We start from the raw sequence: 142,741 nt of genomic DNA on the forward strand, positions 1-142,741 counted from the left end.
CTGTAAGGGAATCGAATACAACGACTCTACCAAATCTTTCACGTTTTCAGTCTTTAATCATATTTTAAAAAAAAAACATGATATGATATGATACATCATTACATTTAAAGTTCTCCTAATATTCTCTCCAGTGAATTACCACACACAACCAACAGGAATGGTCCCTACTTGGTTCCATCTTGGTCATCAGTGACTTTCACTGGTTGATGATTTTTCCGTCCTTTCATTCTTGGTAAGTACTAACGACTGAATATGGTGTGTATCTATTCCACTTCTTAGTAGTAAGAGACAGACACGCTAACTGTGCTGTCATTTATGTATAAGGATACACTGCAGAGATTGATTTATTTAGAATTCATTCATGCTTTAATAAATACTGAGCTGAAAAATACAAGATTCAACCGGTTTTAGCATTAGACAGCTGGCTAAGATGTGCCTGTCTCAAAAGAGCAGACTCATTTCAGTCTGTGAGGAAGACAACACGGACAAAATGGTTCAAATGGCAACAATTACATTTTTATCAAATTGCAGCTCTGCTCAGTTTTGAGTTCAACATTAAGCTTTCTACACTGCAGCTTTAACATTTTTGCATAATTCAAACCAGCAACAACTTTCTGAGGAAAAGCTTTAACAACTCACCGTACGCTAACTGCTCAGTAAAATGGCCGATGCCGTCAGCAACCATACATAAAACCATTCAGGCTCGCCCTCATCTCCATGATGTCACTCACTGATTTAAACTCTGCATTATGAAACCTCAACATTAGAGTTTTGACTCTCCTGCGAGGGCATCTGTCCACCTCACAGGCTGCTGCTTTTTAGCAACTGAACATACTGCAGCATTTATAACAATTATTTCCTTTGGGACATACAGATTTAATTATATAATGTATAAAAAACACGCTGCTCTAAAGTTGGACATGTAATTAATTTTCTTTTTATTATTATTATTATTGGTAGATACACTGTCACAGTCTGGCTGAAGCAGACTGTGTGGAGTGAGGAGGAGGACCCAACTGCAGACACACAAAAAACCCACTTTGATTCAACTAAGGAGGAGCCGTTTATTTGTGGCTGGGTAAAGGTACAAAACAAAAGGCAGGTGTATACTGAGGCAAAGCTAACTACAACTAAACTGGGAAAATTAAAAGCTAAACACAATAGACAAAGAGCAAAACCTTGAACATAGAAAAACCACGGACGCACGGAAACATGACGAGAACTCAACAGACGACCTGAGCCTTAACAAAGGAAGACTTAAATGCAAAGAAGGGGAATGAGGGAAGAGGAAACACACGGAGAACACAGTGAAAGCAAAACAAAACACACCAAACATGGAAACACTAGACTGTCAAAATAAAACAGGAAACAAAATGAGACGAAGACTGTGACAACACGAGCTTGACAATATGACATGGAAACGCAGACATAAACAAGGAGAGGAACATGAAACAGATGAAGGGAAACGAGGCACAGACATAACTAAAAATCATACATAGAGGACAAGAGACTTACACAGGAAACAAAACGACACATAAACATGGGAGCACGGATGAAACTTGAACTAAACAAAACCTAAGACATACTAATAATAACACTAGAACTTAATATTACATCATAAGCAATCAGACATACAAAATAAACTGACAATGCTGACACACGCACACACACACACACAAAGAAAAGAGTTACCACAATGGAAGAAATCAACATTAAGCTTTAAACAAATATATATTGCGTACATTTCTTTACAATAGCAATGTTAATGTGAACACACGATAAAGGCTGCATTGTTTCAGTTTAACCGAGGCGGTGACAGGAGTTACACACTTTTATGCGTGTATAACCAATCATGTTTCAGGCAGTGACACCTTCCATACAAAAGCTAAGCTGTCCACGACTCCTTCTGCCTGTCCTCACTGCACAAAATAAATATCTGTGATTGTGTCTTTATCCTTAAATCAGTGCTGGATTTGCTTTTCAGACAGACTTTTCACCCCCCACTGCTCTCACACTTTCTGGAGTTCCTGCTTTGACCCCGACTCTTGGCAGCTAGGTGCAGTTTTATTTCTCAGCAGCACTTTTTCACTGTGTGCTGTGTCAGGACTCAGGGAGCAGCTCTGCTTTTCTTCCTGGAATTTGATGGCTTTTTGCCAGAATATTTACAGAAGAGCTATTTTTCTTTTCCTTTTCTTGTTCATTTCATTTCTTTGAGATGCTGTTTGTGTCTCTAAAAAACCACCAACACATCTGGCAAACTGCAGATGTGTGGAGAAAAAAATCCAACATTTATGTCTAGTTTTAAAATGCCGTCTCAGTTTAAACAGCACATGTTTACTGTCAGCTAATGTCCACTAACATGCAGACAAAATGTTTCAAATAGCAATGTGAAAAGCACGTCAGACACTGTGAATTTGAGATTCAGCTCGCTGTTGTCACTTATTGCTAAAGAAAGCTTTCTTTTTGATGTATTTTACATTTCTAGGACTAGAAGTCAACGAGGTACACGTGATGCAGTGACCATCAGAGATGGGCAGTAACGCGTTACTTTTAACACATTACTGCAATCCGATTACTTTTTTCAAGTAACGGGTAAAGTAAGGGATTACTATCGCAAAAACGGTAATTAGATTACCTTTACTTTCCCGCAGAGAACTGTCCCTCCGCCTGAAGGCTGAGTTACGAGACTCGAAACCAAAAAAACGAAAACCTGGACTCATCATCCAAAGGTTTTCAATTAGGAAAACCCAGATGGTTTTGTTCACTGTCACGTTCTCTACACAACATTTTATGTAGAAAAGCACAGACTGAGTGAAGGTCTCCAGGTCCAGCTGTTCGACAATGGACCAGTCTGTCAGATCAAAACAGTCATGCAGCTGGAGGATGTTTTAATGACACGGGTGTACACACAACAAGGAAGCATGAGACAAAATACTGAAGGAATAAACAAATCAATAATAACAACAGAGCAGCGATTTCAAAAGTGCTCACTGTGGCCCCCTGGTGTACTTTGAAGGCATTACAGGTGGGCCAGTAATCACAGAAATTCAGTCTGAAATCACAACTATGTACAGTTACACATTTATATAAATGTATTTATTTGCATAAAAGTAAATTAAAACTGGTAATAAGAAGTGTTTAGATTGCGATATCACTCATTGCTCTGAAACAGAGAATTCACACAGAATCACGTAGGAGAGCAAAGCGATGATTTGTGCACCGTAGTGATGGTGGCTGGAAAAAAGGCATTTTTAAAACCATGTTGTTTGCAGAAATCTGGGACGGGAAATCATCATCATCTGGAAGGAAGAAGGTGAAATTCATCCAGCTGCGGTGACTGTGCAGGGACACTGGATTCAGCTGTGGCAGGTTCACATTTTTATCAATAAAACTGATGCAAACATAGTTAATAGTAAGACTGGAGCCTTTGGTGAGCCAGTTGTGGCCCCCTGACCATATACTCAAAAAAATGAAATTGGGTGGTTGTTAAATTTACAAAATTCAAACTTGTAATGTGAACAAAATAATTTCATGTTTCTGTGGTGAACGTAATGAAATCCTGTAGGATCTGCATGAAATCCAGCAACTTAATTTATTCTTGTTGAGATGACAGGATACAATCTAGTAAGAGTGGTTAGTTGCCTGGATTCACAAAATTCACAAGATCACACAAGAGTTCAAACCACAGGAAAATCACTGGGTTAGAAGAGACAGACAACCATACACACACTATGCCTCAGCTATTTATTGTGGTTTTTAAAATTCTATAGTAATCAAGGTTTCCCTATTTTTTTGAAGTCTAGATTGACAGCTCGGTGGCACAGTGGTTAGCACTGTTGCCAAGTGTGCAGTGGGTTCTCTCTGGGTACTCTGGTTTCCTGCCACAATTAAAGTCATGCAGTAATTAGGGTTAAGTTAATTGGTGTTTCTAAAATATCTGTGAACATGAGGGCAAATGGTTGTCTGTCTCTCTGTGATAGACTGGTGACCTGCCCAGTATTCTGACTCCCACCCTATCACATCTGGGTTAGGTCCCAGCCTCACTGCAACCCAATAAAGATAAGAGGACAGATGGAGTGCAAGTTATTATAAATCCATTAACATTTTATGTTAACCAGACTCTAGACTTTGTTGAACACTCCAAAAAATAACTCTTTAAATGAACTTAAAATAAATGGATTAATAAATTGATTTCTATTACGAATAAGCATTTTTTGTTGCACTAACGTAATTCACATGGGTTGGATCAAATCAATTAAAATAAGTTGGACACAACTGTGGTAAAACAGTTGATTCATCATTAATTAATCACGTTAGTCCAACTCAAGTACATGAAGTTGGAATAACAGAATTGCATAATGCTAAAATAAAGCAATTTAATTACGTGGAAATTCTTTCCATGATTTTTTTATGTTCATTCAAAGAGTTATTTTTTTGACACCCGTGTGTGAAATGCTACTGTGAAGCTGCTAATGGAGGAGCGAAGGATGAATGTAACCACAGCTATAAGTTCATGCTAATATAAATTATTTTGCATGGTATCAGAGGCCAACACTGAAAAGGTGGCCTGAAAACCACAAAAACAACCAGGTTTACAAAATGAATCTCACAGGCGACGCAACTTCCATCAGTCTTAAAAATACCATCTACAAATTTATGTCCTACACAAATCTAATGGCACACATTTTTAGACTTTGTTTGTGTGACATTGAATCACACTGGTTAATTATTTGCAGAGTAAAGCGATGTGCTGAAAGACTAAAAGATCCCTGAGAACACAGGCTAATGAGCCTTTGTGTCTTCATCATTTTCTGCTGAATATAAATTTCATGCCACAGATGGTGGAAGTTTAAAATTGAACAAATTCTTCAAAGTTTTTCTTTCCTTTTCAGAGAAAGCTTCTTTTGCAACATAGCCCTTGTTAGAAAATTGAGCTTGTGTGGAAACTGGACATAGTTGCAGTTACCTGTTGCTCAGCAGTTCAAGTAATACCTGGATTTGGTACACTGTCAGGGTTTGTGCACATGTGTCTTTGTGTGTCTCTGTGTGCCATTAGAATGCCGAGTGTGTGTGGCTGAGCCCGGGTCTGGAGCTTGCTGGAGCTCTGGGACAAGACCAGGGTCCGACCTCTAATGGGGTCGGCTGCCCGTCTCCACTGGTCCTCTGGGACTCCCACCCTTTGGCCGTGGGCGCCCCAACTAGGCCCTCCCTCCTTCTCCTGCTGGGACGGGCTCGGAGATATCGCTGAGATGTGCGGACTTCGGTCTTCAGTACTCATGCGGGGCTGTGAATGGCCCGGTTCTCCTGGATCCTTCTCGGTCTGCCTCTTGCTCCTGGGGGCCGTTATTGTGACTTCCCTCATGTTTAAATACATTTTGTAACAAAGACACACACACACTTTCATATCTTAGTGAGGACATTTAATTGACGCTTATCCTAACCCTAAACATGTATGCCTAACCCTGACCCTAACCTAACTGTAACCCTGACCCTGACACTAAAACCACTTTTTGAGTTTTAGAAATGCTTCAAACTCACGGGGACGGGCATTTTGTCCCCATAAGGGTCCCCACATGTATATTAGCCAAGCCAATTGTTGGTCCTCACAAAGATATCTAAACAGGTACACACACACACACACCACTAGAAGATTTTTGTACCTGTGCCTGTCCTGTCTTAGATGTTGTCATACTGTATACCACACACACCACCACATTTAATGTACTAACTGGAATAACATGAATAGAAACGAAGAAATACGCATATAAAATTTACACATGAAGAAGAGGAGCCTGTGGAGAACTCATAGAGCTGCTCTGGTAAAATGTGTTTGGCACAACAGTTCAGATTATTCAGACAAGATTTTAAAAAGTAAATAAATAAGATTTTTCCTCCATTACTACACAGCTATTGTCATGACACAAGGTCTTTGCTAATGGCTTCATACTTTAACCACAGTGAGTGGAGTGAGATGTTAAATAGCATTCAAGGACACTAGAGTTGTTACTAAAAGTCACTGAACATCTTTCTGCTCACTTTTATCACTAAGTGATTGTTGATTACTTGGATGAGAAAAGTCAGCCAAGATCATAAGCATGGTTTGATTCGCTCAATGACAAGAGGCAGACTGCTTAATGAGCTCAGTTCAAATGCAGTAAGTGAACCTCTGGATCTATACTGCAAACAGCTGGTGTTTCACTGATGAAGCTGGTTATTAAAGCTCTGTGATTGAGCCTTGACTGGACCATGGAGGTTTTTTCTGTTCATGTTCAAGCTCAGCTTTGTTTTCTATGTTTATAGTTTATAAGTCAGCCTAATTTGAAGATTTCCCTGGACTTTGTGAGCTGTGGGTATGTGCACTAGCCTCTGTTTTCCCAGGAACACGCTGAGCTCGCCTGCATGCTGTGGTGAAGCTTTCGGATTCAGCCACAGACCTGCACAAAACCTCTCCCAAACATGTTTGCAGGGGATGCGGTGGTAGATGAAACCTGCTGTCCTCACAGTCTGAGCAAATCAAATCGGAGCTTTATCTTCAAAGTTATGGCCACAGGCCCTCATTGTGTTTCTTCAGACTGGCTTTCTGTGCTGTGCTGCTACGGTATTTGATTCAGCCGCCTCGGTGTGCTTCTATCTTTGCAGGAAAAGCACAGGTGTAATTTAGTACTGCATTTCATTTAGCAGAGCTGGCTGTGCACGCTGATGGTAACTGCCACTGCCACAGACTGTGAATGGGACTAAATTATTGTAAGGAAATTTTGCCCCAGCCTCTGCTGTTTTTACAACACGCCAGAAAATCTGCCTTGAAAAAAGATTTGCTGACATTATGTACATATATGTAACGTGTTACGGAAACTTAACCTAAACAGCCAGTTTTAGCTGTTAGAAGACACAAAAGGAGGGAAAATGGGCTCACTCTCATGTGGCCCAACAAACAATGCAAAAGCTGAAATCAGACTTTAATAATAGAGCAATGGTCTGGACAGTGAATAATTCAGCTCACCGCCGATAGACCTCCTGCACAAGGCTGAATGCATAGTTGAGAAGCGTGTAGTCACTGCCACCTAGTGGCTGCTGTGGGAAAAATCAGATCAGGCATTGATACAAAGTAACCACAGAGCTTTTAGAGGCAGGGGCTTATTATCAGTTTGCTGCCATCAGGAAGGATACTGAAGAGCCTCCGGGCCAGAAGACGCAGACTGAGAGACAGCTTCGTCCATCGGGCTGTCAGGATGCTGACCATCTCTGAATCGAGAAGGGGGAAGAGCTGTTGCCAGTAGTAAGACGCCAGTTTCCACCTGAGAACATTTCATGTTTGAGGTGGTCACACCCAAGGTATCAGTGAGCCTAAAGTTGGCCAGTGGCTGGAGAGAATGAGAGTGCGAGCTGAGCTCAATCAGCACTCCTCCCTCACCACTGAACTTACCGATACCGGTGAGATACCCCTTAAGACATAAACAAGGAGAGGAACATGAAACAGATGAAGGGAAACGAGGCACAGACATAACTAAAAATCATACATAGAGGACAAGAGACTTACACAGGAAACAAAACGACACATAAACATGGGAGCACGGATGAAACTTGAACTAAACAAAACCTAAGACATACTAATAATAACACTAGAACTTAATATTACATCATAAGCAATCAGACATACAAAATAAACTGACAATGCTGACACACGCACACACACACACACAAAGAAAAGAGTTACCACAATGGAAGAAATCAACATTAAGCTTTAAACAAATATATATTGCGTACATTTCTTTACAATAGCAATGTTAATGTGAACACACGATAAAGGCTGCATTGTTTCAGTTTAACCGAGGCGGTGACAGGAGTTACACACTTTTATGCGTGTATAACCAATCATGTTTCAGGCAGTGACACCTTCCATACAAAAGCTAAGCTGTCCACGACTCCTTCTGCCTGTCCTCACTGCACAAAATAAATATCTGTGATTGTGTCTTTATCCTTAAATCAGTGCTGGATTTGCTTTTCAGACAGACTTTTCACCCCCCACTGCTCTCACACTTTCTGGAGTTCCTGCTTTGACCCCGACTCTTGGCAGCTAGGTGCAGTTTTATTTCTCAGCAGCACTTTTTCACTGTGTGCTGTGTCAGGACTCAGGGAGCAGCTCTGCTTTTCTTCCTGGAATTTGATGGCTTTTTGCCAGAATATTTACAGAAGAGCTATTTTTCTTTTCCTTTTCTTGTTCATTTCATTTCTTTGAGATGCTGTTTGTGTCTCTAAAAAACCACCAACACATCTGGCAAACTGCAGATGTGTGGAGAAAAAAATCCAACATTTATGTCTAGTTTTAAAATGCCGTCTCAGTTTAAACAGCACATGTTTACTGTCAGCTAATGTCCACTAACATGCAGACAAAATGTTTCAAATAGCAATGTGAAAAGCACGTCAGACACTGTGAATTTGAGATTCAGCTCGCTGTTGTCACTTATTGCTAAAGAAAGCTTTCTTTTTGATGTATTTTACATTTCTAGGACTAGAAGTCAAGGAGGTACACGTGATGCAGTGACCATCAGAGATGGGCAGTAACGCGTTACTTTTAACACATTACTGCAATCCGATTACTTTTTTCAAGTAACGGGTAAAGTAAGGGATTACTATCGCAAAAACGGTAATTAGATTACCTTTACTTTCCCGCAGAGAACTGTCCCTCCGCCTGAAGGCTGAGTTACGAGACTCGAAACCAAAAAAACGAAAACCTGGACTCATCATCCAAAGGTTTTCAATTAGGAAAACCCAGATGGTTTTGTTCACTGTCACGTTCTCTACACAACATTTTATGTAGAAAAGCACAGACTGAGTGAAGGTCTCCAGGTCCAGCTGTTCGACAATGGACCAGTCTGTCAGATCAAAACAGTCATGCAGCTGGAGGATGTTTTAATGACACGGGTGTACACACAACAAGGAAGCATGAGACAAAATACTGAAGGAATAAACAAATCAATAATAACAACAGAGCAGCGATTTCAAAAGTGCTCACTGTGGCCCCCTGGTGTACTTTGAAGGCATTACAGGTGGGCCAGTAATCACAGAAATTCAGTCTGAAATCACAACTATGTACAGTTACACATTTATATAAATGTATTTATTTGCATAAAAGTAAATTAAAACTGGTAATAAGAAGTGTTTAGATTGCGATATCACTCATTGCTCTGAAACAGAGAATTCACACAGAATCACGTAGGAGAGCAAAGCGATGATTTGTGCACCGTAGTGATGGTGGCTGGAAAAAAGGCATTTTTAAAACCATGTTGTTTGCAGAAATCTGGGACAGGAAATCATCATCATCTGGAAGGAAGAAGGTGAAATTCATCCAGCTGCGGTGACTGTGCAGGGACACTGGATTCAGCTGTGGCAGGTTCACATTTTTATCAATAAAACTGATGCAAACATAGTTAATAGTAAGACTGGAGCCTTTGGTGAGCCAGTTGTGGCCCCCTGACCATATACTCAAAAAAATGAAATTGGGTGGTTGTTAAATTTACAAAATTCAAACTTGTAATGTGAACAAAATAATTTCATGTTTCTGTGGTGAACGTAATGAAATCCTGTAGGATCTGCATGAAATCCAGCAACTTAATTTATTCTTGTTGAGATGACAGGATACAATCTAGTAAGAGTGGTTAGTTGCCTGGATTCACAAAATTCACAAGATCACACAAGAGTTCAAACCACAGGAAAATCACTGGGTTAGAAGAGACAGACAACCATACACACACTATGCCTCAGCTATTTATTGTGGTTTTTAAAATTCTATAGTAATCAAGGTTTCCCTATTTTTTTGAAGTCTAGATTGACAGCTCGGTGGCACAGTGGTTAGCACTGTTGCCAAGTGTGCAGTGGGTTCTCTCTGGGTACTCTGGTTTCCTGCCACAATTAAAGTCATGCAGTAATTAGGGTTAAGTTAATTGGTGTTTCTAAAATATCTGTGAACATGAGGGCAAATGGTTGTCTGTCTCTCTGTGATAGACTGGTGACCTGCCCAGTATTCTGACTCCCACCCTATCACATCTGGGTTAGGTCCCAGCCTCACTGCAACCCAATAAAGATAAGAGGACAGATGGAGTGCAAGTTATTATAAATCCATTAACATTTTATGTTAACCAGACTCTAGACTTTGTTGAACACTCCAAAAAATAACTCTTTAAATGAACTTAAAATAAATGGATTAATAAATTGATTTCTATTACGAATAAGCATTTTTTGTTGCACTAACGTAATTCACATGGGTTGGATCAAATCAATTAAAATAAGTTGGACACAACTGTGGTAAAACAGTTGATTCATCATTAATTAATCACGTTAGTCCAACTCAAGTACATGAAGTTGGAATAACAGAATTGCATAATGCTAAAATAAAGCAATTTAATTACGTGGAAATTCTTTCCATGATTTTTTTATGTTCATTCAAAGAGTTATTTTTTTGACACCCGTGTGTGAAATGCTACTGTGAAGCTGCTAATGGAGGAGCGAAGGATGAATGTAACCACAGCTATAAGTTCATGCTAATATAAATTATTTTGCATGGTATCAGAGGCCAACACTGAAAAGGTGGCCTGAAAACCACAAAAACAACCAGGTTTACAAAATGAATCTCACAGGCGACGCAACTTCCATCAGTCTTAAAAATACCATCTACAAATTTATGTCCTACACAAATCTAATGGCACACATTTTTAGACTTTGTTTGTGTGACATTGAATCACACTGGTTAATTATTTGCAGAGTAAAGCGATGTGCTGAAAGACTAAAAGATCCCTGAGAACACAGGCTAATGAGCCTTTGTGTCTTCATCATTTTCTGCTGAATATAAATTTCATGCCACAGATGGTGGAAGTTTAAAATTGAACAAATTCTTCAAAGTTTTTCTTTCCTTTTCAGAGAAAGCTTCTTTTGCAACATAGCCCTTGTTAGAAAATTGAGCTTGTGTGGAAACTGGACATAGTTGCAGTTACCTGTTGCTCAGCAGTTCAAGCAATACCTGGATTTGGTACACTGTCAGGGTTTGTGCACATGTGTCTTTGTGTGTCTCTGTGTGCCATTAGAATGCCGAGTGTGTGTGGCTGAGCCCGGGTCTGGAGCTTGCTGGAGCTCTGGGACAAGACCAGGGTCCGACCTCTAATGGGGTCGGCTGCCCGTCTCCACTGGTCCTCTGGGACTCCCACCCTTTGGCCGTGGGCGCCCCAACTAGGCCCTCCCTCCTTCTCCTGCTGGGACGGGCTCGGAGATATCGCTGAGATGTGCGGACTTCGGTCTTCAGTACTCATGCGGGGCTGTGAATGGCCCGGTTCTCCTGGATCCTTCTCGGTCTGCCTCTTGCTCCTGGGGGCCGTTATTGTGACTTCCCTCATGTTTAAATACATTTTGTAACAAAGACACACACACACTTTCATATCTTAGTGAGGACATTTAATTGACGCTTATCCTAACCCTAAACATGTATGCCTAACCCTGACCCTAACCTAACTGTAACCCTGACCCTGACACTAAAACCACTTATTGAGTTTTAGAAATGCTTCAAACTCACGGGGACGGGCATTTTGTCCCCATAAGGGTCCCCACATGTATATTAGCCAAGCCAATTGTTGGTCCTCACAAAGATATCTAAACAGGTACACACACACACACACACCACTAGAAGATTTTTGTACCTGTGCCTGTCCTGTCTTAGATGTTGTCATACTGTATACCACACACACCACCACATTTAATGTACTAACTGGAATAACATGAATAGAAACGAAGAAATACGCATATAAAATTTACACATGAAGAAGAGGAGCCTGTGGAGAACTCATAGAGCTGCTCTGGTAAAATGTGTTTGGCACAACAGTTCAGATTATTCAGACAAGATTTTAAAAAGTAAATAAATAAGATTTTTCCTCCATTACTACACAGCTATTGTCATGACACAAGGTCTTTGCTAATGGCTTCATACTTTAACCACAGTGAGTGGAGTGAGATGTTAAATAGCATTCAAGGACACTAGAGTTGTTACTAAAAGTCACTGAACATCTTTCTGCTCACTTTTATCACTAAGTGATTGTTGATTACTTGGATGAGAAAAGTCAGCCAAGATCATAAGCATGGTTTGATTCGCTCAATGACAAGAGGCAGACTGCTTAATGAGCTCAGTTCAAATGCAGTAAGTGAACCTCTGGATCTATACTGCAAACAGCTGGTGTTTCACTGATGAAGCTGGTTATTAAAGCTCTGTGATTGAGCCTTGACTGGACCATGGAGGTTTTTTCTGTTCATGTTCAAGCTCAGCTTTGTTTTCTATGTTTATAGTTTATAAGTCAGCCTAATTTGAAGATTTCCCTGGACTTTGTGAGCTGTGGGTATGTGCACTAGCCTCTGTTTTCCCAGGAACACGCTGAGCTCGCCTGCATGCTGTGGTGAAGCTTTCGGATTCAGCCACAGACCTGCACAAAACCTCTCCCAAACATGTTTGCAGGGGATGCGGTGGTAGATGAAACCTGCTGTCCTCACAGTCTGAGCAAATCAAATCGGAGCTTTATCTTCAAAGTTATGGCCACAGGCCCTCATTGTGTTTCTTCAGACTGGCTTTCTGTGCTGTGCTGCTACGGTATTTGATTCAGCCGCCTCGGTGTGCTTCTATCTTTGCAGGAAAAGCACAGGTGTAATTTAGTACTGCATTTCATTTAGCAGAGCTGGCTGTGCGCGCTGATGGTAACTGCCACTGCCACAGACTGTGAATGGGACTAAATTATTGTAAGGAAATTTTGCCCCAGCCTCTGCTGTTTTTACAACACGCCAGAAAATCTGCCTTGAAAAAAGATTTGCTGACATTATGTACATATATGTAACGTGTTACGGAAACTTAACCTAAACAGCCAGTTTTAGCTGTTAGAAGACACAAAAGGAGGGAAAATGGGCTCACTCTCATGTGGCCCAACAAACAATGCAAAAGCTGAAATCAGACTTTAATAATAGAGCAATGGTCTGGACAGTGAATAATTCAGCTCACCGCCGATAGACCTCCTGCACAAGGCTGAATGCATAGTTGAGCAGCGTGTAGTCACTGCCACCTAGTGGCTGCTGTGGGAAAAATCAGATCAGGCATTGATACAAAGTAACCACAGAGCTTTTAGAGGCAGGGGCTTATTATCAGTTTGCTGCCATCAGGAAGGATACTGAAGAGCCTCCGGGCCAGAAGACGCAGACTGAGAGACAGCTTCGTCCATCGGGCTGTCAGGATGCTGACCATCTCTGAATCGAGAAGGGGGAAGAGCTGTTGCCAGTAGTAAGACGCCAGTTTCCACCTGAGAACATTTCATGTTTGAGGTGGTCACACCCAAGGTATCAGTGAGCCTAAAGTTGGCCAGTGGCTGGAGAGAATGAGAGTGCGAGCTGAGCTCAATCAGCACTCCTCCCTCACCACTGAACTTACCGATACCGGTGAGATACCCCTTACACTTGTGAATCTCCAGTGGTCTGTCCTTTTTCTGGGTCCCTCTCTTGTGGCTCCCTTCGGTCTCCGGCCTCCAGGATCCTTGCCAGCCCTGTGGTCGCCGAGACCTCCAAAGGGAACAAAACACCTTTTCCTACGCCTCCCTAACTTATCACGTTTGGGACTCTTTAATCAAAAGCATGATCCTAATTATCTTCTCCCTTATCTGATCATCAACATCCTGTACACAAAACTGTCGCTGCTGCAAGTGCCTCCACTCTGACCTAAAAGTCACCTTTCACAATAGATCACAAGCAAATCATTAGAAGCGCCTATTATACTGAAAGATCAAAGAGAAAACAACCATTTTAATCAATTAGGTTTAAGCATATAAGCAATTACTCATGCGTAAATTTCATCATAGCTAAAAGCTGCCTAGAAACAACTCCTGTGTGTTAACACCAACTTCATTTTAAAACTCACATTTCCTGTGTTATAACCTGTTCTTGATATAGCATTTTTATTTCATTTTGCTCCTCTATAAACTCTAGTTAGCTTATACAGTGGCCCCTTTTGTTAATGGCACGAATTATATCAACAAGTTTCTCCTCTTTTAGCATTAACAACACATAAGACACCTGTGGAGCTGCATGTGTTATTTCGGTACTTTACACGTCACACAGTTTCATTACAAGCAAAACTCCTATTCAGTTCCTCTTTTCTATCACTTGTTGCTAGGCAAGCTCAACTTCAGTTATAAGCTAAATGAATTTCAGGCCTTTGGCCTGACAGGTTTATGGATTCTATGTGTTTGTAAGCGTGTGCGGCCTTCTATGCTCTAAGTCTCTTACACAATAGATTGTCTGGACATCGCGCCAAACAAAGCTTAAGACCCTCTGTAGACCAAGCAACAACTCCGAATGAGCACAATCGCAATGTATATACAGTGGGGCAAAAAAGTATTTAGTCAGCCACCGATTGTGCAAGTTCCCCCACTTAAATGATGACAGAGGTCAGTAATTTGCACCAGAGGTACACTTCAACTGTGAGAGACAGAATGTGAAAAAAAAATCCATGAATCTACATGGTAGGATTTGTAAAGAATTTATTGGTAAATCAGGGTGGAAAATAAGTATTTGGTCACCTCAAACAAGGAAAATCTCTGGCTCTCACAGACCTGTAACGTCTTCTGTAAGAAGCTTTTCTGTCCCCCACCCGTTACCTGTATGAATGGCACCTGTTTGAACTCATCATCTGTATAAAAGACACCTGTCCACAGCCTCAAACAGGCAGACTCCAAACTCCGCCATGGCCAAGACCAAAGAGCTTTCGAAGGACACCAGGAAAAGTATTGTAGACCTGCACCAGACTGGGAAGAGTGAATCTACAATAGGCAAGCAGCTTGGTGTGAAAAAATCAACTGTGGGAGCAATCATCAGAAAATGGAAGACATACAAGACCACTGATAATCTCCCTCGATCTGGGGCTCCACGCAAGATCTCATCCCGTGGGGTCAAAATGATCATGAGAACGGTGAGCAAAGATCCCAGAACCACACGGGGGGACCTGGTGAATGACCTGCAGAGAGCTGGGACCAAAGTAACAAAGGTCACCATCAGTAACACACTACAACGGCAGGGAATCAAATCCCGCAGTGCCAGATGTGTTCCGCTGCTGAAGCCAGTGCATGTCCAGGCCCGTCTGAAGTTTGCCAGAGAGCACATGGATGATACAGCAGAGGATTGGGAGAATGTCATGTGGTCAGATGAAACCAAAGTAGGACTTTTTGGTATAAACTCAACTCGTCGTGTTTGGAGGAAGAAGAATACTGAGTTGCATCCCAAGAACACCATACCTACTGTGAAGCATGGGGGTGGAAACATCATGCTATGGGGCTGTTTTTCTGCCAAGGGGACAGGACGACTGATCCGTGTTAAGGACAGAATGAATGGGGCCATGTATCGTGAGATTTTGAGCCAAAACCTCCTTCCATCAGTGAGAACTTTGAAGATGAAACGAGGCTGGGTCTTCCAACATGACAATGATCCAAAACACACCGCCCGGGCAACAAAGCAGTGGCTCTGTAAGAAGCATTTGAAAGTCCTGGAGTGGCCTAGCCAGTCTCCAGACCTCAACCCCATAGAAAATCTGTGGCGGGAGTTGAAAGTCCGTGTTGCTCGGCGACAACCCCAGAACATCACTGCTCTCGAGAAGATCTGCATGGAGGAATGGGCCAAAATACCAGCTACTGTGTGTGCAAACCTGGTAAAGACCTATAGTAAACGTTTGAGCTCTGTTATTGCCAACAAAGGTTATGTTACAAAGTATTGAGTTGTATTTTTGTTATTGACCAAATACTTATTTTCCACCCTGATTTACCAATAAATTCTTTACAAATCCTACCATGTGAATTCATGGATTTATTTTTCACATTCTGTCTCTCACAGTTGAAGTGTACCTCTGGTGCAAATTACTGACCTCTGTCATCATTTTAGGTGGGGGAACTTGCACAATCGGTGGCTGACTAAATACTTTTTTGCCCCACTGTATGTCATCAGTACCAAAAATATATACTGATTACCTCACTTTGCCCCACCTGGGGCACACAGCAAATGCTTTTCTTTAAATGACTGTGTTTGCCCATGTCTAACCCAGGTGAAAAACCCAAGTGGGTCCTACGTGTGTTTCCCATTTTGGACCAAGTGAAGTGTTTCCCATGTTTGACCCAGCCAGGACCTACTATATGTTTCCACTTGGTTTTGCCCATATGGCTTTCATGTGAGAAACCCAAGTGGGTCCCATACTAAACAATTTTGAGCCCACGTAAAATATGTGCCCATATTAACTTAACATAATATGGGGCCCACATAGACATGTTTTCAGGGTCTGACTTGCATTTGCCCATGTGCGACCCATATAGTTGGACTCAGAAGGCAGAAGCAGGAAACCCACTGCAGTTTCAACATTTTGATTGAAAGCAGCAATAATTAGACTGAGTGAAGATAAGAGAGGAACTACAGGACGGTGGGAGTGGCCAAGGTGAGAGTGAAAAGATCCCACAGCGGTTCTAAGGCGTTACTGCTTTGTTTCCTGGACAGGAGATCTGGAGAGCGGACAGGAGAGTGCTGGAAGGCTGTGTGTATTATTGTTATTTAGAATAACACAACAAAGCATAAATTAAAAATACAGAATAGCAGCGTAATTTATTCTACTTCCATTTGTAATATACTATAACATAGAAGCAAATTTGATCGAAATAGCTTTGATTTGTTTATTTTGTAGTTATCTTATAGAAAAAATTGCTCAGTCACCTCCAGCACTGAGATTAGTGATACACACACAAATAATACAACAATTTGATGTAACTAATTTTGCATATTGAGTATCAATACTACACGGATGCCATTATTTAAGTGGAAGTAGCAGTAGATGGACCTGTGGTATCAGTTTGAAAATCCTGGGTGACTCCTTCTTGCGTTATCGCATTCACAGCCTCAGGTGTCCACCGTGTGCCTGGCAGGGTGGCAGTAATGCCCCGTCAGCCTTTTATGACTGACGGGTAAATATTAACCAAATAGAACAAGAATTCACTCCACAAACCAAAACCTCTGGGTCTGAAATCCAGGACCATGACAGTAAAGGCTAATAGGATTGTTTCGTTTATTGAGACATTTCTAAGATTTTGCCAATAAGGACATAATAAATAATTAACCATAACTATCCCACACCAGGTCTTAAAACAGCACTTGACCCGGTTTGGTCTGAGCTTCAGCTGTGGGACACACGGCCTCACACTGACTCTACAGAGAAGCTCATGGTCCACTCAGATCATCGTCCCTCCTCCACCGTGTTGATGGCTGTATGAGGTGTTTGTTTCCTCCAGACGTGCTGCTGTGTGTGATGGACGAACATCTCCACTGTGGTCTCGTCTGTTCCAGGAGTGTGGAGCTTTGTTCAGATGCAGCTTTGCAAACCTACGCTGTGCTGCCATGTTTGTTTTTTAGAGAGTCTTTTCTCCTGATAACCCTTTTAAACAAACACACATTCAGTCTGTTCTAAGTGTGCTGTCATGCACTTTCACCTTTAACATGCAAACTGGGGCTTGTAGAGTCTGAGATGGAGCTTAAAGTTCATTGCTGATGCCTTTCCTCGCTGGCGTTGTGTTCACACACACCTGGAAGCTCCAGACATGCAGACCTGCTTCTACAGAGGCGCTCACACTTGCTGGTGACCAGTTAATCAAATGTATGTGATCGCAGCATCGGCTGCTATTCTTGCTCTTAATTCTTATTGAAGCAGAAAGACTGGACTTTTAGGCTGCTTCTCCATTTTCTTAAATTATTTGGATGAGAAAATTACTCTGAGATTGCATTTACTTCATTTTAAGACCTGCTGAGGACCAGAGATGGGCATGCGTTACTGTAATCTGATCACTTTTTTCAGGTAACGAGTAAAGTAAGGGATTACTATTGCAAAAACGGTAATTAGATAACCGTTACTTTCCCGTAGGAACGCTGCGTTACTGCGTTACTAAAACCGTGATTTTTTTTGCGAGAATGTCTCTTGACAACGTAACTCTTCCAAAATTACTAGACAGTCAAGCAATGGAACTGGATTCGCCACTGACGCCAAGTGAACTCCAGGAAGCCCTGATAAGTATGCCCAATAATAAGGCTCCAGGTCCAGACGGTTTCCCTGCAGAATTCTACAAAGAATTCTGGACAATTCTGGCACCAGTATTCCACAGAATGTTGAAGGAAATCGAGGAAAATGGCAGACTACCACCAAATATGAATTCTGCCAACATTAGTCTCCTGCTAAAACCAGGCAAAGACCCTTTATTTCCCTCAAGCTATCGTCCAATTTCTCTTTTAAATGTAGACCTTAAAATAATCTGCTAAACTCTCTCAAAGAGATTAGAGAAAATAACCCCCCTCTTAATTCATCCTGACCAAACTGGTTTCATAAAAGTTCGCCACTCCTCAACAAACACTCGTAGATTACTTAATTTAATAGACTACTCATACGATAAAAACATCGAAACCATAATATTATCTCTAGATGCAGAAAAAGCATTTGACAGAGTTAACTGGAAATTTTTATTCGCAACTTTACACAAATTTGGTTTTGGAAACTCTTTCATAAACTGGATAAGAATATTATACAATTCCCCAACAGCTCGTATCAGAACAAATGACCAGACATCCTCCAGCTTCTGTCTCCTGAGGGGCACCAGACAGGGATGCCCACTCTCCCCTTCACTGTTTGCAATTTTTATCGAACCTCTAGCAGCAGCATTTAGACAGGCTACAACAATTAAGGGCATAAAATGTAAGAACATAGAACATAAAATCAGTCTCTATGCGGATGATGTGTTGCTTTTTCTGCAAAACACACAAACCAACCTCTCTGAGGTAATTATTTTAATAAACTGGTTTTCAAGAGTTTCAGATTATTCAATTAACTGGCCAAAATCTACAGTTCTCCCCATTAACTGCTCCTTCCATAATTCTTCCTCTGCCCCACTGCAATCCGGAAATATTAAATATTTAGGTATTAATGTCTCTCCTAAGCTTTCAGACTTAACTAAACTAAACCATATCCCACTTCTAAAGAAAGTAGAAGGCAATCTGACTAGATGGAGATCTTTACCCATATCACTCATGGGAAGGGTCGCCACTATAAAAATGATGATCTTGCCAAAAATAAATTACTTATTTTTGATGATCCCTAACAAACCATCACAAGCTTGGTTCAGATCTCTGGATTCATATATTTCCAAATTCCTTTGGAAAGATAAACCCCCGCGTATCAGCTTAAAAACGCTACAAAGAACCAAGGATAGAGGAGGATTAGATCTGCCTAATTTTCACCAATACTTCTTAGCCAACAGGCTTCAGTTCATCTCAGAATGGTTAAAACATACCTTCTTAGTTGAGCCCTGGCTAGATGTTGAACAGGCACTATGCAAGGATCTAGAGATTTCAGACCTACCATTTATTAGCTCAAACATCAAAAGACATGAATGCTTTAAAAGTATCAACATCAGCTTTTCTCTGACAGCATGGTGGGAGTTAAGGTCAACTGCCCCTCCCTTCCTTCCCTCCCCATCTCCAGCTGCCTCCCTCTTCCCGCTCCACCACAACCACCCACACATGCAGGGCCTTGGAGTAGGGGTATGTCACCAGGGTGCAGAGGAGGCTACCCCCCCTCTGTCCCCTTCTGGCTGCCTCTGCCTCAATTTTATCCCACAACTTAGACATTCACATTATTCACACTCTCATTACACATACATATAGGATCTCGGGGGTGGGCACAATCACGGAGTCCAAATTACCATCAGGGTGTACACCTCACCCCTGGCGTCGTTGCCCACCTCTCAATTTTAAACACACTTAGACATTGAGGGCTATCAGGAGGGACTATGCGCTTACCTGCTGCTCCTTGGCAGGTAGCTCCATGCCCTCCTGGGTTTTAATTGCACCTTAGAACACATATGCATCAACACTACAATGAGCGGGTGGAGGGAGGTTTGGAGTCTTCTCTCACCCCCGTTCTCTGCGACCTGCTGGAGCGGGAGGGCTAGGAGGAGTTGGCCGTCCGACTGCGGTCTGGAGTGTGGGGCCTCCCTGCTGCTACGGAGTCGGGGTGGTCTGCCTCTCCCCACCGCAGGGAAAAGGGTAACACCACCTGGGTCTGGGTGCAGTTCCCCCCTCCAGGGGCAAGGGTACCTAGACCCGGTTTGTAGAGTATGCTTGGGGAGTGTGATCGTGTGTACAGCGTCACTTTATGTCTGTCTCCACGTTGGTTGAGTGTGGAGTAAGTGCATATGAGAGCATGAGGGTGGGAATGGATGTTTGTGTCTGTGTGTGCCTGTATGTCTGTGTCTATATGTCAGGTTGGGTATCAGACGCCACCTCTGTGGGGACACCTCAGGCCCTCCAAGGTTTGGAGGCCTATCTCCACCCACCACCACTTCCCCTGCCAGTGGCGGACTCCCTCAGGTGTCGGTGTGTTGGTGGTTCTTTGTGTCTGGGGATGGGCGTCCAGGTACACACCGGCTCACTCCTTGGCGGCCGCTTATCGGGGCCTGGAGCCTGGGGCTCGCTCGGGCCCCTTCGGAGGTGGGGTGCCCCCGGCCTCTCGGCCTGGGGCTCGGTCACTCAGGCACAGCTGGCGGCCGGCGGAGCTCACGGGCGCGTCATTGCAACTCCCCCTGGCTTCTGCTCCGCGGCTGCTGAGTGAGCCCTCATCTGGGACTCTCCTCAGCTCTTTCTGGGACAGTGGCGCGGCTGCCCCTCTGTTGGTCTTCCTTGGTCTCTTGTGTTCTGGGGGCCTCTGGATGTCTGGAGTTTTGATCTCCTCCATACCTGCTTCACACCCTGGAGGACGGGGCTGTGGCCCCCCCCACACTCCCTAGCAGATCGTTACATGGAGAAACCTTTGGAATACAAGCGCGCTGAGCCACACAGGTATGCACACGGGTGTTCACTGCTCGTAGACCCAAATTACACCTTTCTTGGCTGCTACCTCGAAGCACATCTGTCCTGCGTGCTGCACAACAACATTGAATATTTAGTATTTACTGCTGTTTACACTGTAAAAAAAATCCGTAAAAATACAGTACAATCTACTGTATAAACGTGAAGGAATTTTCCGTATTAGTCATTTACAGGTATTTTTCTGTATTTCTCAACTACTGCAATGCATTGTGGGAAAAAGAACCTGAAAAGGAGGGAAAAGTAAGCGCAAGAGCAGCCATTAGGCTTCTTTCAGGCTTCATCTGGATTTTGGATTCTGAAGTTGGAGAAACTGCCTTCAAATTTCTGTGGTAAGTATTAAAACTCATGTTTCGTTTTATTAAAATAATGTTTTTCAAAAGACTCCGTGTTTTTATTTAGAAAGAATTGTTAATTTATTTGTTAACTGGTTTCGGCTGTCTCCAGACAAGTCAGGAATATTTTGCTTACTCATTTTTTAAAATAATTGTTATTTAGGTTTAACATGACTTAAGCTTTATTTTAATTAATGTTAAAATAATTTTTACTGTGATACCACCAGTTTTGCCCTTCAGTGGCTGAACCAGTTTTCATAAATATTATAGTTAGCTGTCTGTGTCTCTCTGGGTATTACACAGCTGTGACTGCTAACTAGCTAATTAGCGAAAGTCAGCGATGTGGATAACTGGGAAAGTGAGAACTTCATGGTTCTAGAAATTATTCTAGGACTCTAATAAGTACTGTATCAATACCTGTGTTTTACAGTTGGCTCTACTGTACACTTTGAAGGGTTTCAGGCAAAGTTACACTAACCCTAGTTTAAGCCTCAGACCTTCCTGGCTGACGCTAGCAAATGCTAATGTTAGCCTCTGATTTGGGCTGCTAAAGTAAAGACTTTTAGCTAGCTGACCAGCATAGATTATTTCGGTGGTTAACAGACTGTAGTGGTAAAATTATTGAAAGTATCGTTTCACCTCAGCACATTTACAATTACAGTATGTCTATTTTGTAGCACATAGAAATGTTTAGTTAATATTTACAGACAGACACATTTTCCCTGTAACTGTGTTTTTACTCCAACATTTGTTGAAAATGTAATTTATGAAATGCTGAGCAGCATTTCTTGTATGTGGAATATTTTTGTCACCCCACTGTGCTAATGTGATTAAATACTAAAAATTATTACTAAAAAAATTCAATAATAAATCAATAATAACTATTTCTTGATTGAACTATAATGTAAGCGCAGTGCTGGTGTGCAGGGGCTCTATATGCCTTGTCTATATCAAGCTTTTAGCCAAATATAAGCAGAGATATTTGTATCTTTCTTAAAAATCCAGATCCTTACAGATTATTTGAGAAATGGATCAACAGCTATCACTACTTGAAGCACTTTAAGTCCTGCAGTGGAAAAATATCCCTTATTTCACCTTTGATCACACACTTTGGTTTTCCAGTGCAGAGCAATGGCCAAGAAAAGGAAAGACTTCCCCGAGTGAAAAAAAAGATGAAGATACAAGCTGGTGATGATCCAGAGCAGCTGGTCTCAGGAAATGAAGAAAAACCCTGATCACCTTCTCTACAAACACAAGGTGAGTTTAATGTTGTGGTTGATTTAGTTTTTCAAGGTATGTATGTTACTTTAATTATAAACTGCTTTTGTTGCAACAGAATGGTGTTATGTGTATGCAACTCTACGTGAATTATAATCCTTTGTAGGGCTGCGTGATATGACCAAAGTCTCATATCCCAATATAAGACATATCTCTCCTGATAACGATATATATCACAAAATAGTGCATTTTCTGTAAATTCTGTGATTCTCGGGCAACTCGACTTATGTGAAATGTTTTCAGTTGGGCGTCGTGTACCTGGAGTCGAGTGTTTTGACCGATGCATGAAACTATACATTTTTAGACATGAGTTTAAATGGCCGCCATTTTCTTTCTGAGTATTTATTAGACGGCGTGCTGCAAGGAAAAGCCTGTTCTAACGTTTGAGTCTAAGGATTATTTTGAGCACCTGACGACTCTTTTTTGCTTTTCATTCGTAAACTCTCTCGAAACTCTTTCATGTGATTCTTGTGTAGGTGGTTAAAGAGGTTTGTCGTGTTCGAGTGGTGGTGGGGACCAGTTTGTGGCATAATTTGCATAGTACAGTTTTCTGGGGCGTGTCAGACTTTTCATAACCAAACCATGTCCATGCTACAGAGGTAGCCCCTCATTTAACAATAAGGTCCTCGATTTCTTTTGACTGGTCCTTCTGGTTCTGCCTCATCCTTGCTGGCCATGCTGGTATTCTCTGTGCCTTCGTCTGCGTGGTGACTGTAAGCGCCATTTATAGTTACTTGATGTTTTTATTTGAGGTCATTTGTTTGATGCATATTCTGAAATTTTATGTTTGAGAATAATGTATATCATTTCAGTTTAGTTTGAAAAGTCTCAACAGAAACTTGAGCTTTATTGTGAAAGGTTTATGTGGAAAATAAACAAGCGGACGGCGGAGCCACACGATGGTTTTATCCTCACTGTTGGTAACGAAAGTACGCGTAAAAACAGTCACTTGTCCGTCCATAGTGTGGTTATTTTAAGTATAAGAGAAGGAGAGAACTTTAAGAAATAATATAGCAACTACAGTGACCATCAAAACCATGAAAAAAATATTGCCGTAAACAGTTTATTTTGCAACACCACAAAACAAAGAATAGTGTATAATATGAAACGATAGACATTTTTATATCGTAATCTGATATATATCGTCATATCGCACAGCCCTAATCCTTTTTTTGTTTATGTTGTTTATGCTCTAGGTAAAAAAAAAATTATAAAAATACAAACTTTTTAAAAATGTCTTGTTGTTTCTCTTTTTTTCCTCAGAATAAATTGCGACCAGTCTCAATGGCTGACACGGAGGAGCAACACAGCGACACGTTAACTCCGACTGCTGCAGTTCCTGTATGAACTGAGCAACTCTTAAAATCCAAGGAAAAGCTGAGTGTATTTTACTTAAAGCTCAGATGGACCTTGATGTACTAACATGCAGGCTGCATTCAGGACTTTGTCACACTGTTATATGAAGAGCGGTAACAAGACTTTGTAGTAATTTGTCTTACTATTGTCTTATTTGTTGTGATTTAGGGTCTGTGCGCACTAGCAGAGGTTTTTGTTTGTAACTGTAACCTCGTTTTCAGAGCCTTGTCTAACATTTAATGGTCATGAAATATGTCAGACTTTTTCCTCTACTTAACCAGCTTAGAGAATTTGAACACCGTGGAGAAAAAGGTGTGCATTAAGGATTTTGAACTATGATGTTTAAGTGTTGTCACTGCTGAGGATTCGTGGACACAGATCCTTATTCACTATGCTGCTGTTTACAGTTTAACTTTTCATCAGAACAAGCACTTCTAATTATACTTTGCTCCTCACTGACAAAACAAGTCCCGTAAATACACTTTTATCTTTAAGTTTGGGACAGTAGTCTGTCTTAATGTATTATGTGTTGTTAGGGCTGCTCAATTAATCGAATTTTAATCACGATTACGATCTGGGCTTTCAACGATCATTAAAAATGACTGAGCCGATTATTAGCCCCTCCCTCATTTATCCGCGACACCTTAAAGGCCGTCTGTGAAAATATTGTCGGGCATAAACCAGTCCGTGGCGCAAAAAAGGTTGGAGACCGCTGATTAAGAGGACCCGAGGGAAGCTCGGAAAGCTAAGCAGAAGTTATTTGGAGAGGAGAGTGACTGCCGTTGGTTGAAAAGAGAGTTTAAAAAAAAAAAAAAAACTTCAGTGGTGTTGCACACTATTTTATATTATTTTTTTTAAAGTCATTGTTAACCCTTTAAAGCCGGTCAGAGCAGCACGCTCCGTTTTGCGTAACTATTTTTAAATCCCTGTAGAACCTGAACCGTGTAAGCTAGCGCAATAATTTGTTTTGCATATGAAACCGGAGGAGTTGTACTTACATCTGATGCCATCAGCTTGTCCTCGGTCACGGTTTCGTTCCACATATAGCTTTGCAAAAATTGCATAAAAAGCGCTTGCAGGAACAAAAACATAATATTCCAGAAACACGCTTTGCCGTTACTATCAGCTGTTCGTAACACTTCCCACAGTGAAATGATGCACCTGCTGTTTTCTTTGCAAATTTGCATCATAGGATTGTTTTTTGTTTTTCCTGCAGTATATAAAAATTGCTGTATCTCCAAAATAAAACTATGAAGACACTCAAAATAAATTTCCTGTGGTGGGAAACTATTTTTTTGCAACTTTATTGTATTTAAAGTTTTGAGGGATAAACCTCTTAAATTTCTCCAAGTAGAAATATATGTAAACAAAAACGATTTTCAATTTTTTTTGTAGTTTATTGCACTTTTTTGCAATTTATGTAATTACTATGGACTTAATGCAGACATATTATTAAAATATGGGCTATAACAGTTGTATTGATGTATAGCAACTTGAAATGCTCCCACAAATGGCACTACAGCATGTAAAAAAAAAAAAAATATAAGCTCTGGTGGACTTGGTTCTATGGTAGGTCTTAAAGGGTTAAATAAATATCGTCAAATAATCGTGATCTCAATTTCAGTGAAAATAATCGTGATTATCATTTTTGCCATAATCGAGCAGCCCTATGTGTTGTAGCTATCATATGGGGAAAAGTCCTGTGGTTATCCATCAGTCCTGTTCGAATAAGCCCAAAGTTCAGGAACATCTTCTTTAGATCTGTTCAGTTGTATTCATGTGGCACCACTTAAACAGTCAACAAATTTTGACTCAAGTATGTTATATTGTAAGGTAAAGAGCCCAAAGAGTTAATCTCAGACAAATGTTCACACAAATGTGAATTACATTCACTTCATTAATAAAGTGAATGCAATTCAGTAATCAAAGGTGTTTGGCTATAACTGACTACATGTGTATACTGTATCATAAGTGGACAGAGATGGATGTAAACCACACCTTAACCATTTGGCTGAGGCAAAACTACCACAAGGCAGTGATTCTAACTAAAAGGTACTCTGGATATTATTAAATGTGAACATGTCGTTAAATATGACATTTTTTGTTTGTCAGGTGTCCTGTTTGAAGAAAACACTTGGTAGCCACTTGAATGAATGTAAATAAACACATTTACATGAGGGCAACCTGATTTCAAGGAAATAAAAATGCTCAAATTTGAAAGCTTGTGAGTTATTTTGTTCATGTATCAGCTGTTTAGTAGTTTTATGACAAGATGGATGCTGTCATTATATTTAAGTATAGTGTTTGAGTTAAGGAGAATAAAAGAATATTTAACATTAATTGTACCAATGTTGTTGTGTACGAAGCACAAATTAATTTAAGTTTTAATTTATGAATTTTTGAGTACATGGTGTACTAGGTTGTAATTGCATAGAAATGTACGTTTAAGGATATAAAGAACTATATTTAATGAGTTACAGTGAAAAGAAGTGCTTGGAAATAGTAATATAAACAGAAATTTCAATTTTTCTATTAACGGAAAATATCAGTTAATGATACAGAAAATATACTGTGAATAAACGGAATTTTCTGTTTTATAGCTGAAGGAAATGTCCGTAAATAGTACAGAGAGTATACTGTAAATCTACAGAATTTTCCGTTTTATCATTTACAGAAAGGTCCGTCAAACCTCCGTAAAAAAACAGAAAATGTACTGGCAGAAAATTACCAGGACATTTTCTGTTTTTCTACGGAATATTTTTTTACAGTGTACACTTAGCTAGATTAATGCGATGGTGTTGTGTTTAGTATTATGCTTTGTTTGTTTTTTTGTCTTTTTTGCTTGTTTTCTATTCTTCTCTCAACAGGTGATCCAGGAGATTTTTATTTTTTTTCTCCCCCCCTTTCTCACTGTCCCTCCCCCCTTCTGTTTTTCCTTTCCTTCCTCTTTCTTTCTCCCTTTCCTATCCCTCACTCATGTCTGTCCCGTCTGTAACATCTGAAAATAAAATATAATAAATAATAAAAACAAAGATCGACCAAATGGACCAATACGGCAATGCCACGATGATCCATTTGGCAAAGTAAATCCATTGGGTATCCTTGTTGGTCTTCAGACAACAATTCTGATGGCTAAAGAACCAAATGGGACAGGCAGAAAAAAAAAAAAAAAAAAAAAAGAGAATGTCTCATGACAGTGACGTAAGCGAGTGCGACGTTCGTGACAACAGCTGTGTGCAGATCAACAGTGGATCATATATCGAGTGCAGAGAGAGTATGAGCGTGCAGCGTTTAAAGAGTGGAAGTACTGACCTTACTTTGAGTTTGATTCCATAAAAAGTGACAAAAACATTAGTGTCCGCTGTGCGTGGGAAGAAAACTTCTTTTTACAGCGAAAAAAAACCCCTAAACTTGCGAGCAAGCACGACGTAATGGGAAACTCAGAGAAACTCGCGGTTTCTTCCACTAACCGCGGCACACCTGCACCAGGGTAAACCTCCGCCTACCCCACTCCTGCTAAACAGGTGAAAATAGAGCAACAGGACCGCTGAGTCTTTGACTTTATTTATTTTCTGCTGTGTTTTACTTGCATCTATTTGAAAGACTGAGTGTAAACACAAAAAAAAATTATTTTATGTGCTGGAATGTGCAGAAAATAGGTTTAAATGTTAAACTAATTTCTTCCAGTCAGAGAATGTTGCAGATAATTTTCAGGTTGTAAATCGTGTTTTTAAAAAGTAACTAAGTAACTAAGTAATTAATTACTTTTGAAAATAAATAATCAGTAAAGTAACGGGATTACTTTTTTGGGGAAGTAATCAGTAATTAGTTACTGATTACTTTTTTCAAGTAACTTGACCAACACTGCTGAGGACCAGATTACTTTAATTATTGTCTGATATATAAAACCTTATTTACACACAGAAACTTTCTGTTTACTGTGTCACCTTATTAGAAAGCTCAAATGTTTTGCAGCTCCATTCAGATGTTTGTGGTCGAATGTTGCTCGGTAATGGCTCTCGTTAAGTAAAGGTTACCAACTCCTGCTCCAGGAGCCTCTTACTAATAATGACAGATTGATAAAAAGCTCGGGGAGAAAGCAAACAACATCACTTTCAAAGTGATTTTTTATTGAGCCCAACTATGGTTGATTGGTTGGCATTTGGGCTGCATCGTTCACTTGAAACCACTTGGAATTCACTCATAATTCATGCACAATTAGCTCCAGATAGATAGCACCGCTTCAGCCACCTGATAGCAGCCCTATGATTTATCCACAAAGAATAGAACCATTTTTTCTCGGTTGTTTCCACCTCATTATTCACCAACACACACACACACACACACACACACACACACACACACACACACCTCTGTGCCTCACTAAATCTAATAACTCTAAAGTCCCCCTCCCTCAGACAGGTGTCCCACACCATATTATTTCCCCCACGCGTGCCCGCCTTGCCTCTCTGAGAGTATACTTGACATTAAAAAGTTTGAGAAGCCTGTAATTCCGCAGCCTTCCAATTCACACGCCGCCGACCTGATTACCCATTCAGTGTGAAATGACATTTTGAAAGAGCCCCGGCTCTGACAGGTGGCTCTTTGTCATCATTATTCCAGCGTAACACCCGCTCAGCCCTGCTCACTGTGCTGTGCTGCGGCTTGTGCCAACTGTTCCCACAGAAAAAAAGGCACGGGCGCTCAAGACGCCCATACAAGCACACGCATATTGGATTGTTTAAATCAACACAGCCGGTATGAGGATGAAGTCCTAATCAGCAGAGCAATTAGCCACCGACTCAATGAGAGCTTTCTGGCAAATACATAAGCAAACATAAACAGAGGTGCACGTTTGCACACGCAGCATCTGAAAATGAAACAAAATGAGGTATTGATTGGCTGTCGGAGGGGCAAACAACATCATTTATCCCCCGCGGGATGACACGGAGCACAAAGGAATCAATCCAGAGGAGAACGAGAGGGGAATACATAGACGAAGAGCAAAGGCCAAACAAACGACAGCAGGCCGGCAGTAAACAACGCTACGGCTGATGGTCAAAAGGTTTAGATTGAGCTGCACAGCAACACACATTTTCCTTTTGAACATCTGACTTCATCATTTAGAGTTTTAAACGTTTGATTCGCAAATAATGACTTAACATATCTACTTTGAGCCCCCTTACTTATCATTTTAGAAATGTTTTATGGGACTTCTGTAGTTACCTGCTATAAAGATGTTTGACCACCAGGGGTCTAAGGAGCTTGGAAAGAAAACCGTCTGGACTTCTTTGACTTGTTGAAGATGTTTCACCTCCGAGAAGCTTCTTTAGTTCTAAGAGTCAAATGGTGGAGAGTCCCAGTACCATTTGACTCTTAGAACTAAAGAAGCTTCTCGTCTTCCTTAGACTACCATGCCCTGGATGACTGAGAACCTTCAGACACCAGAGTGCAACGTTCACCAGAAAGGCTTAGCGTAATAGGACATGCCGTATTTTGTCTAACCTGTGTTTGCATGTGTCCGTGCTTAAACAGTGATTCTACAGCTGGGAGAGGCCCTCTCCTGTCCAACCCCCTCACTCTGTGACCTACGTCTATAAACGGATGGATGGAAGTGCTACATTGACTTGCTGTGCCATCTTGTGGTATGAATTAGTATTACACAAAAGTGCAGCCCGATCCTCGTTCAACTTCAGCCGATGTCTCACAGCGTAAATATTACTGAATGATATTTACTGACTAGAAGTAATAAATAGAGTCATCTTTTCCTTTTAACTTTAACACTGAGCCTGCAAAGCTAAATTTAATTTAAAATATGCATTTGCACTGTGGAAGACTCCAACCTGAGCTGGAGAGACAGAAATCCATCCAGAAAACAGAAGTCTGAAGCACATTAATAATATCACTGTGTGTCTCATAAATTGTAATTGGTAAATAAAAATGTTAAGTTTTTAATGTAGTTCTCCTTTATTCTGAAAGTGGTTTCATATCTTGACTGCTTTCATTTTTACAGCAGATTTATATAAGAAAATGTGATTGGTGAAGGGAGTTACAGCGAGGCACTGATGGGTCCCGGTATGTTTGTCAGTATTATTATTATGGGGGACTGGATTTAGGTTTCACCTGCAGCTACAGGAAGTAGATAATGCTGTGTTTGTTAAATTCAAACCAGTTCATCAAGCAAAAAGTCACTGCTGCTGCTGCTGCTGCTGCTGTGGGCCTTGGGAGGAAATAAACCGGCGAGGACATGAATAAGTCAAAATAAACAAGTCGACACCTTGTGCAGATCCATCATTATTAAGCTGCAACGGTGACTGCACAGCCGAGGTTCAATCTTTATGGCTCCGACAGCCAGCTTGCTTTGTTGTGACTGGAGTACCAAACAGACTGTTGGAGTACTGTGCATGCATGCAAAGTCACAGTCATAGCTGTGCGATCAGATGCATGGCTTCTTAAAGCAGTTAACATTATCAATTCAGAAAGTTTACTGCAGTTTTTTTATGATTTTAATGGATAAAAACTCAACTCCTAAATATATACTTAGGACGTTTGAAATACAGTGCATCATAAATAAATAAAATAAGTTTATGACAGAAATTTTTATTTCACTTTTCCTTTGTAAAGTCTGAATTTAGCAACACGGGTGAGGAGAAGACAAAGATCTGATGACTTCGGTGACATTTAAAGTATTAGGGATCTGCTGTATTGGGTGACCAACGTGCTTCGGCTTGTGGTCTTCATCAGGGTCATAAAGTCAGAATCTAGACAGAATTTTTTGGTCTTCTCTGGATTAAACCTGCGAGGCCCTGGAGCAACAGTTTATGTTTGAGCGACGAACAAAATGAACATGTATAAGTAAAAGGAGAGAGCAGCTGAGCAGAAAACCCTCTGCTGTAATGCATCATATCCTCTGCAGAAGACAGGCAAGTGCTCTCTGCTGGAGCAATCACATCTAGTGGTCACACCTGCGTGAGGCTGCCTGTGTGTGTCTCCCTCACACTTGTATGGGGGAGGGAGGTTGACCTGTTGGGTACCTCAGTTCAACTTCTCATTAAAACAGGCTAATTGGAAACACCTGCAGTAGGAAGGACCTATAAAGACAGCAGCATGTCCTGAACACTTGACTCAGAAGCACACTGGTGTTTGGCTGGAGTAGCTGACAGGGCACGACTGCATGCACAGTCCGGTTGGAGGGTTTGAGGACACAGTGAGTGCAGCTGCAGCAGTCATGGCTGCTCGGTTCCTCATTGCAAGGTACCACGTTTAAATGTGCTTTCATGATCTACACTTCCTGTACTCAGATGTGGACCTTTGTCTGGTTTTATCTTTACTGTATTTGTGCTGTTTGACAGGTTTTTACTGCTTTATGTTTTGAGTGATGTGAACTACTCCTCAGCCTTTCCAGGAGGTGAGCATGCTGAACCCGTGCCAATGATTTATGAAATGATAACTTGCTGTCTGACGTGAAGACTCCAGTGAAGTCATGCCTGCACCCACAGTCTGCAGCATCCCTTTAGAAAATACTTTATTCATTATTCTACAGACTTATGTTGGAGATTTAGGGAGAAAGTCTGACTGGGTACCCGGGAGGGTACCCAGTCAGACTTTCTCATTTCGCTGGTAACATAACCATTAATGTTCATGCTTTTGTCACAGCCTGATCAAGATGACCACGTTCTCAACCTCCAGTTCAGCTGGCACGGTGTGGTGAAGCCCGTTGGCAGTGCCTTCATCGGCACCAGCCCCGAGTTTGAGATGGCCGTCTTCACCATCGTCTTCCTCATGAACACGGAGAGAAGCACCACAGTTGTGGTCAACATTGACCAGTGTCAGATGGAGCTGGTGGTGATCAGACACGGGCGCTCACTCGGGACGGCGTACCCCAAACTGCTCAGCAGCAACGGCAGACATGTCAGGCAGCACGCGCACTGATGTGATCCATCATTTTATTCACTTCTGATAAAAACTAATCTTTGTTCAGCAATACGTGGCCTCATTGATAAGGAACTGACCTGCCTAATGTACTGCAAAGGACATTTACATGTATTTCAAGATCACTGTGACCTCAGTAGCTTTCAATAAAATGTTACTTTGGAGTTCAACATTTTTATTTTTCACAGGTTTTTTTTTTTTTTTTTTTTTTTTTTTTTTTTTAGAAAACAAGTCTTTCTAGGCATTTACATTTATTCAATGTAATATATATAGAACAGAACTGTGGCATGACCCTTGTGGGGACAGTAAAAGCGAGATCCCGCAAGTGATGAAAAGTAAAGAAAATCATGTGTCCTTCCTCCCTGATGAGGCTTCAAAAAAGAAGGTTGTCCTGCTCCTGTCATCCATGCACATACAACCAAGCATAGGCCCCACTGAAAACCTGAAATTATTGGATTTTAAAACCAAGCAAAGGTGGTGTTGATACTTTTGACCAGATGTGCACTCATATGGCTGTGGAAGAAAAAACAAGAAATGGCCCCTTTGCGTCTTCTATGGCATGATCATTGTTGGTGTGAACTCGTGGACCATTCACAATAAGAATGCAGTGAAGAGAGGTGACAACCAAATGCAGAGGAGGCATTATATGCAGGCTTTGGCACCGGCACTTATCAAACCATTGGCAGAGGCTTCCCTCTTCAAATCTGACACGTCAACTCACAGTCCTGATCTGTAGCATCCTCGACATCCCTACCCTTGTCACTCTTGCAGGTAAGGCAGGACCAGCAGTAGAAGAAAGTAGTATTCCCTTAGTGAGGTGTGCTGACTGCCCCGCAGGCTTGGACAGGAAGTGTGTCCATGCCATTATTACCCTGCGTGTACTGACAGCATGTAAGAGTGGTCCTAGAATTTCCATGTTATCCTTATTTAGGGCAGTGCTTATGGATAAATATCACAAAGTGGTGATTACCAGGGGAATTCATAGGGTGAAGAAAATATTTTAGTCAATTGATCATTTTCACCCACTCAAAAATGCCATTTCTTGTTTCTCTCTCCTGCAGCTGTTCGCATGTAGAACAGCTGTGCCTTCACCAGGGAAGTCTCAAATGTCCCTGGAAGGGCAGGTCAAACCCCAACTTTCCAGTGTCATTATTTTTTGTTTAGGAATTTTTTATTCTCATATTCCTAATTTTTCAGTAACTTTGGAGCATTTCTTTAGGGTCCCCCCATGACATTTGTTTTGTTAGACATGTTGAAAATACCACAGTTGAAAACAAAAGAAGACCACTCTAATTTTTTGTCATAATTTGATATATTTCTGATGTTAGTGATGGTGTTACTCTTTATAGTGACAGTGTTCTAGGGTTAAACATGACAGTGAGTTCAGCACACCGTTACTGTATACCCATTCGTTTCTCCCATACTTGAAACACATTTTAATCAAGAAGCATTAAAATTTATCAGAGTGTGTAAGGGCTGGTGTGTTCTGTTACCTTCAGGAGGGCAACAACTTCCATTTTTCCAGTTAAAAAGGGAAAACAAACAAATAAACAGCAAGTTTGTTTTTATTCATAAATCATGGAAAACTATTTGCACTGGGTGCATGTTTATGCACGGTCTCCAAATTGAACACTAGAAAAAACAATATGTCAGAAATGACAAACTGGGACAGCACGTTCCCCTTCACTCTGCAACTCTCTGTAAGCGAACAGCCTGCACACCTTTACAATGTTTTCTTTCTTCCTTATTGGAGTTATTTCTGAACCAGCTGCCTAATCCAGATCTTATTTCACCTAACTTCATATTTACTCTATCTCTCTATCGCTCTCCTGTTTTCTTTAATGAACTGCTTTGATGAAATTTTCAATTCCATTTTTTTTTATATAGTGACAAATTACAACCTTTGACTTTGGAGGGTTGTACTTGGCCTGCTACGCTGGATGTAAGAAGCTCTTCTCTCAACTGATCAACATTCCCAAGGCCACAAGGTGGTCTAGTACATTGGCTGTTGCCTTTTCTGTGTACTGAAATGAGGGGATGCAGATAAATGCAATTGCTGTCGGACTATCCAGTCTTTGAGTGATGACGTGATGAATCCTGTTTCTGGGCCCAAAGTGGTCTGCATTTAATAAAGCTGATGTGTTTTTATCATGTTTTAATGCTTTCTATCTTGTTCTATTTAATCTCAACAAGCCTCTAAAACAGTCAGTGATCACTGTTGGCTTCTCTCAGTTTTTATTAGGCTACTACTAATCATTTTAAAGCTCAGTTTTTAAACCCTTAGGATGTAACTACAGCCCAGCCCATGCAGCAGTATATTAATGACTAACTTCGTATTGTGGATGGATTATCTCAGTGGTTTTCCTGTTTGGTCCATTTACAGCATCCTGCCATGGGATTGCATTTGCCCCTAATCATTGGGAACCCTCACATTAACTTTTATCGAGTGGGAAAAAAGGTTTCCGTTCGTTAGCGTTCCTCCTCCAGCTTTACTGTTTATGTTATGTTAATATAGCTTTGTTGCGCTAGCGATAACGTAGCACATCATTATATACCAGCTAGCCCAACCTCAGTAGCCCTACAAACGTTGCTGCTGTTTAGTTTTCTGTCTTCATTTATGTTGGAAGTGATAGCAGAGCTGTACGTTTTAATTTGTTTCATAAATTGCTCAGTCAGAACATGGTATATTATATTTAGATGGCCGCTAGCGAGCTAACTCCCTGCTAACTTCTAACTCCGTTAAATATCATAAATTGTGTTTTCATGGATGTCTGGATGTTAAACTTAATTGTTACACCTGGTAGAACAGCCACACTGATCATTTTATTACAGATGAGAGAATTTAGACAGTTTCTAACTCTCAGTAATGCTGCAGTGATCATTTGACTAAGGGACTTGCAGCGGAGTTTGGGCCCAGACATGGGCAATGACGTCAGACTTAAAGACCGGATAGGAAAACCCGGACATTTTTATCAATCTCAAAAATCACCCCAGACGCTCCGGATGGAATGTGAAAAGTGGACATGTCCGGGGAAAAGAGGACGGTTGGTCACCCTAATCAACTTACCTATGTCACTATACTTAAATATGTAGTATTCTAATACCTGGGAATACCTTAAACCTAGCTGTGGGCTGCACAGGGTTCTCAGGGAGAGCAATATTGAGAGACCAACAAAAGCACCACAAGAGAATAAGAAAACAATCCATAATGCAAAAACACACCAAAACATAACAACTCAAAATACTGGCTCAAACTGACCCAGAACCGTGACAGGTAAGGAGATGTCATTTCAGGACTTAAACCAGACTCTAAGAAATTGCTGTGTCTAATTTTGCGATGCTGCGAGTATCAAACTGGGTTCCGTCTGGAGGTTGAAGAGGAACTCTCCCTCGCCAGGCCGACAGCCGTCTGTGCCACAGTTTATCTCATCTCAGTTTATCTCATGGAGTGCAGGGCTAAATTTAAAATTATTAGATATTTAAGACAATGTATATATTCTTCTATGACAAAAAATACAAGTGTTCATTTAAGCAAATAAACAGAGCCGTAAGAGATGTTTTTCAGAAATTGTTGTCTTTATTTTGATTTGCAACTAACAAAATTTTTAAAAATTTGTAGTTTTTGTCGTGCTCTCTATTATGTGAACCCCTCACCTAATTTGTTATGTTTTTTAACAAATTAAACCCCAACAATCAAATGATCCCCTGTGAGCAAGCACTAGGCACAGTGGAAAGGAAAAACTCCCTTTAAACAGGAAGAAACCTTTGACAGAACCAGGCTCAGGAAGGGGCAGCCATCTGTCGCGACTGGTTGGGGGGTGAGAGGCAAAAGAAAAGAAAAATGAGAGCACAAGTTAGCTAAATGTTGCGCACGTTGTCTAACATGAACAACGTATGGTTTTCTGGACTGTGGATGAAAAGCAGTCCATCATTACTAGTCTTTAAAAGGGAACTAATCCATCACCAAGGTGGCAATATGGCTCAAGGAGGCCATAGACAGAGTTAAATAGGCAATCACTGTTAAGCATTGAAAAGCCCCAGTAAGCTGCAGGTATAATAAGGCCTACTGCGGCAACACCTAAACCTATTTTAAGTAGGCGTTTGGCACCATGACGCCATGAACCACTAGTCGGAGCCACGTCAGGAGATGGTTCTGAGACAGGACAATCAAGCTCTTCAGGTTGAAGACCAAGATTCTCCTGTGTCGGCACCACATCAGGAGGTGGTTCCAAGGCAGGAAAAAAAAGCTCCTCGGGTTCAGGAGCAAGATTCTCCAGCTGCAGAGGTTCACCAGTGATGTTGTGAACAGCAGCTAATATTTCTTCTTCCTCCTCCCTTCTCAGCTCATCCTTAAGATTATTAATTATTTCTCTTTTCATTTTAAGATGTTCATAAAGTTCATCTATGAGATCTTCGTTATGAACAATCTTGAAATTTTGCTCTTTGACTTTTTCTTTCAGCCAAAATATTTGCAGTGTCAGACTTTCTGTTGTCTTTTCTTGATACTCAAGATTTTGTAAACGTTTCTTGAGATTTGTGTTCGCTGTTTTTAATTTGTTTATCTCAGCAGCAATGCTGCTGTTCTCCTTAAGGAGATATTCTTCCTTTTCCTGAAAGTCACAGTGCATCATTTGAACGGTTTTAACCTGTTCCTGCAATTTAGCCTCCAGAGATTCCACCTGTGACTGTTTGTCATCCAGAGCCTGTCTCACCCGACGCTGAAGAGTACAGATTTCTTTTTTCAGCTCAACTATCTGTTCAGTCGTGTGATCTATTTCTCTATTCTGTTTTTCTATTATCTCTTCTTTTTTTGATATTTTATGGTGAGCTTCTCCCACTTGGTGCTCAAGTCTCACTAACGCTTCCTTGAGATGTGCGTTCTCTTTCTTCTGTTCATTTCTCTCCCTTTCAATCTGAGACAACTCAGCAACAATGTTGCTGTTCTGCTCAAGCAGAGATGCTTCCTTTTCCTGAAATTCATGGAGCATCATCCGAAAGGTTCTAACCTCTGCTTGCAAATTTTTATTCTCTGCAACAATTAGAGCTTGGATGTTATCTGACTGTTGAGTCACTTCTTCAAGCTCAACCATGCTTTCCCTAAAGTGGACATTCCTGTCATGCACATCTGTACTCATTTGTTCACGCTCATTTTTAAAGCGATAGTAATTCTTTTTGTAATATTTCTTTTCGCGCTTTAGGGTGCTTAACTCCAACTGGAGCTCTTGTATTTTCATTTGAAGGTCCCTAGGCTCCGATATTTCTCTCTCCACTAACCCACATAGTTCGATTGATTCCGCTGGAATCGCTCTGTCAGACTGTGAATTATTGACTATTTCTCGTGACATTTCTTTAAAAGCTTAATGCAACGTGTCGAAAGAAAAATACGTGTGCTTAATTATTTAACTTTAAAATAGTCCCTTTCTGAAAGGTTTCTGGTTTGCTAAACACAACTCGCTGTTTCTGAAAATGTTCCAAGTAAAACTGTGTTTGCAACGGTGAAGAGGGGGTATTTATAGACTTTCGTGGCTGCGAATTTGACGTCAGCGCTCTTTGAGCCTTTGATCCTTTGATTCTTTGGAACGTGATGTCACAGCAGGGGGCGTGGCCAGGATTTTTGGTCGAGGCGTCACATTAGCAGGCCAAGCAAATGTTTGCTGTATGGTCGGTCATATTATTCGTATGGTACAGTACGGAGCCCCGCAAGGGACATGGGAGAAAAAAATGAGAAGAACTTTTGCGAGCGCTCGCAAAAGTTACTCGGGATCTTGCAAAAGTTTTGCGAGCGTCCGCAAAAGATCCTGCTACTTTTTGATGGCGGTTCTGTTGAAGGGTGCGGTACGGTACGGAGCAGAAATGGAGGAGGATTTAGAACATTTCCTGCGGTCAAGAGAGGTCCCACAAGAGGACATCATACACATGCATCAAGACAAAGTACGTATAAAATTCCGTAAGTCAAAGAACAAGACAGCATAAAACACCGGGGTTGAGAAGGCGAGTAACTTGTTGAAAAACACTTGTTGTATATGCAAGCCTTTAATGTTAACTCTTGTAAATATGTTCAGGTTAATTAACATAACTGGTTAAGTGCACATATGTTTTGAAATTTCATAAAGTTATCTGGCTGTGCCGTTACCATGGTAACGTGGACGCCACTGTAATACATCCTTTTACTCTTGTAAGTGAGACATGTAGGCTGAAAATAAAGAGGTGTATCTTTTTTCAATGTCTTAAAATCTATTGACATATTTTGTAGACTTTTTAAGAACATTCATGATTTTTAATAGGCTAAGGTAAAAGATTGAAGAAGAGTCTCATGAACTTGAAGGGTTAATGTGTCTGCTGTCAATTATTGCAGTACTTGCACAAATAAATTTCAAACATATTCAGAACATTGATATTTTAGAATCTGTATAATTCATTTACATTTCTTATGGAAAGTGCATGTTTTTTCTTGTACCCAGGACCATGGACTGAATATCATCGCACAAGGTTTGCCTTTAGATTCAAGCAACCAACTTTCCCCATCAAATTCAGGAGATCCACAGAGCCCCCTACGTGTATCAATTGGCAGGATAAAGGTTGTTGATGATCTTTTGACTGTATTTATGGACAGTAGCATAATGAATGTGACTTTAAAGTTGAACTTTGTAAATGAAAATGCTGTTGATGACGCTGGGGTGTCAAGGGAGGTTTACACTGCATTTTGGGAGCAATTTTTGGAACAGTGTGAAGGTGAAACTGAACGAGTTCCAAGGCTGAGGCCAGACTTTTGTGAGGCTAAAAGGCAAGCAGTTGGGCAGATATGGGTGAAAAGCCTTACTAGATCATGGTGTCTTTCCTGTGAGGCTGTCAAAAGGCATCAGTTGATGTAGACATTCTGATTACCGTACATCGTTTCTCAACTATCTCCCTCCTGTTGAGAGATCAGCTGTTGAGAAAGTTCTAAAAGGCACATTGGATGAAAATGATGAAGAGGACCTGCTTCACCTTTTCTACAAGGATGGGTTCCCACTTCCCATCACCTAAGAACAACATGCATCCTGCCATTGAAACAATGGCTCATAAGGCCATTCTCCAAGAGCCAAAGTATATAATGGATTGCTTCTCCACACCCATGGCACGTCTGCAGCTGAAACTGTCAGACAAGGAAAGTGTGTTGTCTCTGTATGAGACAAAGAAGGCCACAGGCAAAAGAGTAGTGCAGCTATTTGAAACAACAAAATTGATACTGTCTCAGGGAGAACAGACAACCTTTAACCATCTTCAGCGTTATGTCAAAAACACTGATGAACCAAAGCTGAAAAAATCCTGCACTTCTGCACAGGATCTTCTGTGATCTGTGTTGACAAAATTTGTGTGTGCTTTAATGCTGAAACTGGGCTCAACAGAAGGCCTGTTGCTCATACCTGTGGAGCTACCCTTGAAGTGCCATTTACTTACAGTTCTTATCCTGAATTTTGTACCGGGTTCGACAATGTCCTTTCCAGCAATTACTTTGAAATGGACATCATTTGAACTTGATGTGTGTACTAATGGTTACAGCTGTAATTGTTATATGTATGATTATCCTTGAGTTCATAAATTCTGTCTTTTTTTTTTATTTATCATTGAAGCATTTGATACATTCAGCCGTATAGTGAGCAGTCATCAATTTAATTTTCCGATGGTTTAGTTGTATGTTACCTCAGATTTCACAAGGACTTTTCATTGTTTAAAATGCTTTGAAAATGACTTTTCCTCTGCTAATGTGTTTCCTCTTTTTTGATAAATGAGTGCAAATAAAAGCAGCTCCAGTTATTCAGATATTTTAAGATAAAATAAATGTTTTAACTGTTCTCAATTTTCTTCCATGGTCCATATTTTTTAGTCCATCCATCTCTTAAACGTTAATGTTGATTCAGAACAAAACCCTTACTTTAGCTTGATGCTGAGAAACTGAACTTTTTAACATGGGGTTCTATGAGGGCTGGCTGGCTTTTGAATCCAGCACACCAGAGCCTGACCAGAAACTGGTCGCTCCTGATATGGGCGTCACTTATGGCTGCCGTAATAGCATTTGAGCTTCTGATGAGGTCACGCATGAGGCGTTTTCATAATAAGACATGAAATGAATGCTGAATAAAATTTGAAATGTTTCTGCTGAGCTATTTAACAAGTCAGCAGCGCCGCTGTGTGGCCAAATGAGCGTACTGCATCAAAAATCAAACGAGACGCTGAAAATGAGAGATGTGGATAGTTTTCCATTGTTTCTAATGCAGGACGCTTCGCACAGCATCACGCACACAGACAAAATTCTTTTAAAATAAATTATGTTAAAACGTTGAATTATGTTAATCAATGATGCGACAAAGTAAAAATACTCCATTACTGTACTCATGTAGAGTTACAGTATTCGAGAATTCTCCTGAGAGCTTTGGTTTTACACCAAACATCTGAAGTCAAACGTCTCCACTGCAGTGCCTTGCGGTCAGCAGCGGATCAATTCCCATGACAAAGTGGTCAGGATTCTACAGAGCATCCTGGTATTACCTCACCCTGTGAGGATTTTAATATGTCAGATTATATTCTTTTTTTTATATATATACATTTGTCAACAGAACACAAGTTTCCACTGAAATCACAGAAAACATACCTGACAGAATCCTTTGGTTGTTCCATATCCACCTGCACAGGAAACACCGGCAGGAAGACCAGGCCAGTGTTTCTTACAGACCTTTGGTTCAATGGCAGACACGTCCACCACCGTCGGCTCATCAACAGGTTCGCCATCAGTTTCAGTTTTTCCCCATCCAGCCACCTGACACACTTGATTTTCTTTTAGGTTTATTTCAGCACGTGGAGGCTGAATTGTTTGTACTCTGTGAACTAATCGAACGTTCACACACAACTGGAGACACAACATGAAGTAAAAAATAGAAACACATTTTCATGTAAAAACTCTTTTAAAAATATAATTATTCTACAAATACATCACATGAAACTGATGCTGCTTTCAATGATGTCATTAGCATGTTCAGTGTTTTCGTATCCTTCATGGATTTCATTTTCTCTCAATCTTTACTTTGGGATGATCAGTGTGTGCGGTCACTGTGTGAGTAATCATTGAGAGGGAATTAAAAATGTCAACAATTTTAAACTGATATCTTTATTTCTCATTAGGCAATCGTCACAAGCAGGTTAATGTCAGCATTGCTGTAACCAACGGCTGTCAGAAGTCAAAGGTCATTTTTATTTGATGCTATTGCACTTAATTGTGTTTTATTTTCCCTCGAAATAACATCTGCCTTATCAATAACTTAGAGTGATCTGATCAATAAACACAAGTTTGAAAAAGTTTGTTTTTGGATGAACTTCATGAACAGGAAATCTAACTCACAACCGGTCACAGTGTGCAGCAGTGAGCACAAAGTCTTCAGTGATGAGGAATTCTCCACAGACATGTTGACCCTTGTTATTCTGAACTGATCCCATGTAGGGTATCGAGTTGTCCGGAGCTTTTGTTCCATGAAAAATTCCTGTTGAAAACTCTGGTAAATTAAAAAAAAAGAAGATGATAAAGTTAGTGTGCCGTTTACAGCCGTAAGATAAATCAGGTATATTTGATGTTCACACTGATGCCTTGTAGACATGGTAGAAAACAAAGAAGAAACTTGTGAAGACAGTGCATGGTGCCAGCAGGACACTCAAACTGTCCTTTACTCAGTAGAAAGACTTTTATACATCACGCGTCTTAGTTTGAAGGCTGGTCTATCGTTATCATCTCGACTTCCTGTCATGCCAACCTCTCTGCAGTGCAGGTTTGATTTACCATTATCTAATGTCAAAAGGGGGATGGTGCGTTACAAGGCAGCAAGAGAGACAGAAAGGCAGGAGAGTCCAGGTAAGAGTTGGATTTTAAATACAGGGCTCTGTGTGCGGGCAGGCGGAGATGAGGATCCAAATGCAGGACTCAAACACAGAATTGTAACTCAAAACCTCAGCTTTATTGCTGGAGAAATTAAAACATGAACTGAACAAGGGTAGTGAACACGAAAATATTGACCACAGTATAAAACACACATCCGACGGTACGATGCGGCACTGAGCAAGGGCAAACACAGGGCTAATATACACAGGGAAGTAATCAGGGAATGGAAAACAGGAAACAGGGAAACAATACACACTAAACTAAGACACGGACTGGACAGAGAGAGACAGACTAGACACTGAACTAAACCAGCAAAAAACATGAGAACACAAAACCTAAGAACTAATCCCTAAACAAGAATAACTAAAACATAGATTAATAATCATCATCATCATAACCAACAAAAGCACCACAAGAGAATAAGAAAACAATCCATAATGCAAAAACACACCAAAACATAACAACTCAAAATACTGGCTCAAACTGACCCAGAACCGTGACAGGTAAGGAGATGTCATTTCAGGACTTAAACCAGACTCTAAGAAATTGCTGTGTCTAATTTTGCGATGCTGTGAGTAACAAACTGGGTTCCGTCTGGAGGTTGAAGAGGAACTCTCCCTCGCCAGGCCGACAGCCGTCTGTGCCACAGTTTATCTCATCTCAGTTTATCTCATGGAGTGCAGGGCTAAATTTAAAATTATTAGATATTTAAGACAATGTATATATTCTTCTATGACAAAAAATACAAGTGTTCATTTAAGCAAATAAACAGAGCCGTAAGAGATGTTTTTCAGAAATTGTTGTCTTTATTTTGATTTGCAACTAACAAAATTTTTAAAAATTTGTAGTTTTTGTCGTGCTCTCTATTATGTGAACCCCTCACCTAATTTGTTATGTTTTTTAACAAATTAAACCCCAACAATCAAATGATCCCCTGTGAGCAAGCACTAGGCACAGTGGAAAGGAAAAACTCCCTTTAAACAGGAAGAAACCTTTGACAGAACCAGGCTCAGGAAGGGGCAGCCATCTGTCGCGACTGGTTGGGGGGTGAGAGGCAAAAGAAAAGAAAAATGAGAGCACAAGTTAGCTAAATGTTGCGCACGTTGTCTAACATGAACAACGTATGGTTTTCTGGACTGTGGATGAAAAGCAGTCCATCATTACTAGTCTTTAAAAGGGAACTAATCCATCACCAAGGTGGCAATATGGCTCAAGGAGGCCATAGACAGAGTTAAATAGGCAATCACTGTTAAGAATTGAAAAGCCCCAGTAAGCTGCAGGTATAATAAGGCCTACTGCGGCAACACCTAAACCTATTTTAAGTAGGCGTTTGGCACCATGACGCCATGAACCACTAGTCGGAGCCACGTCAGGAGATGGTTCTGAGACAGGACAATCAAGCTCTTCAGGTTGAAGACCAAGATTCTCCTGTGTCGGCACCACATCAGGAGGTGGTTCCGAGGCAGGGAAACCTCCAGCAGAACCAGGCTCAGGAGGGGACAGTCAACTGCTGGGACTGGTTGGGGGGGAGGGTGAAAAAAGAAAAAAGATGAAGAAGGTGGAGAATATGTGTTAGGGGGGACAGGAGAGGTGAAAAGTAAGATGGATCACAGGTGGAGGAGGACGAGGCTAAATCATCTGAATAAGCGGCAGAACCAGCCTTTTTTCTTCTTTTTCAGGTATTTTTCCATGAGCTCGTTCTCCAGGATAAGGGTTCTCAGCTGATCGTTTGTTTCTGCATTCTGCTGCTCGAGTTGCTGGCATCTTTGCTCCATTTCTTTTAAGGTTTCTTGTTTTTTTCTAAGCTTTTCTGTCAGGTCTTTGTATGCTGCCTCCTCCATTAGATTTGCCTTGCACATGTCTGTATTTCTCTCTTGCTTTTTGTTGTGCATCTCTTCTAACAGCTCATTTTTTCTCTGGATTTCTTGACTCGTACGCTGCAGGTCTTCATGCATTTTCTCTTGTTGTTGCTTTTGTGCCTGCATTTCAATTATTTGGCTCTTCAAGTCACTGGACTTCAACAACATCTCCTTAATGACCGCTGAGTGTTTCCTCTTCATTCCATCAATCCTACACTGCATCTTTGAACATCGTTTTTCCAGTATTTCCTTTTCTCTTTCCAGTTCAGGTGTTTCATTACAAAATTCTAGATTCCTTCTCTCAAAGTCCCGGAGAATACGTTCTTCTTCTTCCTGTTGCTTTTTTTCTTCAAGAAGCTTTTTATTTTTGCACTTTGTTTTACCAAACCTGACTATCAGATCGTTGTACAATTTCTGTGTGGCTTTGAGTTTGTCCTTCATTTGTATTTCCTTTTCTCTTTTCAGTTGAAGTGTTTCCTCATATTCTTTATTATAAAATTCTTGCAATTCTAGATGCCTTCTCTCAAAGTCCTGGATAATACGTTTTTCTTCTTCCTGTTGCTTTTTCTCTTCAAGAAGCTCTTTATTTTTGCGCTTTGTTTCACCACACTTGACTTTCAGATCGTTGTACAATTTCTGCATGGCTTTGAGTTTGTCCTGCATTTGTATTTCCTGTTCAGTCTTCTGTTGGTGGATTTTTTCAATTGTTTTCTCCGCTTCGTTGAGCTTTCCTCGAAGCACCTGATTCTGTTTCTCAATGTTTTGGAGATCCCACTGTATCTCCTCAATATTAGCTTTCTTTCGTTGAAGCTGGGCAGATGTTTCTTTTAATTCAGCACTCTGTGTTCCTGATGAAAGAAAACGAGAAAAAATCTTCTCTCGTCCTTCATCAAACTTCACTCCCGAGCCCTCATTGATCATTTTTATATCAGGCTGGCGTTGCTGTTTTTCTTCCAGGTCTTTATTTCGTGCTTCCAGTTGTCTGCACTTTTCCTCTAGTTGAAGCTTCTCTTCTTCAATTTGTTTAATTTTGTAATGTAGGTCAGATTTTTCCTTCTGACTTTCATGTAATGCTCTTTGGACTGATAAGACACCATCCGTGGTAATTTCTCCTGGAGAGATTGGCCGGCCAGAACACAAAGGACAGGGAGCATAATCTTTTTGTGTTTGTTGGCGTTTTCGTGGAGGCATGTTGGAGCCCGTGCACAGTGACTCTGAAAAGGCTTAGAAATATTTCCAAATGTATCTCTGGTCGAACGTTTGAAGGCTGTGAACAAACTGATTTTAAAATTGCTGCTTCTGATCCCTATTTAAGGACTTTCGTGGCTGCGAATTTGACGTCAGCGCTCTTTGAGCCTTTGATCCTTTGTTCGATCACAGGATCACAGGATCACATGACAGCTGTGCGTAATTCTGCGCATGCTCAGAGAATACACATTGAGATGCACGGTTTTGTTTTGTTTTGAATTTTTTTAAATACCCTGAAAACAGTGTTGCCAACTTAGCGATTTTGTCGCTATATTTAGAGAGTTTTCAAACCCCCCTTAGCGTCGTTTTTTTTTTCCTAAAAAGCGACTAGCGACAAATCTGGCGACTTTTTCTGGTGTTATTGGAGGCTTATTTATGACGACTTTTGACGTGAAAGCGCTTGTTGCTCTTACTATCAACAAGCAGCGGGTGCTGCTGTGGGCACATCGCTCGTGCCAAAGCGCTCACAGGCGGAGGATAGTCCTCCTCCAGCCGCTATCAGGGCAGGAGATGTTCACGTGCGTCCAAACTGCAAATGAATCGCGCACGAGCAAAACCGCCGCTCCCGCACTGACTGTAACGCAGTCAATTCTTCTTTTACTGTTATGCTGTTTTGTGGATCACAAGGTTTAAAACTACGAGGGCCGGTGTCTTTTAGATCTCACCCTGGGTCAACACACCTGAATCAAATGATTAGTTCATTACCAGCCTCCTGGAGAACTTCAAGACATGTTGAGGAGGTAATTTAGCCATTTGAATCAGCTGTGTTGGTTCAAGGATAGATCTAAAACCTGCAGGACACCAGCACTCGAGGCCTGGAGTTGCCTACCCCTGGTCTATATGATCTGGTCAGAGAGGCTGACTGCATCACCGCTGATGATGAGTACTAGCGGTTCTGAGACAGGAGAATCAAGCTCTTCAGGTTGAGGACCAAGATTCTCCTGTGTCGGCACCACATCAGTAGATGTTCTGAGACTGGAGAAACAAGCTCCTCAGGTTCAGGAGCATAAAGAACGAGCTGACATTTTTCTCACGAAACCAGCGATCAGCTCAACAGACCCTCAGTTTACCTGCATGCATCCTCCTCCTCATCTGTCAGCTGTTTAACACCTGCTGCTAATTCAAGAAACACGCCTACGTTACCTGGTGATAGTAACTGGGCAGCCGGTACTCGATATAAAGCAATGTCAGCGCATTTTTCTGCACAAGATAAGTAAATATAGTGTTTTCCCAGAGCTGCTGGAGCTTGTTTCCTTACAGAGCACTTTATAGGCGAAGCAGCTTCATCAGCGGCTGATGTCCAATCACCGGCACACAGCTTTGAAACCTCACCTTAGTTTTAGCTCTCAGTGGTTAAACGCTGGACTTCATTCACTCAGGTTCTGTCTGTCGGGTCACGTTTACTTCGCTGTTTTATTTACAACTGAGCAAATCGGTTTGGCTGAGGTTAAAGTTACAAACTCAAATTGTCGGAACAGGTTTGCTCGTTTCTTGGATTCATTTGGTGATTTATTAAATGTATAACTGTTATTCTAATCTGCTGCTGAGTCTCTTACACTTTTCTTTATGCTGTATATTTTCACGTCTCTGGAATAGTTGGCAGTTAGATAGTCAGCTGGGAAACTCTGTGTTAACTCATGGAGCTGAGGATATCGTGGATATGCTGACCTCGCTGCGTGGTGTACAGAGCGAGGTCAGCATGATTAATATTCACAATAAAAATATTAGCCGAACATCATGAAGTCTGTATGTGTTTCATAGTGTCGAACAACCTTTGTACAGTTAAAGCCAGCAGTTACTACATGACGGAAACACCAACGTTATCTCTTTTATGCGTTTATACACAGGTCACGCTGATTACTGAACAAAAACCCAAAGATCAGATGTTAAACAGATTTATTTGCTCTCTCTCCTCCTTAAACATGTTTTTAATGTTAATTATAATTCAGAATTGGCGACTGAAACACGTAGGACACATAAGAACATCAGGAAATAAAACATCGATAAATATAACCTCAGTAAAAGAAGTCAGCGGGGGTTATTACAGCTGTGTACCGGGGGTCCAGCGATGGACTTGTGGTTCTGTGAACAGCACAAATGCCAGGTGACTGTGAAATAACTAACAGCACTTCTTCCACAAATGAAGCCAGTAACTTACTATCCTAAAAGATTAGCCCTAGTTGCTTGTGCTTTACCTCCATGCGTGAGATCAGTATGTGCAGCAGCTTAAGCTGTACAATGTTTCAGGAAATAGTTCATTTCACCTTTTGACACTGTTAGTTCCACACGAGGTACACGAGAGATGCAGTAGCCTTGGTAAAAGTTGTAATATGATCGAGAGCACATCAATAATTCAAGTCTGTGAAAGGAGAGGTTTAAGAGTGTCCTTTTATTATTTACACTGGTGCAAGTTGTGTAGTATGTTATCCAGGCAGTCTTTTCTTTCACTCCCCACTTCAGATGATAAAGCTGTTGGTCACTAAACGTCTCTCAGTGTACTTTTTCAGGACTTTAAAGATATTGGGGTAAAGTTGTGATGCCTCATGTCCAAATCAGCAGGCTTAATTCAGTCAAAGGTATTTAAACAGATTGCAGTAAAACGAATCTACTGATGTGTTAATTGCACTGCCGTCCTTGCTCTGTATTTCTAATGTGACAGCTGCACACTTGGAGCTCCACTGCTTTAACGTGACAGCAGACTTTCATTCAACATGTGTTTTCAACCTGATAATCTGTATTCTTACCCATGTTCTCTCTCAGCCACAAGTCCTGTGCAGCCTAGAGCGTGGCAGGGTGGAAGAGGGGAACACGATGTGTATGGAAGTCCTCGTCCTTTCCAGTACATGAGGGCTCTGCGGCCGACAGATCCAAAGATCAACCCTAATGTGCGCGATCAGGTCCAAGTCCAATCCCCGAGCTCGTATCAGCCACGCTCTAATATTCCCGCCCACAGACCCATGGAAACTTATCCGCTCCAGCCTCAAGCACACAGAAACCACCTTGTGGCCAAGCCCAGGAGCTTTGACTTGAGCCTGAGGATTCCTTTTGCTCAGTCTCGTGATGGTGCTAATCCTCCTTGGTACGGACCAAGCGGCTTTATTATTGACAACAGTTTTAATAATCCCGGCAGACGCCATGGCCATGACGCTTCCAAGCTGGGCTACCAGTTCAGCTTATCCGTTCCCTTTTCACGAGGTTCTCCACGCCGCCAGGAACATCACGGCGGACATCGACACAGGCCTGAGGAAGCTGATTTGGGTCACCAAAGACCGCAGGTTTATGTGCCGCCTCATACAAGGCCGCACCCCAACGAGCAGCAGCAGCATCATCATCATCGTGAGCATCATCATCGTGAGCATCATCATCGTGACGAAGGCCGCCCTGGTCGGGTCTCTGCATTTCCGGAGCCAGATGGACTGGAACGCCCATCAAGGCCGCGCCATCCTCAGAGATATGTCGACCCTTACAGTGGCTACTACAACTCCCACATGAATCCTACGTGGAACGACTACTGGTGGTATTACCATGGACCTCACTGGGGTCATGTAAAGCATCCATCTTCTGACCCTTGGCCAAATTTCCATCGGTCAGCTTCAGACTGACATGGATGGAAGAGACGAGCCAAACTCGCAGGGCTGAGGTGGGTCACTGGTTTTTGGATATTACAACATGGCATTTCTTGATGGTTAAAACCTGTTCCTCATATTTCTTCCTCCTCCACAGCTCTACAGTGCAACAAGGATCTCCTGTATTTATCTAAAATAAAGTGTGAAAGCTCTCCTGCAGTTTCTCTCGTCTTCTGTCAGGTTGAAAGAATAGCTGAACATTTGGGTTGAGGTTGATCTTTAGAGCTAATGACATTCATGTGTTTGCAAGCAAGAAGCAACAAGTCTATGCCCGAATATTAAAAGCCACTGACTCTGCAGCTCACTAAATATTTGGGTGATGTACATTTTGAACTGCATCTAGAGATGCAACTGAGCCCAGTATTTCACAATTATCGCAGGCTTGACACAAAATCAAGTGTCCCGTCTTTGAGCCAACTCTAGCCCTCACTTTCACTAGAGCTGCCATTTAAAAGTCCCCGAGAGTGAATCAGACGTTCCATCCTTCAGTAGTTGCTTGCATACAAACTTGAAATGGTTTTGGAACTTTAGTCGAGTGCCTGTCATAAGATTTTAATATTGCTACTCCTTAATCCAGTGCATCATTGTGGAAGAACTGTAAAATGGTTCTACTTCAAGTATTCTGTGCTGGCTGACAGTGGGGCTGATGGTAGGGGGAGTGGCAGAACATCTGTAAAGATGTGTTTGAGGGTTTTGTTAAAAGCTGAACCTCCAAGGTTTGCAAAAGTCAATAGCAATGCACAAAACACAAAGTCCATCATTATTCAAATAAGTTTCTTTAAAGAGGTTGAAGCACAGCAGTGACGCATCACAGCATAAAGGAAATGTGCAACAGACTAGAAAAATGCAGCAGTGCACTGGCACAATGAACGTCCACTAGGTGACAGGTACGTGCTCTGCAAGAGCAATCGCCTAAAACATGTGTTTGAAGGAACTGGTGAGCAGAAATTGAATTGTATGTTGGTGCTCTGTTTTGCAGAGAGCAGCAGGTTTCTCCAGAATGTGAGATCTACCTGGAACATCAAAAAAAAAAAAGCAGTGGGGCTCTTATGGCTTGGTGCACTGACGCCAGTAGTCTACAATGGGTTGTTTCAAAGGTTTCCACATCTCAGCCAACAACTGAAACAGTATTTTATTAAGCTGATGACATCTGAACCTCAGTGGTACAAGAGGCTCCTCCCACCAGTGTGTGGGTGTGTCTCAGTGTCAGAGAAGCTTTTAAATGCAGAGAGAAGAGAATGGCAAGACTTTTATACACATTTCCCCTCATGATTGCTCTTGAAGGCCACAGCATCCATAAATATTATTTTTCATCTCTTGCTATAGAGGATTATAGCTGCTATAAAGCAAACAAATTAACAATGAACTTAGGAAAAACTTCCATTCACTACTGTTCACTTCTTTCATGTTGGTTTTGGACTGTAGATCAATAAAGTTGTTTAGCTTGACTGTTTTGTTCTAACTGCAGCCACGATCTAATGTTGCCACCAAATGGCCAAATGAGACTGTTCTACTCCAGCCTCCACCACAGAAGAAATATCAATCCCCAAAGCCCAAAAGCTATGAATTTGGTCTGAGAATTCCTTATTTTGATCTTTTGGTCAGAAATGACGAGGGGGATTTGTCCAGTGAAGGACGTGATGGTGGAAATGATAAGATAAGATAAGATAACCTTTATTAGTCCCACACGTGGGAAATTTGTTTTGTCACAGCAGGAAGTGGACAGTGCAAAAGTTATGACGCAAAAATTAGAATACAATAAGAATAAATACAGTACACAGCTGTACAGAATAGAATAAAATAATATACTATATACAGTAGAATAAAATAGAATAAAAATATACAATAAGATAAAAATAGAATACGAATGCTATATACAACTGAGTAAAAATACAACGATGACAGAAAGGATTATTGCACTTAGTATTATTGCATATGTATGGATGTGTGTGCTTGATCAGTTAAAGTCTTTATTATGGAGTCTGACAGCAGTGGGGAGGAAAGACCTGCGAAATCTCTCCGTCCCACACTGTGGGTGCCGCAGTCTCCCACTGAAGGAGCTGCTCAGTGCTGTCACAGTCTGCTGCATGGGGTGGGAGATGTTGTCCAACAGGGATGACAGCTTAGCCGCCATTCTCCTGTCACTCACCACCTCCACTGGGTCCAGAGGGCATCCTAGAACAGAGCTGGCCCTTCGGATCACCCTGTTCAGTCTCTTCCTGTCCCCAGCAGAGATGCTGCCGCCCCAGCAGACCACACCATAAAAGATAGCAGAAGCCACCACAGAGTCATAGAAGGTCTTCAGGAGTGGGCCCTCCACCCCAAACGACCTGAGTCTCCGCAGCAGGTACAGCCTGCTCTGCCCTTTCCTGTAGAGGGCGTCTGAGTTATGAGTCCAGTCCAGTCTGTTGTTCAGATGAACACCAAGGTACCTGTAGCTGTCCACAGCCTCAATGTCCATACCCTGGATGTTCAGTGGTTGCAGTGGAGAATGCTTGTGCCTGCAGAAGTCTACCACCAGTTCCTTGGTTTTACTGGCGTTGATCTGGAGGTAGTTCAGCTGGCACCAGTCCACAAAGTCTTGAGTCAGTCCTCTGTACTCCTTGTCGTCCCCATCAGTGATGAGGCCGACTATTGCAGAGTCATCAGAGAACTTCTGCAGGAAGCACTGGGTGGAATTGTGGGAGAAGTCTGCAGTGTAGATGGTGAAGAGGAACGGAGCCAGAACCGTTCCCTGTGGGGCCCCCGTACTGCAGACGACCCTGTCCGACACACAGCCCTGAGTCCTCACATACTGTGGTCGGTCGGTGAGGTAGTCCAGGATCCAGGTAGTGAGGTGATGGTCCACTCCAGAGTTCTCCAGCTTGTCCTTCAGAACCGAGGGAAGAATGGTGTTGAAGGCACTGGAGAAATGCTCCTGCTGTCCCCAAACCAGGTCAAACCGACTTATCTGTTCCCTCTTCATCAGTACAGATATGATTGGATCAAGGCAACCCTTCTTGAACTAGTGCCTCCGAAACACAGGAGCAGACTCATGAGCCAGGTCATGTAAAACCACAAAGTCCCACTCTGCATGAAACAGAAGGCCTTTCTTCAACTGTGAAACCACACTGCAATAGACTTTTGAGCCAAGTAGAAAACGAGTTAAAGAAGGAAAATGAAAGAAAAATAAGATGTTCTTTGTGTACAGGCTGTGATCAGCTGATCTGGGCTACTGCTGCTCTGAGGTTTACTGCTCTTTGTGGATTTACACAACCGAATTTAACAAGATGTCAGCAGGTGTTTTATGAGTTGTACTATTCCATCCTCTACACTGACAGTTTGTTTTTCCGCACGTTTCACAGTATGAAGAAACACGATGTCACATGTACAGATCGGTATCTCATTGAAAACCACGAGGCTTTACATTTGCAGTTGATCAAATCCCACTGAGCAGAGGTTAATGATAACATCTCTTCTTCCTCTCCTGTCCTGTCTTTCTTATCTTTCTTTGAGTCTCGTGGGTGTTTGGTTGGAGGAGCTGGAAGTTGGGCTTTCTGGATCCACGGCTGACAGGGCAGCTGTGCTGCACAGTCCAGCTCAGCGCTCGCAGCTGTGAGGACACAGCGACTGCAGCAGTCATGGCTGCTGGCTTCCTAATTGCAAGGTAACACATTAAATATGAAACCAAATGGGTTTTATTAGGTCCATTTTATTTACTTGAGTCTATGTTTGTCTGGGTCTACCTTGACTGTGTATTTGTAACTGTTTAACAGATTATTGCTGGTCTGTTTGTTGAGTGAGGTGAACTACTCCTCAGCTTTTCCAAGAGGTAAGCCTGACTCACCTCCTGCTGTTTGGAAATGGGGCTAAAACTCTTCTTGTAAACAAGAGAATGGGCCTTTGTTAAAATACCTGTGTTACTATAACTGAAGAGTCCTGCAAATTAAACCCTGTTAAGCTTTGATTCGTTAGCAACAATTTACCAGCTCCCCTAATTAAAGTGAGACCAAACACTAGGCCTACGATCTGATACACAGCACTGACAATTCAGGGTGGTGTTTTAGGGAAACTGCACTGCTTCATTCACGTTGGCTTCATCTGCAGACTTACAGGCACAAGATGGCTCTAAAATTCTAGAATATTCTAGCAGCTCTCAACCAAACCGCGGTTATTAAAGTGTGCTTTAATATGTATAGTGATGTAAGAAATCTCCATAAGAAATCTGACCTATGTCCTGTTTCTTTTTTTTTTCCAACCCTGCACAAATCAACAAAGAGCCATAACAATTTGCAAATGCAGGGGAATGTCTATAAAGGGGTCTCGAGGTGGCACTCTTCTTCAGTCCTGAAATGTAATTTTTACAATCTGAGTCTAATAAGAAATATATGCTATTAACTTTTCAAATGTATGTGGTCTTAAAACAGGACAGTGTTCAGGGTATGTTTGCAGCATTCTCACGCTATGGAGTTCTTGTGTACTGGATCTAGATGCTGTCTCCACACTATATGAAATGCAGTTGGTATAAAATGAGTTGTCCTGTGCTTCATCTTATGCTGCTTAAATTGTTTCACAGGGAACTAGACGAGCCTTCTTTAAGCCAACTGTCAGGCCGGTTTATTCGTCACGACGCTCCTTTGTTGTCATTTGCAAAACACCGTAACAACACTTGGGTGCAGTCGGGAACTGTTTCTGTGCTGCTAATCATGAATTATGAAGTCCATTAATTCAAATTAGATTGTTGAGATTCTAGAGACGTGTTGAAAATAGATTTTTAATGTCTAAATTTTACTACTTCTTTCTAACCTTTATTTAACCAGGAAGATCCCATTGAGATTAAAAACCTTTTCCATGGATGGGCAGCAGCAAGTTACAAGTCACAGTTACAGAAATTACTGTTAAACACAGACGGCAACAACACAAATGCAAAATTAAATGAAAAGAATAAAATTAAGATAGAAAAAAAATTTAAAAATCAAAGGAAAATACAAAAATTCAGTTAAAATGACAATCTAATTGAAGCAATTGCATGTTATGGACTTGGCCTCAGGGATTCTTAGTTAGCACTTAAGTGCTTTATGAAATAATTCAGTGTTTTTCCAGTCGTTCTGCAGTTTGTTCCAAGCCAAGGGTGTTAAATGTCTGTTATATAAAACTGTATAAATGAGAGTTCCTCCGACTTGCCGAAGCAGGCCATCCTACCCGAGAGTATAACTCAGTGTTGAGTCTGAGATTTACGGTTAGTGATGAACCTCAGTGAAGTATGCTTCACTATCAACCATTCGAAGACATTGAGCAGAAGCATTCATGTATAGGATATCTCCATAACCCAGCACAGGCAAAAATGTTGCATTTAAAAGCAGATTCTTTATATTGTAAGAAAAACAACTTATTTTGAAAATAAAATCTGTTTTAACTTCAGATTTTTCACGAGATTCTCTACATGTGGTTTGAAGGTGAGCGCTGTGGCACTCCGTTGTGCACTGTAACAAATTCAGACCATCAGATTTAATGCACTGAGACATATCACTGAGACAGTTTGAGAACCATGCCACTGCTCTGAGTCCTGACTGGAGGAGTCTAAGTTTTAAAATACAATGATCAACAGTGTCTAATACGTTTGACAAATTAATAGAAAGGGACGCACAGTGTTGTTTCTTATCAAGTGCAACAGTAATATTATTTGCCACTTTCACTGCAGCTGTGATGGTACTGTGATTTATTTATTTTCTTCCTCTAAAGCCTGATTGATCAGATAAAACGGCATTGGTGTGTAGAAACTAACTGCTCGCACACACGAGCTTCAAGAACTGTGGCACAGGACAGATTAGATATTGGTCTATAATTAGTAAAAACTGCTGGGTCGCCCACTTTTAGTAGAGGGATAACAAAAGTTGATTTTCATACTGAGGGAATTTGATTCAATTCAACTTTATTCATATAGGAAAGAAAAACTCCCTTTTAACAGGAAGAAACTTAATTTATCCCAAATTGTGATCATATCCATCCTGGGTATCAAACTGCACACATTAAGATGAATAATCTTCAGCCGAGGTGAGGATTTAAATTCAGATGGTGTTTGACTGCATTGCAGCTCAGGGCCTGGTCTAGGTTGAACATCACCAGATAAGAGCAGTATTAAGACAATCAGAAGTCTCTGCTTTGAGACTTTGAGTTTGACTTGTGAAATGTTGAAACTAAGCAGAATTTTTCTTAACTTTGTAATCATGGGGCCTGATTATTTAAGCCAATGAAGGGAAGCCAAAACAGGAGAAATCTGCTCTCTCTTTCTAGTCCCTGTCAGGACTCTTGCTGCAGCATTTTGGATCAGCTGAAGGCTTTTCAGGGAGTTTTTTGGACATTCTGATAATAATGAATTACAGTCGTCCAGCCTGGAAGTAATAAATGCATGAACTAGTTTTTCAGCGTCACTCTGAGACAGGATATTTCTAACTTTAGAGATGTTGCACAAATGAATGAAGGCAGTCCTACATATTTGTTTAATATGTGCATTGAAGGACATGTCCTGGTCAAAAATGACACCAAGGTTACTCAGTGTTACTGGAGGCCAAGGTAATGCCATCCAGAGTAGGAATCTGGTTAGATACCATATTTCTAAGCTTTTCAGGGCCGAGTACAATAACCTCAGTTTGATCTGAATTAAGAAGCAGAAAGTTAGCAGCCATCCAGGTCTTTATGTCTTTAACACATTCCTGCAGTTTAACTCATTGGTGTGTGTTATCTGGCTTCATGGACAGATAGAGCTGGGTGTCATCAGCATAGCAGTGTAAATGTATGCTATGTCTTCTAATGATACTGTCTAAGGGAAGCATGTATAGTGTAAACAGAATTGGTCCTAGCACTGAACCCTGTGGAACTCCATAATTAACCTCAGTGTGTGAAGAGGACTCTCCATTTACATGAACAAACTGGAGTCTATTAGATAGATATGATACAAACCACTGCAGTGCAGTACCTGTAATACCTACAGCATGTTCTAATCGCTCTAATAGGATATTATGGTCGACAGTATCGAATGCTGCACTGAGGTCTAGCAGGACAAGCACAGAGATGAGTCCACTGTCAGAGGCCATAAGAAGATCATTTGTAACCTTCACTAAAGCTGTTTCTGTGCTGTGATGGGCTCTGAAACCTGACTGAAACTCTTCAAATAAACCATTCCTCTGCAGATGATCTGTTAGCTGTTTGACAACTACTCTTTCAAGGATGTTTGATATGAAAGGAAGGTTGGAGATTGGCCTATAATTAGCTAACTCAGAAATATCAATTGGAGAAAAGACTCTAAATGTTGCATCTGTGAGATGATTATGGGTAATTTTTTCTCTAATTCTTAAAATTTTATTTGTGAAGATGTTAATGAAGTCATTACTTGTTAACGTTAAAGGGATAGTTAGCTCAACAAACGCGTTACTGTAATCCGATTACTTTTTTCAAGTAACGAGTAAAGTAAGGGATTACTATTGCAAAAACGGTAATTAGATTACAGTTACTTTCCCGTAGGAATGCTGCATTACTAAAACCGTGAGTTTTTTGCGAGAATGTCTCATGACAGTGACGTAAGCAGGTGTGATGTTCGTGACAACAGCTGTGTGCATTTAAAGCGTGGAAGTACTGACCTTATTTTGAGTTTGATTCCATAAAAACTGACAAAAACATTAGCGTTCGTCCGGCGTGGGAAGAAAACTTCTTTCTACAGCGAAAAAAACCCTAAACTTACGAGCAAGCACCAAGTGCGCAACGACGTAATGGGAAATTCACAGAGAAACTCGCGGATTCTTCAACTGACCGCTGCGGCACACCTGCACCAGGGCAAATCTCCGCCTGCCCCACTCCTAGAGCAACAGGACCGCTAGTCTTTGATTTTATATATTTTCTGCTGTGTTTCACTTGCATCTATTTGTGTGTAAACACAAAAAAATATTTTATTTTATAGTAGTATTTATTTATTGTCATTGTCAAGAACAATGAAATTGATTGTTCTTGACAATGACAATAAATAAATACTGGAATGTGCAGAAAATAGGTTTAAATGTTAAACAAATTTCTTCCAGTCAGAGAATGTTGCATTTAATTACATTTTTGCTTGATGCATAAAGTTAAAAGATTAAAACTAATAAAACAAATTTTAAAAAGGAACTTTTCCATTTGTTTACATTTTGTATGATGGATTATGCAGAAAAAGTAGAATTGGGCTGAAAATTCTCTCGCTTTATCACCTATTCAGGTTGTAATTCGTGTTTTTAAAAAGTAACTAAGTAACTAAGTAATTAATTACTTTTGAAAATAAGTAATCCGTAAAGTAACGGGATTACTTTTGGGGGGAAGTAATCAGTAATTAGTTACTGATTACTTTTTCAAGAAACTTGACCAACACTGCTCAAAAGAGCTCTGACTTTTTGTCAGCCTGGCTACTCTGCTGAAGAGAAACCTGGGGTTGTTCTTATTTTCTTCAATCAGTGATGAATAGTAAGATGTTCTGGCTTTACAGAGGGCTTTCTCATAAAGCAACAAACAGTTTCTCCAGGCTAAATGATGATCTTCTAAATTTGTGCTGCGCCATTTCCTCTCCAACTTACAAGTTATCTGCTTTAGGCTACACAGAAACTACACAGAAAACTCTGTGTAAGGCCCAGGTGGACGATAGATGATAACAAGTCAGACTGGTTTCTGAGTTTTACAGCTGGGGTGGACGAGGCTAAGCATCAGGCTTTCAAATGAATTAAAAGTCTGTCTGGGTCTTTGGTTGATTAATAAGCTGGTGTGGAAAATTGCTGCCACACCTCCCCCTCAGCCTGTGCTTCGAGGTTTCTGGTAGTTAGAATGACTCGGGGGTGTTGATTCATTTAAACTAACATAATCATCCCGCTGCAACCAGGTTTCTGTCAGGCAGAGTAAATCGATTTGTTGATCAATTATTAACTCATGTACTAACAGGGACTTGGAGGAGAGAGACCTAATGTTTAATAATCCACATTTCACTGTTTTACTCTTTGGTGCAGTTGAGGATACTGTATTGTTCTTTCTTTGTGATTTTTTTATGTTTATGTCACAACATCAAGCAGCACTGAGTGGACGAGAGCATCAGGAGGTCGACCCTGTGACCCAGTGCAGAGGGAACGCTCGGCGTTTGTAATGCTGACCAAACAAAACCATGTGGGAGATTCAGTGTCAATGATTCGTACCATCTGAACTCGTGGGGTAACATTTTTGAAAATGCTATAAATACAAAGAAATATAATATAAATACTCTTTCTGCCACGATGCCACGTCTCTGTTTGAAATTGGATTTTTAATCTTAATTAGATGTTTTTACCTGGATAAATAAAGGTACTGTACTGGGCTAAGAAATAATAAAGTCCATAGCGTGAAGGCTCTTCTTCTTTGAAGCCTAATGGCAGCTGGTAAACCAACTTAAAGCCACATTACTGCCACCTACTGGAGCGTGGGTGGGAAAATAGCAGGAAAAAATAACTACGTTGTCTCCTTCAATCCTGTAACGGGAAGATATTCAAATGAAAGATTTTGTAATTCTGTGTTGCTGTCCTAAACAAATTCCTCAGGTTGCTAAATATAGCCACTAATTTCTTCTCTCTCCCTCACACGTGTATGGGGGAGGGAAGTTGACCTGTTGGGTACCTCAGTTCAACTTCTCATTAAAACAGGCTAATTGGAAACACCTGCAGTAGGAAGGACCTATAAAGACAGCAGCATGTCCTGAACACTTGACTCAGAAGCACACTGGTGTTTGGCTGGAGTAGCTGACAGGGCACCACTGCATGCACAGTCTGGTTGGAGGGTTTGTGAGGACACAGCGAGTGCAGCTGCAGCAGTCATGGCTGTTCGGTTCCTCATTGCAAGGTACCACGTTTAAATGTGCTTTCATGATCTACACTTCCTGTACTCAAATGTGGACCTTTGTCTGGTTTTATCTTTACTGTATTTGTGCTGTTTGACAGGTTTTTACTGCTTTATGTTTTGAGTGATGTGGACTACTCCTCAGCTTTTCCAGGAGGTGAGCCTTACTTGCATCTTGTTGTTATGAATTTTGTCCAAAGCCTGTAGCAAATAACATTTTCAGCCTGTGCTGAAACAACCTGCTCCACAGTTAAAAAAAACTATAACAACTTACTGCCTTACCTGAAGAGTCCAGCAAAGTCATGCCTGCACGCAGAACCTGGAGCATCTCTTTAGAAAACACTTAATCATTCTTTAGATTCAAGATTATTGGGGAAAGTATGAAGGCCTTCAGTGGGTACTAAACAGGAGACAAAACAACCTTGGAAACAGCTAATATTCTAGAGCACATAATTAATACATTACAAGTCTTTGAAAGCTGACTGTTAATGCCACTAAATGGGTCTGCAGTCTACCTTTGTAAGGACAACGCAGCCAATGGGCTAAAGTTCTGTCATGTCCAAATCAGCAGGTTAAATTTGGTTTGCTTTGGAAGCAGAGAATTGAAGTGGATAAAATGTATCAGACACTGAGAAATGTCACCAGAAGACTCTAAAGAATTGAATGTTTCTGATGCTAGAGCAACGTTAAACTGGAAATGCTGATTAGATCCAGTGGTGGGACAAAGTATTCCAGACCAAACCAAAAAGCCAGGTTTTCTTCATCTAAACTGGCTTGACAACATCTAAAACGCCAGTTGAAGGTGACTGGTGTTAAGGTTCTTGGTGTTTTGTATGCAGCACATTTCCAACAAAGTGCTTTACAGACTAAAGTGTAAAATGCACAACAATAATAAAAATTTTTAGAATAATAAAATAAATACAAAAATGCAATAACACAAACATCTGCAGCAACAGTGACCAAAGCTGTAAAAATTGTTTGGGTCAACATGTGCTGGAAGTGAGGCCATTAAAGCTGTGTCTTTTAGAAACGTAAGATGTTCCACTGTTTGTGCAGATCCAGTATTTGGAGGCAGGGGTGTCCAACTCCAGGCCTCGGGGGGGGGGGGGCAGTGTCCTGCAGGTTTTAGATTTCACCCTGGGTCAACACATCTGAATCAAGTGATTAGTTCATTACCAGGCCTCTGGAGAACTTCAAGGCATGCTGAGGAGGTAATTTAACCGTTTGAATCAGCTGTGTTGGATCAAGGACACATCTAGAACCTGCAGGACACCAGCCCTCGAGGCCTGGAGTTCCCCACGCCTGATTTAGAGGGAGGGGGGCCTGCCACAGAAGGCTCTGTCACAACAAAATTTAAGTTAGACCATGGAATAATTAACACTGGTTTTTAACTTAACCTCATACTTTCAGGAGCCTGAATAGAAGCTCATATGGGTAAGGAGGGGTTTGGTTGTTTTCATGATGTAAAAACACAACTTGAATCCTGTAAGGAAGCCAGTGTAGGGAGGCTAGCACTGGGGTTATGCTCCATCAGTTTGATACCTGTCAGCAGACAAACGGCTGCATGTTGGCCCACCTGAAAATGGTAAATTGAGGACTGGTCCAAACCAAAAAGTGGAGAGCCTCGCACTAGTCCAAACTGCAACTGAATGAAAAGATGGTAACAAACGGCTAAATGCTCTTCATGGCACTGAAAACTAACCCTTTGTAAAGTTTTAAACACAGGGAAATATCTGTTTATGTAAATACTTTCAGGAAGAAACTGAAATGACTGATTCTAGAATAAAATTTCACTTGCTGGGCCCACGTCGTCATTTTAGGGTTGACAGTGTTTTAGTAGGTAAAGGTGAATGGCTTGGCCAGTTGAGCTGCGGTTTGGGGAAGGCCTCAAAGGGTACTGGCAGCGGCTCCCAGGCCTGGCAGATCCCCTGTGTACTAAATAGATGTGAAGAAGATAAAGAATTTAAAAAGGGGGAGGCAGGGTGGGGCATGTGTAAGGGAATGAACAGCTTGTAACTGGCAGAACATGTGGATAAGGACCAGAAAGCGTGTGTTAGGAGGCTTGGGCTCGCTCTTCGAATTCTGATACTTTGTCCAATTAAAGTGACGTTAAAAGCAGACTGTAGTTAAACGTGTAAAAGAAGTTTCTGAACCCCAACATTCCCCAGAGAGGCTCCTAAAAGAGTAATTGTAGGTCTGTGCAAAAGTTTCTTTAGCTGCAATCATCTGCGTTTCTTGCCGCCTTACAGATTAGGAAACAAATTTTGGTCCACTCAGAGAAGACCTCTCAAATTTAAGTCACTTTCCTCCTGTTAAGATGAATCTGCATCAGTATACTGAAACTGTAGTTGTGTTTTTTTTTTTTTAGCTTGGTTTAATCTGTATTCTTACCCATGTTCTCTCTCAGCCACAAGTCCTGTGCAGCCTAGAGCGTGGCAGGGTGGAAGAGAGGAACACAATGTGTATGGAAGTCCTCGTCCTTTCCAGTACATGAGGGCTCTGCGGCCGACAGATCCAAAGATCAACCCTAATGTGCACGATCAGGTCCAAGTCCAATCCCCGAGATTGTATCAGCCACGCTCCAATATTCCCGCCCACAGACCCATGGAAACGTATCCGCTCCAGCCTCGAGCACACAGAAACCACCTTGTGGCCAAGCCCAGGAGCTTTGACTTGAGCCTGAGGATTCCTTTTGCTCAGTCTCGTGATGGTGCTAATCCTCCTCGGTACAGACCAAGCGGCTTTATTATTGACAACAGTTTTAATAATCCCGGCAGACGCCATGGCCATGACGCTTCCAAGCTGGGCTACCAGTTCAGCTTATCTGTTCCCTTTTCACGAGGTTCTCCACGCCGCCAGGAACATCACAGCGGACATCGACACAGGCCTGAGGAAGCTGATTTGGGTCACCAAAGACCGCAAGTTTATGTGCCGGTTCATACAAGGCCGCACCCCAACGAGCATCATCATCGTGACGAAGGCCGCCCTGGTCAGGTCTCTGCATTTCCGGCGCCAGATGGACTGGAACGCCCATCAAGGCCGCGCCATCCTCAGAGATATGTCGACCCTTACAGTGGCTACTACAACTCCCACATGAATCCTACGTGGAACGACTACTGGTGGTATTACCATGGACCTCACTGGGGTCATGTAAAGCATCCATCTTCTGACCCTTGGCCAAATTTCCATCGGTCAGCTTCAGACTGACATGGATGGAAGAGACGAGCCAAACTCGCAGGGCTCAGGTGGGTCACTGGTTTTTGGATATTACAACATGGCATTTCTTGATGGTTAAAACCTGTTCCTCATATTTCTTCCTCCTTCACAGCTCTACAGTGCAACAAGGATCTCCTGTATTTATCTAAAATAAAGTGTGAAAGCTCTCCTGCAGTTTCTCTCGTCTTCTGTCAGGTTGAAAGAATAGCTGAACATTTGGGTTGAGGTTGCTCTTTAGAGCTAATGACATTCATGTGTTTGCAAGCAACAAGTCTATGCCCGAATGTTAAAAGCCACTGACTCTGCAGCTCATTAAATATTTGGGTGATGTACATTTTGAACTGCATCTAGAGATGTAACTGAGCCCAGTATTTCACAATTATCGCAGGCACTCCAATTTATGTTAAAACTCCATTCGGCCATCGAATGACACTTCAGTCGAATTCCTGCTCTGAGGCGTCTCAAGCTGGGATCGCTGCCTGCCAAGACACGAGATTAGCCACCCAAACTGTCAGTTTTGGCAGACTATTGAATAGTTTCTCACATCTTAAACTTGTTCTCCAGGACAGTTCTTGGCTGCAGAGGATGACTTGAATGTTTAACGTTTTCTCCCTGGTGAATAATGACAAAGATTTAGGTAAGATGATTCTTCTAAGGGTTAAATGAGACCTGTCCCCTCCTGACCCTTTATCAAATGCAGTGGAGCACTGAGGTTTGGCAGTTGCTGAAAGAAGACGTTCTGCTGCACCCAGTCCAGATTGGCTGGCCTTGGCTAAATCCCTTTAAGCAAAATATGTAATTCTCAGATTATAGTATTCACCAACATGTTGCCTCTAGACGAGCCCCTAAAATTGAGGCTGTTAAGTTTGAGTGTGCCTGATCTAAAATGGCCTGTATTTATATAGCACTTTACTAGTCCCTAAGGACCCCAAAGCGCTTTACATATCCAGTCATTCACCCACACACTGGTAATGGCAGCTACATTGTAGCCACAGCCACCCTGGGGTGCACTGACAGAGGCGAGGCTGCCAGACACTGGCGCCACCGGGCCCTCTGACCACCACCAGTAGGCAATGGGTGAAGTGTCTTGCCCAAGGACACAATGACCGAGACTGTCCAAGCCGGGGCTCGAACCGGCAACCTTCCGATTACAAGGCGAACTCCCAACTCTTGAGCCACGATCGCCCTAATGATCTAAAACTTAATTCTGCAGGCTCTCAAGCTTTTAACGCCTGCCACACCACTACTAGCATATCATTCAAGAACCTTGCGTTTTCCTCCAAATCAGATTTGAAAATTAAAGTGACTGGATGTAGCACAAAACTGTAAGTGGTAGTCTGCTCAGGTACCAGTTTCAGCCCTGTTAGAGGCAATGGGCAAAATGCTGATTGGCCTAGAACTGGCAAGAGCTTGAGCAGCCCCACACTTGTGTACGGGTAAAAATGGAGGTTTTCGTTTAAAAAAAAAACAAAAAAAAAAAAACTTGTCCACATGTAAACGCTAAAAATGAAATGTTGGCAAATCAGAAGCCTGGGACGGAAAGACTAAAGTACTTCCAAAAAGGTTTTGTTTTCTTGGAAAGGCAGACAAATTTGTTACTTTTCAAATGCCTTCAGCATTTCAAATGTTAAAAGTATTTTGGTTGGTGTAGACTTGCAACTAGGAATGAACAATATAAAGTAAATTTATTCAAAACCACGTTAGGATTGTGGAAGCAGCTGTGTTGACTGTAGAGGCCACGTCCGAAGTTCCCTCTGATGTCTGTCTTTCTAAACGGACGGACAGTAACTGTGTAAGAACTGCAGATAGTCAGATTAACAGCAACAGTATTTTGTCTCTATCCGCCATTGTAGAAATTCATCTCATGTAAACAATAACATGGCGCACAGCGTCGCGTCGAACAAAGCGCACACCTGTGACGTTCCGTGGCTAAATATCAGTTTTCCTCATCCACACGTAAACGCAAAAACTGAGTATTTGAGATTCTCCACCCTGGCAGGAGTTTTTAAAAATCTGTTTTCAGTTTTACGTGTGGACGAAAGGTGCAAATGCACAGAAAAATCTGCGTTTTCAAAAATACCTGTGTACATGTGGCCCTAGCCTTACTTCAAGTCATCCCTTGGATATGGACAAATATGATAATTTTTCATAGCTAGATGTACCGCCACTAGATGCCATGAGAGATGCCACATTTTCAGCAAACAGCTCTTTGGGAGTTCCATTATTGGTGAAAAATAAAATTTTATGGCTGTCGTTGGAGTTTCTTTTATTTTTAAAGTTGTCTGTTGTGTAGATAAACACTGGCTCATGTGTTAGATGCCTGTTTTATGCTTGACTGATTTGTAGGTCAGTTTTACATTCCTGCAGCTGTGTCCATGGTGGGGGTTTGTTGGTTTTTCACACCAACCACACAAAGAAAATCATCAGATCGGGTGAAGTTGCTTTTTTTTTTAAATAAATAAATAAATAAAACATTTTCTGTTATCACATTTTGGTGAGTCTGTGTGAACTTGAGCTCACTGGGTTAAATCCCAGTGCATCTTATTCTTTAGCCAGAGTGGATCGTCTGCCGCCTCCTCCTATCCCAGCATCCTTCTCTTTCACTCCACCCTCTGCTTGTCCTCCTTAATTACATCCATGAATCATCTTTGAGGTCTTCCTCTTTATTGCCTGGCAGCTCTATTTTTGACATCCTTTGTCAGTGTATCCACTCTCCCTCCTCTGTACAAAAAAGAGGAAAAACAGTCTACTCTAGAGTTTGAATCGGATATTAAAATTTTATTCATCTTTCATCAACCTTTTGAACATAGCTTGAAAGCTTTTAGAGCTGTATTCAAACATGTCAAGCTGATTAACGCACACTGTAAATGTGTTCTGTCCCTTTACCATTTTCTGTTCAGTGTTCATTTATTTCTCTCATGATTTTCTCAGTAACGTCAAAATAAAAGCACCCAAGTTCACTGTGTGTATGTTGGAGCGTTTACATGTTTATTTCCTGGCTTGGCCACAGATGACAGACCGACTCATCCTCCTTCAGCTGTTCATGAATTTCCACAGCCAAATCTGGTTGTGGTGATACTTTCAGGTTCTTGTAGTGTGTCGTTGACCAGGCAGGTAAATTAGCTTCAGTTTGTGGTTGAAGGCTAAACAGCACATTCAGTCATGTAGTGTTGCCTCACCCCAAGAACAATTCAGCTATTTAATCTTAAAGTATCTCAAGTCTTTTTTTGTTTGCTTTCTTAACATAAAAAACATATATTTCATACCTCTGATAAATTTGCCTTTAATGTGGCAGATTTATTTTATGTTGGTGCTTGAGCTCAATGCAAGACTTTTATTATTAGTCTTTTATTTCATGTCAAAATGTGTATAAGTGCATAAAACTGTAAAAGGAAAACAATACAGCGCTGTACTGTAGAAGTTAAAATCAAATGTGTTCTTGTTGTCCACATCCCCTCTGGGGCATAGATTCAATCATTCTAACGTCTCAGCCAGGCCAATCACATCAAGTGTTTGCACCTGTGTGAGGCAGAGTTTGCTTCAGCCCAACTTTTCATTAGGAAGATAGAAAAGACACACACAGACAGCCGCGTGGCTTGGATGCTAGACTTTGAGTCTCGTGGGTGTTTGGTTGGAGGAGCTGGAAGTTGGGCTTTCTGGATCCACGGCTGACAGGGCAGCTGTGCTGCACAGTCCAGCTCAGCGCTCGCAGCTGTGAGGACACAGCGACTGCAGCAGTCATGGCTGCTGGCTTCCTAATTACAAGGTAACACATTAAATATGAAACCAAATGGGTTTTATTAGGTCCATTTTATTTACTTGAGTCTACCTTGACTGTGTATTTGTAACTGTTTAACAGATTATTGCTGGTCTGTTTGTTGAGTGAGGTGAACTACTCCTCAGCTTTTCCAAGAGGTAAGCCTGACTCACCTCCTGCTGAGGGAACTAATACAAAAATCCACATGTAACTGTTTTACTCTTTCCTTTATTGCAATATTGTTTTGCTATACAGCAAATGGAGAATCTATAAAGGGGACTCGAGATGGCACTCTTCTTCAGTCCTGAAATGTAATTTTTACAATCTGAATCTAATAAATGATTAAATATTGTCAGTTAAATACCAGTGTAAGTAAAAAAAAAAATTTAATTAAAAGTAAGCTTTATTCACAGTCCTGTTTCAAGACCATGTACATTGAAACAGGACTGTGTAGAGTATATCTGCAGTATTTTAATGTTATGGAGTTACAGGGTCTAAATGCTCCACACTATTAAATATGAGTTGTCCTGTGCTTCATGTTACGCTGCTTAAAATGTCGCACAGGGAACTAAACAAGAACCTTGTTTAAGCCAACTGTCAGGCCGGTTTATTCTTTATGGCACATCTCTGCTTTGTTCTTGTTCCTCCCAGAGAAACCTCATTTGAAAAAACGGTAATGTAGCTCTGTGCATTAGCAAGCTGTTTCTGTGCTGCTAATCACCAATTATGAAGCTAAATAGATCAAATGAATTATGCTCTTATGATAGATTCCTGCAGAAATATGCTGTTGAGGTTCTAGAGGTGTTGGTTTGGAAAATATAGTCTTAATGTCCAAATTTTACAATGTAATTTGTAACTTAACCTTCACCTGTTTTCTTTCATAGCCAGACATTTTGTGCAACCGGGAGTGTGGCAAAGTGAAGGAGAGGAAGAAGCCTACAACTATGAGAATTGTCATCCTTTCTACTACATCAGTGCCCAGGACAAAACATTGGAAAAGCAGGGACGTTTAATGATGGCCCCTTTCCATATCTGTAAACAAAACCATCCCATAGTGTACCAAAAAGCCTCAAACCTCAAGCCTGCAAACCCCTTGCAGCCACGATCTAATGTTGCCACCAAATGGCCAAAGGAGACTGTTCTACCCCAGCCTCCACCACAGAAGAAACATCTGTCACCCAAACCCAAAAGCTACGAATTTAGTCTGAGCATTCCATATTTTGATCTTTCGGTCAGACATGAAGGGGGAGATTTGGCCAGTGAAGGACATGATGGTGGAAATGATACCGCTCCTGTCTCTAAACCAGGCTTTCAAATCGACTTATCTGTTCCCTCTTCATCTGTCTCTCAATATCCCAATATCCCAATGACCAGCTATGTTGACAGTTCAGTAAATCAAGAAAATCCAGAGAACACAGAGTTTGTCAATTACGGTAACATAAAGCAGGAAATGCCACAATCAAGGCAACCTTTCTTAAACTCTGCTGGTAGTAGTTACTCAGAAACACAGGAACCGGCTTATAAACCATATTCCATCGAAACACAATCAAGTTCAACTCTTACTGGATCAGAAAGACCTTTTCTACATTTTCAAACACAGGAGCAGACTTATGAGCCAGTTCATGTTAAACCACAAAGCTCCACTCTGCATGAAACAGAAAGGCCTTTCTTCAACTTTGAAACAACACCACAACAGACTTTTGAGCCAAGTCGTGTTAAGCCCCAGTCAAGTTCACCAATAACTGGATCAGAATGGCCTTTCTTTAACTCTGCAGCAACACAGCAACAGACACATGAACCAGGTTATCTTAGACCTCAATCAATTTCAACCCTTGGTGGATCAGAATGGCCTGCCTTGAACTTGGCACCACCCCGGCAACAATCCTTTGAGGCAGGTCATCTTAAGCCTCAAGCAAGTTCAGCAATAGCTGGATCAGAATGGCCTGTCTTCAATTCGGCACCACCCCGGCAACAATCCTTTGAGGCAGATGGTCTTAAGCCTCAATCAAGCTCAACCCTTGGTGGATCGGAATGGCCTGCCTTAAACTTGGCACCACCCCGGCAACAATCCTTTGAGGCAGGTCATCTTAAGCCTCAAGCAAGTTCAGCAATAGCTGGATCAGAATGGCCTGTCTTCGATTCAGCACCACCCCGGCAACAATCCTTCGAGGCAGATGGTCTAAAGCCTCAATCAAGCTCAACCCTTGGTGGATTGGAATGGCCTGCCTTAAACTTGGCACCACCCCGGCAACAATCCTTTGAGGCAGGTCATCTTAAGCCTCAAGCAAGTTCAGCAATAGCTGGATCAGAATGGCCTGCCTTAAACTCAGCAACACAGCAACAGACTCATGAGTCGGGTTATCTTAAACCACAATCAATTCCAGCCTTTGGTGGATCAGAATGGCCTGTCTTCAATTTGGCACAGACTCGGCAACAAACCTTTGAGGCAGCTGGTCTTAAGCCTCAATCACGTTCAACACTTGGTGGATCAGAATGGCCTGCTTTAAACTTAGCACCAATTCAGCAACAGACTCATGAATCAGGTTATCTTAAGCAACAATCAAGCTCAACCCTTGCTGGATCAGAATGGCCTGCCTTAAACTTGGCACCACCTCGGCAACGAACCTTTGAGCCAGGTCGTGTTAAGCCACAGTCCAGTTCAGCAATAGCTGGATCAGAATGGCCTGCCTTAAACTCAGCAACACAGCAACAGACTCATGAGTCGGGTTATCTTAAACCACAATCAATTCCAGCCTTTGGTGGATCAGAATGGCCTGTCTTCAATTTGGCACAGACTCGGCAACAAACCTTTGAGGCAGCTGGTCTTAAGCCTCAATCACGTTCAACACTTGGTGGATCAGAATGGCCTGCTTTAAACTTAGCACCAATTCAGCAACAGACTCATGAATCAGGTTATCTTAAGCAACAATCAATTCCAGCCCTTGGTGGATCAGACTGGCCTGTCTTCAATTTGGCACCGACTCGGCAACAAACCTTTGAGGTAGATGGTCTTAAGCCTCAATCACGTTCAACCCTGGATGGATCAGAATGGCCTACCTTAAATATGGCACCAACTCTGCAACAGGCTTTACACAGGAACTAACTCAGTGTCAACTCTGTTCAATCTGTGCACAAAGGTTATTTTACTTTTGGAGCGCATTTCTGCCAAGACTGTAACTCACCATGCAAATAAATACACAATTTCCTTCTTGCATCTGATGTCATTTATATTTTTATACTTTTACTCATACATCTCGAGTCCCTTTAGGGCAAAAATAACTTGGTATTCACTTATATTTTCTAAAATGTCCAATAATAGTTTTAGAAATCTTTAACATTTTATCGTACTTCTGTATATTGCCTTCTACAAAGATATTTGACCACCAGCAGGTTGCTTTGCCGGGAATGTTGTCACCTCTGTAGTAAGAAATGCAGTGTTTGATCTTACATCAGGGCCTGCTGTTTCTGTGTTTAAATAGTGATTCTATATTGGTGTTGGGTGTGGATGCCAGAGTGCCTTATTACAGCTGGAATGGGTCCTCATTTCCAACTCCCTCACTTACTTTTATAACTGGTAAGATAAGAATAGAAGGATGACAGGATAAAGACATGCTGTGGAAGAGAGACAGAGATTAATGACAAGTATGATTCAAGGAGGTGTATTAACACATAGTGAGTGAAGAACTATCAACCAATGCATCATGGGAATCCCCCAGCAGTCTACATCTATTGCAGCATAACTGAGGATTCAGGGTCACCTGGTCCAGCCCTAACTATATGCTTTAGCAAAAAGGAAAGTTTGAAGCCTAATCTTGAAAGTAGAGATGGTGTCTGTCTCCTGAATCCAAACTGGAAGCTGGTTCCACAGAAGAGGGGCCTGAAAACTGAAGGCTCTGCCTCCCATTCTACTTTTAAATACTCTAGGAACAACAAGTAGGCCTGCAGAGCGAGAGCGAAGCGCTCTAATAGGGTGATATGGTATTACAAGGTCATTAAGATAAGATGGGGCCTGATTATTTATTTAAGCCAATGAAGGGAAGCCAACAAAAGAGAAATCTGCTCTCTTTCTAGTCCCTGTCAGGACTCTTGCTGCAGCATTTTGGATCAGCTGAAGGCTTTTCAGGGAGTTTTTAGGACTTCATAATAATAATGAATTACAGTCGTCCAGTGTAGAAATAATAAATGCATGAACTAGTTTTTCAGCGTCACTCTGAGACAGGATATTTCTAAAATGACACCAAGGTTCCTCAGTGTTACTGGAGGCCAAGGTAATGCCATCCAGAGTAAGAATCTGGTTAGATACCATATTTCTAAGATTTTCAGGGCAGAGTACAATAACCTGTTTGATCTGAATTAAGAAGCAAAAAATTAGCAGCCATCCAGGTCTTTGTCTTTAAGACATTCCTGCAGTTTAACTCATTGGTGTGTGTTATCTGGCTTCATGGACAGATAGAGCTGGGTGTCATCTGCATAGCAGTGTAAATGTATGCTATGTCTTCTAATGATGCTGCCTAAGGGAAGCATGTATAGTGTAAACAGAATTGGTCCTAGCACTGAACCCTGTGGAACTCCATAATTAACCTCAGTGTGTGAAGAGGACTCTCCATTTACATGCACAAACTGGAGTCTATTAGATAGATATGATACAAACCACTGCAGTGCAGTACCTGTAATACCTACAGCATGTTCCAATCGCTCTAATAGGATATTATGGTCGACAGTATCGAACGCTGCACTGAGGTCTAGCAGGACAAGCACAGAGATGAGTCCACTGTCAGAGGCCATAAGAAGATCATTTGTAACCTTCACTAAAGCTGTTTCTGTGCTGTGATGAGCTCTGAAACCTGACGGAAACTCTTCAAATAAACCTCTGCAGATGATCAGTTAGCTGCTTGACAACTACTCTTTCAAGGATTTTTGATATGAAAGGAAGGTTGTAGATTGGCCTATAATTAGCTAACTCAGAAATATCAATTGGAGAAAAAGACTCTAAATGTTGAATCTGTGGGATGATTATGGGTAATTTTTTCTCTAATTGTTAAAATTTTATTTGTGAAGATGTTAATGAAGTCATTACTTGTTAACGTTAAAGGGATAGTTGGCTCAACAAACACATTACTGTAATCCGATTACTTTTTTCAACTAACGAGTAAAGTAAGGGATTACTATTGCAAAAACGGTAATTAGATTACAGTTACTTTCCCATAGGAATGCTGCATTACTAAAACTGTGATTTTTTGCGAGAATGTCTCATGACAGTGACGTAAGCGAATGTGACGTTCGTGACAACAGCTGTGTGCATTTAAAGCATGGAAGTACTGACCTTACTTTGAGTTTGGTTCCATAAAAAGTGACAAAAACATTAGCGTTCGTTCAGCGTGGGAAGAAAACTTCTTTCTACAGCGAAAAAAACCCTAAACTTACGAGCAAGCACCAAGTGCGCAACGACGTAATGGGAAATTCACAGAGAAACTCGCGGATTCTTCAACTGACCGCTGCGGCACACCTGCACCAGGGCAAACCTCTGCCTGCCCCACTCCTAGAGCAACAGGACCGCTAGTCTTTGATTTTATTTATTTTCTGCTGTGTTTCACTTGCATCTATTTGTGTGTAAACACAAAAAAATATTTTATTTTATGTGCTGGAATGTGCAGAAAATAGGTTTAAATGTTAAACAAATTTCTTCCAGTCAGAGAATGTAGCATATAATTTCATTTTTGCTTGATGCATAAAGTTAAAAGATTAAAATTGATAAAACAAGTTTTAAAAACAGACTTTTCCATTTGTTTACATTTTGTATGATGGATTATGCAGAAAAAGTAGAATTGGGCTGAAAATTCTCTCGCTTTATCACCTATTCAGGTTGTAATTCGTGTTTTTAAAAAGTAACTAAGTAACTAAGTAATTAATTACTTTTGAAAATAAGTAATCCGTAAAGTAACGGGATTACTTTTGGGGGGAAGTAATCAGTAATTAGTTACTGATTACTTTTTCAAGAAACTTGACCAACACTGCTCAAAAGAGCTCTGACTTTTTGTCAGCCTGGCTACTCTGCTGAAGAGAAACCTGGGGTTGTTCTTATTTTCTTCAATCAGTGATGAATAGTAAGATGTTCTGGCTTTACAGAGGGCTTTCTCATAAAGCAACAAACAGTTTCTCCAGGCTAAATGATGATCTTCTAAATTTGTGCTGCGCCATTTCCTCTCCAACTTACAAGTTATCTGCTTTAGGCTACACAGAAACTACACAGAAAACTCTGTGTAAGGCCCAGGTGGACGATAGATGATAACAAGTCAGACTGGTTTCTGAGTTTTACAGCTGGGGTGGACGAGGCTAAGCATCAGGCTTTCAAATGAATTAAAAGTCTGTCTGGGTCTTTGGTTGATTAATAAGCTGGTGTGGAAAATTGCTGCCACACCTCCCCCTCAGCCTGTGCTTCGAGGTTTCTGGTAGTTAGAATGACTCGGGGGTGTTGATTCATTTAAACTAACATAATCATCCCGCTGCAACCAGGTTTCTGTCAGGCAGAGTAAATCGATTTGTTGATCAATTATTAACTCATGTACTAACAGGGACTTGGAGGAGAGAGACCTAATGTTTAATAATCCACATTTCACTGTTTTACTCTTTGGTGCAGTTGAGGATACTGTATTGTTCTTTCTTTGTGATTTTTTTATGTTTATGTCACAACATCAAGCAGCACTGAGTGGACGAGAGCATCAGGAGGTCGACCCTGTGACCCAGTGCAGAGGGAACGCTCGGCGTTTGTAATGCTGACCAAACAAAACCATGTGGGAGATTCAGTGTCAATGATTCGTACCATCTGAACTCGTGGGGTAACATTTTTGAAAATGCTATAAATACAAAGAAATATAATATAAATACTCTTTCTGCCACGATGCCACGTCTCTGTTTGAAATTGGATTTTTAATCTTAATTAGATGTTTTTACCTGGATAAATAAAGGTACTGTACTGGGCTAAGAAATAATAAAGTCCATAGCGTGAAGGCTCTTCTTCTTTGAAGCCTAATGGCAGCTGGTAAACCAACTTAAAGCCACATTACTGCCACCTACTGGAGCGTGGGTGGGAAAATAGCAGGAAAAAATAACTACGTTGTCTCCTTCAATCCTGTAACGGGAAGATATTCAAATGAAAGATTTTGTAATTCTGTGTTGCTGTCCTAAACAAATTCCTCAGGTTGCTAAATATAGCCACTAATTTCTTCTCTCTCCCTCACACGTGTATGGGGGAGGGAAGTTGACCTGTTGGGTACCTCAGTTCAACTTCTCATTAAAACAGGCTAATTGGAAACACCTGCAGTAGGAAGGACCTATAAAGACAGCAGCATGTCCTGAACACTTGACTCAGAAGCACACTGGTGTTTGGCTGGAGTAGCTGACAGGGCACCACTGCATGCACAGTCTGGTTGGAGGGTTTGTGAGGACACAGCGAGTGCAGCTGCAGCAGTCATGGCTGTTCGGTTCCTCATTGCAAGGTACCACGTTTAAATGTGCTTTCATGATCTACACTTCCTGTACTCAAATGTGGACCTTTGTCTGGTTTTATCTTTACTGTATTTGTGCTGTTTGACAGGTTTTTACTGCTTTATGTTTTGAGTGATGTGGACTACTCCTCAGCTTTTCCAGGAGGTGAGCCTTACTTGCATCTTGTTGTTATGAATTTTGTCCAAAGCCTGTAGCAAATAACATTTTCAGCCTGTGCTGAAACAACCTGCTCCACAGTTAAAAAAAACTATAACAACTTACTGCCTTACCTGAAGAGTCCAGCAAAGTCATGCCTGCACGCAGAACCTGGAGCATCTCTTTAGAAAACACTTAATCATTCTTTAGATTCAAGATTATTGGGGAAAGTATGAAGGCCTTCAGTGGGTACTAAACAGGAGACAAAACAACCTTGGAAACAGCTAATATTCTAGAGCACATAATTAATACATTACAAGTCTTTGAAAGCTGACTGTTAATGCCACTAAATGGGTCTGCAGTCTACCTTTGTAAGGACAACGCAGCCAATGGGCTAAAGTTCTGTCATGTCCAAATCAGCAGGTTAAATTTGGTTTGCTTTGGAAGCAGAGAATTGAAGTGGATAAAATGTATCAGACACTGAGAAATGTCACCAGAAGACTCTAAAGAATTGAATGTTTCTGATGCTAGAGCAACGTTAAACTGGAAATGCTGATTAGATCCAGTGGTGGGACAAAGTATTCCAGACCAAACCAAAAAGCCAGGTTTTCTTCATCTAAACTGGCTTGACAACATCTAAAACGCCAGTTGAAGGTGACTGGTGTTAAGGTTCTTGGTGTTTTGTATGCAGCACATTTCCAACAAAGTGCTTTACAGACTAAAGTGTAAAATGCACAACAATAATAAAAATTTTTAGAATAATAAAATAAAAATATAAAATGATACAATAAGATAAACATCTGCAGCAACAGTGACCAAAGCTGTAAAATTTGATGTTTGGGTCAACATGTGCTGAAAGTCAGTCCATTAAAGCTGTGTCTTTTAGAAACGTAAGATGTTCCAGTGTTTGTGCAGATCCAGTATTTAGAGGCAGGGGTGTCCAACTCCAGGCCTCGAGGGCCAGTGTCCTGCAGGTTTTAGATCTCACCCTGTGTCAACACATCTGAATCAAGTGATTAGTTCATTACCAGGCCTCTGGAGAACTTCAAGGCATGTTGAGGAGGTAATTGAACCATTTGAATCAGCTGTGTTGGATCAAGAACACATCTAAAAGAAGGGGTTTGGTCGTTTTCATGATGTAAAAACACAACTTGGATCCTGTAAGGAAGCCAGTGTAGGGAGGCTAGCACTGGGGTTATGCTCCATCAGTTTGATACCTGTCAGCAGACAAACGGCTGCATGTTGGCCCACCTGAAAATGGTAAATTGAGGACTGGTCCAAACCAAAAAGTGGAGAGCCTCGCACTAGTCCAAACTGCAACTGAATGAAAAGATGGTAACAAACAGCTAAATCCTCTTCATGGCACTGAAAACTAACCCTTTGTAAAGTTTTAAACACAGGGAAATATCTGTTTATGTAAATGCTTTCGGGAAGAAACTGAAATGACTGATTCTAGAAGCAAATTTCACTTGCTTGGCCCACGTTGTCATTTTAGGGTTGACAGTGTTTTAGTAGGTAAAGGTGAATGGCTTGGCCAGTTGAGCTGCGGTTTGGGGACCGCAAAGGGTACTGGCAGCGGCTCCCAGGCCTGGCAGATCCCCGTGTACTAAATAGATGTGAAGAAGATAAAGAATTTAAAAAAGGGGAGGCAGGGTCTGTGCAAAAAGGTTTCTTTAGCTGCAATCATCTGCGTTTCTTGCCGCCTTACAGATTAGGAAACAAATTTTGGTCCACTCAGAGAAGACCTCTGTCAAATTTAAGTCACTTTCCTCCTGTTAAGATAAATGTGCATCAGTATACTGAAAAACTGTAGATGTGTTTTTTTTTTTTTTTTTTAGCTTGGTTTAATCTGTATTCTTACCCATGTTCTCTCTCAGCCACAAGTCCTGTGCAGCCTAGAGCGTGGCAGGGTGGAAGAGAGGAACACGATGTGTATGGAAGTCCTCGTCCTTTCCAGTACATGAGGGCTCTGCGGCCGACAGATCCAAAGATCAACCCTAATGTGCACGATCAGGTCCAAGTCCAATCCCCGAGACTGTATCAGCCACGCTCCAATATTCCCGCCCACAGACCCATGGAAACGTATCCGCTCCAGCCTCGAGCACACAGAAACCACCTTGTGGCCAAGCCCAGGAGCTTTGACTTGAGCCTGAGGATTCCTTTTGCTCAGTCTCGTGATGGTGCTAATCCTCCTCGGTACAGACCAAGCGGCTTTATTATTGACAACAGTTTTAATAATCCCGGCAGACGCCATGGCCATGACGCTTCCAAGCTGGGCTACCAGTTCAGCTTATCTGTTCCCTTTTCACGAGGTTCTCCACGCCGCCAGGAACATCACAGCGGACATCGACACAGGCCTGAGGAAGCTGATTTGGGTCACCAAAGACCGCAGGTTTATGTGCCGCCTCATACAAGGCCGCACCCCAACGAGCATCATCATCGTGATGAAGGCCGCCCTGGTCGGGACTCTGCATTTCCAGAGCCAGATGGACTGGAACGCCCATCAAGGCCGCGCCATCCTCAGAGATATGTCGACCCTTACAGTGGCTACTACAACTACCACATGAATCCTACGTGGAACGACTACTGGTGGTATTACCATGGACCTCACTGGGGTCATGTAAAGCATCCATCTTCTGACCCTTGGCCAAATTTCCATTGGTCAGCTTCAGACTGACATGGTGGGTCACTGGTTTTTGGCTATTACAACATGGCATTTCTTGATGGTTAAAACCTGTTCCTCATATTTCTTCCTCCTCCACAGCTCTACAGTGCAACAAGGATCTCCTGTATTTATCTAAAATAAAGTGTGAAAGCTCTCCTGCAGTTTCTCTCGTCTTCTGTCAGGTTGAAAGAATAGCTGAACACTTGGGTTGAGGTTGCTCTTTAGAGCTAATGACATTCATGTGTTTGCAAGCAACAAGTCTATGCCCGAATGTTAAAAGCCACTAACTCTGCAGCTCATTAAATATTTGGGTGATGTACATTTTGAACTGCATCTAGAGATGTAACTGAGCCCAGTATTTCACAATTATCGCAGGCACTCCAATTTATGTAGAAACTCCATTCGGCCATCGAATGACACTTCAGTCGAATTCCTGCTCTGAGGCGTCTCAAGCTGGGATCGCTGCCTGCCAAGACACGAGATTAGCCACCCAAACTGTCAGTTTTGGCAGACTATTGAATAGTTTCTCACATCTTAAACTTGTTCTCCAGGACAGTTCTTGGCTGCAGAGGATGACTTGAATGTTTAACGTTTTCTCCCTGGTGAATAATGACAAAGAGATTTAGGTAAGATGATTCTTCTAAGGGTTAAATGAGACCTGTCCCCTCCTGACCCTTTATCAAATGCAGTGGAGCACTGAGGTTTGGCAGTTGCTGAAAGAAGACGTTCTGCTGCACCCAGTCCAGATTGGCTGGCCTTGGCTAAATCCCTTTAAGCAAAATATGTAATTCTCAGATTATAGTATTCACCAACATGTTGCCTCTAGACGAGCCCCTAAAATTGAGGCTGTTAAGTTTGAGTGTGCCTGATTTGAAACCTAATGCTGCAGGCTCTCAAGCTTTTAACGCCTGCCACACCACTACTAGCATATCATTCAAGAACCTTGCGTTTTCCTCCAAATCAGACTTGAAAATTAAAGTGACTGGATGTAGCGCAAAACTGTAAGTGGTAGTCTGCTCAGGTACCAGTTTCAGCCCTGTTAGAGGCAATGGACAAAATGCTGATTGGCCTAGAACTGGCAAGAGCTTGAGCAGCCCCACACTTGTGTACGGGTAAAAATGGAGGTTTTCGTTTAAAAAAAAAAAATTTCTGTCCACATGTAAACGCTAAAAATGAAATGTTGGCAAATCAGAAGCCTGGGACGGAAAGACTAAAGTACTTCCAAAAAGGTTTTGTTTTCTTGGAAAGGCAGACAAATTTGTTACTTTTCAAATGCCTTCAGCATTTCAAATGTTAAAAGTATTTTGGTTGGTGTAGACTTGCAACTAGGAATGAACAATATAAAGTAAATTTATTCAAAACCACGTTAGGATTGTGGAAGCAGCTGTGTTGACTGTAGAGGCCACGTCCGAAGTTCCCTCTGATGTCTCTGTCTTTCTAAACGGACGGACAGTAACTGTGTAAGAACTGCAGATAGTCAGATTAACAGCAACAGTATTTTGTCTCTATCCGCCATTGTAGAAATTCATCTCATGTAAACAATAACATGGCGCACAGCGTCGCGTCGAACAAAGCGCACACCTGTGACGTTCCGTGGCTAAATATCAGTTTTCCTCATCCACACGTAAACGCAAAAACTGAGTATTTGAGATTCTCCACCCTGGCAGGAGTTTTTAAAAATCTGTTTTCAGTTTTACGTGTGGACGAAAGGTGCAAATGCACAGAAAAATCTGCGTTTTCAAAAATACCTGTGTACATGTGGCCCTAGCCTTACTTCAAGTCATCCCTTGGATATGGACAAATATAATTTTTCATAGCTAGATGTACCGCCACTAGATGCCATGAGAGATGCCACATTTTCAGCAAACAGCTCTTTGGGAGTTCCATTATTGGTGAAAAATAAAATTTTATGGCTGTCGTTGGAGTTTCTTTTATTTTTAAAGTTGTCTGTTGTGTAGATAAACACTGGCTCATGTGTTAGATGCCTGTTTTATGCTTGACTGATTTGTAGGTCAGTTTTACATTCCTGCAGCTGTGTCCATGGTGGGGGTTTGTTTGTTTTTCACACCAACCACACAAAGAAAATCATCAGATCGGGTGAAGTTGCTTTTTTAAAAAATAAATAAATAAAACATTTTCTGTTATCACATTTTGGTGAGTCTGTGTGAACTTGAGCTCACTGGGTTAAATCCCAGTGCATCTTATTCTTTAGCCAGAGTGGGTCGTCTGCCTCCTTCTCCTCCTATCCCAGCATCCTTCTCTTTCACTCCACCCTCTGCTTGTCCTCCTTAATTACATCCATGAATCGTCTTTGAGGTCTTCCTCTTTATTGCCTGGCAGCTCTATTTTTGACATCCTTTGTCAGTGTATCCACTCTCCCTCCTCTGTACAAAAAAGAGGAAAAACAGTCTACTCTAGAGTTTGAATCGGATATTAAAATTTTATTCATCTTTCATCAACCTTTTGAACATAGCTTGAAAGCTTTTAGAGCTGTATTCAAACATGTCAAGCTGATTAACGCACACTGTAAATGTGTTCTGTCCCTTTACCATTTTCTGTTCAGTGTTCATTTATTTCTCTCATGATTTTCTCAGTAACGTCAAAATAAAAGCACCCAAGTTCACTGTGTGTATGTTGGAGCCTTTACATGTTTATTTCCTGGCTTGGCCACAGATGACAGACCGACTCATCCTCCTTCAGCTGTTCATGAATTTCCACAGCCAAATCTGGTTGTGGTGATACTTTCAGGTTCTTGTAGTGTGTCGTTGACCAGGCAGGTAAATTAGCTTCAGTTTGTGGTTGAAGGCTAAACAGCACATTCAGTCATGTAGTGTTGCCTCACCCCAAGAACAATTCAGCTATTTAATCTTAAAGTATCTCAAGTCTTTTTTGTTTGCTTTCTTAACATAAAAAACATATATTTCATACCTCTGATAAATTTGCCTTTAATGTTGCAAATTTATTTTATGTTGGTGCTTGAGCTCAATGCAAGACTTTTATTATTAGTCTTTTATTTCATGTCAAAATGTGTATAAGCGCATAAAACTGTAAAAGGAAAACAATACAGCGCTGTACTGTAGAAGTTAAAATCAAATGTGTTCTTGTTGTCCACATCCCCTCTGGGGCATAGATTCAATCATTCTAACGTCTCAGCCAGGCCAATCACATCAAGTGTTTGCACCTGTGTGAGGCAGAGTTTGCTTCAGCCCAACTTTTCATTAGGAAGATAGAAAAGACACACACAGACAGCCGTGTGGCTTGGATGCTCGACTTTGAGTCTCGTGGGTGTTTAGTTGGAGGAGCTGGAAGTTGGGCTTTCTGGATCCACGGCTGACAGGGCAGCTGTGCTGCACAGTCCAGCTCAGCGCTCGCAGCTGTGAGGACACAGCGACTGCAGCAGTCATGGCTGCTGGCTTCCCAATTACAAGGTAACACATTAAATATGAAACCAAATGGGTTTTATTAGGTCCATTTTATTTACTTGAGTCTTTGTTTGTCTGGGTCTACCTTGACTGTGTATTTGTAACTGTTTAACAGATTATTGCTGGTCTGTTTGTTGAGTGAGGTGAACTACTCCTCAGCTTTTCCAAGAGGTAAGCCTGACTCACCTCCTGCTGTTTGGAAATGGGGCTAAAACTCTTCTTGTTAAAATACCTATGTTGCTATAACGTCCTGCAAGTCTAACCCTGTTAAGAATTGAGCCATTAGCAACAATTTACCAGCTCCCCTAATTAAAGTAAGACCAAACACTAGGCCTACGATCTGATACACAGCACCGACAAGTCAGGGTGGTGCTTTAAGCAAACTGTGCATTTGCTTTTGTTTGTATCTTGATGTAGTTTTCTGATTAGGAACAGGTTAAGTTAGCCTTTCAAATTAAAACTGTCTGGGTCCATGGCGTGGAGGATGGCTGCCATTCCTCCTCCGCCTTCATGGATTCAGACAGAAAGTTGGAGGTTGAGTAATTTAAATTAACAACTTTCCTGATGTAACCGCATTTCTGTGTGGCAGAATAAAGCAATATGTTGGTAATTAAGTCAGTGACTGACAGGAAAGAGGGAACTAATACAAAAATTCACATGTAACTGTTTTACTCTTTCCTATATTGCAATATTGTTTTGCTATACAGCAAATGGAGAATCTATAAAGGGGACTCGAGGTGGCACTCTTCTTCAGTCCTGAAATGTAATTTTTACAATCTGAATCTAATAAATGATTAAATATTGTCAGTTAAATACCAGTGTAAGTAAAAAAAAAAAAAAAAATTAATTAAAAGTAAGCTTTATTCACAGTCCTGTTTCAAGACCATGTACATTGAAACAGGACTGTGTAGAGTATATCTGCAGTATTTTAATGTTATGGAGTTACAGGGTCTAAATGCTCCACACTATTAAATATGAGTTGTCCTGTGCTTCATGTTACGCTGCTTAAAATGTCGCACAGGGAACTAAACAAGAACCTTGTTTAAGCCAACTGTCAGGCCGGTTTATTCTTTATGGCACATCTCTTTGTTCTTGTTCCTCCCAGAGAAACCTCATTTGAAAAAACGGTAATGTAGCTCTGTACATTAGCAAACTGTTTCTGTGCTGCTAATCACCAATTATGAAGCTAAAAAGATCAAATGAATTATGCTCTCATGATAGATTCCTGCAGAAATATGCTGTTGAGGTTCTAGAGGTGTTGGTTTGGAAAATATAGTCTAAATGTCCAAATTTTACAATGTAATTTGTAACTTAACCTTCACCTGTTTTCTTTCATAGCCAGACGTTTTGTGCAACCGGGAGTGTGGCAAAGTGAAGGAGAGGAAGAAGCCTACAACTATGAGAACTGTCATCCTTTCTACTACATCAGTGCCCAGGACAAAACATTGGAAAAGCAGGGACGTTTTAGGACGGCCCCTTTCCATATCTGTAAACAAAACCATCCCATTGTGTACCAAAAAGCCTCAAACCTCAAGCCTGCAAACCCCTTGCAGCCACGATCTAATGTTGCCACCAAATGGCCAAAGGAGACTGTTCTACCCCAGCCTCCACCACAGAAGAAATATCTGTCACCCAAACCCAAAAGCTATGAATTCAATCTGAAGATTCCCTTTCTTGATTTCCTGATAAGAAATGATGGAAAGAATTCTTCTAATAAAAAACATGATGGTGGAAATGATGCGCCTGCTGTCGCCAAACCAGGTTTTCAGGTCGGCTCATCTGTTTCCTCTTCATCTGTCTCTCAGTCTCTCAACACCCCAACCAATAGCCATTTTGTCCACTTGGCAAGTCAACACAAACCAGAGACTCCTGATGTTTTAAACCCAGAAAAACCCATTTCAGCCACGACTGAATCAAGGCAACCCTCTTTAAACTCTGCTGGTATGGGCCAGACGGAAACACAGGAGCAGCCATTTTCCATGAAACCACAATCAAGTTCAACTTTATTTGGATCAGGAAGACCTTTTGTAAGTTTTGCAACACCCCAGCAAGAGACTCGTGAGCAAGTTCATATTAAGCCAAGTTCATCTCTGGCTGAGTCAACAAGGCCTCTCTTAAGCTTTGGAACAACACAGCAGCAGACTTATAAGCCAGTTCGTGTTAAACCTCCAAGTTCAACCATGACTGAATTAGAACAGCCTTTCCTAAACCTTGGAACAACGCAACACGACGGTTATAAGCCATATCCTATTAAACCACAATCAAACTCTGCCATGATTGGATTAAGGCAGCCCTTCTTAAACTCTGCTGGTACAGAAGCACAGGAGAAACCTTATGAGCCATATCCCATCAAACTACAGTCAAGCTCGACCCTGATTGAACCAGCGAGGCCTTTACGTTTTACATCACCACAGCATCACATTCATGAGCCAGTTCGTGCTAAACCACCAAGTTCAAATCAGGTTGGAGCAGAACGGCCTTTTGTGAACTTTGGAATAACACAACACCAGAGTTATGGGCCATATCTAGTTAAACCACAATCGAAGTCTGCCATAATTGGATTAAGGCAACCCTTCTTAAACTCTGCTGGTGCAGATGCACAGGAGAAGCTTTATAAGCCATATCCCATCAAACTACAGTCCAGTTCAACCCTGGTGGAACCAGTGAGGCCTTTACATTATGCATCACCCCAGCAAAACATTCATGAGCCAGTTGGTGTTGAACCACAAAGTTCAAAGCATATTGGAACAGAACGGCCTCTTGTGAACTTTGGAACAACACAGACTCGTGAGCAACATCCCATTAAACCACAATCGAATTCAAACCTCATTGCATCAGCAAGGCCTTTCCTAAGTTTTGCAGCACCACAGCAAGAGACCTATGAGCCATTTCACATTAAACCACAAAGTTCAACCCCAGCTGTATCAGAGCGACCTTACTTTGGAACAACACAACAGCAAACTTATGAGCCATATCCAATTAAACCACAATCTAGTTCAACCATGGCTGCATCTGCAAAGCCTTTCCTGAACTTCGAAGCACCACAGCAGCAAACTTATGAGCCATTTCATATTAAACCACAATCAAGCTCAGATCGGTTAACCTCAGACTGGCCTGCCTTAAACTATGCTGCTATTGGACACTCTCAAGCACAACAGGCTTATGAGCCATTTTACTTTAAGTCGCGGTCAACTTCAACCCACTTTGGATCAGAACGGCCTGCCTTTAACTCTGCAGCTGCACGTCAGAATTATGAGCCGGTTCATGCCAAAATGCAATCTTATGACAGTTGGCCATATTTTCAGGACAGGTCAACGATGTCTTCAAGCCAAATGAGAGTCCAAAGACAGGACTCTGCCAGAAACAAACTCAACAGGAAACGCGACTACCCAAAACTTTTTGATGTGGCTGGAAGTGATGGTCATAACAAACTTGCTTATGTTTAACAAGTTCAGGCTCAAGGTTTTAAATCTGCAATTGTCAAAAACTATCAGAGTTCACAGTTCATCCCTTTGCTTCCAAGACTTCTTTTTTCATATCCAGCCACCAGCCCTTCTGATTTCATCTCCAGTGACAACCAGGATACAAACCCAAACAATCTGGAACCATTTTCATCCTCACCTCTGTTCATCCTACCTAACAACACTTTGATAACAGCCTTGTCAGTTCAATTTGAAGCAAAAAGTACCTGAGGTTTAGGTGAGTCATTACATTCTTGTGATTTGAATACATCTGTGAAAACTGGTATAATGTCTGAATCTCTTGTCTTACAGTTGTGCACTTGAACTGAAGAGATGTTAATCTACTGTCTACTCATGTGAAAGTGCCCATGCTCCATCCTGTTTAAGTCTTTTGATTGGCTGCTCTCAAGACGAAACAGTGACAGTCATGTCTGTGCACTATAAACTGAAAGCAGGTGACAGCAAAGGCTAGAAATATCTAGCTACTTCAACCTGTTAAGCTGACCGAAGTCTTTTTGTTTTTGTTTAATCCATACAAAAAACATGAAGTATAGATTTAGCTCTTGCAGAGCGCAGCTTTCCATGTTTGCGTGGCCGGGTGCACTGATTTTTAGTCTAATCTTGTGCCCTGCAGCTTCACAGCAAAAAGCCTCCAGGATGTCATGGTATTTCACAGAGCTGCAGCCGAGCACAGTGACCTGTAGTTTCTTCAAACTGTATAAATGCAGAGGTGCAAAGAGGCTGTTTTCATGTTTTTGTTGGAGGTTTGAGATTAAAACACTGACAAGTTGTTGCATTTGTTGCATTGGCACTGCATCACTACTAGGACATTAATCTAAGATAAGGTGAAGGAGGCACATCTGGAAACCTCAGGGTTTCCATGGTTGAAGTCAGTCTACAGGCCACAGAGAAGCAGTCTGGCTGGCCAAGAGTTTACCACCATAAAGCATTTTCAGTTAAAGGTAGAGGGATGTCTTGTGTTGTTTCTTGCTTTTTTGTGTTTTAGTTCCTGCATTAGCTCAAACTTTAATTACCAACAGATCCAACAGAGTTGTAAATGGTGTGATTGGGAACATAGTCAGTTACGTGATTGTTACATGGTTTATAACCCTTAGGTCACCATCTTGTAGTCTGACCTGTGGGTTAACCACTTGTGGAAGAGTGGCACTGATGGAAAATAAACGATGTTCACTATCTATAGAAAACTAGTCACTCATCCTTTTTGGTCTCTAGAATTGTATTGAGTGTAAAGCAATCCAATAACATTTCATGGTTATATACTGGCCAACTCTGAAACATTTCTTGCTTTTAGTTTTTCTAAAAGTCACTGAATGGTGGATCTTACCCTTTGTATGAAAAGAAAAAAATTAGTCTCCAAATCTAAGCTCTTCGAGGCTTCCCCCCCCCCCTCCCCCAACAATACATCCCTAAACCTTCTTTTTTGTTTTCCCCTAATGCAAAACTGGTTTATGAAGTTATCTGCTCACCACTGGCATTTTTTAATTGTTAGCATAAATAATGAGTCTGTCTAGATTCCCGTTATTCCACCACTGGTGAGTCTGGTGGGGCCCTGAGCGGCCCTTCTACCCGTGTTATTATCTAAGAAATATTCAAACACCAGTGTGTTTTAAACAGTGTAAAGACAAATTGATCACTCTGCTCAGTCATGTCTCGGTCAGAGTTGGACACACTAGACTGCTCTGCTAGCTAAATTAACAAATATAAAATGTTAAAGCAAAAGAGAGAAATATTGTGGTACTGGCTGAAGTTGTTATTCAAATGTCTCCTCCGCAGATGAGGCTAGCCAAGCAGCATTTAGTTATATTTAACCTTTATTTGCTTTACTCACCACGGTCTTGTTTTTTCACACTCCCAGAAAAGTAACTCTCCACTTTCATGGAGTGGCTTTTGTTGTCTTTAGCTTTGTCTAAAGAGAATCATGTGTGATGCTTGTAGTGGGAATCTGGTGGCGCCTCCATGGGAGCTCAGGTTTTTCCCACTGCCACTGCAAACCTTGCACACTGCCTCCATTACTCTCATAGTTTACTTTTCCCTTCTAATTGCAAGTTGGTAACTTTGCGTTTTTGAAACCTAATCTGCTCGTACCCAGTATTTTTATCACAGCGGGGTATAGTGTTGAGGTACCCGTTTAGTTTTTATTAGCTCCAGTGAAAACAGTTCAGAGTCTTTGTCAAATCTCAAGACTCTTCACAAATGTGTCGTCTATTGTATTCAACGATGAGAACTCACTGGAGTAGTTGAAGGAGCAAGTACATCAAGAGGGAGAGGAGGAAGAGGACTCCAACGTAGCTCTTGAAGTGAGGTTACTGCTGCTTAGTGTGCTGGAAAATCACCACCCATTCACACACATTTTAATTGCCCTTTTAAAATTGGCTGACTGTAGATTATTAAAGGTCTTTACTTTTTCACTGGGTTCAAGAGTTGAGGACATGAATATCATATTTACATCCATATCACCAAACCATATAAATTTTCCATTGAAAATAACTAGTCTGAGTACTTGTACAGTTTGCCAGTGTAACGAACACATCTGGCACGAATGAGAGGAAGCCGGTGTAACATTGAAGCTGCAAGGAGCAGGGGGGGAGGACTTTAAATACCTGGAGTCAAACGTCCAAAACAACAGACGGAGCAGAGAGAAGAGGATAGAGCAGGCAGGGCGACATGGGTGAAGACGAGTGTCAGGGGTGTTTTGTGATGGACTCAGAGCAGTGAGAGTAAAAGGAAAGGTTTTTAAGCTGAGCGGCTCTGAGAAGTTAAGATGTTCATTGGGAATGAACAGAATTAGAAATGAGTCCTCGGAGGGAAGCTCGGAGTCCGAGAGGTCAGAAATGGTTTGCACACGTGCAGCCGAGGGAGAGTGAATATACCAGATAAATGCTTCCAGACATAGTGAAGGAGGACATGCATGTTGACGTTACAGAGGAGGATGCTGGGATAGGATGAGACTGAGGAAGATGATCCACTGTGCCCCCCCCCCCCCCCCCAAAAAAAGAGGGAAAAAAAACGAGCAGATAAGGAAAACGTTTGTTGCTGCAGTATCGCGTTTGAAATTCATTACAGTTGTGGGTTTTCCTCAGTGGAATCAATGTAACTATTTCCTGATGAGATCATCATTACAGGAAGCGATGGTTTTGTTCCCTCAGTAAGGAATCAAATGATAAAACATAACAATGATCAACTACATCGAAATGTCAATGAGGGCAGAACAAAAAGCAGAGTCATGTTTATCTGTCCAGTTTACCTTGGTGCAGTCTATGCCGGGGTGTCAAACATAAGTCCTGGGCCCACAGTTACCCTGGCAAAAGCTCAAATATGGCCATAGTTTTGTAGTTTTTCCTATTGAGATAGATGCTTACTTCACCACTGACACAACACCTAATAACAGAGTTAGACAAAGTTGCTTTTCCTACTGTCGATCACATAAATGTAATTTTTGTTTTTCATTTTTGTTTGGAAATTAAAAGACTTTTTGGGAATTAATGAAAACTTCAAATTCTGTAATTAAAAATGGCTCTTACCATGAAAAAGCATAGAAAGTGTTTGTCTGACTGGGTGAATGAGGCAAGTTGTGTAAAGCACTCTGGGTGCTCGCAGTGGGGAAAAACTCTATATAAGAACCAGTTACAAGAACAGGCTGGACAATGAACTAGCAGAACTTTTATTTTACATATTTAATTTTACTCGGTTGTCTCACAGTGTAAAATGAGTTTGGTTATACCTGATCTATGGGAAGCATGGCAGAGCTTAAAATGCAAAATCCAATAGCACTGTTGTAAATGACAAAATGAAGGTTAATTAAGTAGACGGTACAGAAGGTGGTCAACAAGTACAAGTACCTCGGGCTGTGGGTGGACAATAAACTGGACTGGTCATGCAACACAGAGCACCTGTATAAAAAAGCCCAAAGCCGACTGTACTTCCTCAGGAGGCTGAGGTCTTTTAACATCTGCAGGAAGCTCCTGAGGATGTTTTACCAGTCGGTGGTTGCTGGAGTACTTTTCTATGCTGTGGTGTGCTGGGGGAGCAGCACAGCAAAGAGGGACTCATCCAGGCTGGAGAAACTGATCAGGAAGGCTGGCTCTGTGGTCGGCATGAAGCTGGACACTCTGGTGACAGTGGCAGAGAAAAGGACATTAAAGAAACTGATGGACATTATGGACAATGCTGGACATCCTCTGCACACGGCCATTAACAACCAGAAGAGTCTGTTCAGTGACAGGTTGCTTCTCCCCAAGACAAGAACTAACAGACTTAAAAACTCCTTTGTCCCACACGCCATCAGACTGTTTAACTCCTCTCTGGAGGGGAGAGGGAGGGGAAACAGGAGGACAAAGGAGGGGGGAACAACTAAGCTGTAGTGCCTCTGCACCTCACTGTACAATACCTTGTGCAATACTTTTTGTAAATAGTCAACAGTGCAATAGACTCAATACTTGAAATGTGCAATTCACTTGTATTTTTATTTTTTATTCCTATTTATTCTATTTATCCCCTTTGTATACTTTATTTATATTGTCTCTGTATTTATATATGTGTGTGTGTGTGTGTGTGTGTGTGTGTGTGTGTGTGTGTGTGTGTGTGTGTGTATATATATGTATATATAACAATTCTGTAACTGTAACTTCGGTTGTTGCTGTGCTTTTTGGAAGTCGAATTTCCCAGAGGAACCCACCCGAGGGATTAATAAAGTTCTATCTTATCTCTTATCTCTTAGATTTAAACAACATGTGGGGCTTAGTTACATTTTACCTGAACACTGAAGGACACTGCAGTTATCTCAGATTTATATAAGAGAAAACGGATAAACCCAGAGCTTTAAAACCTGCTGGGTGTCTCTGTTTGTTTTTCTGCTTCAAGGTCAGTTCTTTAAACTGCAGAGCTGCAGCTGCCGAACACACAGCCCAGCTTAATTATTTAACTGTTTTAAAAAGGAAGAAGTAATTCAGAGTAATGAGCCTCCACCTTTAAGTGGAAATGGGTCTTTTCTTTGTTATCAAGGTGTCGTAACAGCACTGTTCAGCTGCAGGCAAAAACTAAGAAGTTTAATTCTGGAAAAATAACCAGGTGACATCACAGTGATGTCACCAAAGTTACTCTTACAGCCCAAAACTTACAAACAGTAAGATTCTGGATTTTGTGTTACGGTGGTCCGGAAAAAGACAGAATTAGTCCTGTGAGCAAAATAAATGTTTCAGGTGCTCTGCAGCTCGAATATGACAAGAACGTCTGAGGAAGCTGAGTGACGGTGTTATACTGTGACAAAGCAGCGTGAAGAGATGCAACAAGTTACATCTGTCAGATTAACAACCGTTTGTATCTTTCCATGAATGCATGTAGTATGAGTTAATCTGGTTTATTCCCAACATGATGCAGAGTACGAAAAGAATACATCAGTGAAGTGTTAATACTGTTGTTTCTGAGGACGGGTTGGTTACGTTCTAGGTTTACAGTAGACTAAAAGTTATATTTTGTCACAGTCTCGGGTGTATGTTTGTTCCATAATGTTTCCATGTGGTGGTCGATAAAGTGACGATTCTGCTGTAATCACAGATTGGCACGCTCACGTTAAATTGTTCTAAAGCAAAGACTAAAAGCATCTGATCTTCATTAAATTTGAAAAGATGAAACGTATCAAAATTGAGTATTTTGGTCTAAATAACCCAACATGTGATGTCCACATATGTGGACGCCAGGTGCTAGGAGGTTAAAGGATCTCACACAACAAACTAAATATTTGAAGATCATTTTTAGTTGTCATGCATCATGCAGTAGTAAATATGACACGAATCTCTGTGAAAGTTTGCATTAATCATAGCTTGTATGGAGAGCCTGTGACTTTTAAACAGTGAGGTTGGCATTTGTTACTGTGGGGGAACAATGACGTTCTTCCAGAACGTATTCATAGGGGTGGCCACATCGAGGCACCTGAAAATATTGGGGTGGTACACCAAAAACAGAACAACGGAGGGGAGGGGGTGGCGACGGGAAATTGTGAGGGGCCGACAAAGTGGCACAGTGTGAATGACAACAATTCTATATGAATAAGTAAATGTTTCAGCTCATTGTAGGGTGTCTTCCTCGGTCTTCTGCTCACGTTTACTAAAATTATTGCCAACATGGGGCAGTCTTGCCAGGGGAGGCCCAGTATTTGGGTGGTGGCCAGTGCCCTCCTGACCCCCCCTTCCCATTTTGGGTGATACACGTTTGTGGTGCTGTGTAGCGTCGCCAAGAAGAACTTTCACAGTGATGCATGTTGTCTGTAACTCTGTCTTTTAGCCAAGATATCCAAACAAAATATCCAGTCGATTTTTTTTCTTCTAAATTTACATTTTCAGACATTAGATATTTGTCTTGATTGTTAGGGTATAATTAACACCATATTGGTTTGATGCAGAGAAACAAGTGAAACTGAAATGCGACTGGAAAAGTCATGATAATTTCAAACTCTTTCGTGCTCTGTTGACTGATTTAACTGTCGAGGATACGCTGCAGGTGCGTGTTTGTCTGTAATGATGCTGTTTTACATCTTAACCAAAAGTCCCCTCAGGAGATTACCAACTTCTCGAAACTGAGCAATAAGAAGTACACACAGGCTATAAAATCCCCCACTTCTGGTAACTCCTCCATTATTTGAGCTTTTGGAAAACTTTGAAGTGTTGAAGGGCGTTGCGCATGTGACTCCATAAAAATGGAACCGTGTGTTAACTGGCCCTGCTCAGTCCAAAAGGGGCTGACCCTGTCATGTGAAATTGTCCGTGTCAGGCTTAATAGGTTGTGTAATAAGTTGTTTAATTGTTCACTGAACTAGCCCTCTACCACGGCTTCAGGCTCTTCCTGCATAGTTAAGGTCAAATATAAAACCAACCCCTCTTTCATCTTGAGCTACAGCATGGCTCCTGCACAGTCACTGACTCAGACGCTGGGATAGGACGCTCAACGTCTGCTCCCTTTCTTCACTAGACTCGTGGTCACAGACATTTTTAAAAAGATAATTCTGCTGTTCTGAATGGAGTTACAAGGAGCCAATGATGGCATTCGCCTGGCTGCCTACAGAGCCAATCTCCCTGCGCCAGTGGCTAATGGTAAAGCGACATCAGGAGGCTTTGAGTCCGATTACTACACGTGTGATGGGGATGGCAGCAGTGTCGCATCTCGCGTATCTGTTGATTTAACTGGCTACGAGACTCTGGATGCCCCGCCGCGCTACGACTTCTATGCCAACACGGAGGTGTGGGGCCGACGGAGGCAGTTCAGGCCGTCTCTGTTCCAGCTGCACGCCGGCCCTGAGGTGAGGGATCTCTTATTTATTTAATTACGAAAACTAAGAGAGAAGAACTGAGTTTGGTTTTGTGTCTTGAGCAGGATGACTCCAGACCTCCCATGTATGAAGAGACAACAGGTGGACAGGCGGAGGCAGGAGGGAAGGACAGCTCTGAGGAAGATGAGGATGAGCAAAAGGAGCCGCCAACTGAACCCACGCGCTTTGGATGGGTGCAGGGGGTCATGGTAGGTGGAGGCTTTGACCGATGGGAGGCGATTTTTCTGCTGCTGTTTTTGAACTTGGAGCAATCTTGAATCTCCAGATACGTAAAGTTAAAAGATATTTTTCTTAGACTTAACGTTGAAGGCCTCTAAAGCAGCATTCGTCTTGTGTTTCCTGCAACTTAATTCAACTTAAACAAGGAATTAGAAAAGATTAAAATCTGAGACTAATGTAATTTAACTGTCGCCTGTTTTTGCACGTGAAGCTGTGAAAATGTGAAATTGTTTCTGAACATGTTTGCTTGTTTTTGACTCCCTGAGGCATTAAAGGGTTACAGAGTACAGTCAACGACTTATTGTTAAAGGAAGTTAAAAATATTACCCGTGTGAAACTTTAAGTTTCTTCCAAAACCAAAAAAAGTAGATTGATGACGATTTCATATTTGATGCACTTTCTACAAGCTCACTTTCACCGTGCATGTAGGCTGGGACAGAAACAGGACTTTTACTGAGCCTCCACAGTGATGCCGTTGATGATTCTTAGACACCAGCAGGCTTCACTCAGTGTTGCATCTGTTCTCAGATCCGCTGCATGTTGAACATATGGGGGGTGATCTTGTACCTGAGGCTGCCTTGGATTACTGCTCAGGCTGGTATAGGTATGTCCAACGACAGCATCCTTTATCCACAGCACATGTTTCCCAGACGGTGAGTATCCCTCACACTCACGGTGTGTTTCCCTGTTCTCATCAGGGATGACCTGGGTCATCATCCTGCTGTCCTCGACTATAACTGGGATCACTGGTCTCTCGACCTCAGCCATCGCCACCAATGGCAAAGTCAAAGGAGGTTGGATTTGTTCACTGCCACATGCAACAGCCTAGCTCTTTACTTTTAATGCTGCTGATTCCACACACAGTGCTCACTTTTTAATCTACCCTCTCATCTGCAGGCGGGACGTACTTTCTGATCAGTCGCAGCCTCGGTCCAGAGCTCGGCGGGTCAATCGGTCTCATCTTTGCCTTTGCGAATGCTGTAGCTGTGGCGATGCACACCGTGGGCTTTGCTGAGACTGTTACTGACCTCATGCGTGTGAGTAGCATGCCGTTTTATACGTGCGCTTTTATAAAATACAGTAAATAATGTCTGTTCATTGTCTTTACGCGTGAAATGTCTTTGTGCGCCATCAGGAAAATGGAGCCGTCATGGTGGATCGAACTAACGACATCCGCATCATCGGCATCATCACGGTGACATGTCTGCTGGGCATCTCAATGGCTGGCATGGCCTGGGAGTCAAAGGTTAGCTTAATCAGTTGTATGTGACACTATGATAAGCTGCCATAGTGGTTTGGATTTAAATGAATAGAATTTTTGCTAATTTTGTATTCAGATTATGAAGCCAGAGTCCCTAACCAGTCCGGTATCTGGAAAAATCATTAATGCAACATTTTTGAAGCCATCTCACTCTTTCACATAAGAGCAGAGGACTCGCCCTCTTCCTAGTTAGCATGTTGACGCTAGTCTTTGTGATAAACCCGACAAGCAAGACACCAAGTCACAGCCGCCAATGATGAAAGACTGAGCCACACTTCAGCAATAAAATTAACACGTTTCCAGCCTGGTGCAAAAGCAGCTAATGTCCCCTTCAGATTTTGGTAACTCAGCAGTGTGGTGTTCTTAACTGAAAGGTGTGCTGGCACAGGCAGGCTTAGCTCCTGGGTCTCGCCTCCGTTAGCTGAGAAGTTTGCGTTGGTGAAACTGTCGCATTTTAATGGCCTTTTTTCTGCATTTTTTTTTATTCATGCATGGGCGTGTTTATGCTTGCTAACCAAGCTTTCCATGTTTCCATCTCCACCACCTTCATTTCTGGCTCGATAAATAATCTAAATAAAATTAAAAATTAAAATCAAAAAACTGCTTTTTAGTTCAACCTGGATACATAATCGATGCATAACGATGTGACTTTGTCCATCTTTTGTTTACAGTGTGTGCATCTGCATGTTTACAGCCTATTCTTCCTCCCACAGGCACAGGTTCTCTTCTTCATAGTCATCATGGTCTCATTTGCCAGTTACATTGTTGGAACAATCATGCCTGCTTCACCTGAGAAACAATCCAAAGGTTTCTTTAGCTACAAAGGTGACTATGCAGTGAGCCGGTCTTGCAGTTTACGGTAGTTTATTGCCGAGCTCTCCTGTAAACTCACTCTCTTCCCTTTAACAGCAAATATCTTTGCTGCAAATTTTGTACCTGACTGGCGGGGGCCAGGGGGCAGCTTCTTCGGCATGTTCTCCATTTTCTTCCCCTCTGCCACGGGCATCCTGGCAGGAGCGAACATCTCCGGAGATCTGAAGGCATGTTATACAAATGCTTCTTTTCTTTTTTTTAATAGTGGGAATGATATACAGATAAGCCAGTCGGCTTCATGCACACACACACAGCTTTAAATTAAATTTACATATGTTCATGTTTTTAAAAGCCTTTGTCGTCTCCTCCTCAGAATCCAGCAGTGGCCATCCCCCGAGGGACGCTGCTGGCTATTTTCTGGACCACAGTATCCTACCTCATCATCTCTGCTACCATTGGTACTGCATGCCTCTGGAAAAAGCTCTGCTTTAGAGTTGATACTTTTTTATTTTATTTATGTGAAATAAGCTTACAAGCAAGTCTTGTAACTGCATTTTGCACCTGCAAAGTATACAAACCACTTTTATTGCAGTTTCTGCCAGAGCAGCCGTTTCCACCACACTTTATCATAACGCACACACACGGCTCTATGTGCATAGTATCCCAATAATTGTTGTTTTACAGCTCCCTGATCGCACAGTTTTCCTCCTGTAGGAGACCAAAAAAAGCAACCCTTAAATTCGTCTTTGTGTCCTCCCAGGATCCTGCGTGGTGCGGGATGCGTCTGGCGTTTTGAACGACACGCTGTCTCCCTCATCAGCAGTCGAGGATTGTGTTGGTACAGCATGCCAGTATGGCTGGGACTTCACAGGGTGCATCAACAACAAGACGTGCGTCTATGGTATTCACAACTACTATCAGGTCAACTCACACACACACACACACACACACACACACACACACACAGGAAATAAAAGTCAGTGCTGCATTTTCTTCCTGGTCATCATGGAAACTTCTAGTCTGTTCTACCCTGTCCTACCTATGGGGCGATCGTGGCTCAAGAGTTGGGAGTTCGCCTTGTAATCGGAAGGTTGCCGGCCCCGGCTTGGACAGTGTCGGTCGTTGTGTCCTTCAAGACACACTTCACCCGTTGCCTACTGGTGGTGGTCAGAGGGCCCGGTGGCGCCAGTGTCCGGCAGCCTCGCCTCTGTCAGCTGTGGCTACAATGTAGCTGCCATCACCAGTGTGTGAATGGGTGGATGACTGGATGTGTAAAGTGCTTTGGGGTCCTTAGGGACTAGTAAGGCGCTATACAAATACAGGCCGTTGACCATTTACCTGACTAAGGTGATCCCGTTTACACACTTTCACTACTTTTCTGTAATTTCCCCTTACTGTCACTCCACGGTCACACTCCCATTCTATTAAGCAGCCACAGCAGGTCACCTTGTAAACACAAAGATGTTTCTGCCCTCTGAGTGTACTGAGTGAGCGTATTTCTGTCTGCAGTCGATGAGCTTGGTGTCAGCCTTCGGCCCTCTCATCACAGCTGGGATATTTGGAGCCACTCTGTCATCAGCTTTGGCCTGCCTGGTGTCTGCTCCCAAAGTCTTCCAGGTACACGCACAGTCGGTCTTCACGGAGGTTTACAACCATCAGATATTTCTTGTGACTCTTTAAATGTTTTTACAGAGTGTTTGCTTTACTGTGGCTTAAAGAGATGAAGTCTCACATCCGTAGATACGGGCAGTAAACTCACTTATAGAGTATGAGAGGAATCTGGGATATCTGCAGGAATATTGTTTAGACACAGGGTGAACATGTTAGACCAAATATTACATTTTCTTGTTTCTTACTCCACAGGTCGCAAACTCAGCTTTAACGATGAAAGTCCCTGAGTGTCTTCTTTCTTGTATTAATGTGTTTCTTATTCTAACCTTTCCCCCCCTCACAGTGTCTGTGTAAGGATCAGCTCTACCCTTTCATTGGCTTCTTTGGCAAAAGTTATGGCAAGAACAATGAACCGATCAGAGGATACCTTCTCACATATATCATCGCTGCTTGCTTCATCCTCATTGGTGAGACTTTGAAAGAGTCCGAGTTGTGTAATATCTTTCAAATAAGATGAGTTAGAGGCATACCCGACAGGTTCAGAGGGCAATAACGGAATCATAGACGCAGCAATCAAAATGCTTTTGACAAACTGGAGGAGTCTCCCCCTGCTGGCAGTTAGAAAGAATGCGGTTTCAAGGCACTTCTGCATTGGGAACAGTGTGTCCATCTTTCATCATTAGTAGTCCCTGCTGTTGGGGTTTTAAATGTCAGTATGTGAGTGACATTTCAAACCCAAACAGCAGAGACTACCAATGATGGGTAGCTGCTGAGAAAGAGTTTCCTAATTCACAAACATTTCTGCTGTTTTCATCTAATTTAAGAAAAAAAAATTCTTCAAAACTGTTTAGAAATACATGTTATTTCATATAATCATATTACATATAATTTATCTAATAAAATCATAATAACCATAGGATCAGTTAAAATCTTCAATCCCTTTAGTCAAATTCATGTCATTTCTTTAAATGCATTTCAATAGCATTTAATAAACCAGCTCTTTGCAGAGAGAACGTTTAAAAAGAACCGTTTTGCACATTAAATGACTGTTCTGTAGCTTTACAGAGCGCCATAAAGATCCAGTAAGATGTTTCAGTAGGAGCGTTTGCTTTGTAAAGGGTCAGCCAAGTTACCAAATGTACATGAAATCAAACAGTTTTGATATGTGTGATGGCATACGCTCTATGAAGCCCAAAGGCAGCCAAGTACTTAAGCTCATCTTACTGCTGATATCTGTTAATGCCAAATCAAAACTGTATTAAGTTATTAATTATGCTATCAAGCTTTTTCCTTGCGGCTTCATATCAAACGCTTTTTTCATGTGAAGCCATCACAGAAAACAGACAAATCCTCTTCTCTTTTATTGCATCACCAGCTGAGCTGAACACCATCGCGCCCATCATCTCCAACTTCTTCCTCTGCTCCTACGCTTTGATCAACTTCAGCTGCTTCCACGCATCCATCACCAACTCACCAGGTAACCAGCTGAGAGATGGCAGAGCTGACTTTATCATTGTATATAAGAATGAATCATCATCTCAAGTTAAAATATGAACATATGTTAACTGTCTGTGTGTGCAGGTTGGCGTCCGTCCTTCAGGTTCTACAGTAAGTGGCTGTCGCTGCTGGGCGCCATATGCTCCGTGGTGATCATGTTCCTGCTGACGTGGTGGGCGGCCCTTATTGCTTTTGGCGTCGTCTTTATTCTGTTGGCATACACACTCTACAAGAAGCCAGGTAAACACACACAAACTCTCTCACGCACACGTGTGTAAAAACAAAGCCATGCTGCTGCTTCACTCCCTCTCTGCTGCGTTTAGACGTGAACTGGGGCTCATCAGTGCAGGCGAGCTCCTACAACATGGCTCTGAGCAGGTGTGCAGGCCTCAACAGCGTAGAGGACCACGTCAAGAACTACAGGTGAGCCTCTCCAGTGTCTCTTTCTGTTGTGAGGTACACACCCCAAACAGCTGAAGATCCACTATTAGCTCACACTTGAGGAACTCACTTTTAAATCTGACTTCTTCTTCTCTTTCTCTCTCTGTCCCCTCTCCCGGTATTGCCACCATGGGGAGCTCCTCTGCTCCTCGACTCTGGAATTCCTGACCTCCTGATTTAAGAAATATCTCTTCCTTCTCTCTCTTTAAGTCCCAACTCAAAACTCACTTTTTCAAAATAGCTTATCCCACATAACCTCTCCACTCCGCTATTTTAAATTTGTTTTATGTCTTATATGATTCTTTAAACTGCTTGTTTTTATGTTGCTTTTATTGTTCTGCTGTGTACAGTGTCCTTGAGAGTTCTGAAAGGTGCTTTCAAATAAAATGCTATGTATTATTATTATTATCAAAATTTGAAGGTTGGATGAGTGTTTCTGGAGATCCTAAATGAAGTTAAGTTTCCTCTTTAGTCCAGGGGATTCTTTTTTTTTCGTTCAGTTTGCAACAGTGTTACCAGTTTTTATACTATTACTAAAGTTGGATCCACGGTTGAAATGCAGTAGTTTAAAGTTTGTTTTGAAGGACTTTATCAACACTTCAGTTACTTTCACTAACCTCATAATGACATTATGGCAACGGTGGGGAGGAAGAACACTTTTAAAGCAAAGCTTTTTTTACTTTTACGTTCTAAGATTGAACCAATGTTTCTGGAACGATTGATGCTTATTTTAACTTCTTCTGGATTCATGAAGACATGAAGTCTAGTGACTTTTTTCAGGACTGCAATGACCTTGGTCACCAAGGACATGCCCCTCAAAAATAAATGGTAAAGTCTAGCTTATGCACCAAGATACAAAAAGCAGACTAGTTATTGTAAGTCCAGACGCTTTTCTTTGCAAGCTCCTTTGACTACGATGACCTGGATGACTGAGAACCTTCACAGACAAAAAGCAGAGTAGGACTGATAGAAGTTTATTTAGTGATTTTCCAGGAAGAGAAAAGACAAAATACGTGAGACATGAAGAGTGAACTGCTCCGTATCTAACTCCAACACTTTCAGGCCCCAGTGTTTGGTGCTAACGGGCCCTCCCAGCAGTCGTCCAGCCCTGGTGGACCTCGTCAGCTGTTTCACAAAAGATCTCAGTCTTATGTTGTGTGGAAATGTGTTAACTGTGAGTTCTCCCACTGATCGCACAATAAATCCAAACAATAATCGGAACAATGATTAATTGTTTGAAAGCGGAGTGATGAAATCTTTCTACCTTCCTCCCCGTGTTTCGCAGGATGATCCCTCTCCTTCAGTACTGGAGAAGGCCATGAGCGACAGTCACCTGAACTGGCTCAACAAAAGGAAAGCCGGGTCGTTCTACAGAGGAGTGGTGGCTGCAGATCTGCAATCTGGGGTTAACGTGTTGCTACAGGTCAGGGGTGAAATACTGTAATTGATAGTTGAGATGTATCAGCAGAATTGGGCTGAGGGGCAAGGCCCACCCACAATGCCAGTGCTGCCCTTTTGTAGTGACTGAGGTGTGAAAAGCACACCTGTGAATCCTCACCTGCTGGTGTTCTGACTGTCCACCAGGGGGCAGGTTTGGGCCGTGTGAAGCCAAATGTTCTCATCATGGGTTTCAAGAAAGACTGGCGGAGTGACACAGCTCAGGCTGCTCACAACTACATAGGAGTAATGCGGTAAGCCAGAAAACTTTTATGACCAATACCGCTGCTAAAGTATTGCTAACAGAGTATTATTTTTGCGATATCAAATATTTATTGTTTAAAAACTGAACCTCAATTCCATAAAAGCTAAAGGGTACGAGTGTGTGTTGATGCACATGGTCATTCATTTAAATGTCGCTTTCAGTGATGCGTTCGACCTGCAGTTTGGCGTGTGCGTGCTGAGGATGAGAGAGGGATTAGAGGTCTCCAGTCCCTCTCAGTCACACGGTGAGAGCCTGCATGCATATCGCAGCAGGCTGCACATCAATGAACCCGGGAATGCTGCAGCCACTGCTACGTTCCCACGGCACTTTGCTCTTGGCATCAATAAGAGGCGTGCTAGGATGTGCAGTCCACATTTATCCATCATCTTTTAAGTAGCTGCCTGCAAATAAATGAATGTGCAAAGAAATTTCTTGTTTTTGTTTCAGTTAATCCAAGTTTTGACGGTGGACCAGAGAGCATCAACAGCATCTCTGTTCCTTCCTGCGTTCAGACAAACCCCACATGTATGTAAATGCATGATAATATCACAGACACACAGAATACCCAAAGACCCTCTATGGTGTCATTTAAATTCTATAAAACACGTTGTCTGTTTGCAGCTTCTGTCTCCATCGAGCCCGAGCCTCAGCATAGTACACAGTTTCAGAAAAAACAGGGAAAGAAGACTATCGACGTGTACTGGCTGTCTGATGATGGAGGTCCGAGTACATCTCCATTAGTCGCCTGCTTTATGTCTTAATTCAAGAATGTCCACAGACATTTACTCCTCGTGCGTGTGTGTGTGTATTCCAGGTCTGACCCTGCTGCTGCCTTACCTGCTGACCCGCAGAAAGCGCTGGGCCAAGTGTAAGGTCCGAGTGTTTGTGGGAGGAGACGCAGAGAAAAAGGACGAGCAGAAGCAGGAGTAAGTATCATGCACAGGTCTACAGTGTAGATCGCTTCAAAAAGTTTCTTTCTTCTCTTGGAGTTTTTCCAAATGCCCAAATCATCTCAGGAACGCAGCACTTTAGAGTCAAACTGTAGTTTGTTTTTTAATTGGTCAGTAATATAAAAATAATCTTACTGACAGCCAAGTTTTGCTATTTTCACCGTAAAATTGAACAATCTTGCATCATCATCAGTCTATATTCCATCAGAAAGACTTACTTTGTTTTCCCAAGAAACGGGGAAATACAGTATATGGTCTGACATCCTGCGTTCTCGCAGACACAGACTGCACGCTGTTAGACATGTGCTCACTCCAGCCTCACGTTCTCTTTCCAGGGTGTTGGAGCTGATCAAGAAGTTCCGTCTTGGTTTCCATAGTGTCGAAGTCCTTCCTGAAATCAACCAGCCTCCTCAGCAGATGAAGTAAGCTTGAAGATGAGAATGAAGGATGGATGTTTGGGAATGTGAGCCAAAAAAGCTGCTGTCAGCTAACATAAGAATCCCGATCACTCAGTTTTTTGTGGTTTTTTTAATTTTATTTTAGGCTTTGTTTGTTTTGTTTTTTTGTGGTATATGAAGTAAATTAGCCAAATCACTAACTTTAATCTTTTATAATATCCCCACCCACCAAACAGCTGTTGTGAAGAGCCGGGAGAGTCTATGAGGACTGACTCACTTTTGAAAGCGGCCTCTAGTGGCCATTAGACGAACTGCAGCTTTTGTCGCCATGCTGACTTTAGAGATTGTTGCTTATGACAAAGAATATATTTGAACACAGTATTTCAGAAAAATCTTTAGATAACTGTTTTAAGATTTCACTTAATCTATGAGCTGCTGCATCTAAAAATATTCAATTTAGCTGAATTAGGAGTTTTTTCTTCTAAAACTAATCAGCAATTGTTTTACATTTTCTGCTCGGGCGTCTCAGATTTGAACAGGATTGTTTTGGTTCAGAGTTTGAGCATATATAGGGAGATATAAAGTTTTAGCTTCCCTATTTATTTATTTTATAATGTGTCTATCTCAGACTACAGCTGATTTATTTAAATGAATTTGAAAGACTTAAAAAAGTCTTAAAGTACAGTATGATATGTGAAGCTAAAATTTAAAACCAGACAGTTGAACAGAAGGCCCACGATGATTTGAGATGGAATAACTCCAAACTCTGTCTCTGTGTGCTTCAGTGTCCATCAGTTTGAGAAGATGGTCAGTCGCTTCAGGGTGGATACAAATTCTAAGCCGGACTCAGATTCTGGATGTGCAAGCCAACATCAGGAGCCCTGGATGATCACGGACCAGGATTTCGAGAAGAACAAGGCCAAGGTCAGACACAAACTGATCAAATATGTTTAAACCAAGCCAAAACATTTCTTCTTTCCTCGCGCATCCCATCTTAGTTTGAACGTTTTGTTTGTTTTTTCCTGTGGAATTCAGTCTCTTCGCCAGATCCGTCTAAATGAGGTACTGCTGGATTACTCTAGAGAGGCCGCTCTCATTATAACGTGAGTAGTTTTTCTGCTTTTATTTAATAAATGATGGAAAGTGCTGAGTTTACAGGTGTTGTGAAGCTTTCACCTGAGAATGTTTCAAGCTCATTGTTACTGGGTGAAAATCAGCGGTTTGCTGTGTTTCCTGACAGCACCATGCCAGTGGGGAGGAGAGGAGTGTGTCCCAGCACGCTCTACCTAGCCTGGCTCGACTTCTTGTCTCGTGATCTGAGACCTCCAGTCCTTCTGGTCAGAGGAAACCAGGAGAACGTTCTCACCTTCTACTGCCAGTAACATCTCCAGTGAGACCAATGGACATATATGAAACCAGTTATCCTGACATTACAACACCTTTCAGGCCACAGAAGACATTTATTTTTCCATAGATTTATTTCTTGTAATTTGATTTTCAGGTATCAGTGAATGTACTTTCTTCAGTAATGAGCACATGAAATGCTTTGTTACATTTTGATTAACTCTGATCACAAAAATTAGTCAAAAGACGTCTACTGTACAGTGTCCTCTGTTTGTCAGTTAGGGTCCCTTCATGCTAATGTTGCACTCTCCACTTCATAATATACAATAAAAAATAATAAAAATAGCTAACATAAATAATTGAAATAATTATGCAGGTCTTTGTTTGACAGATAATTGATATTGACAGAAAATGCTAATGCTTCTTTTTTTTTAATCTTTCTATTTATTGATTTGTGGCACAGGAGCAATGGTCTCCTATAGCTTCACCATCAGTCTAATTTAACTTTGTAAATAAAGTCTTCAGTACTCTTTTTAATATTAAGGTACAATATTAAGGTAATGAGGTACAATGGGAACACACGGTATCACAACATGTCCTTGTTGTAACTCTCTTGTAGTTAAACCAACGAGCTATGTAATAAATCGATCATTAAATTAATAAATACTTGTATTTGTAAGTATATGCATATAATCAAAACATGATACAGTATTAAATATGTTTAAAGGTGCTGTTGTAGTTTCTGGTCATTTTTTCACGGCAGTATTTATATTCCGATGTTTTGCTCAGACGTGTCGTTAACATCTTGTGGCTCCGTTCACTTTTCTGCATAAATCTTGTGGGAATATCTGAAAGTTTACAGCTGATGTAACACGCCTGATGCAACTTCAGCTGAGATAGTTTTGCTTCTCTTATCAGAGACGGAAGTTGACAGGAGCTCTCACTATGACTGTGTTTTAGAAAACAGCAAAAGCAAAACCTTGAAGAAAGCTCACAGGAAGTGTACAAAAGAAAACATACAAATGTTTCACTTTGGTGGTGTGTGTTCGCTTTTTACTTGGACTTTAGCCCGGGTCTAAGCGCGTTTATCTCTGCTTTTCGATACCTTCTCAAATGGCACCAGAGTGTGGGTTATTCCTAAATAAACGATCTTTGGAAGCATAATCATAACTGCGCATGCTCAAGCGGCGAATATTCTGCAAACCTCCACGTCTGAGCACGAGCAGACGGTAGCCAATCAGGAGCGGCCACAGTGTGTTTGGAAACAACCTTCCTCCTCTAAAGTCCCGTATGAGGACCAGCGGAGACACTTCTAGAGCCACCCAGGTCACTGCAGTTTCTCTTTGACATAAGACGCACTTTCCCCCGGCTGTTCTTCGTGTTAGGGAGTCCAGCGAGTCACGGAGACATCCTGTTTTTCTAGCTCACACATCGGCAGACGGTAAAAATGGATGCAGGAAATTCTGAACAAAAGGCGATCACTCTCATCATAAAGACGCCCAACCAGGCTCAGGAGGACCGGACCATCGAGGGAGTGAGCCTGCAGTGGACCATAAAGGAGCTGAAAGCGCACCTGTCCGCTGTCTACCCGACCAAACCGGTGAGTTTACACAGAGGGCGGCGGAGCTATTCGCGGCTGTGCTGTGGAATGTGATGAGAGTAAAAAGGAGCTGTCAGCCATTTCCCGGGTCACGCGCGTGTATATGCGCGCGCTCACACGAAACCAGCGCAGCGTGCCTGCGAGTCCCATGAGCGCGAGCTCGCAGTCATGTCATTTTTTTCTGTTTAATTAATAAACTGAACTGTGACTGACACACCTGCAGTGAACACGTGTTTCTGTCTGTCTGTTGTTTTGGTATCTCTCTGTAGTTGTGTCTCTGAAATAAGTACAACTTCACGGGAACATTCGTGCTATTCAGACCACATCCAGAGGTGTGTCTTAGGCGGGGGGGACTACACATGTCAAACATCAGTTTTGGACAGGAAGCAGAGAAGCAAAGGATCTACGCTTCAGTGGGGTGTAGCCAGGCACAGGCAGTGGACTGAAAAGGTTCAAGTGAGGAGCCAAGTTTCGTCTGTTTACCCAAATGTTGTGGGAACTTGGCCATGTGTTTCTGGTTACGAAATGTTCTCATCAAAATCTTTGTTTTATTGTTTATTCTTTGTTTGATACTAAGAATAATTTTTTTACTACAATTAGATATAAGTCTTTGTGATCTACTGCAAACAAATTACTCGACTTTGGCCATATTTCATGGTTTCAGTTTAGTACCTTTAAAAAAAACAAGCTCCCCCACCAAACCCAAAGCAGCAAGGAGATCTGATTCGTTACTGACTTTATTCTTGTTTCGTCTCCAGGCTGTGAGTGACCAGAGGCTCATCTACGCTGGCAAACTGCTGCCTGATAACCTGCACATTAATGGACTCTTCATACAGGTGTGTGTGATAGCACGAGCTGTCATGTCAAGTTGTAAATGTCACGAGCTGATTATGTGCCACTATGCTGGTGACAAACTGGTGGAAGAGGGCTGCTCTCACTGCTGCTTGTAGGAGAATAAGGAAGTACACAGTAATTACTGAGACCTGTGAAAGGGCTGTGCCACAAAAACTAGGACAGACTATTTCATGTTTTTTGTTCAAGAATCCCAGTAGAGGCTCATTGCCTGAGAAGGCATGATAGACGTAAGACAATACCAACCGTGCACAAAGGAGCTGTCAGCCATTTATTCTGTAAACCAATCAGCATACAGCTGTAGAAAACCTGCACGCAAGCTTTGGAGCTTCTGCGGCCTTAGTTCTGTGGGCCCGACCCCACTTCCTTATAAACTAGAAAAACAAAACAAACAAAACTCATCTTACTGTCTGTCAGCGCTGGGAGGAACCACTATAGAAAAGAGTGCAACAGAGGGACAGCTCGGACTGAGAAGGTTGAGCGCTGAGGATGAGATGGTTTGGACACGTTCAGGGGGGACAATAGCAGATCTGTTGGACAAAGGATGATGAAGATGGTGCTGCGAGGTAGGAGGAAAAGAAAAGGACTTCAGTGAGGATTCATGGCTGTAGTGAAGGAGGCCAGGGATAGGGTGAGATGGAGATATAAACTTAAATTTCAGTTGTATACAGTGCTGTAATGAAACAAAATAACCGTGGACTTTTTTTGTTTGTTTTCTGTAAAAATCATTGATTTGGCGTAGTCTCAGTTTTTTTTTCCTCCCATGGTCATCCACAGTTTGAGAACCACTGGCTGCTCTGAGTAGACAGAAACCCAGCAGAAGAGCTTCATACCGTACCAGAGCCATGCTTCCCTCACTGTAAGGGTCAAGAGTGCAGTTTTTTTTTTTCCTTTCATTTGTCACTGGTTATCAGACACACACACACACACACTGCAGTGAAAGGCCACATGCAAAAAGAAAAAGTCACAACCTGGACACTGTCGTACAAAATGACTTCATTATTTCTGAGAAAAAGATTCCACAGAAGCATCAACAGCACAAACAAGTTGGTTTAGTTCAGTGGCTTAAATGAGCACAGATGAAGGCTAGTAGACCCCTATCATCTGCCTGATATGGCTAGGGATGGGTATCGTTTAGGTTTTATCCAATACCAGTACCAAACCGGTACTTTTGAAATGGTGCCGGTGCTTAAACGGTGCTCGAACCGGTGCTTAAACAATGGAAAACACAAACTTTGTCCTAAAACCTCTCATATTTAGCTGTTTGTAAAAAGATAACAATGTTAGCCTTTTCTGCAGCTTTAGGGCATATATGGTATCACTCTATCAAACAAGAAGACAGCCGCATGTAGCTACGACGGTGTTTGCTAGTTCACCTTACATGCATTAATGTAATCACGTGGTTAGCCTACTCAACGTAAATTACACATGAACAACATGAAGCTACTCACGCAGAGAAGAACGGCTGCTGCTGCTTCATCATCCTCATCATTTCTGCTACACTGGCAGGGCTAGGGGCCAGGACTCTCCTCTTCGGGTTCTTGGGGGATGTTGCTAACTCCGGGTCGATAACAGGCACCACACCCGCAGTAGATGTGCTCGGTGTGAGGTCTCGCAGCAAGCTATCAAATACGGCGCATTTCTCAGCTTTTTAAAAAAACGCTTTGCGTCGCCAGGTGTTTCATCAGATTCGAGGTGTTACCTCCTTTGACAGTATCACAGTATCAGCTTAAAGCACTTGTTGCTGCTGAGTTTGCATCTTTTGCTGTGAAGTACAGCCAGACTTTGACCGCTTCGCCTTGGGCATTTTTAATCAGTAGCTCTGCATAAAAGAACGTACGTATCTGGGCCCGCCTACTATCCTCGGAAACGTAAAATGATTGGCTAGAATCTAAAGTGTATGACATCTCAGGGGGAAAAAAGCACCGAAATAAAGCACCGAAATGTGCGCTGCTTTTCAGTCTGGTTACTACCGTTTATGTCAGAACCGGTGCCATGATGGCACCGGACACCGGTACCAATCCCTAGATATGGCACTAATGGAAGTCACCGTGGCCACGCCCCAAATCGTACGTTCGGGTTCTAAAAAAATTCACGGTCAGTGCAGGCCAAAACATTTTTCAAACCAGGCTGTAAACATGCCTCATAATCAGAGTCTGTGGGATCGACACAGGTGACGTTAAGTGGCCTCCAGAGCTCGTACGTTGGTGTAATTCTGCAGGCTTTGAGGTTCTCAAAGTTTAATCGGGGTTCATTCAGACACAAGTCTGTATGTGTTGGGTGGATGTCACATGTTGTTTAACTGTTTTACCTCCACTTCCACAGACGGACTCAATTCCCACACTGCACCTGGTGTGTGCTGTTAGGAATCCTGCCCAGGGACCTCTGGGAGCCAGACCCAAGGTGAGAACACTTTAGAAGTAACACCCAGTGACTTTTCTCTAACATCAGCACGTTGTTTCGGTCCTCCTGGCTTTATAAAGACCTGCATGTTCACAGCGAAACTCCTGTTGGTGAGGTATTTGAATTCTGAGCTCCTGTAAACAAAGCAGCTGGCTTCATGCCGCCCTCGTGTCCCTACGTTTGCATACAGGCTAGTTTCACACAGCGTCCTTGTGTGCCGTCTGTTACCATCCTTGTGTCTCAGAAATGACACCTGGCTGAGGCAACAGTGTAGTTTGCACTTCAAATGCTTTTCTAAATATTTTGTAAGTTTTGTTGAAGTTTCGAGGATATTTTCAGACTGAGTTAGTTTGGGCTCTGATGATGACAAATTCCAATCAAGAAATCAGTGTGAGGTTTTGTAAGTAACCTCAAGACACTGTGGTAAAGAGCGCTGCAGATGTGCTTCTTCACCTCCGCCCTTATTGTTGCCCCGCTGTGTAGTGGAACTGTTCTGCTTCAGCTGTTATCTACCAGAAGTCAGCCCAGACACTAAAGCTGGCATGCATTAGTATCAGTACACTTCCAAGCCGGAAACAAAGCTGCAGAAACAAAATGTGGTAGATCTGATAACACAGGTCTCAGCAGATGTTTCTTGCTGGGGATTTTTTGTTTGTTTTATTTTGTTTTGGGGGGGGGGGTTGCAGAAAAAAAATGACATCAAACTCTTCTTTCCTTTGCAGACCAAAGAGCCACATTCCTCCAGTCCACAGCCCACACCAGCCCAGACTCCCAGCCCACCAGAGCTGCGGCAGAGGAGGCCGGCCTCCGCAGCTCCAGCACACACACAGACTCCAGTGTGGCCTCCTGCTGCCATGTAAGCAACAAAGGAAGAACTTCAGCTTGTGTGTCAGTGTGCTTTAATCCATCGCAGCAGTGTTTGCACTGTCAGAGAGAATGACCGCTATGCAGCCAAACCACTGAACATTTTTTATTCACCTTTAATACAACGCAGCTATGACTGCTAACTGTACAGTAAGCCATCGCTGACTTCCCTTCTCCACTTCCCCACTGGGGGAATCCCAGTTTCAAAACCAAGTGGCCTTCGGTTAAACTAACCTTTTAAAAGCTGAAGAACAGTCGAATCCTGATCATGTGATTTCTGGATCTTTGTTATTGTTTGTCAGCGACATTCAACAAAAACCCCAAAAGCTGAACTTAAAAATCATCAGTCGTGATAAAGATGCAGAACATGGAAGAAGCCACAGCTTTGCAGGTTGTGCTTTCTGAGGGGCCACTGTTTTCTGTGTCAGGCCGTTTTTAAATTGCAAACATGTAGCTGCTTTTAAGGTGGATTAAGGTATAATTTGTAGTTCATTTCATTTAAGCAGTGCAGAGCACTACCTCTGGAACCAGTATCAAAGATCACTGTTTCAGGAGCTCACAGCAAATATCAAAGTGTTTTGAATTTTCAAAAGTAACCACCAACAAACAGAGATGGTGACTGTAGTTCCTGGAACCAAGAAGACTGAAAATAATCAAGCATAGCTGAAAAATCAGCTGATGTTAGTTGGAGCTCCGCTGACCCCGCTCTACACATACAATTACTAAATCTCATTTTATTCATCGTATTAAAGCTGCTTTAGTCTACAGTTGCTGTGCATCTGCAGGCCGCTTTGCAACCCACCATCGCTCAGTGCCTGCTCTGCTTTGTACCGGCCTCTTTCTGCTGCACTCCACGTATGGGACTGAAGGCAAGCACAGTCCCAGCACAGAGATGTTCTCTCGCGTATAAACGACTGCAGATGTCAGAAAATGATTTCTGTTTCCTAAAGAGAAGTGAAGATTAACAGTCTTGTGTCATGTCCCCGGCAGGACTGGAGCTCCTCAGATGACCCAGCCAACCTTTCCCACCTACTCCCTGTACAGCCCCCAGCAGCTGCTGTGGCTCCAGCATGTCTACGCTCGACAGTATTATATGCAATAGTGAGTTCTGCTTCACACACTGAAGGTTTTACACCCACAGCCACGTCTTGTGTTTGTCTGACTACTAATTCTCATTTTCCCATCACCAGCCATGCAGCTTTAGCAGCAGCAGGCAGCATTCCCACAACAGCTCCAACCATTGGCCAGTACCCTCCTGTTCCCGCCCACCAAGTACCCGTCCCTGCCCCGCTAGCTGATCAGAACCCCATCAACAACCTGCCAGCCAATCAGAATCCAGTGCAGGATGGCGCTTTCATCAACCCCGGGGAGGCCAACCAGAACATGCGGATGAACGCGCAGGGCGGAGCCGTTGTGGAGGACGAGGAGGGCATGGAGCGCGATTGGCTGGACTGGTTGTACTCTGCTGCAAGATTCGGGGTCCTGATGATGATCGTGTACTTCAACTCCAACCTGAGCCGCTTCCTGCTGGTGATGGGCACCCTGCTCCTCATGTACCTGTAAGTGTGCAGCTGTGGGTTCAGAGAGCTGCTGTAATCACTAGATTTAAGTCACAGGGGTCAACAAGAGTCTGGTTTTCTGAGTTCTCCCTTTTTAGCGTCTCTTGGTGAATTGCACACCAACACGCCTCGCCCATTTAAAGCCCAGCAGCCTGTCTGAGTCACAGACGGAGTGTGTATACACAGAGCCCCACCTGCAGGACATGGATCCTTTAAACCTGTTACACCAGCAAGGGGAACAAAAAAAGGTCCCTATACAGACCGATATAAGAAATATTATATTTATTTGTCTAGCAGACCTGTACAAATTAGACTCGAGCTGCTGTTAGAGCAGTTTTGGTAACACTTTGGTTACACTTGATATTTAGTGATAGGTACACTAAAATAAGGCAGTAATGTCAGATTTTTAAGATAAGACTTTATTGATCCCAGGACGGGGAAATTTTTTGCGTTAGCTCAGCTCAGGTACAGATATCAGAAGGAAAAATACCAAAAAAGTACAAACAAATTAAAAATAAGTAAGATAATACATGCATGCAACGGTAGCATACACAGTATGTGATTATGAATATGGTTGTGGAAATATGCAAGACATAAACTATATAACATAACTATTCTACCACTGCTACAGAAGACAAATGAATAAGTTAAGCACTGCAGGTGCTTCAGTTACTACTTTCCTGGTAATTTAGTGGAAAAACAAACTATTTCTTTCTATCCCGTACTGTTCAGGGGCAGCCTTATTATAGAGCGGCTTACCCTTTGCCAACTTCTTGGTATTGTGCAGGAAAGGAGACAAATATGAAAATGTAAATATGATCTGAAACAGTCACCTCTCAAAGTAAAATAAACTTTTTCAGTGATTTACTGTTAAAGTGGAAGTGCATTAGAAGTGAAGATGGTAGACCTATGATCTGACAGCAGACACGTTCAGAGTTAAATGAAGTGTCATTTCTTTTTTTAACATTATTGCTCTTTTGGGTCGACGAATATCAGTCCTGTTTCTGTCAGTACTCTGCTTCTTCATATGTACTGACTCCTGTCCTAAGTGAGTCTAAACCACTGAATAAAGCCTGAACTTCCTCTTACTGATAAAGCTCAGACCGCAGTACTTCCTCGTGCTGCGGGGCTGCCACACAATCATTTTTACTGCAAAAGCTTTGAAATATTTGCATCTCTCTGTGAAGGAGGGAGTTTCCGGGCTCAGCTGTGTACTGCTGACTTAAAGTCGAGTGATTTCATTAATGATGGCTGCACTGATAGCCTATCGTGACGCATACGAGTTGCTGTTGACATCTATCAGCCGTGTTGGCAGGATGTGCTTCCTTTAAAAAGTTTTTCTTTAAATCTTAAAACTCTGGAAGCTGTTAAAGAAAGGAGCGCTTCGTTTGAAGGGTTTGCTGCTGGTCGTGCTTTCACTCTTATTTGAGGCTGGAGATCACGCTGTCAGCATCAGCCGTGCTGCCCCCGGCCCACTTCCCTCTTGCTGACCGACGACCTCTACGGCTCAGTTCTGTTTTTGTTTTTTACTTTTAATCATGATGGTAGACTTTAAATCCTCACAAATGAGTTCACAGGTGTCAGCACTCAGCTGAAGGTTGACTGAAAGCATCACCTGCAGTTAGTTTCTAATCACTTCTTAGTTTTTGGAATAAAAGGCTCTAGACGAGCGCTCACGTGTTTTGTTGCCGTGACAACTTTATTAAGTGCTTAAATGTCATGTGTAATGTCTTCAGCTTCTCATCATAAGCAGAAATCTGATCTGACATTTAGTTTTTCTCAATAAATGACTCATATCGAGTTCTGTGAGATCATGTTTTCGAGCCTTGTGCTGCACCCAGCTGCCCGCTGCTGACCCCTAGTGTTCACTTTCAGATTTATCTAACTGGTGTTTAGGTGGTGCAGCAGTTTTCCTTAACCACAGAGAGCAGAAAATGGGGGGCAAGAAGTTTTTAACCACAGGCCTGAGCTCTTGATCCAGCGTTCTGATGGAGACTAGCGTGCTGAAACCAGGCACTGGCAGCTCTATGTGGGCATCACGGTGCAGGAAGCTCCAACCACGATGTGACGTTACAAACCTTTGGAGCTTCTTTCAGGATTATAGATGGTTAGCTTTTCCTTGTAACCCCTGAATTTCCTGCCTTGTCTTCCAGACACACCGTCGGCTGGTTTCCCTTCAGAAGGAGAGTGCAGGTCCCAGAACCCAACCAGCTGCAGCCCCCCGAGAACCAGCAGAACCAGAACAGGAACCCAAACCTGAATCCAGTAAGAAACTCATCATTTTTCTCTCTTGTTCACTTTTTCCTACATTGATGAAACTCCAGCTAAATGCTGCACACTGAGAAAAGACTGAATGTTTTTGAAATGAGCTAGCAGTGAGACCCGGGTCAGGTCGAGTCGCTAACCTGCACACAGGCCCTGATGTTTGCTGTAGTGGGTGAATTAAATGCTGCAGGCTGATGTGTGACGTGTGTCTCCTCAGGCAGGTGAGCACGCCGACAGACAGCAGGATGAACCAGCAGCTGAAGGATCAGAGGGAACGATGACAGCGGTGTTGGTGCCTCCTCACCGAGTGTCCGTCATGTGGACGGCCTGGGTTTTCTTCAAAACCTTCTTCTCCTCCCTCGTACCCGAGGCCGCTCAGGCTGTGGCCTAACTGAACATCTGGGACGGAGGACTGATTGCAGACAGTTCCCGCTCTTCTGTCATCTCTGGAGATGTTTCTTGAAGCGTGGGTGGAAGGCGTTTACCGAATAATAAATGGATGCAGACAAGAGCGCTGCACCTCAGTGCTCCGAGTTCCTGTGACTTTGATCTTTCAAGTGAGCGGGAAGCAAACCACACCAGCAAGATCCCCAAGAACTGCCAAAAAATGTGGACAGAATCAAAGATGCAAGACCTGAAAATATATTAATAAATCCTCCAACAGGATCCCAGCCAACCTGACCACAGACATCCACTGCCTGCCACCAGCCCCCCACCCTGATCGTTCCCTCCTTTTGTCCACAAAGTGGCAGCGGGTGCCGATAATCCTCCTGAAAGCTGAAACTGTTGTGCCTAAAACGCTCTTCATGTAACGACGTTTACATCCACATGCCTTCTGATTTAAAATCATGTGCCACGCCGTGGTCGCTGCGTGGCCCGGCTCCGTGAATCAGTATTCGGCTCATCTGAGGACGCGTGGGTGCACGGGTGTCTGTAACACTCAATCGGACTGAAACGTTCGCCTCTTCCAAAAGCGGCTAAACTTATCTTCGCATTGAATTTTTAAAATCAGGGTCCTCAAAATTATATGTATATATAAGGATTTCTGTTATTCATATACTTAGGGACCTTTATTTGCTTCCTTACACTTTTTATAGTCAATCAGAAACAAGCTGAAGGTTTGTCCAAACATCCACATTAACACAAGTGAAAACGACACTTTACTCATGTTATTTTCCCTTTCAGTGAGTGGCAATTGTGACCAAATACAATTTGAAATCCATCTGTAAAACAGTGATGGTGGTGCAGCTTAAAATGCGTTTTGTAATTGTATTGTATGTACACGAAGCACTTTATAACATGTATCTTATGCAAAGAGAGGTTGTGATTTCTATTAATGCCGAGTTGCTTTTACTGTCAGAGACTGGACAAAGTTTCGTTTTAAAGTGTGACTTGATGTGAAACTGAAATTCAGTTCATCAGCTGTGCTTGTTTTGGGTTTTTTCTTTGGTCCTCAGAAGAGAATAAACAGATGTTAATATCATAACAATGCCTCTGAAAAGAAGCAGCTTTTAGCAGAAGTTAAAGGTCACAGCCCTTCCTGTAATCCAGTCTAGTTTGCTTAGCGCTTAAGCCCCGGGTGTTAGCACTCCGGTTCCCTGTGAGGGGACGACAGTCGCTCGTGGGTCACAGTGTGCGATTGGAAATTTCTTTTTTAATCATCTTTCCATTACAAATGGATGAATGCTGTACAGTGAAGTGTGTTTTCCAATAATGGATGCAATAAATATTCTTAACTTTAATGATTCCTTATTTTGTGGATTTGTTTCTTCTGATGTTTGAGTTTGATGACCGCATGTTTAAACATACTGAGGCTCAAGTCCCCCCACTGCATGTGCTGCCTGCAGGCACAGTCACAGTACAAATACATTCAAATTATAGGTTCAGCACAGCAAGCTAACAATTATATTTGCAGGTTGGCTTGATTTGCCGAATGCAAATAATTAATACAAAGTAGAATCCACTAGTTAAAAACAGGCCAATGCAAAGTTTGGCTGCTCTGCCTGCATCCAAGGGGTGTAAGCCTCCTGTTATTAAATGGAATTTTAGTGTATTTCCTTTTGAAATTAAAATGTAATCAGATACAAACACAGGTTATTGCATTAGAAGTCAGAAATAATTATTTAGGTAGTGCAAAATTTCCTGGTAAAGGGAAAAGCGAAGTCAAACCTTTCACCACCAGGGGGCAGTCTTCTTTTTCCATATGGTGTTATTGTAGCTGATGAATAAGTGTCCAGAAAACGCATGTTGTAGCTCTGCCTCCAGAGTTTTCTGCTCCAGCCTCCTCCCTCAGTGTAAACAGGTAACGTGTGGGAATCAAACTGGAGCTGACACGTTACCACAGCAAGCAGCTCATCCACCTGGATGCAGACAGCCACGCTGGATCCTCATGCAGTGAGCTCATGTTCATGTGCTGATAGCAGAAGCACAGAAGATGCGGACTGCTGAGCGACGTTTCTTCATTCATGTAGATGTTTTGCTTGACTTGGTTTCAGAGCTCGGGAGTACCTGCAGTGTGTCCAAACCTTTCAGGAACAGAGCAATAAGCAGCTTCGTGTCACTGGACCAATCATCTGCAGCAGCTGAGAGCGGGCTGCCTTTGTCCAGGTTGGTGAACTTGTGCCTCCCACAGCCTCTCGTTTCTGTCTCACACTCGTGTTTTTAGAGTGGAAGAACCAATCAATAAAGTCAGCTGATGCCATCGCACATAAAACACCCACACTTATTGATTCCTGTTAAGGCCCCAGCTAGATCAGTGCCCCCTTTGTTGTTACGTCCAGGCTCCGTCAGCTGTACCTCCCCTTTCGTCTCCTCTTACAGGGAGCTCCTGTTTCATTGTGACCCTGCATTTATTCAGGAACGCTGGCCCTGAATGTTAGTCCCCCGATGAGCGGAGGAAAGGCTGGAATCAGAGGCTCCGTGTCCTTTTGCTCACTTTTAAGGCGTCTTTGTGGGGTATGTATGCTGGCAGTGTTGCCTTCTGCTTCTTGTTTTGTCCCAGTTTGAAAAGAAAGGGATGCATTCTTTGTCCCGCTGAAGAGCTCAAAACTCCAGAGTCTGTGCTCATACCTGAGGTGATAGGACAGGTTGGACTTTGATCAGTTTACTTTAACGGGGACAGACCTGAGTCAGTGTTTGTCCTTTCAACGAGTCTGAAGCACAAGACTTGTCTTTCTCTGTCAGCACAGATATCAGGAGCACAGTTTTCCATGTTCCTGATGATCCGTTAGTAAAGCCAGAACCGAGGGAACCAGGATTCACCTGCTGTGCTCCGACAGAACCGTCCACAGGGTTAGACACCTCAGCCAGTTCTCAGAGAGGGAAAACCACCTCATGCACGATGCCCGGCAAAGTCCCGCTGCTGCTGCTGCTGTCGTTGCTGTCCTGGTTCGGCACATCCCACTGCTGCCTGCAGGACCCCGCTTCAGCCTACAGATTCACCGGAGCCGTGTGCAGGCTCACCTACCCTGCTGCTGTCGTGTGTGAGTCTTTTTTTCCTGGAATTTATTTGACTCCATTTATTGATTTTATCTAATCATCCACTCAAGCAGCGACTTTCTGGAACCAAAGAGCAGGAACAGAGTGACGATTTTATTCAAACACATACATTCAGTGAAGTTTCCGGATAGTTTTCCCTGTTTGCAGTGAAATAGCAGCAGCAGCTTTAACATGATTTCATTCAGTTGGTCGTCAGGTGAAGTGCACGTCACATCTATCTGCCACAAACCTCAGTCTGGTTGTGTTAAAGTTTCTTTTCTCCTCACTGATGTTTTAGGGTCTTATGAAGTTCATTCATGTGATTATTGCAATTTGGTGCTAATAAAACAAAAAGATTAAAACATTTAAATGGAAAATAAGACTTGTTTTCAGCCAGTTCTGAAAGTTTTACTTAATGGGAAGTATTCACGTCGGCTCATCTGTCAGATTAGGTCACCACAGATCACAACCCTGTGGTGTTTTAGAGCACACGTGCTTTTATCTTTGCAGTGAATGAGAAAACCACTAAAGTGATCGAGGCTGCTTTTCAACACGCCCGATACCCGAGCATGAAGGGGGAGAAGTCCCTGCTCTTCATTGGAAAGGTCATGTACGGCCTGGACAAGTGAGGAGACACACACACACACTATAAACATATATGTGACACCCATGGTGAAAAAGCGTGTCCGTCCTTCACCGTCCAGTTTGGAGATTCACAACCTGTCGATTGGTCAGAGCGCGTTTGAGCTGCATCCAGGTGAAGGCATCGCCATGGAGATAAGCAATGTGTCTGCAGTGTTCAAGGGCAGCATCCAGTATGGATACGGCAGCTGGCTGTGAGTATGTGTGACCGACAGTGGCGCTTTGTACAGTGTGGTAGCCACAGGTGCGCACACACACACACACACACACACACACACACACACACACACACACACACACACACACACACACACACACACACACACACACCACCATATGATCTGATCTACAGATTCTTAGAGACTACTGCACATCACCTCGCTGAATCATGTTACTGTTTGTCTGATGAGAAGTGTGGATACTGGACTCAGTGATGCTACTGTCAAGTTGTGTTTGGTTGTAGTTTAGCCACATGCTGCACAATTGTTACCTTTAAAACAAGATCAGAGAAGCAACGCTGCTAATTTAAACCATGAAAAATCCAAATCCACGTTCGCATTAGAGAGCAGCCCTGGTTTTGCTCAAAACAGGTTATAGTTTTAACACGGGTCTCTATGGAGACCGACTTTCTTTCATGCTAATGCTCTTCATACTCCAATGCGCCCAAAACTTCCAATTTAATTTGAATGAATGAGTCTTCACTTTGGAATCAATGATTATTTCTCAGTAATACGACCACAGCAGCGATCTGATGTCATTTCCTCCTGTAGTTTTGTTTTCAGGGCTTTAGAAATGATTCAGTTCAACGATGACTGAAAGTCGAGCAGTTTTTCTTTGTTTGGTGGTTTTTTAAACTTTGACACAGAGTTTAAATGTCAAATAGCAGCAACATGGCTGACTAGCTGGGATAGCTTTGTTGCAGTTTGAGTCTGATGGGAAAACCACTGCACTAATACTTTGTTTTTAGCATAGGTAGATGGACTTTTGTGCATTTTGTGGGTGTTTTTAAACATTTTTTAGTTGAATTACATTATTTTCAGCGACTGGGCGATTACTAATTCTCAGGCAGTGAGGATTAGTAATCCCTCCTGTTTCCTGTGATCTTTGACCTTACTCTCATTTGTATTTTTCTTTTTCTTTAGTGTTAACTTCGGACATTCAGTTGACTTTGAGATTGACTCTCAGATTGATCTTGGAATCAACCCCAAACTTTGTAAGTACATCATGTACCAGTTTGTTTGACCTCTCAACAAGCCACCCCATCAGCAGTCACCGTTCCTGGGTTAGGTTTGTGTTTTGTTCCACATTCATCTTGGTAGTTTTTTCCATTTTTTGATGCTTTACGTTCTAGCTCCATTAATGTATTCAAAGCTTTCAGAATGTATCAGGACTGAACATAAAAACATACAATGATCACATAAAACTCAGTGGATTGTTAAGGTTTAGTAAAACAAAAAAAGGGCATAATGAGAGGTCAGAGGAGAATGGCGAGCCTGCTTTGAACTGACAGGGTGGCAGCAGTTGTTACAAGTTCTAACCACTTGTTCCAACCAAGCTGTGCAGAAGAGCCTCTCTGAACCTGAAGCAGATGTGCTACAGCAGCAGAAGACCACACTGGATGTCTTCCTGTCAGCTAAGAACAGGAAACTGAGGGGACAGTTCATACAGGCTCACCTAAACTAGACAACAGAAGACTGGAGCCTCCATTTCTCCTGCAACATTCAGATGTCAGTGTCAGAATTTGCCATAAACCACATGGATCCATCCTGCCTTGCATCAGGGATTCAGGCTTGTGGTGCTGTTGCTGTAATGGCACATGTAAGTACCCACTGAGCATTGTTACCTGAGTGTTCCTGCTGACCGTGCCCATCACAGTGCAGCCATCCGTTGACGCCTGCTTCCAGAAGGAAAACCATGTCACATCACAAAGCTGAAATAATCGCACACTGGTTTCTTAATAAACATGATGATGACTTCACTCTACGGCCTCCACGGTCACCTGGTCTCAGTCCTGAAGAGCACCTTTGGGATGTGGTGGGATGGGAGATTATCATCTCGGATGTGCAGTAACTGTCCGCATGGACCGAGTGAACGTTTCCAGTACCTTTTTGAAGGTGCTGGCAGTTCTGATGGTGAAAGGAGATCCAGTCTGACACAAGCAGGGTCTACTTTATAACATGTAAGATTATTTCCACTTAAACAAACATGTGTGCCTTTAGTATGGGAAGAAACCCATGAAGGCACAGCAGACGCATGCCCTGGTATCTTGGACGGCTACACCAAAACTAAAAATCTAGCAAAAGGCTGCCCCCTGGTGGTGAAAGTTTTAGTTATTTTTTTTGAAGAGGTTGATTGAGTGAAGTACAAACTCAGTCTAACTGCGCCGCTGCACAAATATTGCAGGGATTTAACGTGTGTCGTTTGTGTTGCAGCTTGTCAGCCTTATGTTTGTTTTCCATTAATACTTTACATCTGTATTGTATTTCACACTGTGTTATTAGTAGCATTTTACTTTTCCTCCACAGAAAACTGCAGTAACTCCCAAGAGCAACCATGTTTGTGTATTTTATAATAATAATAATAATAATACAGTGAAAGTTTGATGTCATCATCCACCATCTTAAAATGTGGCTGCTAGTGTAGCATGTGGCGGTCTCTTTTGTTCCAGCTGACACACAATGAAGCATCATATAAACACTGACTAGCTATCCTCTGTCACCTGTGTGTCCCCGTCAGACTGCGGTGATGGAAAGGTAGCAGCAGACACAGCAGACTGTTACTTGAACTTTCACAAGCTGCGTCTGCACCTGCAGGGAGACAAAGAGTAAGTAACAGAAGTGGGAATGAAGCATCTGCATGAATCTCAGTGTCTGACTGTCAACATTTTTGTGGTCAGGCCGAACTGGCTGAAGAAGCTCTTCACCGACTTCATCACGCTTACTGTCAAGCTGGTCATCAAGGGACAGGTGAGGGCGACAGAGACAAACCTATGATGTGCACAACAATGATTTTTGAGAAGAATAAAGCAGTGACAGGTGTCTTCTCAAATACAGATCTGTAAGGAAATCAACAAGGCGGCAAATATACTGGCTGACTTCATACAGGACACGGCAGGTACGCGAAGACCTGAAGGAAGTGTTTGAAATCTAGAATTAAAATCACTTTCCTTTCCTTAACCCTTTAAGACCTACCATAGAACCAAGTCCGCCAGAGCTTGTATTATATTTGTACATGCTGTGGAGCCATTTTTGGGAGCATTTCAAGTTGATATACATCAATACAACCATTATAGCCCAAATTTTAATAATATGTATGCATTAAGTGCATAGTAATTACATAAATTGCAAAAAAGTGCAATAAACTACAAAAAAATTGAAAATCGCTTTTGTTTTTTTAACATATATTTCTAGTTAGAGAAATTTAAGAAGCTTATCCCTCAAAACAAAATAGTTTCCCACCACAGGAAATTTATTTTGAGTGTCTTCATAGTTTTATTTTTGAGATACACCAATTTTTATATACTGCAGGAAAAATGAAAATAAATATTATAGTGCAGATTTGCAAAAAAACAGCATGTGCATCAAAATAAACTATTTCCAGCAGTGCAATATGAGTCCTAAGCATCCCAGAAACGACACAGAAAGTCATAAAGTCAAACATAACTTTTAAAAACACCAGTATAGGCTCATGAGGCCCTGATAGTAAAAAAACTACATTTCCGCTAAAATGACGTCACTCCCGGTTTCGGGCAGGTCATGGCGGACATGCAAAAGTTCGCGCTGACGTCTATTCCAACGTAGGAAGTGTTATGAACAGCTGATCGAATCGGCAAAGCGTGTTTCTAGAATATTATGTTTTTGTTGCTGCAAGTGGTTTTTATGCAATTTTTGCAAAGCTTTATGTGGAAGGAAACTGTGACCGAGGACAAGCTGATGGCATAAGATGTAAGTACAACTCCTCTGGTTTCATATGCAAAAAAAAATTATTGCGCTAGCTTACAAGGTTGCAGTGCTACTGGGATTTAAAAGTAGCCCGCTCCGACCGGCTTTAAAGGGTTAAGCGTCTGTTTCTGCACAAGCTTATTATTGGCACCAAATAATCTCCCATGAATGATGTCTTAGTACATATTTAATAGAAATGCTAAAACATAGTGTGACTCTTACTTCTCGGCGGGTGTTTGAGTTGCACGGTGCTCCTGCGGCGGTCTTTTGATTTTGAGGTTTTCAGCTCTTGTTCTTGTTGGATTAAGGTCAGCGTAGAGCTCTTGAGAAAAGCCCGGCTCCTGCTATGTTTGTCGTTTCTTTGTATCGTTTGTCGCTTCCAGCTCGTCATAAACTGACAGTTTTCCAGGACATGTTGGACTACCAATCATGGAGGGCAGTGTGGATGTAAATGTGTGAAACAGCCTGCATACAAATGTTCTCTACTGCCGTGGTGTCTGAAGACTGTGGTCTTAACCTTCTGACTATACAGACAGACGAGGTGCAGTGAGGAATTAGTCCTGTCAAACTGCCTCCTTTTTTATCTGTTTGAAATCGACGCTAAGGGAGTGCACATTAAAATAAGACAGGAAGACGAACTCTTTGAAGCTGAAATTGATGTTTTGCTCCAGAATTCTTCAAAAAATTAGATTTCATTGGATTTTGAACAGATATTTAAGACAATGAAGCAGCTGTGTCTTGATTTTGTACAGCGTCAGTTTTCATGTTATGGATTATTTTTTCTCAGTGGTGGCGAGTCATTGCTCAACTTCTTCTCCTGTCGTCCCTGGTCATACACGCCAAGGAGAATAGACTTCTTTAAGTTATCACTGCACATGTTCAAAGCAACAGAAAGTGGGAAAAATGCTTCACTTTCCACAGTTTCCTATAAATGCGTGCAGGCGTGCCAGCAACACTTCAAAGGAACAACATATGATTGTTTCAGTGAGATACCAGAGAAATCAGGTCTTTGGCCTTTTATGTGATCGACCACTTTTTGAAGTTTTCTATTTTATCCATGTGTGCAGAGCAGTTCCTCACTGATGGAGACATCAGTGTGGACATCGGTATCGCTGCTGCTCCGGTCATCACAGCAAACTACATTGAATCATACCACAAGGTAAATGATGACTTTAGATACATAGTTGAATACACAGCAGTGCTGGATCTCCTTTAAATAGTGTAATGTGCAGTAATTCTTCAGTACTGGAGGACACGTAGGGGTCTAATAATGATCTCGTTGGTCACTGTGGGGCTCCATCTATCCCAGGGACTGACCAAGTACAACAACAAGGTTGCTGTCATCAATGAATCGGTTTTCCAGCCGAGTCACCTGACTGAAGACAGGATGATCTACTTTTGGATTTCAGGTTAGCAGCAGACGCTCTGTTTATCTTGTGTATTTTATTTTCCAGGTAATTTACACCTTTGTGAAGTGAAATTCCACCAGGTACTATAGAAGGCAATGACCACGCTCCCCGTTTCTGTCTTCTCCCCCACCAGTCACAGCAGAGGGGTGGCCCTCTGTGAGCTCGGTCCTCCTGGAGGTTGTTTAAAGGGAGTTCTTCCTCCCCACTGTTGCCAAGTCCTTGTTAATATTGGATCATCCACTTGTTGGGGCTTTACAAGTTTCAGATTAATTTGTAGCTTTGGAAGTCTGCCACAAAAGAAAGAAACATGAAAAACAGCATGTATGTTGGTTAACACATAGACATGCTCAAGACGGCCTGCTGGAGTTCAGTCTGAGCTTCAGAATGGGGCTTGAGTGGCTGTAAACGTGGAGTGTTTTTGGAGCCAGACGAACTGTCGGAGTATTTCAGAAGCTGCTGATCTGCTGGGATTTTCCCACACAAACATCTCTGGGTTCACAGAAAATGGTCTGAAAAAGAAGAATATCCAGAGAGAGGAGCAGCAGAAACTGAAATAAGCCCAGGTTAGAACCAATGGATGTAGAAGAGCGTCTCTGAACCTTAAACCAAAATCAGCAGAAGACTCCTCCAGGTGTCACATCTGTTCAAGAACAGGAAACCGAGGCTTCAAATCACCACACAAGACTGGAACCTGAAATTGGAACATTTCTCCTCAAGGCCGTCAACACTGAGCCAAAAGAGTGTCGAGGTTATGTAGCTGAAACACTGAAACCAGATAAAGGATGATCAAACTGTGTCCCATCCATGCTCTTTAACATTCACAGGTTTATTTGTACAAAAATAAAATAAAAACAATTTTATTTAAATATATTGAAAAACATTTATTTGTACGTGGAAAGCTATTAATGCAAATGTTGTTTTGACCGCAGACCAGTTCTTAAACCCGATGCTCAAAGCAGCTCACCAAGATGGCCGCTTTCAGCTGAATGTCTCTGGAGAAGAGCTCACCGTAAGTACTTCAGCCTGACCTAAAAGCTCCAAGTCAGACATTTGTGGTATCTTCTTGCTCGATCTGGGATCAGATGTTTGAACTTGCCTGCTTCCTAATTTCCTATTTTTTGTATGTTTGTCACATTTAAATGTTCAGATCATCAAACAAATTTTTCATTCACCACAGCAAGTCCTCCAGGTCCGGGGCAGCAGACCATATTTTACTGTTGGTATGATGTTCCTTTTCTGAACTACTGTGTTACCTTTACGCCAGATGTAACGGGACACACACCTTACAAAAAGTTTAACTCTGGTCTCGTCGGTCCACAGACGAGCCTTTATGTTCCTTTGCTCAGCAGTGGTTTTCATCTTGGTCTACGCCACCATGCAGGTCCTATTGGAGGAAGACTTTAACTTTGTTTACCCCTTAATAAAAAACACCTTTATTTAGAAATGTGTTATGTTTATCTAATATTTAAATTTGTGTGATCATCTGAAACATTTAAGTGTGACAAACATACACAAATATGAAGTCAGGAGGGGCAAACACGTTTTCACACCACTGTACATGTTTGAGTCTTGAATATCATTTCAGACGCTCCTCAGGACAAACCTCTCTACTGCCATGCCTGAGCTTATTAGGAAGGTAGGAGTGAAAGCTGCATATAATATATACTTTCTGAGATGGGACGTAAAGCATTTTGTGTTTTTGTGTTCAGTGTCTGCTGGATGCAGCTTCCCCAGAGTTAAGACTGTGGAGTTCATCTGTTCCACATTTGAACAGTTCCACCTCGGGAACCACAGTTTGGGTGCAGGCATCTGGACGGCTCCACTGTGAGGGCCAAGGCACACCAGTACTCTTCTTTCAGACGGTACCAGCTGCCTTTTCCTATACTGAGACAAACTGGGAAACACTTCTAATTCTCAGTATTGACACATTGCGTCTGTGCAGTGAATAAGAAAGCCATGAATTACAAAGTCTTGATCTTTGTGTTTGATGTGTAGGACATGGCCGTAGACATCACAACTTCCTATGTTAACAAGAAAGTCCTCCTGCAAGGTCATCCAACAGAGTAAGACTGGTTGACTCATATTTTTGAACACCTTGACTGATGACCCAGTTTGGTCCCAGCGGCAGCTGTGGCCTAACATTTGGCTCTAGAATGCTTTGGTGTACAGAGGAGCTCGTGCATGAGGTGTTTGGTTTCCTCCAAACGTGGTCCTGAGCATGATGGACGAACATCTCCACTTTGGTCTCGTGTGTCCAAAGCACATTGTTCCAGAGATCTTGTGCTCGTGGGTAATTTCTCTGAGCTTTGCACAGTCTGACCTTTGCTGGGACTTCCACTCCTGGAAAGATTGGGCTTTAATTTTCATTTTTTTACGTTTTTGCTAAGTGAATATTCAGACAGTGTAATGTGGTTGAATGTGTAACACACTGTGTTTTATACAATGACCCCAATAACAAGTTGGTGATCTTGGTATCAAAACAAACTAGTTCAGAGTCTAGTGTAAAGGCAAAGGTGTTGATCTTAGGCTGCGTTCACACTGCAGGCGAAAGCACATCAAATCCGACTTCTTTTACCCTATGAGACCATCTATCCATCATGGTGTGACAGTGTGAACGGCACAAATCCGATATTTTCAAATCCGATCTGGGTCACTTTCGTATGTGGTGCTGAATCCGATAGATATCCGATGTTTTAGAAAGCGACTGCTGTTTGAATGGTCATGTCGCATTAAATCCATCTTTTACGTCACTGAGAGAAGACAGACGCCAACTATCAGCGCCGGAGAAGACGACGTGAACGCTTCCTGTCCATCCAGTGAAACTGCTGAGAAGACAACGTTGGAGAAACGTGAACATTTTCTTTGTTCTGTATAATCTGCAGATTCTGACAGAAATCTGCAGCTATCCTTTGAAGCAGCGCTCCTCTGAAACAGCAATAAGGATCATTATTAGGTTATTTACATTATTATGTAAATAACAAAATAACTTACAGCAAAAATTGGGAAACGTAAAGTCCGAAGTCTTTATATTAAGGCCATCAGTCAAACATACTGTTGCTCTGGGTCTAAACAGGGCGCGTTGTGTGTGACGTCTTCTTTTGCGCATGCGGCGCTTTGAGCGTTCACACTAGAGCGCGTTTGCTGTCGCATTTTATTTGTAGTGTGAACGAGCAGACAAAAACATCGGATTTGATCAAAAAATCTGAATTGAGCATCAAGACCTGCAGAGTGAACGTAGCCTTAGTCTGTTGCTTGGAGAAAAGATTTAAAAGGAACTCCAAAGGCTCACCTGTGCTGTCTGACTTCTACTTTTACTGTTCTCACCTAAGTGTAAGGATGTAAGTGTTAGACTCTGATATCTGATATAAAACTTATCTGCAGATGTAACTTCGGTCAGTTTGTCTTGTTCGTCTACGCCTGTGTGTGATTGTGATCCTCTTTCATTTAGGATCTCAGCATTCAGAGCTGAGCTGCCGTTACAGGATCAGCAGGTAGGCAGTCAGAGTAATACGAGTGTTTTTAACCTGCTCCATTTCCTTTATTTTGGATATTGTGGTGCGGTTGTGCTAATTTTGTACCTTTGACATCCTTTATAGAGCTGCTGTCAAACAACACGTCAAACTTTATGCTTTAAAAAATTCAATCACTGCTGAAAAAGTAATTTTCATGAATTCACCCTGAAAGCATTACACACGTTAAAGTGTTATTTTAGATGTATGACAAGCTGCACAGATTTGTACATTATTACTGAACTGTTAAGTGTGAATAATTCAGTCTTTCTTCAGATTATTTAATTCCCAGTTAAACTGAACATTTCCATTTCTGGTTAGACTTCATCGGTAACCTTTCCCTTTCTTTCTAGCGACATGATGAAGCACTCGAGTTCCTAAAGGAAGCTGTGGTGAAAGTTGGAACTCCCAAAGTCCTGTCTGGTAAGAAACACAGCGCCTCAGCTCCGTCCTCAAACCTTTCACATTATTATAAAGCTTTCCTAAAGTCTATAAGACTGCATGAGTTTTATCATTACTACGCCTCTCTGCCAGACACTTATGAAAGCACTTGTTGATTTACCATCAAACAGCTGATCCAGTGCTTCAGCTTGAATGATTCTTCAAAGTGAACATAATCACTGCATGTATAAAGGCTCATTTACACCATTTCGCTCTCAAAAACAGGTCAGTAAGTGAAGCTGGATCAGCGTTGACAAAAGTGTAGACTTTCTTTACGAAATTACAGATCTCTGTGTTACAAATACTCCTGTAAAAAGTTTAAGCACTAAATAACTTCTATACTCCAGTAAAAGTAAAACCGTGCAGCCTCAGAAATATAGTTAGAAAGTAAAGAGTAGCGAATTCTACTCACCACTTTTGTAAAAAGGTAACTGAACCTTTTGCTATGTTAATATAATAGGAAACAATATTAGTCCAATCTAAGTTCTAATTGTCACGAAAGCTTCAGTCTGTCATGTCGGACACGTGCAGTGAAGGAGAATTTCATCAAAACAACTATTTTCTGTTGCCTACATTTTTTCAAAGTACTTCTTGGTCCTGTCATTAGTCAGCTGGCATTAATGAATCTAATAGCACAAATCAACCTGGTGACGTAACCTTGTGTACTGACAGAAGATGGTGCTAGACACTTTCTAAAAACTTGAAGCACTTCTTCCTTAACCTCCTAAGACATGAACTCTTCCACGACAGCATTTTTAATTTCTCTTTGCTATTTGGGCTGATTGGGGCCCGATGAATGTAAAAACAAAGAATTACCTGATTTTATTTTTTTACCTGATTTTTGTTTCTAAGAAAAATCAGAGCCACTTATGAGGATATTCATTTAAATTTTCGATAGAACAGTAGCAGTATAATGTCCTCGTAAGTGGATATCAGGCCCTTGTAGAGCAAAATTGAGTATTTTGGTCTAAATAACCCGAAGTGTGATGTCCACATATGTGGACGCAGGTGCTAGAAGGTTAAATCCAGCTTCACAGCTGGTGTTACATCTGTGTCAGAGAGCGAGAGCAGATGGTGTAAATAAGCCTTTGTACAGTTAGTGTGTCATTTCCACTCTGAAGGATGCTTTTGTGGTTTGTTCCAGTTCTGGGAGTTGAGCTAACCAGGCTTCTGGACAAACAGGGATTGTACCAGTTTGATCTCTTTAACCCTGAGGTGCTTCCCCGGGACGTGAGTCTTCTCCTTCCTCTCTTTCTGCATGTGTTGTATCCCTGCATTCTCACAGCTTCTGCCTCTTATCTCTGCTGCAGGGCTTTGTGGTGATTCAGATGGATTTTGGTTTCCCTCATCACCTTCTGGTCGAGTTTCTCAAGAGGACACTTCAGTAACCTTTAAATGTCCGACCCGAGAGTGTGTTTTAATCTGAAAACTCAGCTAGGACTGATGTGAGTCAGAACATGCTTCTGTCAGTTAGTTGGTGAACATTTTGTTTGTTGTCGTTTGATTAAAATTAAATACCATGTAAAAGCTTCTGCAGGTGATGTACAGTCAGTAAAGATTACCACAATTATTGTGAGACTTTGCCTCACCTGATTGTGTGAGTTATTGAGATCAACACAAGGTGTGAGTGAAAGAAGGCGTCCACGTCCACTGTGAACGACCATCCTTGAACAGAGGAGCTGGCTTACACCTGTCTGCCACCTATAATCTAGTTTTGAGATCCTCTCCTAGACGCCTTATCGCCCACTCACAGCTTTGACAAATGCCCAGCTGGGACAAGCACATTTACTCAGGGCTTTGATGATGTGGTGTTCTTCTGTTTCCCTGACGGCTGTATCTGTGGGGATGGTGTTCACTCTGTGCTGGAGCGTCCTGTAGCATACGAATGTTTATTTTCACACTGACGTTTGAGACACTGCTCTGATAAACATAATCACAGGAATCTGTTATTCTGTCTGGAAACAGGAGTGGAGGATTTCACGAGGATGAAAATACAGTTATTAACTGTTTTATATATTTTGTTTGTTTTGTGCCTGTAAAGTTTAGTTTTGCTTTGTGGACAGTCGTTGTTTGAGAGATGCTGTAGAAGGACAGAATACCTGCACCGTGATCCAAGTACACTCGTAAAGGACTGACCCTCAGACAGGAGTTTGGATGTTTTACTAGTGTATGTTTTTGTCATAATCTAATGCCCAAGATTGTTCATTAAAACTCATTCATATGCTGAATAACGTGCTTTGTTGGTTAGCGTTCTCCTATAAAGTTTAATAACTCCTGTCCCCTGGTCTGATAGTAGAAACATTTGTTTGGGCTGTAGCTTCACCTCTTAAAACACAATTTAATGGGACATTCTTTACTGACATCTGAACACAGAAACATGTTTTCAGTGCAAGAAATTCACAGAAGCAGTTTTAGTGAAGCTTTTTTATTCCAGCTTTCAGACAGCAGTCACACAGCCTTGGAATCCTTTACCCACATTTTTTCTTATATCAACTACAACAGAGTTTACGTTTAGTAAACTTATACAAGTATGAAAAAATACTTTATAGGTCAGATTTGTGGGTTTTATTGAGATGTGTTTCTCTCCATTTTAGACCTCTTTCAGCAGAAGGCCATAAGGACGGATGGCCCGTTTCACCATCTCCTGTTCTTTTTCCACCGGTAATCCAGCTGGGATGCTAACCAGCCAGTATTTACTGTCGTAGTGTTTCTCTCTATAAGTTGGGTTGATCCGATTCTGCAGAATCACTCTGTACTTCTTGCCATTATGAGCGGAGGTGAATATTTTGGAATAATGGATGGCCTCTTTGATGTAAGGAGTGGAATAAATCCCTCTGCCGTAGACTTGACCCGGGCCCGGCTGTTAAATAAAAGTGAAACATAATTTACATTTACAGCTACAATTTACTCTGGGCTAACCAGTAACACAGTTTTATTGGAGACAATAATGCACTAACAGCAGTAATAATAAAATCTAACCTTGTAGAATCCTTCGATGATGCCCTCAGCACCTTCCTTTGACGTCCCGTGGTAGGACACGGGCCACTCCCCCGGCACTGACTGGGTGCTCCGGTACTGGGTTCCGAGCCATGCATTTCCATCATACTTGTCCAGGACCTAAAACATTTTCATAAAATAAAAAAGTGATTTTAAAAAACAGAATAGCTTTGCAAAGTTTGGAGCGTTCAGGTGCAAAACTCAGAACAAAACCGTTGATCACTGTTGATGAATAAAGGAGCAAAAGCTATTAAAGCATGTTACTTTCTCCACAGGCGCCAGCGCTGAGGTGAGCTTTACGACTGGTGCTAAACTGGATGAACTGAGGGACTATGTTACTGATTTAGCATTACTGACGAATACTGTGATATATTTGATAATATCGATGATGACTGCCCAGATCTTTTACTGTGTAATGTAGTAGTACTGAAGTCAGTCATCTGTGTTTACCTTGATGGCAAAGCGTTGCCAACCACATGGACGTTCATACACCTCTCCACCTCTGCAATAGGTCTCTGTCTCTCTCAGCCCAGTGAAGTCGAAGTCAAACTTGCGGTCAAAGAATTCATCCTGATCGATGATATAAGTCTTTCCCCCTCTTGTCCTTTCATCAAATGTCAAGCTGGTGAAGCTTTCAGAAAGCTTTCCACCTTGGAGAACACTTTGAATCCTGGCAAAGTTGTTTCTTGACAGTGGGCTGTAAGTTAGCAGAAAAGGATGCAGGTTCAAAGCAGATTAGCCATTTCTTCATGTTATCCTCAACAGGCTGCTTTCTGTTATAGAGGTTAACAATCTCTGGGTGAAATTAATCTTTCTTAAATTAAGACTAAAAATCGAGACTCAGGGGTAGTTTAAATTTAATCCAGCATACGATGAACAATGTCGAAATTTGAATTAAAAAATAACAAACACTTAAGGTCCTAAGTCTCTACCTAGACCACTAAATAAAAAGACTAAATACATAAAGATAAAACCTGCATTCAGTTTTGATGACTAACAAGAGTGACATCAATCATATTTACCAGGTTTCATCGCCACCCAAGACCGCAGAAATGAGCTGGTTTGCAGACAGAGTTGGTGCTGCAGAACTGGAAGAGGCCAAGCCTTGGAAAGCTGCACTGCGTGCTCCGGATCTTAGTTTTTGAACTGAAGTTACTTTTGCATTGCAGATTACACCCAACGCTTCAAGTGCTACCTCTCTGTCAATCATCTTGAATTGGTGTCTTTAAGCTGCAGCTGCTCACTTCTTCCTACAAATGCTCTGGCCTATGTGAAAACAGAGCTCATATTTATAACACCTACTGAGTGATGACGCCATTTGCTTTAAAAAAGAAAAAAAGCAGGACATAATATTTTCCTCGTGAGACTAACGTCCAGGTATGACACACACCATCGGTGCACAAATCTTATCATATCCCACTTGCCCTGCCCTGGGGTTATAATGAGCCGCCTAGAAAATCATTTCCTGGTGGCTTTTAGGCACCAACAACTAGGTGTGTTCCCTCTCTGTGCGAGTGTCAACTCACTCAATAAAGCCTATTGATCTTTTTTCTCTTGTTTTGCATGTCCCGTTTGGTTCTTTGGCAATCGGAATTGTCTGAAGGCCAAGAAAGATGAGAGATAAGATAAGATAGAACTTTATTAATCCCTCGGGTGGGTTCCTCTGGGAAATTCGACTTCCAAAAAAAGCACAGCAACGAGTCAGAACATGCTTCTGTCAGTTAGTTGGTGAACATTTTGTTTGTTGTCGTTTGATTAAAATTAAATACCATGTAAAAGCTTCTGCAGGTGATGTACAGTCAGTAAAGATTACCACAATTATTGTGAGACTTTGCCTCACCTGATTGTGTGAGTTATTGAGATCAACACAAGGTGTGAGTGAAAGAAGGCGTCCACGTCCACTGTGAACGACCATCCTTGAACAGAGGAGCTGGCTTACACCTGTCTGCACCTATAATCTAGTTTTGAGATCCTCTCCTAGACGCCTTATCGCCCACTCACAGCTTTGACAAATGCCCAGCTGGGACAAGCACATTTACTCAGGGCTTTGATGATGTGGTGTTCTTCTGTTTCCCTGACGGCTGTATCTGTGGGGATGGTGTTCACTCTGTGCTGGAGCGTCCTGTAGCATACGAATGTTTATTTTCACACTGACGTTTGAGACACTGCTCTGATAAACATAATCACAGGAATCTGTTATTCTGTCTGGAAACAGGAGTGGAGGATTTCACGAGGATGAAAATACACAGTTATTAACTGTTTTATATATTTTGTTTGTTTTGTGCCTGTAAAGTTTAGTTTTGCTTTGTGGACAGTCGTTGTTTGAGAGATGCTGTAGAAGGACAGAATACCTGCACCGTGATCCAAGTACACTCGTAAAGGACTGACCCTCAGACAGGAGTTTGGATGTTTTACTAGTGTATGTTTTTGTCATAATCTAATGCCCAAGATTGTTCATTAAAACTCATTCATATGCTGAATAACGTGCTTTGTTGGTTAGCGTTCTCTTATAAAGTTTAATAACTCCTGTCCCCTGGTCTGATAGTAGAAACATTTGTTTGGGCTGTAGCTTCACCTCTTAAAACACAATTTAATGGGACATTCTTTACTGACATCTGAACACAGAAACATGTTTTCAGTGCAAGAAATTCACAGAAGCAGTTTTAGTGAAGCTTTTTTATTCCAGCTTTCAGACAGCAGTCACACAGCCTTGGAATCCTTTACCCACATTTTTTCTTATATCAACTACAACAGAGTTTACGTTTAGTAAACTTATACAAGTATGAAAAAATACTTTATAGGTCAGATTTGTGGGTTTTATTGAGATGTGTTTCTCTCCATTTTAGACCTCTTTCAGCAGAAGGCCATAAGGACGGATGGCCCGTTTCACCATCTCCTGTTCTTTTTCCACCGGTAATCCAGCTGGGATGCTAACCAGCCAGTATTTACTGTCGTAGTGTTTCTCTCTATAAGTTGGGTTGATCCGATTCTGCAGAATCACTCTGTACTTCTTGCCATTATGAGCGGAGGTGAATATTTTGGAATAATGGATGGCCTCTTTGATGTAAGGAGTGGAATAAATCCCTCTGCCGTAGACTTGACCCGGGCCCGGCTGTTAAATAAAAGTGAAACATAATTTACATTTACAGCTACAATTTACTCTGGGCTAACCAGTAACACAGTTTTATTGGAGACAATAATGCACTAACAGCAGTAATAATAAAATCTAACCTTGTAGAATCCTTCGATGATGCCCTCAGCACCTTCCTTTGACGTCCCGTGGTAGGACACGGGCCACTCCCCCGGCACTGACTGGGTGCTCCGGTACTGGGTTCCGAGCCATGCATTTCCATCATACTTGTCCAGGACCTAAAACATTTTCATAAAATAAAAAAGTGATTTTAAAAAACAGAATAGCTTTGCAAAGTTTGGAGCGTTCAGGTGCAAAACTCAGAACAAAACCGTTGATCACTGTTGATGAATAAAGGAGCAAAAGCTATTAAAGCATGTTACTTTCTCCACAGGCGCCAGCGCTGAGGTGAGCTTTACGACTGGTGCTAAACTGGATGAACTGAGGGACTATGTTACTGATTTAGCATTACTGACAAATACTGTGATATATTTGATAATATCGATGATGACTGCCCAGATCTTTTACTGTGTAATGTAGTAGTACTGAAGTCAGTCATCTGTGTTTACCTTGATGGCAAAGCGTTGCCAACCACATGGACGTTCATACACCTCTCCACCTCTGCAATAGGTCTCTGTGTCTCTCAGCCCAGTGAAGTCGAAGTCAAACTTGCGGTCAAAGAATTCATCCTGATCGATGATATAAGTCTTTCCCCCTCTTGTCCTTTCATCAAATGTCAAGCTGGTGAAGCTTTCAGAAAGCTTTCCACCTTGGAGAACACTTTGAATCCTGGCAAAGTTGTTTCCTGACAGTGGGCTGTAAGTTAGCAGAAAAGGATGCAGGTTCAAAGCAGATTAGCTATATCTTCATGTTATCCTCAACAGGCTGCTTTCTGTTATAGAGGTTAACAATCTCTGGGTGAAATTAATCTTTCTTAAATTAAGACTAAAAATCGAGACTCAGGGGTAGTTTAAATTTAATCCAGCATACGATGAACAATGTCGAAATTTGAATTAAAAAATAACAAACACTTAAGGTCCTAAGTCTCTACCTAGACCACTAAATAAAAAGACTAAATACATAAAGATAAAACCTGCATTCAGTTTTGATGACTAACAAGAGTGACATCAATCATATTTACCAGGTTTCATCGCCACCCAAGACCGCAGAAATGAGCTGGTTTGCAGACAGAGTTGGTGCTGCAGAACTGGAAGAGGCCAAGCCTTGGAAAGCTGCACTGCGTGCTCCGGATCTTAGTTTTTGAACTGAAGTTACTTTTGCATTGCAGATTACACCCAACGCTTCAAGTGCTACCTCTCTGTCAATCATCTTGAATTGGTGTCTTTAAGCTGCAGCTGCTCACTTCTTCCTACAAATGCTCTGGCCTATGTGAAAACAGAGCTCATATTTATAACACCTACTGAGTGATGACGCCATTTGCTTTAAAAAAGAAAAAAAGCAGGACATAATATTTTCCTCGTGAGACTAACGTCACTTCTCAGGAAGCCTAACGGACAAAGCTCGTGCTGTAACTCGAAGCCAAACCGTGAGAAGCCTCAATGTTGCATCAGGCCGCCATCAGTTAGGCTTTAACTGACAAAGGTGTGTCGTAACAGTTGGCATCCTTATCACTCATCATCCTTTGTCCATTATATCCACTTTGCCTCTCCCTCACATGAGCAATCTTGTCACAGTCTGGCGAATTGATGAGAAGGACCCAAAATGCAGACACAAAGAACGTGGAAGAAAACTTGAATATTAACAAAAAGCGAGCCATTCAATAAGGCTGGTAAAAAAGGTACAAAGAAAGGGCAAACTGAAGTAAACTGACATCAACCTAAACTGGGAGAACTAAATAAACAACAAGAAGAACCTAGACATGAACCATGCCATGGAAAACGTGGCATGAACAACAAACAACTTGACAAGGAATGAACAGAAACACACAGACTAAATACACACAAGGGTGATTAGGGGAAGTGGGAACACACGGGGAAAGAGCGGACACTGGTCTGACATAACGAGACAAAGGAAGCAAAGCTGACTATACTGACATAGGACACAGACCTTCAAAATAAAACAGGAAACATGAGACGCAGACAAGACAATATAACCTTGACAACATAAGACACACAGCATGAAACACATAAAGGGCAAAAGGAGAATAAAACACAAGGGTAGAAGACACAAGGGGAATCTAAATAAACAAATGAGCTTAGATAACCTAATGAACTTAAAAATAAACCATAAACATCAAAATAAACTAAAACTCACAACGCTGTATCAACAGACCCAGGAACGTGACAAATCTACTACTAGACATGAACAACTCCAAGCTGTAAAAAATATGAAGGCCAAACCTTTGTAAATATATGCAACCGTGAATCATATCAAGTAATTTTAAGCCAGAAATAACTTGACTATAACAAATTAAAAGTAGCCATCAGTTTGTAACAAAGTGGCTTTTATATATCCTAAATGGTAAATGGCCTGTATTTATATAGCGCTTTACTAGTCCATAAGGACCCCAAAGCGCTTTACACTACACACAATCATCCACCCATTCACACACACATTCACACACAGGTGATGGCAGCTACATTGTAGCCACAGCCACCCTGGGGCGCACTGACAGAGGCGAGGCTGCCGGACACTGGCGCCACCGGGCCCTCTGACCACCACCAGTAGGCAACGGCTGAAGTGTCTTGCCCAAGGACACAACGACCGAGACTGTCCAAGCCGGGGCTCGAACCGGCAACCTTCCGATTACAAGGCGAACTCCCAACTCTTGAGCCACGATGGGTAAAATTTTTCATTGAAATTAAAACAAATATAAATTTACAGTTCTATAAACATACTTTAAGGAACCAAAAATAACTAAATTTATTAGAACGTGGCTACAATTATGCAGTGCGGTAAAAATACTTGCAAGACTTGGCCCAACTCTGTGTACTGCATGTGTACAGTAGGCAGCCAGCTTATAAACAGCTATAAAATGCTTTTCTTTTTTCAGTTTAGTCCTTTAGCAATCACCACAACAGGTCATCTGCCTCCATCTGACCCCTATACCTGTCACACCAACCCCCTTCATGTCCTCATTCTCTACATTCTAAATCTTTTCTGGGTTTGTCCTCTTTTCTTCCTGCCTAGCAGCTCCATCTTCATCATCCTTTGTCCAATATATCCACTCTGCCTCTCCCTCGCATGAGCAACCTACCATTTTGATGTTTTAATCTTTAAATGTCAGCTGGACATTTAAACATGCTGCTGTTGTTAGACGGCACCATAAATTCTACTAACAGAAAAGACTCTTATTCTGTTAATGCACAGCAGCAGCAACCTGTTGATTCAAAGGTTTTATTTAGACATCGGCTGCTTTTCACTCATTTTCAATCCGGTCCTTGTACCTGCCCTTTTTCACAGGAATGCTGTGTTCGTTAACCCACTTAACACTGACCTGTGAATCATTCAAGCACAAGAAGGCTCCTAACTGAAGAGGTAAAGCTGTGTTGCATCCATAATAGACAACTTAACAAAGAAGCAATTTTCAGTGATTTCTCCGAACACTTTACCAGCAGAAAAAACATCATTTGTCCTCATTCTTATAGTTCAATCTAAAAAAATCTTAAAGATCTACATTTCTGCACATAGAGAGAAGGGTTTCACTTCCTAACTTTAAGTGGTATTACTGGACCATTGACATAAAGCACATTAAAATGTGTTTACCAAACTATAAAAGTCATAAATGACTTCAAACATAGTTTATCTGAGCACTGAAGTGTAATATATATGGAATAAATGTGAAACTCTTTTATAAAAAGAAAGACTTTCACAAGCTTGATAAATGTAGTGGCCGACTTTCAAGGTCAAAATTAAAATGAAGAGAGCAAAACTGGTGCCAAGAACTATGTAGTAGAACTATATTTATGTTTGTCTGTTTAGGTGAATTTGATGCCAGATAAATGCAGGAGAACAGACTCAGAAAAGGAAGGTGTGGTAAAAGATTATTTTCCAGTAGTGCTGTCAGGAATAGGATAACATGACTGCACATGTCCAGGGAGGAACAGAAACAGGTGATGGCTGACTGACAGGGGCACACAGATGGTGCGCAGCGGCACTGCTTCTGGGTATCGCGTTGCATAATCCACAACTAATAAAAAGCGATGTCTATGTACACTCCACTGAAATGGCCCGATGAGGTCCATGCCAATGCGTTCAAACAGGGCCTCCATTAATGGTAAGGGGTGCAAAGGTGCTTTTGGGACAGCTGGCTGGTTAACCCGGTCCAGGTATGACACACACCATCGGTGCACAAATCTTATCATATCCCACTTGCCCTGCCCTGGGGTTATAATGAGCCGCCTAGAAAATCATTTCCTGGTGGCTTTTAGGCACCAACAACTAGGTGTGTTCCTTCTCTGTGCGAGTGTCAACTCACTCAATAAAGCCTATTGTTCTTTTTTCTCTTGTTTTGCATGTCCCGTTTGGTTCTTTGGCAATCGGAATTGTCTGAAGGCCAAGAAAGATAAGAGATAAGAGAGATAAGATAAGATAGAACTTTATTAATCCCTCGGGTGGGTTCCTCTGGGAAATTCGACTTCCAAAAAAAGCACAGCAACGACCGAAGTTACAGTTACAGAATTGTTATATATATATATATATATATATATATATATATATATATATATATATATATATATATATATATATACACACACACACACACACACACACACACACACACACATATATAAATACAGAGACAAATATAAATAAAGTATACGAAGGGGATAAATAGAATAAATAGGAATAAAAAATAAAAATACAAGTGAATTGCACATTTCAAGTATTGAGTCTATTGCACTGTTGACTATTTACAAAAAGTATTGCACAAGGTATTGTACAGTGAGGTGCAGAGGCACTACAGCTTAGTTGTTCCCCCCTCCTTTGTCCTCCTGTTTCCCCTCCCTCTCCCCTCCAGAGAGGAGTTAAACAGTCTGATGGCGTGTGGGACAAAGGAGTTTTTAAGTCTGTTAGTTCTTGTCTTGGGGAGAAGCAACCTGTCACTGAACAGACTCTTCTGGTTGTTTATGGCCGTGTGCAGAGGATGTCCAGCATTGTCCATAATGTCCATCAGTTTCTTTAATGTCCTTTTCTCTGCCACTGTCACCAGAGTGTCCAGCTTCATGCCGACCACAGAGCTAGCCTTCCTGATCAGTTTCTCCAGCCTGGATGAGTCCTTCTTTGCTGTGCTGCTCCCCCAGCACACCACAGCATAGAAAAGTACTCCAGCAACCACCGACTGGTAAAACATCCTCAGGAGCTTCCTGCAGATGTTAAAAGACCTCAGCCTCCTGAGGAAGTACAGTCGGCTTTGGGCTTTTTTATACAGGTGCTCTGTGTTGCATGACCAGTCCAGTTTATTGTCCACCCACAGCCCGAGGTACTTGTACTTGTTGACCACCTCCACCTCCTCCCCCTCTATCTGAACCGGCAGTGGACCTTCTCTGGACCTCCCAAAGTCCACAACCAGTTCCTTAGTCTTTGAGGTGTTGAGTTGCAGGTTGTATATGTATACATATACATATACATATATACATATATACATATATACATATATATATATATACATATACATATATACATATATACATATATATACACATACATATATACATATATACATATATATACACACACATACACACACACATATATAAATACAGAGACAAATATAAATAAAATATACAAAGGGGATAAATAGAATAAATAGGAATAAAAAATAAAAATACAAGTGAATTGCACATTTCAAGTATTGAGTCTATTGCACTGTTGACTATTTACAAAAAGTATTGCACAAGGTATTGCACAGTGAGGTGAAGAGGCACTACAGCTTAGTTGTTCCCCCCTCCTTTGTCCTCCTGTTTCCCCTCCCTCTCCCCTCCAGAGAGGAGTTAAACAGTCTGATGGCGTGTGGGACAAAGGAGTTTTTAAGTCTGTTAGTTCTTGTCTTGGGGAGAAGCAACCTGTCACTGAACAGACTCTTCTGGTTGTTAATGGCTGTGTACAGAGGATGCCCAGCATTGTCCATAATGTCCATCAGTTTCTTTAATGTCCTTTTCTCTGCCACTGTCACCAGAGTGTCCAGCTTCATGCCGACCACAGAGCCAGCCCTCCTGATCAGTTTCTCCAGCCTGGATGAGTCCTTCTTTGCTGTGCTGCTCCCCCAGCACACCACAGCATAGAAAAGTACTCCAGCAACCACCGACTGGTAAAACATCCTCAGGAGCTTCCTGCAGATGTTAAAAGACCTCAGCCTCCTGTGGAAGTACAGTCGGCTTTGGGCTTTTTTATACAGGTGCTCTGTGTTGCATGTCCAACGGATTTATTTTACCAAGTGGATCATCACAGCCTTGCTGCATTGGTCCATTTGATTGACTTTTGTTAGTATTATCTATCCATCCATCCACTACCGCTTATCCTTATCAGGGTTCACAAGTTGCATGTCTTTGGACGGTGGGAGGAAGCCGGAGTACCCGGAGGGAACCCACGCAAACACAGGGAGAACATGCAAACTCCACACAGAAAGACCCCGGCCTGATGGTGGAATTGTATGGGCTCAAAATATGATCATAAATATTTTGTACTTGTAAATCGGTTTTGTACTTGGTACTGTAAAAAGATTTGTATGTGTAAAAAAAATTTGTGCGTGCGTAAAAAAGATTTGTATGTGTAAAAAAAGATTTGTGTGTGGACTTAGCCAAAAAAAACCCTGCAAGTCACAACTACGAATTTTGACCCTATTTTTCTTCCTTTAAGCTGATTGGTCAATGTCATGTCAATCACAAATTAAACAATCCAATCAGAGAACAGATGGGTTTGGCTGTCGGAGGGGCACTTTTTTGAACTGCAGGTCCTTGAAGGGTGATACAGTTTGAAGGCCCTGCTTGGACAAATGCCCACCTACATTTGCGATCTGCTCACACGGAGAAGTACTGTTTCTTACAGCCTGCGTTCAAGCGATCTTTTATTGCTCAATGTTCCATTTGCCAGAACTGAACTGGGAAAGAGGGCTTTTACTTATGCTGCCCCTTTCACATGGAACATGATGCAAAAAGACTGGAAGATAGCAGATCTTATTTCATTAAATGCTTTTAAGTCCAGATTGAGAGAGCCAGAGAAAAATGTTTTTAAAATGTAATTGTTATTTATAATATGTATGTAACTTTGTAATTTCAACGTGTTGTCGCCTCTTGGCCAGGACTCCCTTGCAAAAGAGGTTTTTAATCTCAATGGGACTTTTCCTGGTTAAATAAAGGTTAATAAATAAGCTGGAGGATCTCTATATAAATATCCGATAGCAGTTAGGTCCCCTTACTAGTGATGGTAAATTTGATTCTTTTTACTGAATCGAGTGTTAATGAGTCACTCACCAAAGTGAATCGGGTGTTTTGAGTCATTTGATTCACTGAGTCAGTTGATCAGAGAGTGCAAAATTTTACATTTTCACTCAAACTTAATTTGTTTCCCTTTTCATGTAAATCCTACTGCTAAGATGAATGATTAAAAAAACAACAACAACTATTTTATAGAGAAAAAAAAGAGCAAAAACATTTCTAAAATTAAGCAATTTCCTATCAAAATTGCTTAATAAACATTTATTTTGTTTATTTGTATTTTATTAGTATTTTCCTTAAGTGTGTCAAATATATATTTTCTCATCTAAATGTCCACTGCGCTGTGAGCCAGGGGGCGGTAATGCGCCTTAACATTGGTTGCCAACCAAGAAGAAGAAGAAGCTGTGAGCCAGGAGGGAGGGGGTGAGTGAGTGAGTTGTCGTGTCCAAATTCATGGGCTGCATTCTCCTGAGGCCGCATTTGTAAACCGATTACGTCACAGCGACGCGCCGAAGGCTGTTCAAATTCGTAGACCCCTCCGAATGCAGCCGACAAATGCGTGCTCCTTTTTCCGAATTTGAAGGATGGGTCGGGTGTGTCCTTCGTGGCCCACCATATCCCAGAATTCATAGCCCAGCCAAGCTCCAGTTTCCGGCTAATGGCGGCCGCTACTAAGTTTTAAAAATTACTCTTATTAATCTTTCTGGGTCACAAAATAAACTTTTAACATATTTTCAGGCGAGAAAGTAGCTGTGTAAACATCAAATATCTGCTCGGTTTATCAAGATATCGCATCTTTGCTAAAGTGCTTCGACGTTTTCGGAGACGTCTGCTACCCACCAGCTCGATAGCTAGCCGGGAGCTCGAGGGTTACTGATGCGGCCGAGAATGGCACAACTCCCGGCACATCATTTTCAGATCACCGCGGACTTTCGCTGCTCGGGTTAAACGTTGTCAGCCGGTGATCAGCTGTGATCAGCTGATCACGGGGCCGGGGTTAAAAGAGAGACGCCAGACATCATTCTCTTTGTGTCAGGAGCTCCGAAACTCTGCCGACGTCAGTCTCCGCCTGATTCAGCAACCGTGAGTGATTATCCCTTCAATCCTTTTTCTCTTCCCGGCTCCGCTCGCTCTCTGTCGGTAACGACCGTTCCGAAGCCACGCTTCGTGCACTGATCGTTACTAGAATAACTGCGTGCCTGCTCCAAACCCACCGCTAGCCTTCGCCGCGCTTGGGTCTAGCCAACACGCCACACGGGCACGCCGAATTACTGTGTGTAACCCGCCCGGCCGTGACAAACGTAATATATAAGTCACTTAGACAACCTAAAAATGTTATTGTTGGGCTTTTTTCAGTGTTTTGTTTGTTCGTGAGTAAATCGGTTTGGCTGAGATTAAAGTTATTAGATTAGATAAAATAAAACTTTATTAATCCCCCGGGTGGGTTCCTCCTTGGTTTTTACACAGCTGACTAAACGTCAAACAGAAAACTGATTAAACAGAAGTGTGAGATGGCCGAGAGTTTACTCCAGTGTCCTGTTATATTTTAGACAGCAAGGAGCAGACGGCTGAGTTTATTAAACTCCACCGAGACAGCGGTGACGCTAATCAGAAGGCTAGACCGTCCAATTTCACGGCCGTTTACTTCCGGCCTACCCGATCTTCTGAGGACCCGGCCCACGTAGACCGCGAAGGCCGGGTCCTCGGGAGAATGTAGCCCATGAATTTGGACACGACCAGTGATTCGTTCGCTCGCTCTATGATTCAGCACAGGAGGGAGGGGGTGAGTAGCTCAAATGTGTTGTTAGCAGCGTGATGCTACTCTGAACCGAGGAGCTATTTTCTTGATGTGAGCTTCTACTCAGGGTTTTTTCTTCCAGTTCAGAGCAGAAATGCTTTTGTTACGAAACTGGCTGTTGTTTTTTCCCCCCACAATTTTAATTATAAGCTAGATATATTTCTACTAATGGAATTAGTTTGCTAACAGCAACAGGGATGAGTCAGTGAGTCAGTTGGGCTTGTGAATCATGATTCACGAGTCAGTAAAGTGATTCTCGGGTATTGAACGATTCGTTCACGAATCGAACATCACTACCCCTTACTTTCAGCAGCTGTTGAAATGATAAAGTTGTGGTATGTCAGTGGTTAGAAATACATTATTACTTTAGGATTAGTTTAACACAACGTCAGGGCTGACCCAGGACCATTGCTGTGAGTCACAGTGCGCAGCATAAAAGTCCTTTCACATCGGACGCAGGATGTGCTGCTAATGCTAACTGCTAACTAAAAGCAAAGGATCCAGAATTTGTTGCTGGCTGCTGGGCTCTGTGGGTTTTTGCAGCAGCTCTACCTGTACTAGATGCACCTGCTCCTTGTCGTTTCTATCTCTGACTTTATGTCCTCTACAAGAGTTTGTGGGGTTTTTTTGCTAGTTCTTCAAATGTTCAATAAAAACATGTATGCTAATTCATAACGAAGAAAGCTTTGTAATGAAGACTGTCATTTCCAAAACACTGCCCGCCCCCACCCCGCGGTCCGCAGCGCTGTTGAAAAGGCTGTGGAAGTCCCTGTATTAAACACGTAGACCTGTGACACAAAAATCACCAAACTCGGACGACCACAGACTGTTTTCCTTCGTGGTGATGAAGGAAAACGCTGGGTTGGCATGTAAAAGGCCATTTATTCCCTTCAAAGACCTGCAGTTCAAAAAAAGCGCCCCTCCGACAGCCAGACCTCTGTTCTCTGATTGGATTGTTACATTTGTGATTGACATGACATTCACCAATCAGATGAAGGGAAGAAAAATAGGGTCAAAATTCGTAGTTGTAACTTGCAGGTTTTTTTTGGCTAAGTCCACACACAAATCTTTTTTACACACACAAATCTTTTTTACGCATACAATTCCTGATTTACAAGTACAAAATATTTATGACTACATTTTGAGCCCATAGAATTGAACTCAGGACCTTGCTGTGTGGCAACAGTGCTAACCACCGTGTTAGTATTATTAATTAATTTATTATATTTTATTTTATTTTAAGTTATTACAGACAGGGCAGACATGACTGGGGGATAAGAAAGAAAGAAAGAAAGAAAGAAAGAAAGAAAGAAAGAAAGAAAGAAGGACAGTGAGAGAAGACACTAAAAAATCTGTTGAAAGAAAAAAGAAGAAAACAAGCAAAAGGAGAGCAACACAATAAACACAACACCACAGCAATAACCTAGATAAATATAAGGAACAGTAAATACTAAATATTGAATGTTATTGTGCAGTACGCAAGAGATAGCAGCCAAGAAAGATATAGTGTATGTCTGTGAGCACCTGTGCGTACACCTGTGTGCGTGTATTCAAAAGGTTTCTCCATGTAACGATCTGCTAGAGGTTGTGGGAAGCCATAGCCCTGCCCCCCAGGGCATGAAGTAGGCATGGAGGTGATCCAGGTCCAAGGAGGACCATCAGAGGGGCCACCGTGCCACCCTCCTGGAGAGATCTGAGGAGAGCCCCAGACGTGGGGTCACCTGATACAGAAGCCACAGGAGGCTGCAGTGACGAGTCCGTGGGGTCCGCCGGCAGCCAGCTGCGCCAGAGTGAACCAAGCCCCAGGCATAGTCAGGCCCAAGGTGTGAGGGCCCAACACCCCCTGGAAGTGGCCCGACCGAGCCACAGGCGCCAAGCAGCCACTGGGAATGTACATACCTGAGCGCCCGGCCCCAGACACCAAGGACCACCAACGCACCAATGACTGAGGGCATCCCCAACTTGCAGGGAGTGTGGTAGGGGGAGATAGGCCCCCAAAGCTGGGGGGGCTGAGATGTTCCCAGAGAGATGGAGTGTAAGACCCGACCTGACATATCAACACAGACAAACAGGCACACACAGACACAAACATGCATTCCCACCGTCATGCACACATACAGGGAGTGCAGAATTATTAGGCAAATGAGTATTTTGTCCACATCATCCTCTTCATGCATGTTGTCTTACTCCAAGCTGTATAGGCTCGAAAGCCTACTACCAATTAAGCATATTAGGTGATGTGCATCTCTGTAATGAGAAGGGGTGTGGTCTAATGACATCAACACCCTATATCAGGTGTGCATAATTATTAGGCAACGTCCTTTCCTTTGGCAAAATGGGTCAAAAGAAGGACTTGACAGGCTCAGAAAAGTAAAAAATAGTGAGATATCTTGCAGAGGGATGCAGCAGTCTCAAAATTGCAAAGCTTCTGAAGCGTGATCATCGAACAATCAAGCGTTTCATTCAAAATAGTCAACAGGGTCGCAAGAAGCGTGTGGAAAAACCAAGGCGCAAAATAACTGCCCATGAACTGAGAAAAGTCAAGCGTGCAGCTGCCAAGATGCCACTTGCCACCAGTTTGGCCATATTTCAGAGCTGCAACATCACTGGAGTGCCCAAAAGCACAAGGTGTGCAATACTCAGAGACATGGCCAAGGTAAGAAAGGCTGAAAGACGACCACCACTGAACAAGACACACAAGCTGAAACGTCAAGACTGGGCCAAGAAATATCTCAAGACTGGTTTTTCTAAGGTTTTATGGACTGATGAAATGAGAGTGAGTCTTGATGGGCCAGATGGATGGGCCCGTGGCTGGATTGGTAAAGGGCAGAGAGCTCCAGTCCGACTCAGACGCCAGCAAGGTGGAGGTGGAGTACTGGTTTGGGCTGGTATCATCAAAGATGAGCTTGTGGGGCCTTTTCGGGTTGAGGATGGAGTCAAGCTCAACTCCCAGTCCTACTGCCAGTTTCTGGAAGACACCTTCTTCAAGCAGTGGTACAGGAAGAAGTCTGCATCCTTCAAGAAAAACATGATTTCCATGCAGGACAATGCTCCATCACACGCGTCCAAGTACTCCACAGCGTGGCTGGCAAGAAAGGGTATAAAAGAAGAAAAACTAATGACATGGCCTCCTTGTTCACCTGATCTGAACCCCATTGAGAACCTGTGGTCCATCATCAAATGTGAGATTTAAAGGAGGGAAAACAGTACACCTCTCTGAACAGTGTCTGGGAGGCTGTGGTTGCTGCTGCACGCAATGTTGATGGTGAACAGATCAAAACACTGACAGGATCCATGGATGGCAGGCTTTTGAGTGTCCTTGCAAAGAAAGGTGGCTATATTGGTCGCTGATTTGTTTTGTTTTGTTTTTGAATGTCAGAAATGTATATTTGTGAATGTGGAGATGTTATATTGGTTTCACTGGTAAAAATAAACAATTGAAATGGGTATATATTTGTTTTTTGTTAAGTTGCCTAATAATTCTGCACAGTAATAGTCACCTGCACACACAGATATCCCCCTAAAATAGCTAAAACTAAAAACAAACTAAAAACTACTTCCAAAAACATTCAGCTTTGATATTAATGAGTTTTTTGGGTTCATTGAGAACATGGTTGTTGTTCAATAATAAAATTATTCCTCAAAAATACAACTTGCCTAATAATTCTGCACTCCCTGTAAATACAAGAGGAAAGCAGGGCAGCTGACATCAGTTGGCAGACAGGACATGGAGACGCCAAACTAGAAACACTAACGCATGGCACAGACTGTCAAAGTAAACCAGGAAACAAACAGAACAAAACCAATACTAAACATCTGAAATCCCAAACTACAAGAAAACAATACACAAAACACTGGGTCACCGACACTCTAAATAACTTTTTCCATCTGCTATTTTCCTCTGACACAAATTTATGCAAAGTTTAATCAAATATAACTTTTTTTCATTAAAGTACTTAAACCTTATAATAGCTCTTGGGTTCCTGTAGCTGGAAGTGCACAGTGATCAGCACCAGGTGGCACTGTGGGACAACAGTTATTGCAACATCGCTACTCTGCACTCGTCATATGTTGCCAGGACAAGTTACTTCTTCTTTATGTTTTTCTTCTTATCATCATTATTGTTGTTATTATTGTAATTTTCCAAAAACTGCAGCCAACAGTTTCTCCAGCAATGCTATTGAACAATTCCATCTGTCATCAGCATAATATTTTGCCCCCTTTGAACTCCCGCTCACTGGATTTTTTTTCCATTTTGGACCTCCTGTAAACCCAGGAGACTTTACTGCATGTGTGCAACTGCAAAATCCACCATCCAAAAACGTCTGAAATTGTATCCTGTTATAGGGCGTAGAATCTAGTGTTGGTTGTTATT

The 142,741-nt window shown here is 42.0% G+C and overlaps 9 protein-coding genes and 1 pseudogene across 11 annotated transcripts; 7 read left to right on the plus strand and 3 right to left on the minus strand.

Annotated features, from left to right (window-relative positions):
- Positions 1-31,089: 31,089 nt before the first annotated feature.
- LOC146629706 (uncharacterized) lies at positions 31,090-48,463 on the plus strand. The gene is made up of 3 exons (XM_085358815.1): positions 31,090-31,169; positions 31,268-31,323; positions 47,622-48,463. Exons 1-3 carry the CDS (start codon positions 31,090-31,092, stop codon positions 48,461-48,463), a joined length of 978 nt encoding a protein of 325 aa, XP_085214941.1.
- Positions 35,789-37,192, minus strand: LOC146629707 (uncharacterized). Its single transcript, XM_085358921.1, has one exon. It carries the CDS (start codon positions 37,190-37,192, stop codon positions 35,789-35,791), a length of 1,404 nt encoding a protein of 467 aa, XP_085215047.1.
- Positions 37,523-39,308, plus strand: LOC146629708 (uncharacterized; annotated as a pseudogene).
- Positions 48,464-57,493: 9,030 nt separating the features above from the next.
- On the plus strand, positions 57,494-61,549 carry LOC146629709 (uncharacterized). The gene is made up of 4 exons (XM_085358816.1): positions 57,494-57,685; positions 58,150-58,345; positions 58,444-58,499; positions 60,750-61,549. Exons 2-4 carry the CDS (start codon positions 58,320-58,322, stop codon positions 61,547-61,549), a joined length of 882 nt encoding a protein of 293 aa, XP_085214942.1. The 5' UTR covers positions 57,494-57,685; positions 58,150-58,319.
- Positions 61,550-71,959: 10,410 nt separating this feature from the next.
- On the plus strand, positions 71,960-75,775 carry LOC146629710 (uncharacterized). 2 transcript variants are annotated; one of them, XM_085358817.1, is made up of 5 exons: positions 71,960-72,151; positions 72,616-72,811; positions 72,910-72,965; positions 74,834-75,637; positions 75,721-75,775. In XM_085358817.1, the coding sequence occupies exons 2-4, from the start codon at positions 72,786-72,788 to the stop codon at positions 75,631-75,633; spliced, it is 882 nt and encodes a 293-aa protein (XP_085214943.1). In that variant the 5' UTR covers positions 71,960-72,151; positions 72,616-72,785; the 3' UTR covers positions 75,634-75,637; positions 75,721-75,775. The 2 variants fall into 2 exon arrangements, with proteins under 2 accessions (XP_085214943.1, XP_085214944.1); XM_085358818.1 differs by lacking the exon at positions 71,960-72,151 and having other exon boundaries at positions 72,224-72,811.
- A 13,759-nt stretch (positions 75,776-89,534) lies between these two features.
- On the plus strand, positions 89,535-100,120 carry slc12a3 (solute carrier family 12 member 3). The gene is made up of 26 exons (XM_085358819.1): positions 89,535-89,816; positions 89,891-90,034; positions 90,594-90,669; positions 90,764-90,859; positions 90,963-91,102; positions 91,201-91,311; positions 92,040-92,151; positions 92,236-92,366; positions 92,513-92,597; positions 92,900-93,060; positions 93,649-93,756; positions 94,094-94,217; positions 95,126-95,227; positions 95,332-95,487; positions 95,571-95,670; positions 96,751-96,862; positions 96,974-97,111; positions 97,273-97,379; positions 97,552-97,634; positions 97,838-97,915; positions 98,012-98,110; positions 98,205-98,316; positions 98,676-98,762; positions 99,524-99,662; positions 99,774-99,841; positions 99,979-100,120. The coding sequence occupies exons 1-26, from the start codon at positions 89,535-89,537 to the stop codon at positions 100,118-100,120; spliced, it is 3,093 nt and encodes a 1,030-aa protein (XP_085214945.1).
- Positions 100,121-101,328: 1,208 nt separating this feature from the next.
- Positions 101,329-111,343, plus strand: herpud1 (homocysteine-inducible, endoplasmic reticulum stress-inducible, ubiquitin-like domain member 1). The gene is made up of 8 exons (XM_085360206.1): positions 101,329-101,682; positions 102,441-102,518; positions 104,860-104,937; positions 105,660-105,793; positions 106,792-106,902; positions 106,992-107,360; positions 109,514-109,625; positions 109,843-111,343. The coding sequence occupies exons 1-8, from the start codon at positions 101,530-101,532 to the stop codon at positions 110,014-110,016; spliced, it is 1,209 nt and encodes a 402-aa protein (XP_085216332.1). The 5' UTR covers positions 101,329-101,529; the 3' UTR covers positions 110,017-111,343.
- Positions 111,344-112,426: 1,083 nt separating this feature from the next.
- cetp (cholesteryl ester transfer protein, plasma) lies at positions 112,427-125,267 on the plus strand. Of its 2 annotated transcripts, none has more exons than XM_085360213.1 (18): positions 112,427-112,580; positions 112,809-113,107; positions 113,613-113,727; positions 113,807-113,938; positions 114,887-114,957; positions 116,481-116,568; positions 116,641-116,710; positions 116,798-116,858; positions 118,753-118,844; positions 118,995-119,094; positions 120,024-120,103; positions 120,680-120,730; positions 120,804-120,956; positions 121,090-121,157; positions 122,543-122,585; positions 122,957-123,026; positions 124,189-124,274; positions 124,355-125,267. In XM_085360213.1, the coding sequence occupies exons 2-18, from the start codon at positions 112,966-112,968 to the stop codon at positions 124,430-124,432; spliced, it is 1,500 nt and encodes a 499-aa protein (XP_085216339.1). In that variant the 5' UTR covers positions 112,427-112,580; positions 112,809-112,965; the 3' UTR covers positions 124,433-125,267. The 2 variants fall into 2 exon arrangements, with proteins under 2 accessions (XP_085216339.1, XP_085216338.1); XM_085360212.1 differs by having other exon boundaries at positions 112,814-113,107.
- Positions 125,268-125,634: 367 nt separating this feature from the next.
- LOC146629714 (uncharacterized) lies at positions 125,635-127,251 on the minus strand. The gene is made up of 4 exons (XM_085358821.1): positions 127,064-127,251; positions 126,492-126,738; positions 126,024-126,161; positions 125,635-125,904 (listed from the first exon to the last, which is right to left on the minus strand). Exons 1-4 carry the CDS (start codon positions 127,249-127,251, stop codon positions 125,635-125,637), a joined length of 843 nt encoding a protein of 280 aa, XP_085214947.1.
- A 1,632-nt stretch (positions 127,252-128,883) lies between these two features.
- On the minus strand, positions 128,884-130,500 carry LOC146629715 (uncharacterized). The gene is made up of 4 exons (XM_085358822.1): positions 130,313-130,500; positions 129,741-129,987; positions 129,273-129,410; positions 128,884-129,153 (listed from the first exon to the last, which is right to left on the minus strand). The coding sequence occupies exons 1-4, from the start codon at positions 130,498-130,500 to the stop codon at positions 128,884-128,886; spliced, it is 843 nt and encodes a 280-aa protein (XP_085214948.1).
- Positions 130,501-142,741: the final 12,241 nt, after the last annotated feature.

This window comes from Diplotaxodon limnothrissa, linkage group LG7 (genome assembly GCF_057381915.1).
Source record: "Diplotaxodon limnothrissa isolate DT_005_m linkage group LG7, D_limnothrissa_male_GT1.1, whole genome shotgun sequence".
NCBI lineage: Eukaryota > Metazoa > Chordata > Actinopteri > Cichliformes > Cichlidae > Diplotaxodon > Diplotaxodon limnothrissa.

Coding starts and splice junctions, on each gene's coding strand:
- LOC146629706 (XM_085358815.1), top strand. CDS start 31,090: ATGCACAGTCCGGTTGGAGGGTTTGAGGACACAGTGAGTGCAGCTGCA. Junction 31,170..31,267: donor GCTCGGTTCCTCATTGCAAG/GTACCACGTTTA, acceptor GCTGTTTGACAG/GTTTTTACTGCTTTATGTTT. Junction 31,324..47,621: donor CTCCTCAGCCTTTCCAGGAG/GTGAGCATGCTG, acceptor GTTCTCTCTCAG/CCACAAGTCCTGTGCAGCCT.
- LOC146629707 (XM_085358921.1), bottom strand. CDS start 37,192: ATGTCACGAGAAATAGTCAATAATTCACAGTCTGACAGAGCGATTCCA.
- LOC146629709 (XM_085358816.1), top strand. CDS start 58,320: ATGGCTGTTCGGTTCCTCATTGCAAG. Junction 58,346..58,443: donor GTTCGGTTCCTCATTGCAAG/GTACCACGTTTA, acceptor GCTGTTTGACAG/GTTTTTACTGCTTTATGTTT. Junction 58,500..60,749: donor CTCCTCAGCTTTTCCAGGAG/GTGAGCCTTACT, acceptor GTTCTCTCTCAG/CCACAAGTCCTGTGCAGCCT.
- LOC146629710 (XM_085358817.1), top strand. CDS start 72,786: ATGGCTGTTCGGTTCCTCATTGCAAG. Junction 72,812..72,909: donor GTTCGGTTCCTCATTGCAAG/GTACCACGTTTA, acceptor GCTGTTTGACAG/GTTTTTACTGCTTTATGTTT. Junction 72,966..74,833: donor CTCCTCAGCTTTTCCAGGAG/GTGAGCCTTACT, acceptor GTTCTCTCTCAG/CCACAAGTCCTGTGCAGCCT.
- slc12a3 (XM_085358819.1), top strand. CDS start 89,535: ATGGAGTTACAAGGAGCCAATGATGGCATTCGCCTGGCTGCCTACAGA. Junction 91,312..92,039: donor GCATGGCCTGGGAGTCAAAG/GTTAGCTTAATC, acceptor TTCCTCCCACAG/GCACAGGTTCTCTTCTTCAT. Junction 92,367..92,512: donor ACATCTCCGGAGATCTGAAG/GCATGTTATACA, acceptor TCTCCTCCTCAG/AATCCAGCAGTGGCCATCCC.
- herpud1 (XM_085360206.1), top strand. CDS start 101,530: ATGGATGCAGGAAATTCTGAACAAAAGGCGATCACTCTCATCATAAAG. Junction 107,361..109,513: donor ACCCTGCTCCTCATGTACCT/GTAAGTGTGCAG, acceptor CTTGTCTTCCAG/ACACACCGTCGGCTGGTTTC. Junction 109,626..109,842: donor GGAACCCAAACCTGAATCCA/GTAAGAAACTCA, acceptor GTGTCTCCTCAG/GCAGGTGAGCACGCCGACAG.
- cetp (XM_085360213.1), top strand. CDS start 112,966: ATGCCCGGCAAAGTCCCGCTGCTGCTGCTGCTGTCGTTGCTGTCCTGG. Junction 116,859..118,752: donor CTTCATACAGGACACGGCAG/GTACGCGAAGAC, acceptor CCATGTGTGCAG/AGCAGTTCCTCACTGATGGA. Junction 121,158..122,542: donor CTGCAAGGTCATCCAACAGA/GTAAGACTGGTT, acceptor TCTTTCATTTAG/GATCTCAGCATTCAGAGCTG.
- LOC146629714 (XM_085358821.1), bottom strand. CDS start 127,251: ATGATTGACAGAGAGGTAGCACTTGAAGCGTTGGGTGTAATCTGCAAT. Junction 126,739..127,063: donor TTGGGTGGCGATGAAACCTG/GTAAATATGATT, acceptor GCTAACTTACAG/CCCACTGTCAAGAAACAACT. Junction 125,905..126,023: donor TCATCGAAGGATTCTACAAG/GTTAGATTTTAT, acceptor TTTATTTAACAG/CCGGGCCCGGGTCAAGTCTA.
- LOC146629715 (XM_085358822.1), bottom strand. CDS start 130,500: ATGATTGACAGAGAGGTAGCACTTGAAGCGTTGGGTGTAATCTGCAAT. Junction 129,411..129,740: donor GGCAACGCTTTGCCATCAAG/GTAAACACAGAT, acceptor AAAATGTTTTAG/GTCCTGGACAAGTATGATGG. Junction 129,154..129,272: donor TCATCGAAGGATTCTACAAG/GTTAGATTTTAT, acceptor TTTATTTAACAG/CCGGGCCCGGGTCAAGTCTA.